General features: G+C 42.5%; 4 protein-coding genes, 1 long non-coding RNA gene and 1 pseudogene across 6 annotated transcripts; 2 read left to right on the top strand and 4 right to left on the bottom strand.

Annotated features, from left to right (window-relative positions):
* Window positions 1-24,788: 24,788 nt before the first annotated feature.
* On the bottom strand, window positions 24,789-27,139 carry LOC136955773 (zinc finger protein 271-like). Its single transcript, XM_067249498.1, has 2 exons — window positions 27,019-27,139; window positions 24,789-26,341 (listed from the first exon to the last, which is right to left on the bottom strand). Exon 2 carries the CDS (start codon window positions 26,100-26,102, stop codon window positions 25,164-25,166), a length of 939 nt encoding a protein of 312 aa, XP_067105599.1. The 5' UTR covers window positions 26,103-26,341; window positions 27,019-27,139; the 3' UTR covers window positions 24,789-25,163.
* Window positions 27,140-27,474: 335 nt separating this feature from the next.
* Window positions 27,475-30,756, bottom strand: LOC136955778 (tripartite motif-containing protein 16-like). The gene is given in 7 exon segments (XM_067249502.1): window positions 27,475-28,321; window positions 28,387-28,446; window positions 28,619-28,778; window positions 29,082-29,162; window positions 29,348-29,531; window positions 29,648-29,689; window positions 30,164-30,756. Coding segments are annotated over 7 exon segments (1,647 nt in total). The 3' UTR covers window positions 27,475-27,794.
* Window positions 30,757-38,675: 7,919 nt separating this feature from the next.
* On the top strand, window positions 38,676-66,786 carry leo1 (LEO1 homolog, Paf1/RNA polymerase II complex component). Its single transcript, XM_067249491.1, has 14 exons — window positions 38,676-38,777; window positions 39,027-39,160; window positions 39,383-39,645; window positions 39,749-39,960; window positions 40,187-40,291; window positions 40,382-40,476; window positions 51,525-51,673; window positions 51,770-51,854; window positions 51,931-52,025; window positions 52,197-52,331; window positions 60,733-60,868; window positions 64,133-64,325; window positions 65,219-65,316; window positions 66,493-66,786. The coding sequence occupies exons 1-14, from the start codon at window positions 38,717-38,719 to the stop codon at window positions 66,598-66,600; spliced, it is 1,869 nt and encodes a 622-aa protein (XP_067105592.1). The 5' UTR covers window positions 38,676-38,716; the 3' UTR covers window positions 66,601-66,786.
* Window positions 66,787-67,965: 1,179 nt separating this feature from the next.
* On the top strand, window positions 67,966-69,441 carry LOC136955813 (uncharacterized). Of its 2 annotated transcripts, none has more exons than XR_010878178.1 (4): window positions 67,966-68,015; window positions 68,604-68,691; window positions 68,816-68,985; window positions 69,218-69,441. It is a non-coding gene; the product is annotated as an uncharacterized lncRNA (long non-coding RNA). The 2 variants fall into 2 exon arrangements; XR_010878179.1 differs by lacking the exon at window positions 67,966-68,015 and adding an exon at window positions 68,401-68,504.
* Window positions 69,442-71,544: 2,103 nt separating this feature from the next.
* Window positions 71,545-77,016, bottom strand: LOC136955648 (uncharacterized; annotated as a pseudogene).
* A 3,397-nt stretch (window positions 77,017-80,413) lies between these two features.
* On the bottom strand, window positions 80,414-122,520 carry mapk6 (mitogen-activated protein kinase 6). Its single transcript, XM_067249490.1, has 8 exons — window positions 122,422-122,520; window positions 103,330-104,171; window positions 102,864-103,181; window positions 88,865-89,009; window positions 88,287-88,451; window positions 87,570-87,765; window positions 87,362-87,479; window positions 80,414-82,817 (listed from the first exon to the last, which is right to left on the bottom strand). The coding sequence occupies exons 2-8, from the start codon at window positions 103,564-103,566 to the stop codon at window positions 81,720-81,722; spliced, it is 2,277 nt and encodes a 758-aa protein (XP_067105591.1). The 5' UTR covers window positions 103,567-104,171; window positions 122,422-122,520; the 3' UTR covers window positions 80,414-81,719.
* Window positions 122,521-124,962: the final 2,442 nt, after the last annotated feature.

Here is a 124,962-nt window from a genome sequence, read left to right as displayed (position 1 = left end):
TTTTATTGATAACTACAGACATGGAAATAGATTTGACTTCGGCAGTGTATGTGTCTAGGGGACCCAGTCCCTGCCTCTAGCATTAGCGAGCAATATACATACATAGAATATGAGGCAGGGAGCAAATAGAGATATAATCCCCCTGATACATAGAACATAATTTTTTTTATAATTTAAAGGAATTATGTTTGTCTTTGCTCTCACTTCCATCCCAGATGAGAAAGAAGACCAGTGCTGTCACCAAGGGTACACAGAGTACTGCTGCCAAAGACAGAAGAAGACCAACTCAGTTACTCCCCTCAACTGTGGAAGTGAGATCATGATATATTGTCAGATCATATTTGTTCATTTAGGCTTTCCCACTTTAATTGGCTCTCCCACCATTTCAAACACACACACACACACACACATACTATTTTCAAGTAAATGGACAGTGTTGGTTGTGTGTGATGTCATCTTCTGTTGTGTGATGGTGTTTCCTGTCCAGGCCCAGATCCTGCTGAGTCCTCCAGTGTCCTAGGAAAAGAGATACAGAAGAAGAAGTCCGTTAAAGGCTTCTTCCGCAGGATATCTGCAGCTCTCTCCAAGGCGTTCTGTTGTAGCTGCATGACTCACCAGTAGAGGCAGCCGCCTGCTTCCTGACCTGACTTCCGTGACAGAGAGGACCTGTCCCTTCAACAACCACCGTAGCCATGCCTCTGAAATGCATAACAAAGCTATTCATAACTTTTGTATTAATAAATACAATTAAAAACATTGTCAATTATGTCATGAAAAATGACGTTGTGTCTTTGGGCAAGGCACTTCACCATGCTTGCCTCGGGGGAATGTCCCTGTACGCTCTGGATAAGAGTGTCTGCTAAATGACTAAATGTAAATGTATTTCAGGATAACTGAATGTTTCCCCATTAACATTGGGCACCATTCTTATTGATTCCAAGTTGTCTCATCTGCTCACACAGTTGCCGAGGGAGATGTCTGAACCCAAATACTGATATAAGTTAGGTTTTCTTCCTCATTGTTTTATGTGTTTTACTTTTACTTTGTAATGCTATCAAAGAAAATGTGTATTTTATAGGGGTATGAATCTTTTGGTACCTCTCGATTCGAATTGATGCTAGGGGTCATGATTCGATTAAAAATCGATTCACATTTTTTTTGCAATTTTTATTACATAAAAATAGATAAAAATAAAAATGATTTTTTACATTTGTGAATTGATGTGACACAGGGAATTGCGATGACCGGACTGACCTTATAGTTTCCCCCCACAATCCTACACTCATCAGGACACTGTCTGTTTACCTTCAAAATGGAACTATGCCAGAGCCTTAGCGATTTTCATGAAACTACTACTAGCCGTTGCATAACCTCAATTACAACACATGGTGTCAGTACAGATCTCTCACCCGAAGACATTCTGGAATTATTTGATCACAAAATCTGTGCAATCAGGGTAAAACTTGTGGAAGAAATTGGGATTTCCTGTGTGCTTACATTAATCACTAATCAATAGAACTAGTCATTGGATACTAGTTAGTACGTTTATCATGTAAGCTTGCTGTTAATAACAGTATATTGTGTCTATGTGTCAGGTTAATAGATGTTCGGGGTCAGGAGAAAGTACTGGCTAAACGGTCCTTGTCATGACTACAAGGAGAGCTCCAACTATGAACTCTCTAGTGTGAGAGTTGTTATGTGTTGGGAGCAGTGAATCTTTTTCTCTGAGACTGTTGTAACGTCATTCCTGCCTGACTGTCACAATCTATGTTTACATTCTTGTGCCCTATAAAAGATGGTCCAACGGGTTTCGGAGCGGAGAGAGACCTGGTTGAGACCTAAGCTTGGTGTTGTGTTGTCATTTATGGTCAGAAGACTGGTTTTCTCTCCCAATCTGCAGATTGATAAATACGTATTAAAATCCAGAACTCAACTGAACTTAGTCACTCCGTTTATGAAGAGACGGACAAACACTTTCTTCATCAATTGGCGTTGTCGAGCAGCAGGATTACAGAACCAGATCCAGGAGAGACCCACGGCAGCACCAGTATAAAGCAGAACTCATGGTGCACAAAACTAAATGGTAAGGGGATCCTTTTCCAAAACCCCATTCACGGACTGCTTTATGCTTGGTGCGCCTGCTGTCCCTCTGCGATGCTGGTAACGTAAACAATTTAAGAACCTTTTATTGTGACGTTCAGTTGGGAGCCTGGTCTTAGCAGACCAGAGTCTGCTAGGCCTCAACAGGAGGAAGATAATATTAGAGTTTTGGTTTAGTAAATTTGGGTCATTAATTTACTTGCTATTTTTACTTTGTCTTGGTCAGAGTTGGCAAACTCTGATAGCGTACAAGAACTCTGGTCGTGTGAAGTATTGAAAAAGTATGTAAAACAATCTGTGTTCTTGATCTGAGGCAAAGGATCTGTTAAGAGAATACGTCCCATACTCTTGATCTGAGGAAAAGGATCTGATAACAGAGAGTATGGTTTTACAGATGCAGACCAGGGGTGAACCAAACAAGGAAAGGTATGTGTTTCTTTTAAAATGCACGTTTACAGCTGAAAACTTTAGTTGAACAGAGATCTTATGTTGGTTTGAATTGTATTAAGTTGAATTGTAACTGTATTAAGTTTTGTGTTGGGCTTTTTTCTTTTGAACAGAGATCTTAGTGGGACTTTAATTTTGGTTTGAATTGTAACTGTATTAAGTTTTGTGTTGGGCTTTTCTCTTTTGAACAGAGATCTTATTGGGACTTTTATTTTGGTTTGAATTGTAACTGTATTAAGTTTTGTTTTGGGCTTTTCTTAAGACCAAGCACAGTAGGTGGGCGGTCATAATGTATCAGGGTCACAGGCTTTATGCGAGAGACCAACTTTTAAGGGTAAAGTTGTTTTAAACAAGTTAGGGATACTTTGACAATGTAAAGGGGCAGTTAGGCTTTTAACTGACAAGCTTGGCATTTAATGATCAGCGACGGACACAATCAAATACTAAGGGAAAGATATAGACTGGCAGTTTATGGATTAACTCGTCTCTCTTAAGCACGAATTGTGATTATTTTGTTACTTATGAGGTAACGGAGTTGAGGAAATTATTGTATGCGCGTTCCCAAAAGGGTTGGGTCTTTGTAGGCGCGTCCCATGATCGAGCGCCGGAGGGCGAGGATAGTTTGGCTTGAAAAAGGCCATATTTGTAGTTCACTACCACATGATATTGTAGTTCTTTTTATTCTTCAATATTGTGACTGTTTTACAGTGCTATGAGATTGTGCGACTGTTTAATAGTGCTATGTGATTTTGTGACTATATTCTAAAGTGCTGTGTGATTCTTGCTGCAGTAAATCATAAGAGTTGGCTACATAGCCTACCGTTATGAGATTTGTTACAGATACTTTGTATTCAGATACATTGTAATTCAGTATGGGTAATTTAGCTTCCACTACGAGAACGATAGAGACGTTGTTACCTGCGAACAGTCCAGCCAGATATATGTTTGAGCTACATGGAATTCAAGCAGTATCAAGCATTGAGAAATGGCATGCGTGGACTAATCATGAGGGAACGTTTGACGTAAAAAAATATCAGAGAGTCTAAAAAAGCGGTTTTGAAAGACAAGGAAACAAGTGGGAAGTGTAAACAATTTGTCAGCTGGCCAATGTTTATGATATGGTTAACTGAAGCTACGAGACGACGTGGCATTGTCTATCTTGAGAAAATACGGTCAGATCAAGCTAAAACTGATTCTGATAGAGAAGCTAGGAATGAGCCAAAGCGTCTTGAGAGACAGAGCGTCCAGGAGTCATTGTTAAAACGTGATCAGATTGTTGCTATAGCTGTGGCTATGCAGAGGAGAGCCAGAGATAGGGAAAATGCAGTGTTTGTGGAAGCAGCGGGTCAGGTGCAACCAGCACAGAACCTACAAGAGAAGGTTGAGGTTCATACCACAGAAAATATGATTGGTGAGGTTAGTCAGGAAGGCCTAAGAACAGAAGAAGCACTACTGAGCTGAGGGAGCTAGGAAAGGGATTTCCTGACATGAGAGGACTCAGCAACATTTCTAAGAGATTTGCAAATAGTTATCAATGCCATACATACTTTTATTGATTTGAATCAAGGGTTAGAGGTTGCACTCCAGCCCGGTGTGTTGAGAAATAGATTCCTGATGGTGTTTAATGGCAGTAATACCGAAGGGGTGTTGCTTGACTGGAGCAAAGTGTATGATTGCAAACAGAGAAAAGATGAGGATCCTACAGATTATCTGGAAAGACTTACTAGGATTTTTGAAAAACATTCTGGTTTTACAGCAGCTGCATCCCCATGCCACTTTGTTATGTGTTCATATGTGGATTGCTTCCTGAATTCCAGGTAGAAGTTAAGAAACAGGTTCTACATTGGGAGAACAAAACTGTTGATATGATTATGGATTATGTCAAACAATTGTACATTGATGCTGGAGAATGCAGAAAAGAAAGTTGAGAAATTAATGACATTGCAAATGAATGTCTTACAGAAAGAAAATAATATGTTTAAAGGAAAAAGGAGAGCCAGGGGCAGGCAGCAAGGGGAGTAAGAGATAGACAGGGATATGTGCATACTCTGTAAACAGATACGCCACAGGGCAGGTTATTGTCACAGTATGCAGAAATAGTCAGTACCCTTCAGTCATATACTCCATACTACTGCACTCAACCCCTCCCGTTTACTTCAGAACGAAGAGCTTGCTGTGGCCTGCTCAAGGACACTCAGACAGTAAACAGCCACCATCAAAATAATAATAATCAAGAATAGGGGAGGCAGAGAGCTCCTCTTTTTCAAGTAAGACACAGAGCTACTAGGTTAGCTAGGTCAACAGTACACAGTACCCAAATCAATGAGATGATAGTGATAGTTTCTAGGATTCCTGTGGACACAACTGTCAGTTAGCTCTTATGGGTGGATAGATGGATCTTTGAAAGATGAACATGTATTTCTTTCAACTATGTAAAAGTAAGTAACAAGTAAATCTGTTGGAAAGGAATTTGTTGTGCAAACTGAACCGAAATGAAATGCACTACTGACTTTTCTTATCTATTCCTTAGGATAAAGAACACTTGGCCTAGCAATCCCATACACATCCCCCAGCAGTGGAATGCAGAGATTTTAGCGACCGCAGATGTGGCCTTGCTAGAAGCAGGGCCTGAGCTACTGTGGTCCACACACACTAATCATATTGGGCGCATTAAGAATGCTACCCAAGTTGTTATTATCATTGATTGTAGTACAACTCTTGAGAACCGTACCTCAGTATGCTAGTAATAGAGAAGTAGGGAAAGGTATTGTCCCAGTTATTGATGCTTTGTTGAAACAAGGAGTCATAGGTAGATTTAAGGTCAATTTGATCCTTTAAGGCTAATAAAATACTTGGAAGTTTATTATGGGTTTATAAGCAGGTAATGCCTGTGTTATACATCCTGTTGTGCCTAACCCTGTTACGATACTTAGCAAGTAACCTTGTTACTTTCTTGCTCTGTGAATGACTATTGTTTGCTTTCTTCTCTGTTCCCATTGCAGAAGAGAGCCAGTATCTGCTTGCATTCACGTTTCGCCAGGTCCACTATACATTTCAGTTCTATCACAGGGGTACACCGAATCACCTACGTTGTTTAGTCAAGCATTACGAGAGGACCTCCAGGATGTCACTTTAGCACCCGGCTCTACTCTGGTGCAGTATATTAATGACCTTTTTGATATGTTCTAAGAATCTTGCCTCCTGCCAACAGGACACTATTGCTGTATTACATGCACTGGCTGAGAAGGGCCACAAGGCCGCCAAGGCAAAACTGCAGTTATGGTCTGAGGAGGTCAAGTATCTGGGCCATACACGCAAAGGTACAGAGCGACTATTTGACTCCTGATAGAGTGGAGGCCATCCGATTGATACCGAAGCCTAGAACACCAAAACAACTCAAATCTTTTCTAGGTTCAGCCGGGTATTGTCGTCAGTGGATCCTTGATTATGCTGTGTTGGCTAGACCTCTCCTCGATTTAATGAAGGGCCAGACTGATACTCATTTGTTGTGGAACATTGAAGCTGATAAATCATTTGTATCTCTCAAGCAGGCTTTGGCCCAGGCGCCAGCTCTCGGTCTGCCAGACTACAGCAAGCCATCCACACTGTACTGCCACGAGGCCAAAGGGTTTGCCCAGGGTGTACTGACCCAGGAGCATGGTAATCTTAGGAGGCCTATCGCTTATGTGAGTTCTTCTTTAGATACTGTGGCAGCAGGTTTCCCCCCGTGCTTACGAGCAGTCTGTGCTGCGGCAACATGTGTGGAAGCAACTATAGATATAGTGCTGGGGTCGCCCTTGGCAGTGATGGTTCCTCACGCAGTAAGTGCTCTTCTGTTACGCACCAAAACTCAACACCTGTCAGCCACCAGAGCCACAAAGTATGAATTGATTTTGTTGACTCAAAGTAACATTACGATCCATAGATGCTCCCCATTGAAATCCAGCTTCATTGTTGCCCACCCCTGATGATGGTGAACCACATGACTGTGAGATGGTTGTCGATAAAGTGCTAACACCCAGACCTGATTTGTTTGACAAACCTATGGATAATGCTGAACTTGTGTTGTACGTAGATTGATCTTCGTCCCGAGCATGGGATGGCTCCCTAAACTCCGGATATGCGGTCTGCACGGACAGTGAGACATTCAAATCTGGTAAACTATCTCCACAATGCACTGCACAGCAGGCAGAGTTGTTTGCGTTGACAAGGGCATGTTGTTTGTCAGAAGGCAAGGTTGTAAATATTTACACTGACTCGAGGTATGGATTTGGAATTACTCAAGATTTTGGTGCCATATGGCGAGAAAGAGGTTTCATTAACTCCTCAGGTGGAGCAATCAAGAATGGAAAGATGATTGATAATTTGTTATCTGCAATACTACTACCAACAAAGCTAGATATTGTTAAGTGTGAGGCTCATACTAACAATACAGATGATGTTTCAAGAGGAAATGCTAGAGCTGATTTAGCAGCAAAGGCTGCGGCCAAATCCTCTGATGTGTCCCAGGTCTCTATTTTTTTCTGTGTCTCAGCAACCGAAAACACACACTCCCTCTCTTCATGATGTGGCGGACCTTCAAGCCGCTGCTGATAACACTGAGAGGGATGGTTGGTTATCCGTTGGCTGTGTGAAAGATCCAACTTCGGCAGTGTGGAGCCACCCCGACGGCCGCGTGGTGGCGCCACGTGCATTGGTCCCTTGGGTAGCTCGCATGGCGCACGGCAGTGCCCATACGAGCAATGGGGGGTATGGTCTCAATAGTAAATACTGATTGGTTTGCACCTGGTTTTTCCACAAAGGCTGAGCAACATTGTGCTCAGTGCCATACCTGCCAGCAGCATAATCCCGGAAAGGGACCAAAGAGAAGAGACGCAGCCCACCCGCCACCTAGTGGTCCTTTTATTCATTTACAAATTGATTTTATGCAGATGAACAAGTGTTGTAATTTTTAATATGTACTTGTAATTGTTGACATGTTCTCGAAATGGGTAGAAGCCTACCCATGTCGGAAAGTTGATGCTACCACGATAGCCAAGATTCTCATTAGAGATGTGATCCGTAGATATGGGACCCCCACAAGACTGTCCAGTGATAGAGGTTCACATTTCACAGATCAAATTGTTCAGGAACTTTGTAAAGCGCTCCAGATCAACCAGCATTTCCACTGTCCCTACCACCCACAGTCTGCAGGGGCAGTGGAGAGGCAAAATGGAACTTTGAAAAACAAACTAGCCAAGATATGTGAAGAGACTGGCCTAAAATGGCCGGATGCACTCCCACTAGCTCTTATGGCCATGAGGTCCACTCCCCAGAGGAGGAATGGACTTTCCCCACATGAGATCGTTTTAGGGAGACCAATGAGATTGCCTGTCTCTCCCCCACTATCATTGAAACAGATGGATATCCACCAGATGGATGATACAATGTTAAACTTTTGTTTTGCCCTAACTAGAGCAGCCAGGGTTGTGCATTCACAGGTGAAAGCTGCCCGCTGGGGAGCCATGTCATCCCTATCAACCGGGAGACTACGTGTACGTGAAAGTGCACAAACGGAGGACTGCCCTCTCACCGAGATGGACCGGTCCATACCTGGTTTCTCTTGGTGACTCACACAGCTGTGAAAGTGGAGGGTCGTCCGACATGGATCCATGCGACACACTGCAAAACGGCCCCTCCACCGAACAACACGGTGGAGGGTCCCAATGGAGAGCCAGGGGCCGGTGGAGGAGCAGGTGCACCTCCACATGGTGCCTGCTCCAACTTGTCATTTGTCTCATCCCCACTGGGTTACTCCTCCGGGAGTACACCAAGGGGGGTGGAGACCCGTTCGCAGCGGCTGATCCGGGAGCAGGTTCCAGTCCAGCGGACCGATTTGAGCCAGAACCAGGACCCCGCCATCCAGCACTCCAATCCAGGGGCGCCGAGAAGGAGGTCCCAAAGAGCACCCACCCGGAGGTGTTGAAGACGTCGAAAGGTGAGTCACATGTGGAGAAAGCCAGAGAGGGGCTGCTGTTGCTACCATGCCTCTCTCCCCCATGTGTGATTCATGAAGCAGATGCCAGCACCCAGACGGGAAACCAGAGAGAGGAGCCTGGAGAGGGGAAGTCACTTTCAGTCTTCCTCCGGCCTCTACATGAAGCAAATGACAGCACCCAGAATGGGGACGAGAGGATACTGTGGTGGAGGCCCTCGGTTGTTTCAAGGAAACCGAGGCCGCTGCCGGAGCTACGATGAGAGATGAGATCCAGACATACTGACTCACACACCTGACAGACATTTATTGATACTGGACGCACGAGTCCACAGACATCGTATACATGAGCCACACCGAGAGTCACTATTGCACGCTCCCAATTATACTGATGTGAACATTGAGATTCATCATAAAGCACACATGAAGAACAATCTGTACAACAAGACCTTACCGTGGACGGAAAAATGACTGGACGCAGCATTAGAGGGGACAGACCTTGCAGGGTTTGTGGTTAGAGTCCAAGCATTCTGGAGGTTATCCAGGGATATCTGTCCCTCTGTCAATGGCTGATATGTGTAAGGTCAAGAAGTGGCCTTGTGTAGGGTTGGATGTAACAAATGTGACTGTTCTGTCGAACGAGTCAGTCATCTCTTGAATATGCCCCACCTGCATTGTTTTGTGTATGGCATAGTGGTACAGTGAGAGTGAAAAAATACATGCAAGGATACGGTTTCTATGTATGCTCACACTCTACTGGATGATTTGTAAGTTCAATTGTATCTGAGTTCAATGTTACTTGTCCTGTATACCATTTGGGCGGGTGACATAAATTCCTGTTGTTGCTGACTATGCTATTCCTACACTTTTAGCATAATACAGAAGATGTAGTATATGGTTTATTAAATGTTTAAATAATTATGGGAAGGTATTTGGGAAAATACATGTAACCACACTGTGGTATGTATGCTAACAGCCTGTTGCATGATTTGCCTGTTGCAGATGGACCTGTAAGTAAAAGGGCATCACCATTTTGGGTTCCTCGTGCAGCTAACAATGGCACCATGTGGGTATGTGGTAAGAGTGCTTATTATTTCCTGCCGGCCGACTGGTCAGGAAAGCGTTACCTTGGGTTTATTGTAGGAGCCCTCAGACCTGTAGATGGGTTGCCCCTGCACCCCTTTTCCAAACAATGGTGGCACCGCCACAAGAGAAGTATTATTAATGCAGATGCTAAGAAGCTGGGATCACATCACGTACATTCAATAGTACACAGTCACTTTACACGTTTTCAGCTGCCATTCTCCCTGTGTATGGTGTTATCACTGCCTTTAGAGATATTAGGAGCTTAGCAGTAGGGTTGGAGTCCATTGGTAATGAGACAGCCGACGCCTTAACTGCGGTTGCTTCTGAGATGAAGGCCATGAGGCAGGTAGTGCTACAGAACCGAATGGCACTGGATTATCTGTTGTCAGCTCAGGGAGGTACCTGTGCTGTGATAGGTCATGACTTTTGTACTTTTGTCCACGATGAATCTGCAAATATCACAAGTATGTCTGCTCACATTAAAACATAATTTCAGCTTTGGGGGAACCTGAAGCTTGGAATTGTGCTGACTGGCTGACTTCCTCTGTGGGGGGGGGTTTCTTTTTCGACTATCATTCAAATGGGAATCACTGGATTGGGCATGTTAATCGTTGTTGTGCTGATTGTGGTTTGTGCTTTGAAGATGTGTACTGCCTGCTGTGTACAGTGCTGTGCAGTAGGCTCTCAGTAAGATTATGTTAGCCCAAATCAAGCCACAGACAAAAGCAAGCAAAAATGAGGATTACTGCATTGCCCTGAGAATGATTGATATGTCGGATATGTAATCTCAAGTACCAAGTGACTATTTTGCCAATGTAATAAAGATGGCCATTGGCCTCCTTCTATTTTCCAACTGATATACAATGCTGTGTGCAATCTGAATAGATCTGTCCTTAACCACAGATCGGTGAACAATAATTAAAGATGGTTACTTTATTACTTTTGTTTGAAATAATCTGAATTTATGAACAGTGTTTGATCTATACCATGCTGTGTTGAGCTCATGAGAGCATGACCCTTGGTTATGTCCAGGAGAGAAATATGCCTCTGTTTCTGGTATCATTGATAAGCTAAACATTATGCTATTCACTTCATGGACTTTGTACTTTTCACCTGATGGGGTACTACCTAATACTTCTTCAAATCCTATAATCATGTATGCTGTGCTGAGTAGTAGCAGATAAAGTATTGTTTGATTGTTAAGGTTTTGAAATGTTATGAAACTTGTTTGTTGTGTTGACGTTAAACGTCAAAAGGGGGGACTGTGGAAGAAATTGGGATTTCCTGTGTGCTTACATTAATCACTAATCAATAGAACTAGTCATTGGATACTAGTTAGTACGTTTATCATGTAAGCTTGCTGTTAATAACAGTATATTGTGTCTATGTGTCAGGTTAATAGATGTTCGGGGTCAGGAGAAAGTACTGGCTAAACAGTCCTTGTCATGACTACAAGGAGAGCACCAACTATGAACTCTCTAGTGTGAGAGTTGTTATGTGTTGGGAGCAGTGAATCTTTTTCTCTGAGACTGTTGTAACGTCATTCCTGCCTGACTGTCACAATCTATGTTTACATTCTTGTGCCCTATAAAAGATGGTCCTCCGGCTTTTGGAGCGGAGAGAGACCTGGTTGAGACCTAAGCTTGGTGTTGTGTTGTCATTTATGGTCAGAACACTGGTTTTCTCTCCCAATCTGCAGATTGATAAATACGTATTAAAATCCAGAACTCAACTGAACTTAGTCACTCCGTTTATGAAGAGACGGACAAACACTTTCTTCATCAAACTACAGACTAGTCCTAGACAAATGCATATGAACACCGAATCATCCTCCATACCAACCATGCTGCATGCTGAGGCTTTCACTCACCTCAACCCTATCTCTATGGAAGCATTCCTCAAGCTAATAGAATCATCCAAACACATCAGCTGCCTCCTCGACCCCCTTCCTAGGTTAACGCCACAGTATATGGTTAGCACATGCATTCAATATGTTATCAACTGGTGGTTAGCAACATAGACATAATAAAGTTAGCAATGTTACACACAGTCTGCAGGTAGGCCCTACCTCCGCGACTACTTCACTCAGAGCAGCTGTCAATCATAGCTGTCAATCATAACTTCTCACCCCCTTTTTATATCGTCAAGTAATAGCTTAATTGAAAACAAACTGTTGTTTGACTTTTATCAGACTATGTAAAGGACAGGTATGGAACATCAGTAAAAAGGAAATGTGAACACTATAACTACTTTGTACAAGAGAACGTGTAGGCCTACTATTTTACATGTAAAACATGTTGAGAGGGTACCCTGGCTCCGTCTGTGGACTTCCTGCACGGCTAGAGCCCCCTACTGAAGAACGTTATATTGTAGGCCTACCAACCCAGTTGAGAGGGTCCTTGCCGTGGACCACGGAATGGGGCGGGGTCAGATATATGGGAAGGTTCAGACGTCCAACCCTGCCCTGTAATACTTCTGATTGGACTGCCATTCCCTTCACTAAAAAACATTGTTGCTGCCTTTTTTGTAGTGGTCCGTTTCAACAAAGAAGAATATTTTGATACAGGGTTTGCATTTTTGTGTTTGTTGCGTAGGCTTGCCTATATATTATAATAGTGTAGCCTACAGTAGACTAGTAGCCTAGTAGATTATGGACATCATCTCGATTAGGTGTTTTGAGATTCTGTGTTCTGAGATTGAGCAGGTGTGTTCTACCTCTCAGGTCTGACTCCACAGGTGATCCACCTCAGCAGGGACTCGCCAGCTATATATCTTATATTGATCATATTAAGGATTAAGAAGGTTGATGTGTGGTTAAAAGTTACATTTGTTCTGTGCTTACTTACCTCAGTATGTCAATGTGTATGCAGCCAGTATTCATATTGAAACAGGTAACCTATTTCATGCTAATAGATAGATGCATCGTCTCAGCCAGGTATTCTGTTATAAAAATCATTTCTGTTGAGATATCCTGATAAAGTGGTGCCATCACCACTGTAAAAGTAGTATTGCCAAATGTTATCGTCAGACACAATGGTGGATGCATAAAATAATCATAAAGATACCTATTTTTCTACTGTGTTTATTGTATGTTGCGCGTAATTATGGATATTCATGCAATGTAACAGGGACGTTGTTACTTGTCTACTGGGGCACAGGCCCCTCATTGCTCATATTAAAAAAAAATATATATATATATATATATTTCAAGATGGCTGCGTAGGCCTACATGAAGTGTGAAAAATGAAAAAACTTTCCCTTGCTTAACCCACTATAATTACAGTTCGGGGACGTACGTTTGATATCAGTTTAGGCATATCCTCAATAGTTAGTCCGAGCGTAATAGACCAGACGAGACCATTTTTTTCGCAATAATTTAAATGCTACTGTTTTTTGAGCTTCATGTAATATCACATTTTGGACTCATGTTGTTATTATGCTGAAGTCTAGATAAGATGATTGGTAGGCCTATTACTTATAAACTTTCTTTAGTTTCATTATGGTTTCTTTGCCTACCTCAATTCTTACATGTTTGCCGACCCCTCAACTTCTATATGCATGCTGCTGATATTATAGCAAGCCAGAAGAGCGCGCGGACATGGAAATGTGCGTGCAGAATTTCAGTTAAGATGCGTTGATTTCACAAGCGTTGATTTGGATACTGTTTCTTTTGATTATCAATCTAAATGAATGCACTGACAAAGTAAATTGTTAAAACTCAAACTTGAGAATTTGCTGGGGCACAGCAGATTTATACTGGGGCGGCTGCCATGTCCTGATATGTCCTCGCAATTATAATGTGATAACCAATGAGATGCGATGATGAGATTGACATGCAACCCATGAATGTAACCGTGCGTGTGTCAATAAAGCCAGTCTTTATATTTTAACAGCAAAGTAGATTCCTCACCGTGTGTTTTTTTTTACGTGAAAGTAGTATTAGGATAACACTGGGTACAGAACGTAGTAACGCTGTACAATTCACACTGTCAACGATTTTCCTACCTATTTAGTTTAAAAACTTTAAAAACACTGGAATTGCACTTTTCTGTCAACAACGCATTGTTTTGGGAGAGACGCCGCATGGTCAAGTCAAATTATGATGTAATACAAGGATTGTGACACACTTTACCAAATGATAATAACAAATCCAAAAAAATCACACGTCTGTCAGTAGTAATGAAGGAAATGTTCATTAGGCAAGGAGTCGAAAAACTTTTCATTTTGTTGAAGTGATTTCCTTTTTTGTCATCCTTACTGAGTGTAAAAACATGGATGACATCTCAAAACATAAAAGACTACGAGTATGGAGGCCTAAACAGAAGGTAAGTCTAGTTATCTTTAAGTAGGCCTAGCTAAATTGATTAAAACACAAAAATATTGGGTTCTTTAGATTATTGAGAATTATTTCTTTCTTTCTTTATTGTGAGTTTAACAGTTGTGTTTAACACTGACCTAACTTGATAAGTACCGTAGACCCAGTCATAATTCATATTTCCAAGTTATATTTCTTAATCAAAAGATAAAAACAATTCTGTTCAAGGCACCTCTCTCTCTCTTGTCGTGTTTCACTGCTAATTGTAACCTCAATCCCACCTACTCCACCTTGTTTTTGTGTGTGTGTGTGTGTGTGTGTTTACATGGTGCGTGTGTGTGTGTGTGTCCAGCCTGCGTGTCTCTGTGACACAACTGTATCCCAGTTGCCCCTGCCACCCTGTAGGCCAGAGCCTGGACTGAAGTTTCCTACCCTGCAGCCATCTGACAGGAAGTCCCCAGAACAGCAGAACCTCCTCCAGGTAAGAACAGCTGCCTGGAGAAACTCAACACATTTGATATTATATTCCTTTAGCAGATCCAAAACGACATGCAAATAGTATTTGCATAAAGTAAGTGCATCAGATATGCAAGAATCAGAAGTGTAGTGTAGTTGAACAGTATTTCATTGGTTACAGCCAGGGAATGGCATCTGTATTTCACCAAATAGTGTAACATTAACATAATCTCAAATACAATATTATATAATTCTGATAATAGTGTTAGTGCTTTGGAAACACATGTCTCACATGTGGCACAGCAGAACCAATTTAAGAGTTTTTTAATCTAAGAAGTTTTAAATTGTAAGAAGTTTCACTCTATGGACCTGTAGGTTGAGAGAGGAAGTTGAAGCATACAATATAAGTATGTCGTTATGATGATGTAACACATCCGCCTTTGCCATTAATATTGTTGTTGTTGTATCAGGACCTGGTGCCAAAGCCTCCTCAATGCACTAAGGCCGGCCGCAACACCAAGGCTGGCAGGAAGGCTGCAGGATCGGACAAAGCTGGAGGGGCTGACAAGGGACCCCAGGCAGAGTCCTGGAGGGTTGATGTGGGTACTGGAGGCCGTACGCCAGCTGCTGACCAAGGTTCACACCTGGCCCAGAAACTGTCAGGACCAGGCAGGATGGTGAGTAAACGGCCCTCATCCCCTCACTGAGTACTACAGACACCACCTACTCCCCTCAACTTAATCTACCTCCACGTCTCCAACAACTCTGATAACTTTGATGTTACTATGCCTTGCTAAGCGTTTTTGTCTTGCCTGCAGGTGATTGGTGGTGCATGTGTGAAGATGCCTCTCATGTCCCAGACCAGCTACTGTGAGTATCGATTTAATAATGTATCAAAAGTACAACATTCATGATTTAATGATCACTTTCTATCAAGAGAGGGATCCACCAATCACACTATGACTTTCCTCTACATGTAGGTGTTCTTCCACCAATAAGACCATCAGCCTCTGAGCCATTCAGCCCAGAGGAACCTAAGACCCTAAGCTGCAGGTCCACACCAGATGATGGGGAGAGAACAAACTCTTCTCTACCTCCACCTTCATCTCCAACCACATCACCTCCGTCTCCACCTCTAACTCCACGCCGACCTCAGGCTCAGTCTCCACCGTCTTCACCTCCCACCCGGGATGACCCAGTGACCCGGGAGACCACGCCCCAGCCTCTGTTAGAAGCTATGACGTCCCATTCGTAAGTGTCCCTGTTAACGTCCTCTTTAGGCTACTGCCCTGATGAACACAATGTTACGATGTCTCGTTAGTTGTCATTGTACTGTAGAGTGCAACACATCCGTTCTTGTTCTTGTTACAGTCAGTGGAGACTCATCAAAAAGGTCCTGTTGAGAAAGGTAGATAAACTGCTTATTTCATAACTCACAATATTTTTTTACTCAGCTTGACAATAACTGTGTATCTGTACTGCGATTTAATTTTCTCCCCCTTTTTTTACTCTGCCTTTCTCTCCTCTCTCTCCACGTCCTTTTCTCTGTCTCTTTTCCTCTCACACTTTTCTCTCTCTCTCTGTCTCTCTCTCTTTCTCTCTCTCTCTCTCTCTCTCTCTCTCTCTCTCTCTCAGAACAAGAACATAGCTGAGCTGGAGAAGCATTCAGAGGAGATGATGGAGTGGGTTCTCCATGTGGTCGATGAGGGGGTGCTGCCCGCTATGGCCCTTTACCAGGTCCATCACCTCAGCCAAGACCCGCTGTCTGCCGCTTCCTCCCACAGCAACTGTGTCTCCATGAGCAGCAGATCTTCAGGTCTGCTGTCTCCAGTCCGGTCTGGGGTGTTGAGTGAGAAGATATGTTTCAGCCCTGTGGCTTCTCCAGACCTCAGGAGGGAGAGTTCATGCTCTCGTCAGTCCCAGGTCCGGGCCTCTTCTCAGGGCTCAGACCAACCTGAGGGTGTTCTAAGAAGCAGGAGGAGCAGCAGCAGCAGCCAGGGAGAGCTGCTGGGAAACATGGTCCAGGGAAGGGAGGAGAAGGAGGCTTGCACACCCTCGTGTCAGGAAAGCCTCTACACCCAGCAGGAGGAGTGCAGCTCTGCCAGCAAGGAGGAGCAGGAGGAAGAGAACCTGCAGAAGGAGGAGACCACTCCTCTCTTCTCCAAGTCAGCCACCAGGAGCCCTAGTCCCAGGAGTGAGGCCAACAGTGTTGCCAGTTGCCACAACCTCAACCTCACTGCTCAAAAAATGCTGGACACCGTTGTGCAGATGGTACACTCAGCCTCCAGATCCGTCTCTGATGACGAAGACTGCGAAAGTGACGAAGGCTCCTCTGTCTCATCCTTCGACCAGGCCGAGTACGACCTGGACCGCCTGCTGGTGTCCCAAAGCACTGGTACGAGGGTGTTGCAGGCGAGGATCGACTGCTTCTCCGAGGAGCTGATTATTCAAATATATCATCTGCTCCTGGAGACACAGATGGGACGATTCCCCTCGGCAAGCCGCTGCCACTCCCAGTCCAACGTCCAGAACCTGGAAGCCAAGCAGTGCCTGGACTGGGAGCTCTTCAGTCCTTTGATGTACAACTTCCTCCACTTGGCATTCAAACAACTGATGGAGAACTTCCTTGGCCTGGTCATCTTTCTTCCGGACGAACGTGTCCCGATGAACGATCACCTCAAATGGATGTGGAAGGAGGACAGGGCCGACTCCGTCACCAATGCATCCTTAGACGACAGTGACAGCAGCGACTCGTCTCTGGACTGGTCCTTCAAGTTTCCGCCGGGCCCCAGCCAAGGGATTGTTGGTAGAAACAGCTCACAGAGCAGGCTGCGGCCATCTTCCTCTGCCAGCCAGGACCAGAGGGGGGCACTAGAGGCCATATCTGAGGTGTTAACCATGAAGGTGGGAGGTGTCCTTCACTGTACCTGCAATGACCCAGAAAAAGCCATGGCCATGGTCAACAAAGGTAGAGACATTTTTTACTCAATCACTATATTGACCCCGAAGGGAATTCAGGTGTTCAGGCAACTAGTAACACTGTGTAACTAGAGTTGTAAGTGTTACAGTACTGCTGAATAACAGTGTAGGTATAGTTAATAACTATAATATTAATGTTAGCGATCAAAGTCAATCACTGTTTAAAGAAAAGTATAGGTAATAGCTATAATAATAATAATAATAGGATACTTAAAAGTGCGAGTGTGTTTTGTTGTGCTAGGCCATGATGTTGAGGCCATGGCCAGGCTGGCGGATCTCCTTAGCAGCTCCTCTTCTGAAGCCACTGACCAGGAAGGGACAACAGGAAGTCCCAAGCCAGAGTTGATTTTAGGTTTCACCAACCAGGAAGTTTGCCAGTCGGAGAAGGCTGATATCATTGTCCCCAACAACGATACGGTTGGTTACGTTTATGATTTCCACAAAGAGGAAGAAATGTCAGATTGCCTGACCAAAGCCATCAACGTTGCCACGGAAATGAATATCGAGGAAGATGGGAAGGATGATGGAGCTTCAGGTTTCCCTAAGCAGGTCCAGGTGCTTTCCTGGTTGCCCCCAAGGCCCTCTGAGACCCCCTCCCTCCAGCCCGGGGAGGTTCTGATCCAGGAGAAGGTTTGGACAACCTCCGGGCCCAGTGCCCTCCACCACCAGACCCTGCGGGACCTCCTGCACGGGCTGATGGTACGCTTAGCCCTCCAGGAGTCCCCCTCGACCTCCAGCGCCCCCACCCCCTCGAAGCTAGAGGCTACTCTCCTTCAGGAAGTGGGATGGATTCTTTGGACCCAAGACGGGATCAGCCTCATCCTGGATCACCAGCCCCAGAGCCCGTTCTTCAGTGGCACAGACGCCCTTGAGGCCATGTTGGAGGCGGCCTACGCTAAGCTGTCACTCAGCTCTAAAAGTAGCAGGGCCCAGCTCCGCTCTGCTCGCCACGGAGAAGCGGGAGCCATTTGCTGCCTGGCCGAGACCATCGCCACGGTGATCTGCCGCCACGCCGAGGACTGGTGCGCTCCTGCTGTGTCAGATGTTACCGTCCATTTTGAAACAGGTTGTGAGGAGAAGGAGAATGCTCAGGACTCTGCTGGCTTGGAAAAGGTCAATGGAAGAGCCAGCTTCAGAAGAAATGTGAGGATAGATGATGGATCTGAGCTATCTGACGATAGCTCCTCATCCTCCTCCACCTTCCGGTTCTGCCACTCCTCCTCTTCCTCCACCTCTGATTTATCCTCCTCCACCTCCCAGTTCTGCCACTCCTCCTCCTCCTCCACCTCTGATGTATCTTCCTCTTGGCCCTCCGAAACCTCCAACAGCTCCTCCATCTCCAGGAGCTCCATGGCTCTGGACCCCTGCCCAGATGGGGACAATCTGGGCCATCTTGGAAAGACCAAACCCTCCAGCCTCCAAAGATGGTTCACCTTGGTAAGCTGAAAACAACTCCACACACACTGGCACTGGGTAGACCTGACCTGAACTGAGTCTAGGACAAGAAAGGGTTCAAAGTATGCATGTGTAGAATACATTATGTATGAGTAGTAAACAGTAGATGTCGTTATTTAGCAGATTTCTTTATTCAAAGCCACACACACACGGATGATTTGAACCTCTGACATCTTGATCCACAGCCAAATGCTCTACCACATAGCTACACCCATCCCACCACATTAGATAGATAGTTACAGTTAATGTAGTTCAGTCAAGCCACTCACGTATTAGATTTGAGCATTTATTGATAACCATAGACATGGAAATAGGTTTGATTTTGGCAGTGTATGTATCTAGGAGACCCAGTCCATTAGCGAGCAACATACATACATAGAATATGAGGCAGGGAGCAAATAGAGATATAATCCCCCTGATGGATAGAACATACAGACAACAAGGGGGAGAAGGGGAGGGTGGAGGTTGGCAGCAGCACAGATCATACAGCAACCGGGGGTGAGTGTGTGTGTGTATCTGCACAGCCTTTGAATGCCGCTTAATCGGACGTAGCTCAATGGGCTTGAGCAGGCTAACACAGGTGTCGTTAATGAGCGGATGACGCGCGCTGCCAGAGTGCCATGCCTGAACTAGACTTTGCTCATTTATTTCCTGTCAACATAATGTAAAACAGTTAATAGTTTTAAGGAATTATGTTTGTCTTTGGTCTCACTTCCATCCCAGATGAGAAAGAAGACCAATGCTGTCACCAAGGTCACACAGAGTACTGCTACCAAAGGACAGAAGAAGACTAACTCAGTTACTCCCCTCAACTGTGGAAGTGAGATCATGATATATTGTCATGATATATTGTCAGATCATATTTGTTCATTTAGGCTTTCCCACTTTAGTTGGCTCTCCCACCATTTCACACACACACACACACACACACATACACACACACACACACACACACACACACACACACACACACTCATACTCTTTTCAAGTAAATGGACAGTGCTGGTTATTGGTTATGTGTGACATCATCTTCTGTTGTGTGATGGTGTTCCCTGTCCAGGCCCAGATCCTGCTGAGTCCTCCAGCGTAGAGAAACAGAAGAAGAAGAAGTCCATTAAAGGCTTCTTCCGCAGGATATCTGCAGCTCTCTCCAAGGTGTTCTGTTGTAGCTGCATGACTCACCAGTAGAGGCAGCCGCCTGCTTCCTGACCTGACTTCGGAGACAGAGAGGACCTGTCCCTTCAACAACCACCGTAGCCATGCCTCTGAAATGCATAACAAAGCTATTAATAATTTTTGTATTAATAAATACAATTAAAAACATTGGCATTTAGTTTATACCTCCCGTGTAATTACTAAGCTGTTTGTGTTTAGGGTTGTGACATCTCCATATCATGACTGCAGCCACACAAAGGCCAATTATTGTGTGTCACATTAATAGTACACAGCCACTTTACTTCAGTACTTCAGTATAAAAATGAGATAAAACACTAGCTTTTCTAAAGTTTTTAGATACTGTGACGTCACGAGAGGCTGGGTCCTGGAGGGGTGCTACATTCCCCGGAGGTGGCTGCAGCCCTGAGCAGCTGTGGCTCCCTCTGCTGGGGGAGTTGGGAGCTCCATCCCTCCCTCAAAGCGGGGCGTTCCCGCGCACCTGGGACTGATCAGACCCTGATGACCAAAGGGGTTTTGTTTAAGAGGGAGAGCCACAGTTAGGTGGTGTGTGGGGTTTGGAGAGGAGGAGGATTCCTGCGCCAAGAAGAGGCGCCGTGTACGTTTTTTGAAATACTATGTGAGCTTGGAAGTTTTTTTATTTATTCTGAAGATCTTTAATTAGCTCCTTGTTTTGTTCGACCCCGGTGTCCTCGCACTACTTTGAGCTGTCCTGTCCCGCTGAGGGCTGTGTAGCCTCTCTTGGCGTCACAATACATATAGTTTGGTCAAGTTTGTGTTGAGAATGTTGACTGTTTCCCAATTTCCCAATGACTGTTTCGCAATTAACATTGTGCACCATTCTTATTGATCCCAAGTGGTCTCATCTGTTCACACATCTTTGCCCACACACAGGTGTGTTTGTATGCAAGGGGGGTGTTTGTCTTATTCTTTTATCAAAGTAAAAGAATATCGAAGCAGAAGAGTGCAGGGGAGAAAGGGCAGAACGAGGGATGAGTCTCTCTGCCCTCAGGCAGAGAGAGTGGAAGGAGAGAGGAGGGGAGAAATGGGGGATTGTTGGAGGGGGGTGTTATCAAATACTGGTTCTCACGCACCATAAATCAACGCAGACTACACCGGTTACACTTGGTGCCGTGACCTTTTTTGGATCATCGGATCAGCACTTTGCCAATCGCTGTGCTTGTAGGACTACCCGCCTGCTTGTCTTTTGGTTTGCCGCAGCTTCACACATGTTGGACTCTCAGATCGGGCATGTTAACTGTTCATGCATTCCCCTGAAAGACTGGCGACGAGCGCTAACTGCTCCATCAGTTGGTACTGTATTTCTAAGCGCAGTTGCCGAGGGAGAGTTTGTTAGATTTTGTTTCATCCGTCTGAACCCGAATACTGATATAAGTCTGTTTTTTTTTCTCATTGTTTTGTGTTTTCAATTTTGAAACATGTTTGAGGATGCTGTTACACATGCCGCTTTTAGGCCTGTTAACCCTCCTCCTCGTTGTCTGTATAGGCAGCCCATATCATCCAGGTGGCACGGTCTGACTTCAGCAAACCACGATTGTCCTCTGTACACCCACGGTGTTGCTGAGGTCAACGAAGCATGGGAACAGGTTGTTCTTACTACTACTAGTCAGTAATATCGAATGCATAGTAGTAGTTCACATTACATGACAGTGCTTGGAGTTCATCCTAAAACAGGTCACACTGACTAATAAACTGTACTTCATCCTATCCACACACTACTGACAAGATTTAGGCAGAATCCCAATACTCTGTCTTACCCCTAGCCCTATAGCTTTGCGCGTTCCCGTGAGAGTAAGTGGTGTCCCAATACTCTTTGATTATTATTATATATTTTTTTCTTCACATATCTTATATAGCGCTTTCTCTAAGTACTCAAAGTTACTTTACAGAGTCCAGTATTCATTCAGACAGTCATACCGGTGGTGGTAAGCTGCAACTGCAGCCACAGCTGCCCTGGGACAGACTGACAGAAGCGTGGCTACCAATCAGCGCCCTCCGACCACAACCAACATTTATTCACCAACATTCATACGATGCAATGTCTTTATTATGGTGGGAGAAACCGGAGTACCCGGAGGAAAGCAACGCAGGCGTGGGGAGAACATGTAAACTCCACACAGAAAAGACCTGGAACGACTGAGGTCCAGAGGGAAAATATGGCATTTTGAAAGTAGCCTACATTTACGGTAGCTATCTAGACTACAGAGAAAGTGTGATATTTTCAGTTTTGGAGTGACAGAGGGAAAATATTTTAGTCGACACATTAAATGGAACCGAATGAGGAACCGAAATTTGCATTCTAATCCGGTCCGATTCCTACCGGTTGCGTAGGAACCGGTTCCATAGTGGAACTGGGTTTCGGTACCAAACCCTAATGACAGGCATGCATTCCTATTTTCATTCATTTTCGTATTAAATCATACACTTGCCCTGTTTATATCATATTGAAAAGGGGCTTTCTAATTACATAAATGTAAATCATCCTTTTACAATAATCTTCTCCGTTCGTACTTCTTTTTCAACAACTTTTATTACAAGATAAAGGAACACTTAGAGCATATGAAATATAAATAATTGTGGGCAATAAAAAAACATTCTTTTGTTTAAAAGTTATGACCATTCTGGTGATAAGTGGAAAAACCGGAACCCCCCCCCCCCCAAAGAACTAGCGCTATCTAGCTATATTCCTCTCCATAACTAGAAGGGTTTTACTTTTTTCCACCATCACATTGGCCAAACAAGTAATAGATATTTAGCTTAGAGGGTACATAGTGTAGCTAGCTAATGTTTATTTAGCAAGTTTCACAGAAATATGCAAAAAACGAGGCTATACAATACAGGGCTCAACATTAACATGTTTTGGCACTGGCCCCACTGGGCCAGTTTGAAACTTACTGGCCCCAAGACAATTTTTACTGGCCCCCCCTCCAAAAGTTGTAATTTATCATTGTTACAACAGAACCGAAGACTTTTAAGTTGTGTTATTCTGTTAACATGTTTAACTATTTATTAAACACATCCTGGATATAAAAAAAACAAAAATGAAATCACATTTCTAGTGATAAAAAATAAAAAGGTAATAGTCAGCAAAACAATTGACTTTTAACCTCAAACATGGCGTGCTCTCTTCCCTGCTGACAGCCATCTCTGCACAACTCTGTATGGCAGAAACTGAAACCTCTGGTCCCTCAATGCTAATATATAAAAGCTTCCATAGCATTTCATCAGTATGATACTAAGTACCCAAGTTGACACAATTTTTCTGCTGCAGTTCAATAGCCTGGGGGAACGAGGCGAACGGCTGGCCCGTCTTAATTATGTGATATGCCGTTGTTATAAGTCGTGCAATAACACGATGGGCATATACATTTAAATTCCTGACCAGCATGGTCAACGGCCTGGAAGATGGATTGTCAACCATCCGCTTAGCTGTCACGCAAACAAGGTGCTGCCTGCTAGCATGGCTGGTCAGGTATTGTTAAGGATTGTGTAACTGGGTAGTGGAGAATAATACTAGGTTAAATATCGGACCAAGTTATTTGTAGTTTAATGTAAGTAATGATGAAATCACAAGATACACAATGAAAACAACACAAGATGTTCGTAGTCTAGTACAATGAATCAGTTGATGATGCAACAGCAGTCTCACAGAAACAGAGTCTCAGAATAGAACAAACGAAGGCCTTCGTTGAGAAAGTGGTCGTGACAGAGATCAGAGAGAGTTCTGCCCACACCAAGTTCTGTCTCCTGGTCCTCGGGAGACAGGTCTTGTACCCCCCCCCCCAGAGAGGGAGGTCTGTGACAGGCGATTGGTCAGAAGACCGTGGGGTGGGAATGTGGTTGTCCAATTAAATGTCCAGGGTGTTCATGGTGGCACAAGGTGGGCAGTCCAAGGATCTGGTGATGTTCGGAGAGGTAGGGGGTGGAGAAGACCCACAGGTCTACTCAGGGAGGGGGGCAGACAAGACCCACAGGTCTGAGGTAATTCAAGGGAGGGGGGCTCCAGGGAAGGGAGTAGATCGCCCCAAGGTCCTGATGGCGTGCAGGCAGATGAGAGCTGTGCCTCCAAGGAAGGGGGGGGGTCGTGTCTCCAGGAGAAGGGGTGAGGCAGACCAGGCCAGGGTCGATGATGTATGGGGGAAGGTGGGGCAGGGTCTCCAAGGGGAAGGGGTAGATCATCCAGTGTGAAAGGGGGGGGGGGGGGCAGGGTCTCCAAGGGAATGTGACCTCAGAACAGAGTATATCCAAAGGTGGTCAGACCAGCTGATCTGACCCGTCCCTAAGCAGAGAAGAGTTACTGTCCCAACATTACCTTATCTCCCAAGTTGACACTTTTACTCCCAAGCGCTGAGAGGCCCTATTGTGGTCACTGCGGTCCCTGAGCATCACAAACTCGCCTCCCAAAACAGTTTGCCTGACATCGGCATTCTTGCCCACACACCGAAGTTACAATTTAGCATGATCTTACTTTACACAGATACATTTCAGCACTACCTTACTTGCAGAGAAAGCATCCTGTTGCATGATCTCATATGTTCTTTATTAAATCAATTGATCACAATCGGATACATGTTTTAGTAGAGAGCATTACATAATATATGTGTATATATGTATATAAGGTAGTGATTGGTATAGCAGCATTGATTAACAGTATGTTATCATTCCTTCACAGTATTGTTTCGAAAATTGTCGGTGCCTGTGTAAAAAGATCTAGGCTACTTTTGTCCGATTTGGACGGGATCATACGACAGACGACACAGTGCATCTTCATTCCATAAAAAAGTTGCTTCCGTTTGAGCTCGTAGCTCTACTTTGCTGCCATCTTCACTTTATTGTCTCGCGCCAGTTGTTAAAAAGTTTATCGAGATTAGAGAATTACAATTTGACAACCACTTGTCACTCACTACTCAACTCTTGATTTGCCAACTGTGCGCACCACGAGCTGCAAAGTTATTTATGCATTTAGCAGATAGCAAAACATATGGAGGATGTTAAATTTTACAATGCAATTTTTTTTTTCAATCAATAATTTGCAGTGGCCCGATCGGGCCAGTGAGTTGCTAGTTTAACTGTCCCGACGTTACTTTTTACTGGCCCCGGGCCATCGTTATTGTCGAGCCCTGCAATACTACTACTGGGACAGTTTGGCCCTAGACATCACTGCTTTGGGGTTTTTCTATTGTGGACACGCAGGTGACTCTTCAGATGGCCACTTGTTTTACATGAATAGTCACAGAGGTCACAGCTGTAGGGCTTCTCTCCAGTGTGGATCCTGCTGTGAATTGTGAAACCGCTACAACTGCTAAAGGTTTTACCACAGAGGGCACAGTAGCGCTTCTCTCCAGTGTGGATTCTGCGGTGAACTGTTAAACCGTTACTACTGCTAAAGGCTTTATCACAGAGGTCACAGCTGTAGGGCTTCTCTCCAGTGTGGGTTCTGCGGTGTATTGTGAAACTGTTGGCATGGCTAAAGGTTTTATCACAGAGGTCACAGCTGTAGGGCTTCTCTCCAGTGTGGACTCTGCGGTGAACTGTTAAACTGTTACCACTGCTAAAGGTTTTATGACAGAAGTCACAGCTGTAGGGCTTCTCTCCAGTGTGGATTCTGTGGTGAATTGTGAAATCGTTAGCCTGGCTAAAGGTTTTACCACAGAGGTCACAGCTGTAGCGCCTCTCTCCAGTGTGGATTCTGCGGTGAATTGTGAAACTGTTAGCATGGCTAAAGGTTTTATCACAGAGGTCACAGCTGTAGGGCTTCTCGCCAGTGTGGATTCTGCGGTGAACTTTTAAACTGTTACCACTGCTTAAGGTTTTATGACAGAGGTCACAGCTGTAGGGATTCTCTTCAGTGTGGATCTTGCAGTGAACTTTGAAATTGCCAGAGTGGCTAAAGGTTTTACCACAGAGGTCACAGCTGTAGGGCCTCTCTCCAGTGTGGATCCTACGGTGAACTTTGGCATTTGCAGCTTGGCTAAAGGTTTTATCACAAAGGTCACAGCTGTAGGGCTTCTCTCCAGCGTGGATCTTCATGTGCTTTTTAAGGTTATTGGATATGGAAAAGCTCTTCCCACATATATCACAGTGAGGTGTCTTCATAATTCAGCTCTCTCTGGATCCTGTATCTAGTCTCTGGAAGATTTTTTCTCTCTAGTTGATCCTCTGTCTGGTTACTGCTGTTTCTGGTTGAGTTTCCCTCTGGTTGAGTCTCTCTGTGGTATCTCTGCTCAAGTTTCTGTAGTCTCTCTGGTTGAGTCTCTGTAGTCTCTCTGGAGCCTTAAGGTGTCTTCTCTGTCTAGTCTCCGCCCATGATCAAGTATGATTGGCCAGTAGGGGATCTGGAAGAAACAGTTCCAATGAGAACTCTCACATGAAGGAACTCTTGTCTGTCATATTGTCCACTTTGCATATGTAATGTTGATCATTTGGTGAGAGGTGTATGTTTCTATGATTTCTCTTTTACTGGAGAAACACAACACTGTGATAAATACGTAATCTCTGGCATACAACTCCTCATAGTAATTTGGTTTTCTTCAAAATAATAATAGCCTATAATAAGCATTACATGTAAATTAACAATAAAATGACTAGATTGGAATGACAACGTTTTAAATCCAATAATATTAATATACTATATTGCATGCGTCTCATTTTCAATTTAAAAACAGATAGTTACAACATAGAAAAGAAATGACGGAATGTTTATGAGCGCTCAATTTCTATTGGCTCCACTGCAGCAATACAGAACACAGCTATCTTTAAGCTGCCCACGAGGGCGGTCATATTAAAGTTCGCAAAACTGGAGTAAGTAGCTTGAGACTCACAAGACATGTGCATCTACACAACATTAAATCATATTACATACGCTTTCCACAACGTACTAAAATATCCCCATTAATAAAGACAAACACTGAATCTAGCTAACAACACAATCGAGCTAGCTAGTACCGAAATTAGTTTAAACCCAAGCACAAAGTCGTAAATCGTGGATACAACGTCAAAAGCTAGCACTTACCTTCATAAGTGTTAGGACTGCAACATAGCTTTGATCTTTAAATACATTAGGTCTCAAAACTTCACTTTACGTATGACAAACTATATTGATTTAGAGCTCAAGTAACCGTGAATACAAAACGTTCGTGATGAAACGACCGGCGAGAGCAGCCGCTTGCAGTCGGGGAGGAGTTAAAAACAGCTCTGTGAAGTTGGTGAAGTATTTAATGATTGGCCAGACTCACACACGACAACTTTGACGCGTGTTTTGTAATTATTCCGACACCTTCAGTTTCGCCAATGCTCAAATCCGGACCAAACAGTTGAATTGAATAGAAAATGTGTCGAAGAAAAGGTTTTAGACTAAAGACTATAGATGTGTTAGAAGCACACATCCTTCTACAGTCTAAATAATGAGAGATGTCTTTCAGCTTCACATGTCTTTATTCAGCTGTTCAGGTCATTATAACCACCAGCAGGAGTTCAAAGTAGCAGATACAACTATGAACTGATCACTTAAACAACAGCAGTTATAAACACTTCCATCTCAATAGTGAGTAGCACATGTACCCAAACATTACAACACATCGTTAGTTAAAACTCTATTTACCGAGTAGCAGGACAGGAAGTAGACAGTGATTTCTATTGTCCAGTAGAGCCAAGACTAAATGATAATATACAATCATCAAGTTGAAATAGCAGAAATTATACAACAAAAAAACAATGATTATAAACTAACTAAAACAATGACAGGGTTCTGTATGATTGTATGAAGGCATCACTCCTCTACAAGACCCTCTACCACAGCTTCATAATCTCTGCACTGTTACCATCGTTACCAAGCCCAAACCCAGGGTAGAGTGTTTGGGTGAAGGTGGTCTGGACTCTGTGGAGGAGGGTAACTGAGTCAGAGACGACATTGTAGAAGGACAGAGTACCTGCCTTGTGATCCAGGTACACTCCTACTCTGGAGGACTGAGGGCCTGATACTGCAGTAACAACTATGTTATGTCTGAGCGTGTAACCATCACTAGAGCACAGTAACCTCCAGGACTTGTTATTGTGACCAAAGCCATAGTTAAGGTATGTTCTGCTGATGTCTTTATGTGAGACTGCTATGGCAACACGGCCACCTCTCCACTCCACTTCCCAGTAACAGCGTCCAGACAGAGCCTCTCTACACAGCACCTGACAAAGCCTGGTGAACCTCTCTGGATGGTCAGGATATGGCTGCTGCTGCATTAGACGTGTGACCTTCCTGTTCCCCTTAGACAGAGAGAGGAGTGCATATGCTGTGTTTGGGTCCAGTGTGAGCTTACAGGAATTTGGGAGCAGATTCATCATTCAACACGTGTTAGTGGAGAGAGACCTGGACACTTCAGAGACTCACATCGTAACAGGTCTGCTCTGGTCTTGGGCTCTGGAGGCAGGAACACATCCACTGTGGAGACTGGAGACACACACACACAGATATATAGACACACACAAACACACACATACACTACCTTATCAAGTTGATACAAGCATGTGCTTATATGACAGGTGTCTGTCCTATCACATGATGTTTGTCCATGAGGCTTAATGTGCTGTTCCTCCAGACCTGCTGTGTTTAACCAGTTCACCTGTGGTGGAGATGTTGCAGCACACACTCTGGATCAGCTCCTCTAGTTTGTCTCTCAGCTTAGAGACCACCTCAGTCACATGTTTGAAGTACTGAAGAGGAGGAACAGAGATGCTGGGGACATCTGAAGATACACTGGTACTGGAGAGAGACTGGTAGTTCTGGAGAGAGGGAGGGGGGGAGGGGGGGAGATAGAGAGGTGGGGGGAGAAAGAGAGAGAGTGTGTGGGAGAGAGAGCGTGTGGGAGAGAGAGGGGGGAGAGAGATGGGGGAAATAAAGAAAGAGGAGAAAGAGAAAAGGGAGGGGAAAAGATACATATGTTGAGACAGACAGGAAATTACACACAAACATAGACAAACACGACCATGCACAAAATGACATTCACAGGCTGAGCAGAGATCCTGCATAGATGACCAGACAGTGAGAGTAGCTTCACATCTGAGCTGCCAGGGTAGTCTAGTTACCCGGAGGAAGTGGATGTTGTCCTTTGTGTGTGAGAGCTTCTCCAGCTCAGCGTCTCTCCTCCTCAGCTCAGCTATCTCCTGCTCCAGGGAGTCAGGTGGCTGAGTGGTGAGGGAATCGGGCTAGTAATCCGAAGGTTGCCAGTTCGATTCCCGGTCATGCCAACTGACGTTGTGTCCTTGGGCAAGGCACTTCACCCTACTTGCCTCGGGGGAATGTCCCTGTACTTACTGTAAGTCGCTCTGGATAAGAGCGTCTGCTAAATGACTAAATGTAAATGCTCCAGTCTCTCCAGCAGTACTTCAGCCTGACTCACTGCTGCCCCCTGTTGGGCTCTGATCAGATCCTTCACCTCAGAGCACCTTCTCACAATGGAGAGGATCAGCTCAGTGAAGATCCTCTCACTGTCCTCCACTGCTGCCTGGCCAGAGCCGGCAACCCGAGGGAAGTAACTGAAACCCATTGCTTAAAGGATGCAGCTCATCACTTAAAATAGTACTTGCCTTCCTGTACAACTGAGTTGTATAAATGTATTCTAGAGTCCGTTAATTTACTCCTATTATCTTACTCGACCACTTGACAATTTAGTTTAAGGAGTTCTTGTTCTTCACTGACAGACTACCATACCACACCGCAAAGGAAAATCACATAATAGATTAAATAAAAGCAAAATAAAACAATGAAAGAATGTGTCTGTCAATGTGAAATTTGGCAAGCTTCCTAAGGCAACTCAGACGCTGATGACCTTTCTTACAGACCATTTCACAAAAATAAAAAATAAAAAAATGTATTTCAAAAAATAAAATCAATAATCATATTGGATATTGTGTTGTAGAATGTACACACTGTGGTGTGTTGTCTACCGGACACTGTTCAGCTGATAAACTCTTTGTGGTTTGGGTAACGAAAGCTAATTACAGACGGTTTGGCTGACATCGCCCAGTCAGTCCGATAGCTTCACCCGTCTCCACTTTCCCACTCACATGTAATTCAGTGATATTTCCACAGTTGTGGGCTTGACCAATCTTATAATATTGTAGTGGCCCGAAGTTTCCGAGTTCTAAGACCGAGACTGATCAAAGGCCGACTAAATATGTGGTCAATTCTGAGATGAGACTGAGATTACTACAACAGTTCTGGTCTTACCTGATTCTCCTTCCTCTCAGCTTTGGCTGACACCGTGTCATGGCCTTTATGTTCATCCATGGTACACAGTATGCAGATACACTGCTGGTCTGTCCGACAGAAGACCTCCAGCAGCTTGTCATGACTGGAGCAGATCATCTCCTGCAGTCCAGACGTGGCTTCCACCAGCTTGTGATTCTTCATCTTAGGAACCTGGTAGTGGGGCTGGAGGTGAGTCTGGCAGTAGGACAACAAACACACCAGACAGGACTTGAGGGCTCTTTCATTCCCTGGCCCAGTGCAGAGGTCACAGGTCACCTCTCCTGGCCCAGCTGGACTGGTCAGCTCAGAGGGGGCGGCCTGGGCTCCTCCTGTCTCCTTCAGCTTCTCCACCACCTCAGCCAGCATGTTGTTCCTTTTCAGAGCAGGCCTCAGAGTGAAGCTCTGTCTGCACTGGGGGCAGCTGTAGCTACTGGGGGCAGCTGTTAAGAGGTCCAGACAGATGGAACAGGAGAACTGGTCCTGGTCCAGCACAATTCGCTGCTGGGCCATGCTGGAGTGGTAGTGACGGCCACTCTCTCTCACACACAAACACAAGTGGAGAGAGGGAGAGGGAGCGAGAGAAAGAGTGATACGTTTAGTTTCTTCAGAATAACAACTGTTGTGGGAGAAGGATTGATTTCCTGGTTTTGTCTATCGGGGGGCTTAGTTTAGCTGGTGGTGGAGAGAAGAGAGAGATAAGCAGAGAGAGAGAGTGAGAGATGGATAAACAGTGTGTCTGTGTGAGAGGGGGGTGGAGCTGTGGGTGGAGAGACATAGAGACAAACAGAGAGAGTAAGACACTTCCTGTTTCCAACCAGCCTGTCTCCTCTGCTCCCAATCAGCTCACACTGAACCCAAACACACTCAGTCCTCTCTGTCTGAGGAGAATAAATGTCTCTTTTTCTCTGCTATCTGTCTCTCTCTCTCCCTTAGTCTCTGTCTCACACAAGTTGTTTTTCTCTTTCTCCACTCTCCCTCACATACTCACTCTCTCTCTCCCTTCTCTCCCTTTCTCCCTTCTCTCCACCCCCCAAAACTCCACCCCCTGACCGAACCAGGAAATCCCTCCCTCTTCCCACAACTAAAGTCTAAAAGCCCCAAACAGGAACACCATTGTACTGCGCATGTCTCAGGGACTGAAACAGCCCTATCTTCAAGAGCAAGTTGTGGAAAAGGTGGCTCCTGCCACACCCACGCCCCTGGTGAGGACAGGTCCCTTGTTATTGTCAATCCTTTGCCACGCCAGTATCATAGACCGGTAAAAAGGAGTTAGCTCCGCCAAGTCCACCTTCCCAGGGTGGGTGAGGAACTGTCTCTCATAGTTGAGCCCCCCCCGCCCTCCTTTAAAGGGTCCACGCAACACCCCTCCACCTCCACCTTCTGGATGCGTCAGTAACCTCTGTGCAGCTTGTAACCGGAAAGCGTCGACTCGACTTCTCAAATCCACCAAGCCCTGACCCCCCTCCTGCACTGGCAGGTAGAGCACTGGGGCCCGGATCCAATGCTGACCGGAAAAAACCCCCACCAAAGTCTTCTGCAGCTCCTGAAGCAAGCCGTCCGGAGGTTCCAGTGCACTCAAACAATGCCAGAGGGTGGAGGCGGCCAGATTGTTCCCAACCAACACTCTCCCCCTGAAGGACATTAGTGGCAACAACCATCTCCAGCTAGACAACTTGGCAACCCCCCTTCCCAGTTCAACCCCTGATAAGCATTGGACCCAAAGCACACCCCTAAAATCTTCAAGCCTGCTCTGCCCCACTGCAGCCCCCGCGGCAGCCTGGGCTTCTCTGATGCCCCCCATCTCCCCATGAGATAAGCCTCGCTCTTCCCCCAGTTGACCTTTGCTGAGGAGGCCCTCTCATACTGCTCTAACTCCTTCTTCACAATGTCAGCATCCCCCTGGATCTTAAGGAGCACACACACATCATCAGCATATGCAGACAGTAATATCACTCCCCCTTCTCCTACTCCTGGGTAGGCCACACCCTGCCTAATCCCTCCCCCCCCACACACACCTTTACCATCACAAAGACATCACAATACAACAAACGCACCGATGACATGAACATATTCCCAAACCCAAAAGACTCCATCACTTCAAAGAGATACGAATGACAAACATGGTCAAATGCTTTTTCCTGATCAATTGACAGAATTCCCAAATCATACCCCCCAAGCTTTGCCCAATCAATGACATCCCGCATCGGAAAATGTTTGTCCATTATTGTCCTTCCTGGAACACAGTAGGACTGGTCTCTCTGCACGATGCTGTCTAGCACCAACTTCCGCCTGTTGGCCAAGCATCTGGATAAGATTGTGTAGTCCTAACATAGAAGAGACACAGGTCTCCAGTTCTTGAGCAGCCCTAGATCCCCCTTTTTAGGCACCAGCGACAATACTGCCCGCCTACAGCTGCTTGGTAGCATGTGTACCCCAAAAGCCTCCAGGTAAACCTCCAGTGGGTCAGGACCCAAAACGCCTCAAAAGTGTCTGTAGAACTCGGCTGGTAGGCCATCCAGCCCTGGTGACTTCCCCACCGACATCTGCTGGACTGCAGCAGTGAGTTCTTGGAGAGTGAGTCCCACCTCCAAAGCCTCCCTCTGGTCTGCCCTGAGCTTTGGCAGGTCCTGCAAGCCTCCCTCTGGTCTGCCCTGAGCTTTGGCAGGTCCTGCAAACTGGCTAAGGCGAACGCTAGCGATTGGTAAAGGCAGATCCAGAGTGGCTCTGGGCAGATTTTAAGGTTTAAGATTTCAGGTTTTAAACTTCGACAGAGTACCCGCCTTCAAGGAAGTTAACGCTTGTCAATGGAGCGATCCCAGACTCTCTGTACAAATGAAATGTATGAGGGTCTGGTTATATTAGGACCAGGCTACTGCACGTGAGGAGTGCGCGCCGTTTCTCTATTTTGCTTTTCAGCTGTTACTTCCGTCTTACGACATCTAGTGGCAGCGTGTTGTACAAAGTCATTTCAAAATAAAGGCAAATAACATATTACTGGGTAAAACAGGAAACAAATCAAATAAAACTGATTATTTGCAAAACTAGAAAATGCTTGCAAGGTCATTCGCAGTGTTTCTTTTGATTATTAATATAAATGAATGCACTGACAAAGTAAATTGTTAAAACTCAAACTTCAGAATTTACTGGGGCACAGCAGATTTATACCCGGGGGGCGGTCCCCTGTCCTGATATGCGCTCTCAATTATAATGTGATAACCAATGAAATGCGCTGATGATATTGACACGCGACCCGTGCATGTAAGCGTGCGTGTGTCAACAAAGCTTCAGTCTTTATATTTTAACCCTCACGCTCTCCTTAGCTGAACGAGTGCTTTCAAAGTGCGGGGGAAGAAATATGTATCTCCAGTTAGCAGCAACGTACAATCATGAGGGTAGGCTCATTTGAAAGGCCTGATGTAGGCCTTTCAAACTTACAACTGTTGTAATCACATTGTCAATAGGCCTTGGAATGAGTAAGCAGTCTCAATCACGTCAATGTAATAAAGATTGAACAGACCAAATACAATTTTGTCTGTTTAATGTTATTGCATTATGTAACTGAAAATAGGATACATGTAGGACGAACAATATTCAGCCCTCCCAACGGATGAGCAGATCACATACATAACAAATTCTAAGATGAGTATCACGCCTTTGAAATCCATACATTTAAACAGAACATAACACGTGTTCATGTAAAATGAAATTAATTTATGACTACATTTAGCCCTCCCCAAACTGATCCGCAGAACCTATTCTAACCTATTCCAAGCTACACCTTTTAAAGTTGTCATAAGTCTGGCCAACAGGTAAGTATAGCACCAGCGCGCACGTGTTTGCCTTTGGGAACCTGGCCAGTCCATCTTCTGGGTAGAGAAAGGCGAGCTCTGGCTGTACCGGAAATATGTAATATATACATGTTATAATCATAATAATAATAATTTAGCCTCTATAGTGCGTCGGCTAATTAATTCCTAGTCAAGTCAATATATTTTACTGTAGCCTTGTTTTGTGGTGTGTTCGGCCTCCGACAGTAAAAAAAATAAGCAGAGAACTGATGTTTAACCCTTGTGTTATCTTCGGGTCATTCTGACCCATCAGTCATTGTGACCCACCGTCGTATTGCGACAACTTTACCGCATACAAAAACAAAGTTAAGCATTTTCTTTTAACCGTTGGGCTGTCTCAGACCCCCCACATTGTGAATGTTATTATTTTTATTTATTTTTGTATTGGGTAAAATTGGGTAAACACAACGATGGTTCGTTATGAACCTTTGGGTCATGTGACCCGAAGGCAGCACAAGGGTTAAATATACAGTGCATTATGTACACTGCATAATATACTAACCCCCTTGGGTTAGAATATTAAGGTAGGCCTACATAATCTAAATTGTCCAACTTTAGACATTTCATAAACAACGTGTTGAACTTTATGCATAAATAAATGTGACTGTAGCCTACACATAAGCCTACAATTTGTTTTTCTAGTCAACAAGACAAGCATTTCATGGCAAACTATTCAGTGTCATTCATTTTACGAAAATGATGCACCTAGACTGGGGAACAGGGATGAATGCAACCATAGCCTATAATGACTCCAAGCGCAGAGCATGCAAGGAGATGAGCTGCTCAGGCAATGTAACATAGCGGCATGGAGATTAAATCTGATCACATTTGTTACATACTGTATTTGTTCTTACAGCCAATATGGCCCAGTTTCCCAGACATGGATTAAGCCTAGTCATTTTTCTCTTACTTTTGGACTAGGACTACAGGTTTAATCCATGTCTGGGAAACTGGGCCATAATAATGTGCGCTCCTTGCTCAGGTTTAATTAATGGCACTCTGTTCCTTGCTCCAATAATTTACAACTCCGTTCAAACATGCTCTGACTAATGCTGGGTACACACCACAAGATAATCGGGCTGATTTTGGGCCGATTTCCCCCTTCTGACAATCCTAGGTAATGTCCCGACAATCCTATGTTATGTCCCGATTATCTACAGATTATTTTATCAGATTTTCCCTTGATGTGAGGTGTGTTAAGAGTGACCGAATTTGCTTGGAAGAACATCAGAGCCGCTCCGAAATCATGATGTGTGTGGGGAACCCCGAGGACAAACACCACACACTATAGATCAAAAATTTTAAATATAGGATTTTCTTGTCCTCATGTTTGTGGTCTCTCACATTTAAAAAATCTTAAAAGATTAAAAAATTATTTTTGTGTGTACCCAGCATAACACAGGTCTCTATCCTCTACAGACCAGGGGGGTATTCGTCGTAGCTTGCTAAGCGGTTTAGCGAGCTAATTTTCAGGCTAAGATAAAAAACGCCCCTCTTTTTGGTTCGTGGAAGCAACTTTCGTTAAATCACCATAGTAACATATCAATTAGCACTAACCTGCTCCAGAGCAGGCTAACGTAAGTGTAGCTGGATAAGCTTGCCACACCCCCGGAAAATAACATGGCAGCTCCCTTTTTGAGAGACCCAGTTGACCAAGGAGCTATATTTTAGTTCGATTAGCTTTCCATACCAATAGAGTTCTTCGCGATTGCCAAGATCCTTTATTTCACACGGATGAGTTCTTGTTTGAGCGATATCGATTCAGCGGACAAGGACTCATTTATTTGCAAGACCTTCTCGGGCCGTACATTGCAAATATCACACGCCGCAGCAAGCTTTATTATGAGCTTATGCTGCTGTATGTGAATATGTAACGCTATGTTTTAGGAAATGTCTTGTCTTATCTGTTGTGCCTGTGCTTTTTATATGTTTCCCTGTGGGAGAGTGGGAAACGTCATATCGATTCCTTTTTATGTCTTGACATGTGAAGAAATTGACAATAAACTTTAACTGTGCTTCAGACTCTGCATAGCCTTGAGGTTTTTTGCGTCAGGTATAGGCTAAATTTTTATACAGTATAGGCGATGCAGAAAACATTGGCAAAGCCGCAGTATGCGTTGCTGTAAGAAAAGTGTACTTGGCGCTTAACCAGCTGATGAATCAACTCATCATATTCCCTGGCCATGTCCCAGTCAATGAAATCAAAGAGGGATTTGCACATAGGCCTACATGCATATACACATATATAGTACATGATATAAGCTCAGTAGCCTACATATATCCTCATAAGTGTCTATGAATTCGTATCAGTTAGATACTCTTTGGCCTTGTTTTTATCTAGCCTACTTATTCTGAAAATGTCCATTAAGCCTACTGCCAGCAGGCACATTTAAAGAAATGTGATCTGATTGGGGTAATGAGGCACTTAAGATGAGCCTATACATTTCCCCAAAACTTTCGCATTTATAGCTTATCGGAAATGTTGCCAAGCTGCTTGTCTTGCTCTGGCAGCGGCGGTGTTTGACTTAGCCATGATAATATGTTTATTGTCTTCGCAGACAGACTCATTATAATAGTTTGCTCGGATGGCGAGAATAGCCTATCACCGCTCTCTCTTTCGTCTTTTCCGCCATCATACCGTTAGAAAATCACGGTTTTGGTGATAGACCTTTCCTGCCTTTTGAAGTAGGACGTGCACGTGCAATTTCCCTGATATGTTTAGCCTGATTGAAATTAACCACATGATTTGGATGCGGATCAGCCGTTGACGAACCGATATTTGCTGTTCTCACTCATCTCGCTAATGTTAACAGGCTAAATGGACAATTGATTAACTTAGCTTCAACCCTTACGACGAACGGGGCCCTGTCCTGCATGTTTGAGATGTTTCACTGCTCCAACCCACCTGATTCAAATGAATGGGTCGTTAACCAGCTCTGCAGAAGCCTGCTTATAACAATTCATTTGAATCAGGTGTGTCGGAGCAGGGAAACATCTCAAACACGCAGGACCAGGGCCCCGTTCGTCGTACGGGTTGAAGCTAAGTTAATCAATTGTCCCTTTAGCCCGTTAACATTAGCGAGATGAGTGAGAATAGTAAATATCGGTTCGTCAACGGCTGATCCGCATCCAAATCATGTGGTTAATTTCAATCAGGCTAAACTTATCAGGGAAATTGCACGTGCACGTCCTACTTCAAAAGGCAGGAAAGGTCGATCACCAAAACCGTGATTTTCTAACGGTATGACGGCGGAAAATACGAAAGAGAGAGCGGTGATAGGCTATTCTCGCCATCCGAGCAAACTATTATAATGAGTCTCTATAAGACAATAAGCGTATATTATCATGGCTAAGTCAAACACCGCCACCGCTGCCAGAGCAAGACAAGCAGCTTGGCAAAAAATTGCCAATAAGCTAAATGCGAAAGTTTTGGGGAAATGTATAGGCTCATTTTAAGTGCCTCATTACCCCAATCAATCAGATCACATTTCTTTAAATGTGCCTGCTGGTATAGGTTTAATGGAAATTAATAATCGAATGAGATCTTGCTAGCGAAAATCATGATCTCAACTCTTCTCAGAATAAGTAGGCTAGATAAAAACAAGGCCAAAGAAATTGATACGAATTCATAGACAATTATGAGGATATACTCCGCTTATATCATGTAGGCCTACTATATATGTGCATGTAGGCCTATGTGTAAATCCCTCTTTGATTTAATTGACTGGGACATGGCCAGGGAATATGATGAATTGATTCATCAGCTGGTTAAGGGCCAGGTACACTTTTCTTACAGCAAGGCATGCTGCGGCTTTGCCAATGTTTTCTGCATTGCCTATACTGTATAAAAATGTAGCCTATAGCCTACCTGACGCAAAAAAACTCAAGGCTATGCAGTCTGAAGAACAGTTAAAGTTTCAAGTAGCTTTATTGTCAATTTCTTCACATGTCAAGACATAAAAAGGAATCGATATGACGTTTCCCACTCTCCCACAGTGAAACATATAAAAAGCACATGCACAACAGATAAGACAAGACATTTCGTAAAACATAGCGTTACATATTCAGAATTAAGAATAGGACTGAAATAATCAATTTACATATGTATTCAGACAGAATATAAAGATAACCCGCCATCCTCCTACACATAGGCTAATAGGCCTACACGTTTTTGATGTTTTTGACAGACACCTTGGAGGGAGACAAATAAATCTAAATAAAAAATAGTTTTAGCACTGTAAATCAATTAAATCGGCTGGAGACAGCGGGACGGAGACATCATATATCAATAGCAACATAACAAATGTTAAACGACATGATGAAAATGAAGAAAACAGTACTGTCGGGAGTGGGGATAAAGGGTACGGGAATGTGGTAGAGCTAGACAAGGACAGAGATGCCTGTTTAAATTTCGGGAAAGAATTTGTGTAAGAGAATCTGGATTAGGCTGGATATAATTTACCCAGAAGATGGCAGTAATGCAACAAGAATGATGCCAATTGCCCCAGAGAAGAAGAATTGCCGGAAATGCGATTCCTTAGTGAGACTGGCTACTGTAGTTGCTAGCAGAGCCTGTCTACGGACATTCTCTGTTGCTAGTCTGCTGCTTGTATCTCATCAAAATGGCGGACATTGACGAACTGTTTGGGAGTGAAGGGGACAGTGACAATAATGAACAACGAGGTGTATTATCCCCCACATACCGAAATATTCTGCAATGTCTTCACGTTAGCAATTTTTCTGAAAGGATAGTCTATATTTGTAACAGACGTTCTACTGGCCTAGCAAGCCAGAAGCAGATCATCGAGGTTGTCGGAGTGACCCTGGTTAGAGGATAGTAGCCTACGTTGCATTCTGGTTACTGAATTAGTTGGTGTGACAGACTTAATGTGCTCGTTCAGCAACAGAAGGTGTGTTTTTGTTTCTCCGCAGTTGATTCCGGCTCTGGCTCGGGTTCTGATTCAGAAGATGAAAGACCCCATTCTGCTAGTAACGCGTCTGGCAGCCATAGCGAAAGAGATGAAGATGATGAGGAAGTTCAGGATGCAGGAAAGCCTAGCAACAAGGTGGGTTCAGTGGGAAGTTAATGCATGATATTAATAATATTTATGTACTACAGGAGCTGTTCTTCGAATTACTGGTTGGTTGTCAGAAAAGTTGAAGATAAAATAGTACTAATAGTTGATAGAATTGTAAACATCGAGGTACTATTGTGTCCTCATCAGTTTTTGACATTGGTTCATTTGTTAATATCAACTGTGCAATTCATTGATCATACCTTTCATCAGGAGCTGTTTGGAGATGACAGTGAGGATGAGCCTGGTAGCCAGCACAGCCGCAGTGACAATCAGTCTGAAAACTCAGGCAACCGGTCAGATGCCAGCATGCACTCAGAGCAGGAGGAGAATGACCAATCAGATGCTGAACAGCGCAGCGGGTCTGAGTGTGATCATCAGGAGGAAGATGGAGTTAATAGGTCAGAGGGGGCAAGTCCTATCTCTGGAGCAGGGAGTCATCAATCAAGGAGGGATAGTGCTCGGTCAGACAGAAGGTAAATAACAAAGATGGATCAGTGGGGACTTTCAGTCATGACTTTACTAAGAGTAACGTCCCTAAATGCTAGGTTTGACGGTTCTTCATTGATATTTTCGCAGTGTGCATAGTGACCCTGGAACTCCCCAATCAGGACCTGGTACTCCTCATTCAGAGGGTGAGGGCTCAGGCAGGGAGAACCAATCAGAGGATGAGAAGTGGGGGGTGGGTGCCAAAAGTGACCAGTCGGAGGATGAGGAAGAGAAGCGACAGCAGCATTCTGATGAGGAGAGAGAGATCTCTGATGAGGGTCACCGGATGTCACCCAAGTCAGGTACTTGAGGATTTGTGATTAACTTTATTAATATTGGTGAGCTCTAAGGTTGATGATGAATGCACTGTATTGATCCTCAAAGGAAGGTCATTGTGAGTAAGACAAGCAATACACCTTGTATTGGATAAGAACAAACTGATTATGATATATTATAATATAATCAATAGTGTTTTGTCTGATGATATTGAAGTGGTAAGTGTGTGTGCACGTCTGTGTATTTCCAAAGGGTCTGCAAAGGGTAGTGATAGCGAAGAGGATTTTATCAGACAGAAAACCAAGAAGAAGGCTGCATCCAATTCAGATTCTGACAGTGATGTTGGATCAAAGAAAGGTAAAAAAAAAAATCTTAAGGCCTAAAAGTGTTGGATAAATTATTCATGGTGTAATATGAGAGTATAACATTTTCCATCCTCCCCTCCAGGAAAGAAGCCAGCAGCAGATGACCTGTTTGGAGAGGCAGACGACATCTCATCAGACAGTGATGCAGAAAAGCCCCCTACTCCTGGACAACCCCTGGTCAGTCTTCACAGCATCAGTTACCTAGACAGACACACACCCAGCAGCAGCCGGGATGTCCAGTGGCACTTGCATTATTTCAGTTAAATTGATCGGGGTTTTGAACTACAGGATGCAATGCTACAGTGGGCCCACGCTTTGGTATCACAGTTTTTAGGTAATGGTATGGTTTCGTTATCTTAATTATTTAGGGAAAAATCATAATTTAAAGTCTGTGTAAAGCAGACTCTGAGATTTGTTTCTAAATACATTATAAATGTTAGAAATGTATTGCTTAAACACGTTACAAAGACTGAACTATGTAGTACTGAATTGAATAGTAAGACCGGATTTTTGGGCCGGGGTTGAAATCATGCCTTGATGATACAATGGAGGCACTGAGCATGGCCTCTCCCCTAACACTACTAGGGCTGTCAAAATTGCTAAAAAATGACATTCGAATATTCCCTTTAAAAAAACATGTATATTCGAATTTCTGATTGCGCATTATGCACGTCATAACAGGACAAATTAATACAACGAGACATAACTACTTGTAAAGTTTAAACACAAAAATAAGTAAATGAACAAGTGGCCAAGACCGCAGACCTTGGCCTCTCGCTCGCACACACGCGCTCCTTCTTTCTCTCTCACTCTACCGCACCGTCGCGCTCTCTGCGCATAGCAGTTTAAATGAACGAAAACAATCAAAAAATGCTGAGTGCTTATCAAGAGTTTTGTGCAAGCAATTTAAGGTCGTGATTCTTGTCCCAAATATGGCAGGCTTCATGCAGTGATTGAAACAAATATTATTAACATTAATTGAAGTTTTACAGTATAGAACCAACATTAAACGCTCCGAGTGAGATGTGCTGTGGTAAACATGGAACTTTTCCTTGGCATGAAACGGCAAATAATCAAACCAGTGCATGAATCTGTTGTAGCCTATCTAGTCTATTTTCATGCAATATACAGTCAGTACAGTAGCGACACTAGTAATGCCCACCCGCAAAGCAGACAGTCGCGACACTGCTGGCGCTGTTGTGTTATTTCTTTTTTACATTTCGAATATTAATTTTCACATTCGAAATTCAGTTGAAATTTATTTATAGAGCACTTTAAAATCCAAAGTGCTGTACAGTAAAACAATAGATGAATACATAAAAGCCCTAAATACAAAAACTCACACGTCTCATACAATACAAATCAGTGTTTCCCCTAGGTTTACAGCTTTGGGAGGGGGGTAGGGCGGCGGCGGGCGGGGGGGGGGGCGACCATGAGACAGAAATGACTTGCCGTCCTGTAAATAAGATAAGTAACATAAGGTCATTTAGTTTGTTTAATAAAAGAGCAAGCTATAGACCTGTTTTATAGGAAAGGTAACCTTAAATTACTTATTTTGTGATCTAGCGTAATTAACTTGACCTTCAAGGGGGGGGCGGGGGGTTCCGTAGGGGGGGTGGGGCGCCCCCCTAATATAATGGTAGGGGAAATACAAAAACAATAACACCATACAAAGACCCAATACCATCTATATAACCAGATATTAATTTTCAATTTCAGTTTTCAAAGGCCAAAGCATAGAGGTGGGTTTTAAGAAGACACTTAAAAACAGGCAGTGAAGCACGATCCCCTTTTAGCTTGCACTTTGTTTTAGGCACACTTAAGAGCAGTTTATTGGCTGACCTGAGAGAACGGGTGGGTCTATAGGGATGTAACAGCTCAGAGATGTGGAGGGGGGCAAGGCCATTTAGGCCTTTAAAAGCAAATAAAAGAATCTTAAAATGGATTGATATATAGCGAGAGAGCCAATGGGGTGAATATAAAACAGGGGAAATGTGCGTGTATTTACGTGTTCCAGTTAGAAGACGTGAAGCAGCGTTTTGCAGCGTAGTGCTCACACATTAAAATGTTGTGATACATCTGTAGGCCGTTAGAATTGTGTCATTTTCTCACAGTAAAAGTTAAAGAATATCGTCCGAGGTGCCCTGCACTGGAGCGCGAACTCGGGTATGCAGACTCGCGTTAACAAAACGTTGTCAAACATCACTTTAACCAGCTACACCACCGAAAAAGTTGTTACTTGCTGATGCGGGTGGAAGGTCTTTATACGTTTATACATTTGTGATATGTAGGCCTATTGTGAACTGGGGGGACTTTATTATTACTAATTATTATTACTGTGACAATGTTGACGAATCATCAACATTTGTTTTCTGGGCACTGTATAGAGTACTTAGTCTTATCATGTTACGTTTCATTTCAATAAAATAACACAACACTCTAAATATGATGATGTCATTTTCATAAGTGAACGGATTTATAATTATTACAATACGGATTTGGCTAAATAATAATGACTGATGGAAGAAACTCAAGCGATGCCTGGAGTCATGTTGGTTTGAGGTGCTGCTTCTCGGGCAATGTGTGATTTGTCTTTAACAAGAAGCGGTGCCTTCGTTCCCTCTATGGCTCTGGTTCAGAAGAGCGGCAAAACTTCTAACCAGTTTGTGACGTTTGAAGCATTGAACGTCATCAATCACGTGATTATCATAATTTGATACAAGCTCCAAAACACTTTTTCGAAACTGTGTGTTGGTTTTGCGACACAAGCATCGATGCGTCAGTGCCATACGTCCCAACCCTACTCTACTGTATTCATTCAGTAATAAAGAACCCCCTCTGAAACAAGATGATTCAAACAACGTGTCAGTATGGAAATCGCTATTCAAACACTACCATCTGCAAACTGAAAATATGCCCCCAAAAACGTAAATACACTTGAAATCTTAGAATACAACTTTACTGGAAGTGATTATTGTCAGTAACGTCTTGTCTGAAGACTCTGGGCTCATGTGACCAGCTATCCACGTTGTAAGTAGGGAAAAGCGCATTCAACTTTGTCAGCTTCTCTACTCCCTCTACGTCAGCCTCTCTCAATCCTGGTCATTGATCTTGGTCCTTGGGCCTACGGTAGCCCTGCATGATTTTAGATGTTTACATTCACCAAATGACTGGGTTGTCAAAACCAGTCAAGTTGCTTCCAAGTTGGAAGCAAGATACCACTAATAAGAGTGTCTTGCACCTCCCCTCACCTGTCACTGAAGGTCAGCCACTGTTGCTGTTGCTAGCCAACCTTCACTGAGAGGATTGTTTGAATGCACCGGAATTGAAAAATATTCATTTATGTATATTTGAGACCACACATTCGTAGATATAGGCCACGTTTCCAGGGTTTTTCCTGCATAGAGAAAATTTTGGCGCGCGCCAAAGCCGTTTTCCCGAGCGCCAATGACAAATCCCGAGTGCCAAAAAAAAGTCTGCGATAAAAATAAAATTTAAAAAGCTGTGTTCATCACACGTGCAATGCATGTCAGCGAATATGTTCTCAATAGTATGTTTCAAGTAGGCTACAGCCGAACCCTCGTTCTGTTTTGATCAATAGTAATCGAGTTGATAAGCATGTCTTGTCTGATCAATACGCAACTTTGAGGTGCGCGAATGGACAGAGCGGCCTAAACTGTCGTTCCGCTGCGAGGGCCAGTCCGACGTGCACGAATACACCTGTACAAATGCAAATGAAATTTCCACTCAAAATGCTGAAAAAAGTTTGATTTACGATTTCCAACGCAGCCTCCATTGGTATTCTTAATCTGGAATGATAATATATAGTGCAGTGTTTCCTCTATGGCTACATTTCTGCCGCCACGGTATCAGAAATCAGGCTGTAAAACATTTTAGGCCGTCTATCAGCAGTGATTGTTAGAGTGCATGTCGGAGAATTGCACAGACACCCGCTTCACACCACAGTTGAGATTGGGTGTGTGCGTCCTTGAGAACTGTAAATCGTATAACTTATGTTGTCAGTTCAGTTAAGCCTGTTATTGTATAAGTCTATAGTTCTTGCTAATTTAAATCAAGTTAACTGGTGATTTTCGTTGTTTGTATTCTTCCCCTGCTAGCTAAATTGTCTTTTGATTCGATAGCGATTGCTGCCCTTGCTCAGGTTTGTATTTTAGGTGCATTATTATGCTGAAGTAGTTTTAATTAATAAAAAGTGGGTTTATTGTTATTATTTGCTACAGAATGCTTAGCCTATCAAGATCAAATGAAGCAGGCAGTGTACATGATTCAGAGTGGCCTACCTTAATCGATAGGCTAGGCTACTGACCATTTACAATAAGTTGTTGCTGCCAATTGGCAGCATTTATGCCATTTAGAACATACTTTATGAGTGTAAGGTGTCTTTAAGTAGCCTAACTTTATTGCTTTAGGGGAAATAGGACGAAAATATGTGAAATATTACATTAGCTATTAGACTATTACAGGGGGGGGAGGGGAGGGGGAGATGCAAAACACCTGGGAATAAATACATTAGAAAAAAGAAGAAAAAAAAGAATTTTTTTTCCGTACAAGTTAGCTATTTTCACAGCTCTGTAGAGGACACCTTCGTGAAGAGATTGCTTTGTTATTTTAACGATTGAAAACAGACCGCTGTTTCCGAAAGTAGATGTACTAATTATATCAGCGTATATTGTATTGTACATTAGATTTCACAATTGTGTTTTTTATCCCAATGTTAAATGAGCAAATGGTTATCACCTCATGGCCTTTGCCTGTGGCATTTTTGCAGCTGTCTTGCAGTTTAGGTTGCTAGCTATCTCCCAGAAGTTAACGAACACACGGGGTTTGTGACGTTAGTGACTGTGGCTAGCTAGTTTGCCACCGTTGGCTTCACTTTTCGCCACAGAAACTTAAATTATACCTAAACCGTGCAACGGAACGTAAAATCCAATACAAGCAATACACCGACGTTGTCTATGTAATGCAAAAATTGCGGGACGAGTTTTGGTGGGAAAATAAATAATAATAAATATTAAGGCTGTCAAGCGATTAAAATATTTAATCGCATTATTTCATATAGTTAATCGCAAATGTATTCAATTTATTTAATCTGTTCACATGTTACCCCAATAAAATATTTATTTGTGATATAATATTAAAATGGTGTACTTAACTTCAAATAACTGGAGGATAACGAGGAAATTGTGAGGGAGTTTTATTCACTCATACTTAGGCTGTACAATATTGAACATACATAGTATGTACACACATTTGGTTTCGTCAACCGGGCCATCTGGCAACTTCGAACTGAAAGTTGAAATGGAACTTCCCATCTGAAAGCCCTCTCTCCATCATTCAGCTACCGTCGGCAGTCGACGTCATGTAACGACAGGTGATTCCCAGGGTAAAAAAGAAACCTGCGTTAAGGGGCACAATTTTTTTGGTGCACACGTTAACGCGTTATTATCGCGTTAACTTCGAAAGCCATAATAACTATATATGAGAGAGCAATGTTTCCCACAGATTAGAAAGCAATTTGTGGTGGGGTGTGGGGTCGCCCCGTGTCTGACCGGGGGGGGGGGGGGGGGGGGGGGGGGGGGTTGTTCAATGTCAGACCGGGGGGGGGTCAACATAATTCCTTCGTTAAAGGGGTGATTGACTGGGTTTTTTAGATATTTCACACTGTTCCTTAAGGTCTCCGAATAGGGTATGTAACATTGGTTGGGCTGAAAATGGCCCGGGTGCTGTTCTATGCTCCCTTATACATCTATTTTCCCGGGAAAAATCGCTAGGTTTTCTCCTTTTATGGTATGCTCATGAATATGAGTTGGTTTACAATGAGGGAAGCTGCGGAGCAAAGACGCAACACGGCCAACAGCACTCACTGAAACAAGAAGGTGGACACTTGAAAAAAAAACGTACAAAGAAATCTATTGTGTCTACACAACACTGTTTTCAAAAGATTTACTAGATATAATTTGAAATGATTACGTTAGTTGTTTCCACTTCTGTTGTCGAAGCAAACAGGATTGCCTTAGGTGGGTAACGTTAGCACTACAGCTTAGCAAACAAACTATCGTGATTAAACTCAGCTTCAGTCAGCTCTAGCTATCTTGCTGAAAAATAGATCTGGACAAACATGCATCTTGAATTGTAGATTTACATGACAACACAGGTTATTTATTTGAATGAAACACAGTTAGGAACATGAAGTAACGTTAGCCCTATTGCCAATGAACTAGGCTAAATCATCACACATTCTACCTATGCTCTTGAGTTAGCAAGCTAAACTAGTTTACATGCCTACAGTCTAGGTGTTTTCGCTATCTAGCTGTTCTTGCATTCCTTGCAAATCAGCGTTAATAAAAAGCAGATGAGCTAGAGTCTAGATAACATTGACTAGACGGGCATGATGTTTGTCTATACCGTACCGATCCCTGTGCAGTTCGACCCTAGACAAGGGTCTAGGGTTGCGCGAACCATTTCACCAAGGACGGTTTTGAAAACCTGGGACAATGTAAAGCAGGATTTTCTATGAAGTTGTTGCTGAAAATAGGTGTGTTCCGACCTTATGTTCATCACAACCGCAAGCTGTAGTGTGATTTTGTCGGTAACAGTTATTAGCAATGCTAACGTATCCTGTATCTAGCACCTGCCTTTCTCCAGTTCTTTCAAATAGATAATCTAGACAGGCGTTAGCAATAGGCTAGACTGCTATTAGTTTTCTGGCAATTTTTTCGGAAGCTTCCCTTCTAATGCCGACTACAGCTAGTCTAGCTAGAGTCATTTGCTAAGTAAGGTATGTTGATGTGTTTAGAAACTTATTTAGCATTCTACCTATGCTAGATACAGGAGACGTTAGCATTGCTAATAGGCTAACTGTTAGCGACAAAATCATACTCACAGCTTGCGTTTGTGATGAGCATATGGTTGGAACAGCACCTCTTTTCAGCAACAGCGGCTTAGCAAATCCTTCTTTAAATTGTCCAAGGTTTTTATTCAAAACTGTCCTCGGTGAAATGATTAGAGCAAATGTGTAATTGAGGGTCAAACTGCACAGGGATCTTCTCATAGACAAACATCACAGCTCGTCGAGTGTTTAGTTCCTTAGGAAGACTCTGAAAAGTGTCAGCATTCCCTGTACAGCCTGGAACACTGCATTTACCACCGTAGTCTATTTTCAATATGCTCGAAAAACTTTCTTCTTTGTAATTCTGTGGAAGTAGACAGAGCAGCGAGCAGCAAATTTTGGGGCGTGACAAAGGTATAGACCAGAGCCAAAAAAGGTGGAGGTTTTTTCAAAACCTACTGATTTACAGCTAAAAAAAAATTATTGTGAGATTTACATAGGAAAGATCCTGAGGTCCCCAAACCGGACCCCCTCAACGCCCTGGCTGCGCCTAGAAATTCTGTCCATATAAGTTATGAACAGAATCGGTGACAAAGGGCAGCCCTGGCGGAGTCCAACCCTCACCGGGAACAAGTTCGACTTACTACCGGCAATGCGGACCAAACTCTGGCACCGGTCGTACAGGGACCGAACAGCCCCGATCAGGGAGTCCGGTACCCCGTACTCCCGGAGCACCCCCCACATGAGCCCCCGAGGGACACGGTCGAACGCCTTTTCCAAATCCACAAAACATGTGTAGACTGGTTGGGCGAACTCCCATGCACCCTCCAGAACCCTGCCGAGGGTATAGAGCTGGTCCACAGTTCCACGGCCAGGACGAAAACCACATTGCTCCTCCTGAATCCAAGGTCGACAATCCGACGGACCCTCCTCTCCAGCACCCCTGAATAGACTTTCCCAGGGAGGCTGAGGAGTGTGATCCCCCTAAAGTTGGAGCACACCCTCCGGTCCCCCTTTTTAAAGAGGGGAACCACCACCCCGGTCTGCCAGTCCAGAGGCACTGTCCCTGATGTCCACGCAATGTTGCAGAGTCGTGCCAACCAAGACAGCCCTACAACATCCAGAGCCTTAAGGAACTCCGGGCGGACCTCATCCACCCCAGGGGCCTTGCCACCGCGGAGCTTTTCAACCACCTCGGCGACCTCAGCCCCAGAGATAGAAGGGCCCCCCCCAATGTCCCCAGACTGCCTCCACGTTGGAACGCGTGTTGGTGGGATTAAGGAGGTCTTCAAAGTATTACTTCCACCGATCCAGGACGTCCCCCATCGAGGTCAGCAGCGCACCATCCCCACCATATACAGCGTTGACAGTGCACTGCTTCCCCCTCCTGAGTCGCCGGATGGTGGTCCAGAACCTTTTCGAAGCCGTTCGGAAGTCATTCTCCATGGCCTCGCCGAACTCCTCCCACGCCCGGGTTTTTGCCTCCGCGACCGCCAAAGCCGCATTCCGCTTGGCCTGCCGGTACACATCAGCTGCCTCTGGAGTCCTACCAGCCAATAAAGTCCGATAGGCCTCCTTCTTCAGCTTGACGGCTTCCCTCACCTCCGGCGTCCACCACCGAGTCCGAGGGTTACCGCCGCGACATGCACCGACCACCTTGCGTCCGCAGCTCCGGTCAGGCAGGTTTTCTTCATGGTAGTTTTTTGAGCCACGCTTTTTCTGATCCTTTGCCTGGAACCTGTTTGCCTTGGGTGACCCTACCAGGGGCATAAAGCCCCCGACAACATAGCTTCCAGGATCATTAGGACACGCAAACCCCTCCACCGCGGTAAGGTGGTGACTCAGGATTGGGTCGCTGCTTTTTGCGGATGATGTGGTCCTGTTGGCTTCATCGGGCCGTGACCTCCAGCTCTCACTGGAGCGGTTCGCAACCGAATGCGAAGCGGCTGGGATGGGAATCAGCACCTCCAAATCTGAGGCCATGGTTATCGACCGGAAAAAGGTGGAGTGCAATCTCCGGGTCGGGGAGGAGATCTTGTCCCAAGCGGAGGAGTTTAAGTATCTCGGGGTCTTGTTCACGAGTGAGGGAAGGATGGAGCGCGAGATCGACAGGCGGATCGGTGCGGCGTCCGCAGTGATGCGGGCTCTGCATCGGTCCGTTGTGGTGAAGAAGGAGCTGAGTCGAAAGGCGAAGCTCTCTATTTACCAGTCGATCTACGTTCCTACCCTCACCTATGGTCACGAACTGTGGGTAGTGACCGAAAGAACGAGATCGCGAATACAAGTGGCCGAAATTAGTTTTCTCCGCAGGGTGTCCGGGCTCTCCCTTAGAGATAGGGTGAGAAGCTCGGTCATCCGGGAGGGGCTCAGAATAGAACCGCTGCTCCTCTGCGTCGAGAGGGGCCAGTTGAGGTGGCTCGGGCATCTGATAAGGATGCCTCCTGGACGCCTCCCTGGTGAGGTGTTCTGGGCAAGTCCCACTGGGAAGAGGCCCCGGGGAAGACCCAGGACACGCTGGAGGGACTATGTCTCTCGGCTGGCCTGGGAACGCCTCGGGGTCCCCCAGGAAGAGCTGGTGGAAGTGGCCGGGGAGAGGAAAGTCTGGGCCTCCCTGCTTTAGGTTGCTGCCCCCGCAACCCGACCCCCGGACAAGCGGAAGATGATGGATGGATGGATGGATGGACATAGGAAAGAGGTGTCAATGGACTTTGAGGTTCACTGTATGTCCATTTTACCCACAGAACTGTCGTTATTCAACTGTGACAAGGAAGATTCGGTTCCGCATTCAATGACCCCTTTAATAATTTGTTACACAGAACTTTATTATATTAAATATGAATCAAATCTTCAATGCCTAACGAATCTATCTCTTTCTCTCCCTGACCCTGTCTTTCTGCTTGAGCTGCACTGGTTGAAGCCTGAAAATATTGTAAACAATTACTGCATATATGCAGGTAGCAACGCTAGTGCAAAATAACTATTTAGCTGGTCGGCTCCATGACGTAGGGCTTGTGAGACTGCTCACCAAAAGAACGAAGGGGAACCCACGTCTAGCAGATTAAAATTCAAAATGGCGGGGAAAAAAATAACGCCATAGAGTATTGTGATTTTGCCTTGATCCAGGGAATCTAATGGTACGGTATTTTTGAAAATCGGCCATTGGGTTCAGAAGTTACATGTGTCAACACACCTCCAACTTTGACCCGTTGGTGGCGTTAGAGTGCTCCAATGGGAGACATGAAACACACACAGATTCTTGGAATTATAGATAGTGTATGCCTGTGATTCAGCTGGTGATCCGAATGCTGGTTAGTTGAGTTGATGTTAGTCTAATTGGAGAATTGTCAGCACATTTGCAATGTTCTGACAATTTTTGCATCAGTAGCACATTAATTCAAGCAACAAAATTCACTGATACTGAAATAAAGTATCCACTTTCTGTTTGCTAGCCAACATTTCAGCCATAAAGAAAACCCTTTAAAATAAACTGATTCAGCAGTCAGCACTGCTCACCTGGCCTTATCGGCGTTGGCTTGTAAATGACTATACCCAAAAAACTGAATTTGTGAATTGCCAATTGAAAGGCTGGCCAGCAAGTGAGTCCTCGTTTGATGCCTAAAGCAATGGAAATCAGGCTAAACTGTAGTGAGTTGTTTGTGTAGTCTACATGGCCACAATTGTAGCTAATAACCTTCCAGCTATACTGAAAACAATTAACTTTGAATATAGTTTTTCTCTTAGTTAGCTAGCATTTCATTCAAAAAGAAAACCCCTGCTCAACTGGCATTATTATAGATCATAGTCTGCTTGTCTTTAATGAGTTGTCCTTGGGTTCTGAAATGGACAACTGCAAAATTACAACTTTGCACAGTGCCCAATTCCCAAGATAATGGTGGGACAATTAAACAGACAGCGATTCCTTGCAATATTAGATAGATTTTGTTTTTACGTTGGAGAATGTTTATTGTTTTTACATTGGAGAATGTTTGTTTTTAGTATTTGCATAAAGGGCACTGATGGACTCTTCTGTATATTTGAATGTACAGCTTGGATGTAGTCTGCATTGAAATAAGCATGTTTAGAAAATTATAGGAAAATTACAGGTATATCTTAATACTGTGGTTCATGTCTGCGTATTGAACGGCAGGGGGCGTACCAAATGGTTCGATAATATACCGTATACTTTTGCATCCCTATTGTTCCATGGAACTGTTCCTCAAACAGTGATTGTGCTCAAATCTCTTCTCTTATTTAACACGTTATGGAGGTTTGATTCATTAATTCATCCATACACTGCTGTTGACTCAGCTGTTATAATTGTGTGTGCATTTGTGTATATCGTTATTTTTGTTTGTCTCCCTTCGTACTTCTCTAGGACATCGAGGAAGGTATGGACGGAGAGCAGGCTGAGGAGGAGCCGGTCCCAGAGACTCGTATTGAAGTGGAAATCCCGAAAGTTAGCACAGATCTAGGATCAGACCTGTACTTTGTCAAACTGCCCAACTTCCTGTCTGTGGAGCCCAGGTGAGACGTTCAAGTTCCATAAACCCACTATAGTAATGGCGGTAAACAAGTGTAGGTTTTGGTTTGTCGTTTTAAACATGTCATCTTCCTACCTAGACCCTTTGACCCACAGTATTATGAGGATGAGTTTGAGGATGAAGAGATGTTGGATGAAGAGGGTCGGACTAGACTCAAGCTGAAGGTGTGTCTCTCTTAATGGTTTTGTGAAGGATTGCGAATGAGTGTATCTGTATCTACTAGTTTTATTCTCTGGGCAGGTGGAGAATACTATTCGATGGAGAGCGAAAAGGGATGAGGAGGGGAACGAGACACGTGAAAGCAACGCTCGGATCGTCAAGTGGTCTGATGGCAGGTCAGTACATACATAGGTGTACATAGAATAACATGCATAGAATATATCTGAGGTTGAATGTCATAACTGCCAAGCACATGTTAAAATATTAATGATATTACTTTAATTATATCAGTGTACCAGTGAGTATTACTGATCATTGTGTTACTATTTCATTGCTTTATTCCCCAGCATGTCACTCCACTTAGGGAATGAAGTGTTTGACGTGTACAAGGCCCCTCTACAGGGAGACCACAACCATCTATTTATCAGACAGGGCACTGGATTACAGGGGCAGGCTGTGTTCAAGACCAAACTCACCTTCAGGTAACATGCACACATGAAGATAAATGTGACATGCCCTGGTGAAAAGGGCATTCCGTATTTTCTGCTAGGATCATTTGTTTTCCTTTTCTTGCATATTACAAAAGTAAAAATGTTGAAGAAGTCACTTATTATAATATATCACTAAATACTAATAATTTGTTATTGTTAACCTTAAGCTTCCAGTTGAGTCGTAGGCGTGTCATGCGTGATGTGATTTGCATAACGATTTGCAGCCGGTTTTCCCTAGGCTACTTATAGTGCGGATCAATGCTCCCCTAATTATCACTAGATGGCGCTTCTTGCACGCTGCCAAGGCAAGGTGGGCAACTGAAGTGGCCTTCGTCAATCTGTCATAAATTTTCGTGTTGATAGTCGGTGACTATTTAATTAGAACGATTGTTGTCTAGGATTGGGTATTGTTTGGATTTTTACGATTCTGATGGCGAACCGGTACTTTTTAAACAATTCCGATTCCTGAACCTTGAAAAACTGAAGTTCTTGAAAAACTGAAAAATGACATCAAAGAAAGTCTCTTTTATAGTTTTTCTTTTTTACATTTACATTTAGTCATTTAGCAGACGCTCTTATCCAGAGCGACTTACAGTAAGTACAGGGACATTCCCCAGAGGCAAGTACTTCACCGTCACTTCACCCTACCCAAGGACACAACGTCAGTTGGCATGACCGGGAATCGAACTGGCAACCTTCGGATTACTAGCCCGATTCCCTCACCGCTCAGCCAACAGACTCCCCACCTTTTTGTGTGAAAATTATTTACGGTATTACGTAAATATATGTAACCATATATTAACGTTTTAAAATACTTAAATATATAATAAGTAAACCTAAGTCACCTAACACACAACTACAATAATTTAACAATAAATAACAGTTACACTATTAACAAGTAACAACAAAATAAATGTTGAGTTGGTATGCTAACTAAACCAGCTTCAAACTTTAACAGTTCTTTTGCGGAAAAATTACCATATTTGCCTTCTCTGGAAATATATGACACCTCTCCTGACTTATGGCATGTCCTGCACAGGAGAAAACGTTCTCAGATGAAACATTTGTTGCATTTTGCGATGTTGGAATCCTTGGCTGTGAAATACAGCCACACTTTCGACCGGTTCGCTTTAGGCTTTTTAAATGCACTAAAAGCTAGCTAGCTAACGATAGACTAGCAGAGCAAGTGTAATATGTTTTTCTAGCGATCACGTGCAGTGAATGGTTAATATGCTTTTACGTCCGTTTTGGTGAGCCCAGAGGGAAAATATGTCATTTTAAAGGTAGCCTACATTTACGGTAGTTAACTAACGGTAGACTACACAGAAAGTGTGATATTTTTACGTCCGTTTCGGAGCGACAGAGGGAAAATATTTCAGTCGACACATTAAGTGGATTTGCATTCTAATCCAGTCTGATTCCTTCCGGTTCCATAGTGGAACCGGGTTTCGGTACCCAACCTATTGTTGTCTAACCCTTCAATCATTCATCAAAATTGAATTTATTATAAAGGATGTCACACACGTTGTGGGTTAGACTGCAGCTGGTCTATAAATGCGTAGCCAGAATTTATCAATATATCATGTTCGGCTGACAATGATCACGTTGTTGTCCCGAGTCAAAAGTATAAACACACAGGAACATAAACATTCAATGGTCTGATGGATCCAGTTATCCTGGCAAAACATTTATTGTTCATAATTTATTGTGATGGCACGGTCCAAGTAGGCCTCTTGAAAATATGAGGCAAGTGAAACTTGTTAGGAAATTCTCTGATTTTCTTTATTACTGTAATATTTGGACTCCAGGTCCCAGTGTGGATCTCAGGTTACGCATGAGCGCATTAGCCTACATTGCTTCCGAAAAGTATTCACAGCCTTATACCAAAATGGATTCAATTCATTATTCATACATTTTACACACAATACCCCATAATGACAGAGTGAAAAAAGTTTGTTTCATATTTTATATAGATTTGCAAAAATTATGAACGAAAATATAACATAACATTTACTTAAGTATTCACAGTATTCGTTGTTGAATGGGGAGCGTCGGTGCAAAGCCTTTTTCAAATCAAATCAAAATGTATTTTTATAGCCGTTTTTACACGCAAGCATGTCACAGAGGGCTTCACATACGCCCATAGAACTGCCCCTCAACCAACCTAAACACTCAAGGAAGACAAGGAAAAGCTCCCAGAAAAACTCACTGCAGGAGAAAAAATGGAAGAAACCTTGGGAGGAGCAATTCAGTGAGGGATCCCCTCCTCCAGAGACGGTTGGTGAAAGAGAGGAGCAGAACACAGGCTTAACATAGTCATACAGCAGGAAAGTGTCAATGGGTTTTGAAACATCAAAAGCCATTGTTCAACTTGGTAGGAAGGGACTGGGAAACTCGCTGTTGCCCGTCATGGAGACTGGTTTCCAGTTGGCGACCAGGTCCAGCGTTGGCCAACCGACGACCAAGCAGGTGCTGACAGCTCAAACCCCCCACACCGCAGGGGATGTGTGGAGGGGGGACAGAGAAATGAGAGCAGGGATTAGAGAATGCCAGGAGCAGCTAACAGTTACAGTCATATTAGAATGAAATCCCCACCGGTCAAGTGTGGACTAGTGCAGCAATTTAGCAGAGCAAAAAAAAGGGTATTTGATAGCGCCAGCCCCCCTCGGTTGGAACATGAAATCTGTTCCAGGGGAAAGAACTTTAAAATAAGTTATATTTATAGAATAAGGGTGACAATGCCCCGTCCCCCGTTGTCACCAACTAGTAACGGAAACTATAACAATAACAATATACAGTAACAGGTTTACTTAAAATCTAGATGGGGCAACGTGAACATATAGAAGCTTTAATTGCAATTTTTTGCAAGTTAAAAAAATGTTCAGACCTCTCCAGAGATGTTTGGGCTCTGGCTGGGCCCCTCCCCCCTGGGAGATTCACAGAGTTCTCCCAAAGCCACTCCTTTGTTGTCTTGGCTGTGTGCTTAGGGTCAGTGTCCTGTTGGAAGATTGACCTTCTCCCCAGTCTGAGGTCCAGAGCACATTTTCATAAAGGATGTCTCTATACATTGCCGCATTCATCTTTCCCTCAATCCTGTCTTCTACTTCCTGCTGCTGAAAAACATCCCCACAGCATGATGTTGCCACCACCATGCTTCACTGTAGGGATGGTATTGGCCAGTTAATGAGCGGTGCGGTGAGTCCTTCAGGTGCCTTTTGTCAAACTCCAGGCAGGCTGTCATATGCCTTTTACTTGTATGGCATCCCTCTGGCCACTCTATCATACAGGCCTGATTGGTGGAGTGCTGCAGAGATGGTTGTCCTTTTGGAAGGTTCTCCTCTCTTCACAGAGCAACGCTGGAGCTCTGTCAGAGTGACCATCTGGTTCTTGGTCACCTCTCTGACTAAAGCCCTTCTCTCCCAATCCCTTAGTTTGGCCGGGCAGCCAACTCTAGGAAGAGTCAAGGTGGTTCCAAATTTCTTCCATTTACGGATGATGGAGACCACTGTGCTCATTGGGACCTTCAATGCGGCACACATTTTTCTGTACCCTTCCCCAGATCTGTGCCTAAATACTAGGGCTGTCCCCGACTAAGAGTTTCTTTGCTCAACTGAACACTTCTGTGAATCGATTAATCTAAATTTGAAAGAAAAGAAGAAAAATCTATAAATGTCACAATGTTTTTCATCTAACCATTTTTCAACCCAACGCGTGTTAACATGCATTAGCGAAGTAGGCCAACTTACGGTTTTCAAATGGTAGGCCTACATCAAATTCAACGTCGAATGTGGAATATAAACCGTTGTTGGCAGAGTGTGCATTCAATATGTTTTGAGTCACCAGGTACTTTGATTAAATACTTCCATACCACATTATTTGCCTAAAGGATTAATAACACCAACTGTAGACACATTATGGTAGAGATTGTAGTTAGGCAAACAGCTACAATTGTGCTTGTGCAAAAAAACAAAACAAATGCAGATTAACGAAACACATTTTTATTATTATATATTTTTTTAGTTGCTTTATTTGTCTTAAATAATATAATCTACAATTTCTGTAGAACATTTCTTTAATTTAGCAATGGTGACACAAGCGGGAATCAGATCTCACACTGCCATACGGCTGCTCGACTAAAACAAATCTTAGCTGACCAAGAGCATATCGACCAAACAATTGACTAGTCGACTGAGCGGGGACAGCCCTACTAAATACAATCCTGTCTCGGAGGTCGACAGACAATTCCTTGGTTTGTACGCTGTCAACTGTGGGCCCTTATATAGACAGGTGTGTGCCTTTCCAAATAATGTCCAATCAACTGAATTTACCACAGGTAGAAACATCTCAAGAACGATCAGTGGAAACAGGATGCACCTGAGCTCAATTTTGACTATCATGGCAAAGGCTGTCAAATATTAAGTACATATTTTTTTTCTTATTATTTTTAATATATTACAATTGTAATAACAATTTTTTTCACGTTATCATCATGGGATATTGTGTATAGAATTTTGCTGGAAAAAATATATTCAATCCATTTTGGATTACGGCTGTAACTGAACAACATGTGGAAAAAGTGAATTACTGTGAATACTTTCCGGATGCACTGTATGCAGGGCTCCAGACTGGGACCAAATGGTCGCATTTTGCGACCAGTTTTTGAGACAGTGCGAGCATTTTGTACAAGCACTCGCGCATGTGCGACCTACAAATTTGGAATTTATTGGGTGTGCACAACGTCAGCACACGTTAGCAGCGACGCATAGATACGACGTTCTAGTATGACAGCGATATCAGCGAGTCCTCCGCATTAGTATCGTAGCTAGTCTTAATCTGCCAGACAAGTGGTTTCCCCTTCATTCTTTTGGTGAGCAGTTTCACAAGCCCTTCTTACCCAGCGTCATGGAGCTGAGCAGCTAAATACTTTTTTGCACTAGCGTTGCTACTGTATCCCTGCCTGTGTTTGCGCTGTTGCACTGTTATACTCAGCAAGTATCGTGTCGTGGTGTCGGAGGACTGATCGAAAAGTGCATCATACATTTAAGTCATTTAGCTAAAACTTACAGTACGTAATGTCACATTAAATAATGTATTTAAACTCAAACTTATGTGGTGCGTCGCTGTATATCAGTTGTAAAAATGTCTGTAAAAAAACGGTGAGAATGTGACATGAATACAGTGCCTTGCAAAAGTGCTAAACCACTTTGCTAATATAAATCCCTAATTTCACTGGATAACAATTCATACATTTATGTATTATTATGCAAAATATTGAATGAATGAAAACCTTTCTTCATGAACTACCAGCATCAAATGATAATAAACAATATATATTTTTTTTTTACATTATTATTAGGGGTGCTGAGATGAAATTTAGGGGTGCTTAGCGACCCCTAAAAAGGGTCTAAAATTGCCACTGAATTGTACCCTCTCTAGTGACATTAATAATTGCATTGCAGGTTAATATAAAGTGTGCCCCTAAATTTTCTGCTTGTGATCCTAAAATTTTCAGTCAGGGGCTACTGTGCTCCTAGTAAAAAAAGTTAGTCTGGAGCCCTGACTGTATATGTGCCAACAAAATTTGCAGTTGCAAAAGTTGGCCGCCTATCTACACCAACTAGAAGGACAGATAATATACAGTGAACAATATGTCGTAACAGAAGCAAACTCCGTCCCTATTTCCCAACTCCATTCAGTAGGCTATCTTTCTAGCGCAGTTCCCATGGAAGTCGATCAGCCTATAATCTATCTAGTACTGCCAGGAATCTTTGTGTGTGTGTATACAAATTAGAATTGATTTAGTTTCCCACTATCAACTCAAGAACCGGGCACTCCAAAGTTCATATTTTGCAAGAGTCTTTTTTATAATCCAACGGAGTGCAGTTGTTGTTTGGATAAGCATTTCGATATAAAATAATGGAGAAAACAATTGCCGTCAGTTTGGCTTGCTCTGGACTCTTCATCTTGAGTTGACTGAGCTACACCAAGTTATCGTTTGGCTTGCGAGAGCTATCGATATAGTGAGCTGAAAACAGGCATAAGACATGAATAATATTATTTATGTCAGTGCGATACAGAAAATCCAAGACTATTTTACTGACGACATACCGGCTAGCTAACTAAGAAAATTACTATATTTAAAGTGGATGGTTCATTTCAGTAGGTGTAGCTGGAATTATTATCCACAATTGTTGCTGTGTGGATTAATGGCTCTTGAGTACAGTTCAGCCTAGAAAGACAATAGGGATTGAATTGTCATTGTTTTAGGCATCATCACTTGCTGGACAACCTTTCCATTGGCAATTCACAAATACGTTTTTGGGTGCCCTAGCCAACATAACATAAACAATTGATAACGTAGGAAACAGCAGACAAATAAAGGCGACATTATCCTTTGCATGAATGTACTAGAGCATTGGCAATTTGTTGAAAATAATGAGAAATTGCTTTTATGATGTGACTAGAATAGATGAAGTACTTGACAGAGAATGAAAGTACTTCAATGACAGAGAATTTCAATTGTGATCTGAGAAATATAGGTACCAAAGCCACAGAAGAACTGTCATCACCACCTGCATCACGGGCACTTCACTATCTATAATTCCCGATATATGTGTGTGTCACTGACATAATTGCGGGCATTGTGCCCCATCTATAAGCAAGGTTTAAAATCTTGCACAGGGGATTTCTCTGCTAGAGCATTCCAGGTTTACCAACATTCAGATACGTCTTCTTCAACTATTTTCAGATTTCAATGTATGACACAACATTTGAAATCTTACAATCTGCAGTTTCATAATCTGTAAAAAATATGCGAAATTACCTTGGCCAACTACGGCCCTTTTTCACCAGAGCATGTCACATATTGTCCCAGCTAGAGCTAGGCAATTGTATTTATTTTAATACTTGCGGTATTTCAGAATCTACCTCTTAAATGTTCCATACCGCGGTATGTGGGATAACAAAACATCCTCACTCAACACTAGTTTATTATGTTGTGCTGGAAACAATCACATTCAGCTTCACGCTACTGTGCCGTTTTTGGGGGGCTTTTGCCTCATTTCAAGAATCGGACACCAACCAAAGCCTTTGTAGGGGGATTAATATATGCCAAACAACCAAAACTATTCCCCTATGGTTTAAAGGAAGGATGGATGGAAATTGCAGTTATTTGACTCTATGGGTTAAATCAGAGCAAGAGTGCTCAACATAAGGTTAAAATGAAATATACATTTAATAACATTGCAAATTAATGAAATCAATTACAAGGCAAATATGTTACAAAATGAAGGTTAACTCTTACCTACTCTACCTTGATTATTGTAAACCAGAGAGAAAGCAAGAGATGAGGAAGGAGAAGGACAAGCCAGAGCTGACAAGCCCTCAGGAGATTAAGAATCCCCAGAACAATGCTTCACAATTCCCTTTATACCCAAGAACAACCAATCAGACCACATCTTGACCATTACTTATCAAAATATGACTACCAATGCTACAGTAAATTACACAATGAGACACAAATAGAGACTCCGTCCAGCAACTCCAGATTTTAGCATATGAGAGGGTGGGGGCAGGGTGACACCCAGCCTTAAACCTTACTCAAAAACAAATATGGTAACATGATTAAGGACCGACCCTCTTGTAGTAAGGAAATGAGCGACTTAAAAGTATATGACGACCTTGTAACAAAGAAGTCCAGGGGTTTTTCTAGCTGAAAGTTAGGCTTAAGTGGTAAGCCTCTTCTGTGGTAACTGCTGTGGAGCCAAAACACCTGCGTGGAATTTCTTATTTGTGTGCTTGCAAACCCTGTGCTTATTATAATTGTGCACCATAGCACCACTGTTACGTGCATATGGTAACACAGATTATCAACAAAACATGTATTTTTATTCCACGAATGGATAGTCAAGTAGCCAGCTAGCAAGCAAGCTGAATGTGGAAAAACAGAGGAAAAAAACGTGTCTTCAAGACATCTCTTGCTGTTCATCTGTTTTCTGAATGTATTTGTACTTCTTTACACAAAATGAGGGACATTTTGAAGCTGTTGTTATTTATAGGTCATTATGCAAGGGTTTTATTAGTCTGGCCCACTTGAGTTCAAACTAAGCTGTATGAGGTAAATTAAATGGAGTTTGACTCCCAGCCAGCAGCAGCGAGACCTGGACAAATACAGAAGCCATTACCAAAAAACAATTACAATAACAAATTCCAGTACAATCAGAAATGTACCAAAAGTAGTAATTCCCTGATAAACTGAAAGGGACCTGGTTGGCTGGCTGTGTAGATGTGTCTGTTTTCAAGGAGGGTCTAGCATCAGTTTCATGTTCAATGTTTTTCAAGTAAACTTTTTTTTTTATATCCAGGGACAATTTAATTTGTGTGTTTTTTCTAGGCCCCACTCCACAGACAGTGCCACCCACAGAAAAATGACTCTGTCTCTGGCTGACCGTTGCTCCAAAACTCAGAAAATCAGGATCCTGCCCATGGCCGGACGTGACCCGGAGTCCCAACGCAATGAGATGATCAAGGTCACATACACACACATACCACTTTTGTCAGTTCTACAGATCCTGACAATTGTACTTCCACTTGCAACCATGTCAAAATCTAAAGCACAGATTTACATTGGATACCCAGTCTACACAACCACCAGGTGGCACATGGGAGGATGTAACTGAACAGGACTGACCAAACATTCATTTAGTTCAACAAGATATATTTAATATACACATCTTATGAGAGCCATATTGTTAAGACGGTTGCGTTTATGTCAATCCCATTGAATCCTAATGGTGCATTCAGACATGCAGCGCTTGGATGCTGTGTGATTTAGGGCTGGGCGATATATCGAATATTAGCGATAATATCGCAATCATTTTGACTCCAATGTAACATTTGAAAATATTGTGAATATCGAATATACATTTTAAAAATAGATATACACAAGTCCTTGTGTTGCTTGTGTTATAAGATCACTGTCTGGCTCATCTGTGTTCACACACAGACACACCCAAACACAAACTGAAAATTGCACTCGCACAGGCACTCTATTTTGCTCTCTTTTTGTCCTGTCACATAAGGACCTCTGCATGAATTGTTACATGTGAGGTCCGTTTAGTCAAGTTGCAAGTACCATGTTATGGCAACTGCTTAAATTTGCACTACACATTTTGTACTTTGTAACAATAGCTGTTCTATCTAAATGGTTTTCTAATGGGGTAAAAGAAAATCTAGTTTTTTAAATGATTTAAATGCAAATGCAAACATATCGAGACATGTATCGAATATCGTAAACATTTTGACAATATCAAGATATCAATTTTTTTATATATCGCCCATCCCTAGTGTGAGTGTTAACAAAGTTTGAAGCTACATTCAGCTAGCTAACTAGTTCAGTAGCTTGCTTGCATTGTCTGTTTTATAATAAACATACGAAAAGGTGGTGATAAGACTGGCTAGCTATTGTTTTTTCATCTTGATAATCATACAAAAATGTATTTCTACTGCTCAGGGACGATAAGTGACGGCAAGAATATGGACACCTGTAGGGTTTTTAATATTGTCCAAACGACCAAAACTATTCCCCTAGGTTTAAAGGAAGGGTAAACTGAAGCTTTATAAATACTCCTCCAACCTTGTCCCAACATCTGGCAGCCATGGGCTCCTCTAAGCAGCTGCTCTGAAATTAAAATAATTGATGCCTAAAAAGCAGGAGTCTAAAACAATAGCAAAACTTTTTCAGGTAGCCGTTTCCTCAGTTTGTAATATGAATAAGAATTACAGTTAACATATGTATAACATTTATTTTATTTATAATTTTCGAAATACTACAAACACAAAGCACCCATTCTGGTTGGGTTGCAGCGTAGTCGATGCTAGGTGGTTAGTTGTGCTAGGGAAAACATTGATGTTCAATGTTAATAACAATCCAAATAGGCTATATTAGGTATTATACTGATATTCTCGATTGTAACTTGGAATGTACTGTATTTTTCGGAAAATAAGCCGCATTTTCTATAAACTGCACCCAACCAGAATGGGTGCTTTGTGTTTGTAAATCTCTGAGTATAACATTACAGTACAGTACAAGTACAACACATTGGAATATATGCCGCACTTGATACGGGAACAATGATAACAAGCAATGCGTGAGTAAAGGCGATCTTACAGCATGCCGTTGCAGGGCTCTCAAGTGTCACGCATTGAGCGTGACAGTCACTCATTTCGGTCTTTTGTCACGTCCTCCCGCCACACATTGTATTTCTCACGCAGAAAAAAATATAATATATTCAATATGCCGCAGCACCCAACCAGAATTTCTCTGGCTCTTATTCGAGCCTGCCACTTATCAGCCAATCAAAAAAAACTTTGAGCACAGAGTAGGCTCATTATCTCCTGTTTTAATGTTACAACAAATTCACAACTTGTTTGACACAAATAATGACAACTTAACTGCTGTTAGAAAATCTTTCCCAGATAATTAGCATCAGTTTTTCATGAGTGTCTGTAACTTAACCAACAGTTTTACAGCCTGTTCACTGACAACACCTGCTCAGAACAAGTAGTTCATAGATGTAGCCTAGCTGGTCTGTATCGGTGAAATTCACTCCTCAGGTATGTAACAGGCCACCCGCGTCGACGGATTACTAGCTTTTCTTTGGCGTACTTGGTAGTGGTGGCACTTGGGATGTCAGAGGTGGCAGGTTCGTACCCAGTGCGGGACGAACATAGGCCCGATACCTCTGACGGAGCTTGCAATACCACGTCTGTTACGTAAAATTGGCCTAGTCATATTTTCGTTATCACACGATGACTGACAATTTGTCACAATTTAAACATCTCTTTCCAAATAGGCGTAATAATTTTATTAGCACTAAATACATTTAAGTGTTGTGCATAGTCGATGTTATAGGTCACTTTTAAAATAATGTCATATTTTATAATTATATCCTGGCCATGGATGCATTAATCATTGCTGCCTTTCAAAGATGTCAGGTAAAAACCAATTAATTAATTAATTTTGATCCCCTGGGGGGGGAGGGGGGGGAAATGTCACTCTTGCCTGTCTTCAAAACTTGAGAGCCCTGCCGTTGTGTAACACATTTCGAAAACAAAAGTGCGTAATGTATGTTTTCTATTGCCTGGGAATAAACGAATATTTACCTTTAGACAAGTGAGTTCTAAATATTTCCGACGGTCCCCAAAGCATAAGTTATTTTTCCGAAACGGTAGCTAGCTAGCTTTAGTTAGCTTCCGGGATAAGTTAGCTAGCATAATAGCTAGCAAAAAAAGTGTTTCTACTGTGCTATAAGCCGCATCGAAATATAAGCCTGACAACCACAAGAAAATTTTTAAATAGGGGTATAAACTGAGGCTTTATTTCCGAAAAATACGGTAATGCAACGTCTGCCATTGTTTATGTTGTGCTTTGCAATCGCGTTGCTGTGAAAATGTTGACTTGTACAGTGATGTATTACTTTGCCACTTTAGTGGCTCTACATTCCGTGGAAAATCAAACCAGTTCTTCTTAAACCAACTCAGAACCGACTGGCATATTATTGTAGCTTTCATGTTTGCACGTGATCCTGTTTGACATCTGTCTGCCATGTTAAAATGTGTGAAGCAGTTTCAACATACACTGGTCCTTAATTTCCAGTTTGCAAAACAAGTTTACAATGTTAACATTTAGCACACCTGTCATCATTTACCCAACTTTTTCCTGTGAGCAATGATCATATTTTGATTTGACAGTTTTACTACAGATGTAATTTATCTCCTCTTGTTCCATGCAGAAGGAGGAAGAACGCCTACGTGCGTCTATTCGCAGGGAGTCCCAGCAGAGAAGGATGAGGGAGAAACAGCATCAGAGGGGGCTGAGTGCTGGATACTTAGAGCCTGATCGCTATGATGATGACGAGGAGGGAGAGGAGGCCATCAGCCTAGCAGCCATCAAGAGCAAATATAAGGGAGGGGGGGGGCTTAGGGGTGAGGATACACCCAGTCACAAACTGCTGTAAACCCCAGTAGAATGATGCACTGTGGTTATTGTTTGTTCAATGCAAATCTAATAAGTTAAAGCCTAAGTCTACATCTTGCAAAATCATCTTTTTCAATCTTACAACCTGAATTCAAAATTGAATACATTTAAATATCTCATATTCATCTGTATCCCTATTAACAAATCATTGCATATTGATGACACCACTTAGTACATGTAAAGTAGATTCTTGAAAAAATAGTTATTAGATGACTGTCAGATCTTTGGCCCAATAGCATCACCCAACTCTTGGTATCGTCACTCTTCCATGATTAGGCAAATAAATATTTCACTGTGTCTAAAAGTAATCAAGGGTCTGAAGTAAACCAGCACAAACTAGTTTACAGTTAAGATATTCCCCCCCCCCCCCCCCCAAAAAAAAATGAAAAATATTAACCAAAATTACCCTGCGTCTCAAATTGCAGTTTACATTTTACTTAAAGAAATACAATTATTGGTGAGCATAGCATTCCATGATGGGGTGCATTGCCTGTTGTTTTCTTGCTTTGCTACCTTGGAAGAAGATACTTAAGGCGCCATGAGTTTGGTGATGCTTATTGCTCAACGTAACTGCCTGAAATCAGTCTTCAGAATTTAAATCAGTCTTCACACTTGAATTGCCTGAATTCAGTCTTTCTAGAAATCAGTGCCTGCAAAAAATATTTTATATTTAATCAGGGGTGTGCATGCATATGAAAATAATAATTAATTTGGATTACATTTGATGTGCAGACAAAATCATGCACTCTATTTATCAAATTGGTTTGTAGGCAGGTATGAATCATGAACATTATAGGTATTGTATATATATTTTTTTTACATCTCAATACTCACCCTACAGAGGAGCGAGCAAGGATTTATTCGTCTGACAGTGATGAAGGCTCAGATGATGACAAGGCCCAAAGGCTTCTGAAGGCCAAGAAGCTGGACAGTGACGAGGTAAGATGAGCAGAGTGCAACACTACCACACTACAACAGCAGGGGGACACTGAGGCAGGGATAGCCGGGACTATTCAGAACAGGAGTTGTACTGTGTTGTATACAGGCTCACTGCTTGGCCAGGGAGAGTTACACTACATGTCCACTACAGCGTTTTTTTAACGCTCTGCACCGCTTGCCTTCCCACAGTACCCCACGCTCGGGGGCGTGTTAGACAAGTTACTACAGAGTTGTAGTTCTCTTAAGGTCACTGTTGTAGTCATGGCCATGCATGCAGACTTGGGTTCATGTACTCACAATATCGATCAAAATACCACTTTTACACATTTGTGTAAAAATACCGCATTTTTACTAGTGCAAGATTACAGTAGAATACATGTTATGCCCCGGTCACTCAACCAGTCGTTTGTAGGCTGGGCTAGCGAGCTAGCAGTGGCACACAACAGTCACGTAATGTGACGAGACTGAATTTAAAAGTATAAAAACACACTAGGGACACTGACAACATCGGCAACCCTGCATTATTAGTTTAATGTAATCTTTAAATTCAGGCTCGTCACATTAGTAACTTTGTTCTGAACAGAACTGGGTGTGCAGACACATACGAAAAGTTTCTCCATCTTGAAATTGTAAAACTTAGAAATGTTTATCATGACCAACGGTTGCTACGTTACAAGAAACAAGAAACCAATCCGATTGGCCAACGCTACCGTTTAACGGTCTTCATTTACATAAAGTTGAGAAAATCCAACTTTTAACGCTCTGCTCTGCTTGCCTTCCCACAATGCCCTACGCGAGCGTCAACGCCCGGTTTCATTGAAAATGAATTGGAAGCCGACGCCACGTGCCGCCCGCTCCGCTTTAGTGGGCAGGACACGTACCGTTATACTCATTGCTCTTCAAATGTGGTGGAACAGTGAATTCCAGACCCCAGGGGGCACATTTATAAAGCATTCAACAATAGTGTTGCCATGAAAACACAATCAAACTGTATAACTCGGAAATCACCCCACTATTCAAATTGTAATAGTGATGTGTCTGTGTGATCGGGACCTGATCTGCATAAAGTAGGAAACGCATATTAGAATTTCCCCATGACCTGGCAGGAAATGGTGACAGGCAAAGATGCAAGGGAGACTAAAGATAATCTCTGTCTTTCTCTCTCCCTCTCTGCAGGAAGGGGAGAGCTCAGGAAAGAGGAAGATTGAGGATGATGAGGAAACTGCCACCAAGAAGGCCAAGAAGTATGTAATCAGCGATGAAGAGGAGGAAGATGATGAATGAATGTTTATTTTTTATTATTTTTTTACATATTCCCACTGTGCTGTCTATTCGGGCTGTATACGCTGCAGTTTTGGAATATTTTCCATGGATGACCTGAGTGCCTGTGTTTGTGTAACTAGTGCACATAAGGATGACCTGTGTGTCTGTAGCTATGTGCAACTGAGGTAGGAAATAAAGAGTAACCAAAATGTAGAAGTCCTTTTTAATGACTCTAAAATCAATCCTTCTTTCAAACGTAAACTTTAAAACTAAGGTAGAGACAGATTAAGGTGGGGGGAATAAATAGTCTAAAGGCGCAAACAAGGAACCCAGACAGGGTTCCAGACTAATTTTTTTACTAGGAGCACAGTAGCCCCTGACTGAAAATATTAGGAGCACAAGCATAAAATTTAGGGGCACACCTTATATTAACCTGCAATGCAATTATTAATGTCACTAGAGAGGGTACAATTCAGTGGCAATTTTAGACCCGTTTTAGGGGTTGCCAAGCACCCCTAAAAATAATTAAAAAAAAAATATATATATATATTGTTTATTATCATTTGATCCTGGTAGTTCATGAAGAAAGGGACATCCTTAGTTTTTTCATTCATTCAATATTTTGCATAATAATACATAAATGTATGAATTGTTATCCAGTGAAATTAGGGATTTATATTAGCAAAGGGGTTCAGCACTTTTGCAAGGCACTGTATTCATGTCACATTCTCATTGGGGTCTGAGCACCCCTAAAGGTCTGATCCTACAATCGTCCCTGGTACAATTTCTGGGGAAATTGTGGGCTGTGCTTGCGTCGGTTGCAGATGGGTCCGTTTTTTAACAGACATTTTTACAACTGATATACAGCGACGCACCACCTAAGTTTGAGTTTAAATAAATTATTAATGTAACATTACGTACTGCAAGTCTTAGCTAAATGACTTGATGACTTGATGATGTATGATGCGCTTTTTAATCCGTCCTCCGACACCACGACACGATACTTGCTGAGTATAACAGCGCAACAGCGCAAACAGGCAGGGATACAGTAGCAACGCTAGTGCTAATAAGTATTTAGCTGCTCAGCTCCATGACGCCGGGTAAGAAGGGCTTGTGAAACTGCTCACCAAAAGAACGAAGGGGAACCCACTTGTCTGGCTCCGTCCCAATATTACCACTTCACCCTAGCACTTCACCCTTCGTTTACGCGTTCGCGTGAAGGGGTAGGGTAGGGTGTCCCAATTATTTTAGACCGAAGGGGAAGTGTTGTTCAACCCTTCAAATAACCCCTTCAAACGGAGTGCGATCAGAGGCAGACTACGGCTGATGGGAAAGATTACATTTCCCAGGATGCCTTGCAAACACCTTGGTAACCGACTGACTCCAAACATTTTGAAGAAAGATGGCTGCCAGTGCAGAAAAAGAAGTTTACAAATGTAAGTATATCTTCGCAAATAACTGAAAAAAAGCCAGTTTAATAAATAAAAAAATAGCTGATCATTATGCTAAATAATATTCCTTAAAGTTGAGTAGAATACGATTGTTAGAAAAAAATCGCTATTTCACAAATGAAAAAAACGCAATTTTATTATGACAGGTGGGTACAGTAAATATGTTTGCCAAAACCTGACGTGTGTTCAAATTCGCATAGGAACACTGTTTGCCTTGAGTTTTTGGCAAACGTAGCCTACAGTGGAGCTGGATATGAGCTAGACAAAATGTTACCATTACAATGGTGTGTAATTAAAATCATTTAAATGTAACGGTTGAAAGATACTAACGTTAGTAGTTTGGTTGCGAGCTAACAGACAGGTGTCTAATGTTACAATGTTAGGGACTCCCGACCAGACCAGGGCACTCATTAGGTTCAGGACAGAAAATGAGCAATTTACTAAAAAGAAATATGCATCCAAGCAGCTATATGAGTGAGTGACCCGGTTGTTGTTTTCCAATGAACCATGATTATCTCTGATAATTCCTGTAACCAGAGCCTAATCTACATCATTGTTTGTTGTCTGAGACAGGACACTGATCAAACAGCTTGGCCTGGAGGGAAAGGTCAATGTACAGCAGGTTGGAAAGAAATGGGAAAAATTAAAAAAGAAATATAAGGTAATTATTTGGTGAGATATATGCTGCATGTTATCGCCATCAGCCTTTTCAAATGAATGCGTAATCTATATATCAGCTTTTCACTTGTGTGTGTGTGCACGCACATATATGTTTGCTATTGCAGGATCTGAAAACTCCAAAAACTGGTCCAGGGACCGAAAGCGGGGAGAAAACAGCTGCCAACTGGCCTTTCTACGAGGATATGCATGAGTTCTCGGTGCCAGACCATGCATAGAGCCCCCTGTATTAGTGGCATCTTTTAATGAAGGCAGTGATGCCACAACATTACTGATGGTAAGTAAGGAAAATACACTAAAATTGATCACTTACATTTAACCGGTGCAAAACTTCAATGGCACCAACATATCTAAGGCCTGAAGTACATGTCATGTCTGTAGATCTCCAAAACATTCAGTCTGAATGGACCTTCAGGCCCTGGTTTACTGCTGTGGCATGCTTGCAGTGTGCACAGGATGTTACTGTGTATGGTACTGAACCAATCTGGTTATTCATTTTCTATGTACAGAACATCATTGAACCAAGAGAAGATTCTGCTTCCAGTCCTGGTCCTCCAACCACTCCCACAGCTCCTGATCCCACAACACTGTCTCCCAGGAAGAAACGCACGAAGACCAATCATATACTGGAATTTCTCAAACAGGAATCCGCAAATGAGCAGAAGAGGCACGAGGAGACTGAAGCCAAAACAGAACGTTTCCTCAGCCTATTTGAGAAGCTAGTTAATAAAATGCCAGAGCAGTAATTTCTTTGTTCTATTCTGTTTCTTACTTATTTGGTGGGCAAACCGCGAAGCGGCGCAGCCACCTCAAGTGTTTCTACCTTTTCTTATAATTATTATTATACATCTGCCATGGGAGTCTATGGCAGCCCCTAGAACCACATGGTCAGAAGTTGTGAAATTTGGCACACTCTTTGGGACTAGTCCCCTCATCAATTTCACCAAGTTTCATGTCTCCATTTCAAACCCTCTAGCGCCACCAATGGGTCAAAGTTGAAGGTGTGTTTACACACGTTACTTTTGAACCATATGCCGCATTTTCCAAAATGAGGTATCATTGGATTCCCTGGATCAAGACAAGTTCAACGCACTCTATGACGTCATACCCAGTATAGATTCTCCGCCATTTTGAATGTTAAGGAGAAACGTTTTTTCGCTACTCCTCCTACAATTCTTGTTGAATCTTCTTCAAAATTGCCACAAATGATCTTCAGACCAAGCCTCACAAAAGTTATCCCCTGGAGCTTTGATTTTCGCAACCGTTTGTTAGTTACAGCCAATCAAATTCAGCAACTGATCCGGAAAAAGGGAAGTGAGGTCATATCTTCCCTCAAGATTCCGTCAATCTTTGATGCATTAACTCCAAACTTGGTGTATGGATTCATGACCCTGTTATTAAGAGGTCCGAAAAAGGTAGGGTCATTTGAGCTCTAGGGGGCGCTACAATAAGCAAAACTGTGTTTTGACCAATAACTGTTGATTTGTTTGTCTTATTTAAGTGATTCCTATGTCTCGTGATATCTTAGGAGATCCCGTGTCTGACGCATGTTAACGCATGATACCAGACGAATTGATGAGGCCGCCATTTTGAATGAATGAATGAAACTTTTTTCCCTACACCTACACAATGTATCCAATATTCACCAGATTTGGCACAGATTATCTTCAGACCACAATCACCTTGACATGTCAAAATAGAACTGAATTACAGCTGTTGGGGCAACAATTTGGGCCAAATCTGACCACGCGTGCCACAGGAGAAATGGCTTACTTTTTGTATACAGTAACTGTATAAGTAACAGTAACTGTATATATAATGTTTCATTCTCAGGGGATCTATACTCAAGAAGAGTCAGATTTATTGTGCTTTGTAGATATGTGTCCTCTAACCTCTATGGGGTCGATCCCGTGTCTGACACATGTTAACTTGTGATACCAGCCGAATTGATGCCGCCATTTTGAATGAATTAATAAAACGTTTTTGTTCACTCCTCCTACAAAATGTATCAAATATTCACCAAATTTGGGACAGATTATCTTCAGACCACAATCACCTTGACATGTCAAAATAGGACTGAATTACAGCTTTTTAAACTTGGGCCAAATCGGACAACCGCTTGCCACAGGAAAAACTGCTTATATTTTTACCCAGTAACTGAACTGTGATTTGCAGCACTGAGAATCGCTCACTAGGATAAGTTGGTGTCCTGGCAACGTCAGAGGTTTGAATCCAGCCAAAGCCGACAAGCTTGTCATGTCTCTGATTCTCTGTTTAGCGAGACTGTAAGCCACTGCAAAGGAAGCCAGGTACACCGCAGTCGCTAGTTACCTGTAGTCAAGCTACAAGCTATAGTCAATGCAATCCTCACACAAACTATCAAAATGATTTTAGATTTTCGAAACCGTTTGTCCGGTACAGTCAATCGAAATCGGCAGCAGAGCCGCCAAACAGAAAGTTGTGTCTTATCTCAGCAAATCTTTGACGGATTCACGCCAAACTTGCTGCATGTACTCGGAACACTCTTCTGAGGATGACGAAAGTTTCTTCTGGGTCATCTGACCTGCTTGGCCACCCCATTGCTGCTTGCAGCTATATTTATATATGTTATTGCAGATGTGTAAAAACCTGTGTAATAGCAGACCCAAAATCCCATACAAGTTGTCCAAACATCATAGGAATAACATATTATTTACATACCTGTAAAACAAAGAACTCGCAACATGTTTTGCAAATGTTTTATCTAGAACAAATATAAAAACAATAAATACATTTTATTGAATTATTGAATGGGAACATGTGCATATTAACTATTTGAAAGTTTGTAGAAGCATTCCTACTGAGGCACTTCTATATTGCCAGTGATCAGGGCAGCAAGCCTGTCCCTCGTGGCATTCCCTGGCCTTTCATGTGGTGCAGGGGCTTCCTGCAGAGGTCCTGGAGCCATGATGTCCTGTGCCACATCATCATCAGGTTCAAGAACATCCCCATTGTCTATGCACACATTGTGGAGGAAGGCACACGATGCGATAACCCGAGGCGCAAATGCGGGCTTCACCTCCAAGGCCTTGAAAAGAGTAGACCTCCATTGGGTCTTCATTACACCAAACGCTTTCTCGACTATCGTACGGCCCTTTCGGTTCCTTGTATGGCGTGATTAGGCAGATTGGAGTCTCCAAACAAGGATACCCACCATCGCCAAGCAGAAACTATCCATCGGGAGGGTACCTTTTAGACAGGTAAAAGAGGCTATTTTTTAAAACCCGGGTGTCTTGTACAGATCCTGGGTATCCAACAAATACATCTAGAAATTTCCCAGATGCATCACAAATGGCCTGCATGTTTATAGAGAAAAAGCCCTTGTAATTCAGATAGTCCAACCGGTGTAGTGATGGGGGCTTAATTCGAATGTGACAGCCATCAATGGCACCCACAGCTTTATTGAACACTGGATTTCTAGATAGTTGGCCAAAAGTCCAATATTGTCCAGATCTGCAGGTGTTGGGAAAGAGATGGCTCGATGTAGGTTGCTCCAAATGTGTTGAGCGGTTTTGTGTATCACTCGGTGGACTGTTGATCGGGGTACATTGAATACCCGTGAGACTACACGATACGACAGTCCATGAGCAAGCCAGTAAACATATATGAGGACCTCCAGTTCATGGCCCCAGCCATGATGCTCGCTTTTCAGCAGTCTGCAGGCCATGTATGGCCCGTCTACACAGTCTGAAGTCCTCCATTAGCTCCAGCTCTACATTCAACCACAACTGCAGGATGGGAACGTTGATATTCAGATGACAGTAGGTCATCATACGGCCACTCTGAAGAACAAACAATCAACATTATTGGACAAAAGTCACCAGCTTCAACATGCACAACGCCATCATACCAGCTAAGTTCAGTACAACGTTAAGGGTGACCAGAAGCATGACCCTGAAAAGGAGGACACTTAGGTCCAAAAAGGAGGACAAAGGGGTCAAAAAGGAGGACAATCCCAAAAAGCGTTAGCGTTAGTATGAAATTAAGACAATAACTTTAGTCATTTTAGTAAGTCAACATTTGTAATTTAAATAGGCCTACAAATCCAATACTTTAATACAAGTGCACTGATTTTCTGTTGTCTTTGGTGAGACAAGTTTAGTCAAAAGATAAATAACAAAATAAGATAGTACCATTCCCCAAACTATTTCAATTGTAATAGAAATAAAAATATATAATTTCAGCCGCTGTTGTTGTGTTCAGAGCAAAAAATGATGTTAAGGAAGAGTGCCCGGCAGGACTAGCATTATCCCCTTGTGCCGTTGCGTAGTGCAGGCATGCCGCTCTAAAGCCCCTTTCCACCTACTACTCACGTCTGTATCAATGTGACAGAGCTTACAGAAGGCATGACATTGATCTTTGCTGCTCTTAGTGGCAAAGTGGAGTTCTGAACTCCAAATAGGTTTGAAGGGGGTCTTTCTTTTTTGCATCTGAAAGCCTACGCGAGTGGTAAATTGCGACGGTGGGCAGGAAGGGTCAAAAAGGAGGACAAAAGGGCGAAAAGGAGGACACGCAACAGCGGTCCGGAAAAAGGGCTGGAAAACCGGATTGTCCGGACGAAATCTGGACGTCTGGTCACCCTAACAACGTTATATTTCCAAAACAAATGTACATACCTGAAAGACATCCACCATCGCTAGTTGGTGTCGAAGCTAGTTGGTGTCAAAGCCGTTTTCTGTTGGTCTCATTCAGGGGCGGTTTTAGGCAAGGGCGGACCGGGCAGCCGCCCGGGGCGGCATTTTTTCATGTTACGTGGGGGGCACACAAGCATAAAATAAATAAATAAAAATCTCTGCGCCGCGAAGCGGTTTTCTCTTTTCTATCATTTCACTGTGTGGGGAATTGGCAAATTGGCGCCCCCTTCAGGCAGCTGCAGGCACCCCTGCTTGCTGAGAAGGTGCCGTGCACAGAAGCTGTGTGAAAAAAGGGGAGGGGGACAGACAGCTCACCTGACTATGGAACGCCAACAGGGTCAAATGTACTCGTAATTTAAACGCGTATTTTTGATTGGACACCCGTTTAGGAAGCGCCTGCAGCTGTTTCATAAGCGGCTGCAGCCGTAAATGTGCAGGCGAAAGTTACACATGAATGTACGCGTTAGTTAACGCTTGCAGGCGTTAAATAAACGCCTGTATATTTACAGGTGCAATTGCAGGCATTAAATAAACGCCACATGCAAATCACTGCCCACAATTTCCCTAGCTCCTCCTGCAGTTATCTGGGCTAGTGTGATTTGATTCTACCCTGTATTTTCAAGTACCAAGTAGCTTTTGTTTGTTTGTTTTTTAGCAATGGATTGCTACTGTGATACTTCTGCATTGCTAGCTAGCCAGTCACTGACTAGTCTAGACTGTTGGGTAAAGACTAGCTATTTGCGTTTCGTTTTTATCCGTGAAAGCTGCCATGTTAAGGCTGGACAGTCCATATCCAACTATCTGTCCCCTAGTTGTGTAGCTAGCTAAACGAGTTAGCCTCAACCCCCAACCATCTGCTATCCTCAGTAGTCAGTACAGTAGGCTCCAGTGCTGCACATTCTTGACATTCATTTTTTGTTGTTACCTAAAGTCGATTAGTCTAGCTAGCTGGTATTTTGAGGCAAAACCACTGCTGAAGGCAAGCAAGCTCAACCTTCAACCTAGGCGACTATTTGTTCACGTTCTTATGAGATATGGTCGATAAATTATTACTGGTTTAGATACAACAACAAAAAATACTAGCCTTGTCTACTTTAACACCATTGTCTTCTTTCAGGCTGGAAACAATGCAGCGAAGCCTAGAGTGGGCAAAGGGGTACGCTCTTAAATGTTGCTTCAGCAGACGGCCTGATAGCTGAAGTGTCCGAGCTTATGCAGGAGAGTCGCACCCATGGTCGGCATGCACAACCAGGTGGGAACCATTTCAGTGGGGGTGGGTGCTCACAGCTCAGATCGTCCTTTGAGTTGTTTCACACATCGTTCACTTGCTGCCCATTGCATTTTCCCTTGTGCAGTATTTTTTACTGCCCTTGTTCAGTATTTGTTGTTAAATTGCAGTGGTATTTAACAGTGCATGCCTAGAGCTTGTGCAAGTTACAGTCTCTTAAATGTTGTAAGCACAGCATTGTATTATTGTTGCAGGCAGATATTTCCTCTCAAGGACTGGTAAGTTAGCATTTTGGGGGTTTATATATTTTTCCTTAACATTATGTACAATGAGCTATTATGATTAACGTACAAAAATGTTGTACATGAATCTTGTGTCAAAATTATCTTGTACAATGCTGTCAATGGTTGGATCACAAGAGGCGGCTTCATCTCTAACAGATATGTCTTTGTAGTCGGAATTAATGTCTTTAAAGGGGTCATTGACCGCAAAATCGAGTTTACCTTAAGGTAACACAAGCGATCTGATGGACACTGACAACAGGAATGAAACAAGTAACAGTGTCCTGTAAAGAACATGAACAAGATGATCTGGAACTTAACTCAGAAAAAGTGAATAACCAGACAACTGGTGTTGTATTAGACACACTTGCAACCAGCTGACATTGGACAAGAGATATTAAGTTACGGTGACTGTGTATTTTGTGTTGCCCCTGCTGAAGTAAGAGCCGAAGCTCTTCTGTGTTGACAATCTTTTTGCCAGGGACACAAATTACATTTTCTTTTCACAGTTTGTGACAGAGATTCATATGGCTTCTTCTAGTATGACCATACAGCTCCGCAAAGGGAAAGTAAGAACCAGAGATGGACGCAGAATATGCAACAGATTTCTGCAAGACAAACGCGAGGTTCAGAGATTGATGCAAATCAAAGATACAACCAAATTCATGATGCCATTGAGAGGGACTCCAGCCTACTGGGATAAAACCCCAAAATATATTTTTGCTATGCTCAGGAAACTTGGAACAATAAAGCAATAAAAGCACAGCAAGGTGAGCAAGTTTACTTTTCAGAACTAGACTGGGCCACAAAATGCGACATACTGAGAAGCAACCCAGTGACAACCATGCGCATTTTTGAAAAATGTGTTGAGGCTTTAGTGAGAGACCTGCTCATGTGACCTGCACAGCCCCTGGGACACTTGGTTGACTATTTTTACTGTGTTGAGTACCAAGCAAGAGGGAGTCCACATAGTCATTTGTTGGTATGGATCCAAAATGCACCGGCATTTGAAGAGAACTCTGATCAGGAGGTGTGTGAATTTGTCGATAGGCACATAAACATGTAATCTGCCGAACCCCAACACTGATCCAAAACTTTACAAAATTGTAACGGAAGTACAGACTCACAGCAAAAATCTCTCAAAGTCTTGTAAAAAAAAAAACTCAATGTGGAGGCGTTACTGGAGGTCTTCGAACGGACGGTGGAAAGAGAAGGCTGGCCGGAGGCCCGGTGGACACACATCCTGGCTCCTTCCCTGACCGGGGATGCCCAGAGGGCCTACCAAGACCTCGGGGCACCTGCAACCGCTCATTTCAGACTGGGCCAATTAAACCGGGCCTCTACCCTCTCCCAAGTTTTGTCTATCCCCAGGTGGGCCCCCAGAAGGTGTGAGTGGGCCAGGTACAAGACCTTACTTGTATAGGGTCGAGGGACTACCAGCTGTTCGACTATCAGATCTCCCTTCTTAGACATTCTGTACAGTAACGTGTTCTTTGTAGCAAAGAACGGGTAAGACAGGGGACTCACCGGGTCGAGGACTTGACCGTCGTGGGCGAGCACCTGTGCCCATGCATGTCGTAGAGCGTCGTCCTCTCGTTGGGCAGCAGCGAACTGGCCCTCTCGGCTCCCGCGGGCTCAGCGGCCCGGAAGAACTCCGAGAACTCTTTGGGGTGAGAGTTGTCCCCGTCCACGGGTGGGTGGGAGCCCTCCGTGGCCGTGTTGGTGTCAGGGGTTTGGCAGCCCCTCCGGTCGGGGTCTCCTGACGCGGTTGCGGGGGAGGGGGGTTGGTGTCTTTCCCCACCCGGGGGGTCCTTGGCGGGAGACACGGATGGAGAAGGGGCTGCACACGCAGCTCTGGGTCTCCCGCATCGGGCTGGTCGGGGCTGGGAGGTCCCGTTTCGCACCCCCCTGGGTTGCAGTCCCCAGAACATCTCGAAGATGGGGCTATCCCGCCCGATGAGCAGTGGGACAGGGAGTTTGGGAACCAGCCCTGCCCGCACTGTGAAGGTCCCCCGCGGGGTGCAAGCCTCGATCCAGCGTGTGGGGTATTGCTTGACGTCCCCGTGGACGCATGCCACTTCAATGCTGGTCCCCTCTTCCCCTTCAGTAAACTCGGGGCTGATCATCGTAACCACACTGCCTGAGTCGATAAGAGCGGAGGTGTTCTGGTTTCCCACCCGGACGGGCACTTTCGAAGAGGCAGGGGTCTTATGAGCCCAAATCCTACCACCTGGCTCCTTATCAGACCCCCAGTCGTGGGCTCGCTGGGCACGGCCAGCAAGGTTGTGTCCGTACTAGGCAAGGATAGCCTCCTTCAACGTGAGGTAATCTGCGGCCTTGTGCGCCCCGAGGTCTTGGTAGGCCCTCTGTGCATCCCCGGTCAGGAAAGGAGCCAGGATGTGTTCCCACTGGGCCTCCGGCCAGCCTTCTCTTTCCGCCTTCCGTTCGAAGACCTCCAGAAACGCCTCCACGTCGTCTTCGGGGGTCTGTTTGGTGAGGAGGAGCAGCGTGAGGGACCGGAGGGTGTAGGTTCCCGGCCAGCCGGTCAATGGTCACCTGAAGTGCTGCCATGTTCTGGGCTTGCTGCGCCTGGGCTTGCAGCAGTCTGGCCATGGCCGCCTCCATTGCTTCGCCCATGTGGGATGTGGTCCTCATTCTAGGGGAGTGCTATGGTGGCGGTCTCAGTTGCCCGCATTCTCCACCATATGTGGCAACCAAGGTCTGCAGCCAGGACCGCACAGCACCACTCAAAAGCACCATTTGTGATATGCCAAAGCAGGCGTTTATTACCTTAAACGACCAAAAGAAATACAAAAAGAAATTAGCTTCTTCCTCGGTTGAGGGAACGGTCGGGACTGGTCTGGTTAGGCTGTCTGGACCCTCCACTCCTCATTGTAGCGATCTCCCCCTTTTCGGCAGGGGTGGCCCACCTTTTATAGTGGGGCCTTCCTTGTTCCCACTCATGAGCCGCACCTGTGTAGCTCGTTGTCTCTTCTGGGGGCGGACCCCGGACATACCTTCCCCCGATTACCTGACCCCGGGCTTGCCAGTGCTGCTGTCCAAGGTGCTGCGCCCTGGGTTGCCACAACCTTTTATACTTTTAGATGTCATACTACTGAAAACCAGATACAAAGCTGTTTACTGATTAGTATTGCCACTAATATGTAGAAGATATCAAGCCCAAAGTGCAAATCTGGATAATTAGGGGCTGGGTGCGAGAGAAGGCTGTGTTTATAGGCTTCTTCCATAAGAACACTACAAGGCCCAGCTATCATGAGGCAAATTTACGGCCCTATGCCTAGGAACCTAGTGCAGCTGGCCTTCAAGGTCAGAGCAGGGCAAAAAAATTGAAGAATTTTCTATGCATCTGTAATCTGAAGCCCCTAGGGTGAGAGACCAATAGTGTGGGAAATGCATAATGCATCTGTGACAAACAATATTGTACCAATAGCAAAATTACAGAAATGATAAGGTTTTGATATATAAGAGGAATGTCCAGAGAAATATTTTAGTCTGATCTCTAGATCTTGCTCACGTTTGTTGGAATCACTGTTGCCCTGGATTCTAATAAACACTTTGCATCAAACTCTGCTGAAGTTCCAGTGCTGTTTTTGAATTTTGATATCTGTTGAAAACATAGAATATTATTCTACGACAGGACCACCCCCTGTATTTTGGGTAGGGCGCCTTGTTTGTGTGCCAGGTTAGTTGTAGAGTGTGGTTAAGGCAGTTAGGACAGGTAAGGGATGTAAATTGTACTTTAATGAATTTGCTTTGGTTCCGTCCAGCCCCTTCCCTAACATTGACCGTGGGTAAATAAAACTCTTTGTTTTCCCGATACATATTGCCTCTGTGTCCTTGCTCGCACCCACAACTCCATGCCCTTTACACTGTCCACTGAGCGTCATTGAGCAGCGGGCTGTCGGTCCCCACCCTCCGGGGTGGTGTATGTAACAGTAAGTACGTTTAATGGTTGAGTCTGTGTGACAGTATTGTGACACCCCTAGCCGGGATGCTAATAGAAGAGTCGGGAATCAACTGGTGGGAGTACTGGGTGTTTATTAACTTAGAACAGACAAATCCTAATACCTCTGCTTACTCAACTAGAGGTTGCACTCGAGCATGAAGTAACACAGAAGGGCCGATGCCCGCCAAAACACCCCTATATATAGGCTACAGCCAAAAGACCCACCCCAGCTATCCCACAACCCACCAGAGCCTCCAATAAGAACCTGAACATTTACAAACACCCTTAATGAATGTCCAATAACACAGGGTCACCACAGTATTTACTGTATACTTTTTTCATCATTGCTCATTTTTCAAACTAGAAAGCTAGATACACTGTTCCAACGTTTCTCAATCTTATTGCTTTAAAGTGCTTTTTTCAGCTCCTGAATAGTGTTTTCAATGCATTTGCATTGTTTTCTATTAATCGTCTGAGTGAATGGTTTCCCATCAACTATGACTATTCTATCATGTTAATCTTGGTGGTTTATACATGGGAAGAGGGCTTTGGCATTGAAATGGTGTGTTACTAGTCAGTAATATCATGTTTACTTCAGTGCCACTACTATTGTTGAAGTGTTTTAGTCTGCCTCTTCACTAATGGAAATACGTTTAGTTGAGTTCTGATTGTATTATCAATCTGCAGATTGGAGAGTTTAACACAGGCCAATACACAAACTGACCGATTCAATGCACTGTTTCGTGCAAGTTCTAATGCGAAAACAATAAAATTTGAGACCATGCAATTTCTCAGCAATAAAGTAAGCGAACATGCTTGATTGGTCGTGATTCATTTGAATTTTATATTTACATTTACATTTAGTCATTTTAGCAGACGCTCTTATCCAGAGCGACTTACAGTAAGTACAGGGACATTCCCCCGAGGCAAGTAGGGTGAAGTGCCTTGCCCAAGGACACAACGTCAGTTGGCATGACCGGGAATCGAACTGGCAACCTTCGGATTACTAGCCCGATTCCCTCACCGCTCAGCCACCTGACTCCCTACAGGGGCAGTGCACATTAATGAACATGACTGTAAATGTTCCAGATTTAGCCAATAGGCTATGGGTATTTCTGTAGAATTCTGACAGAATAAAAAAACAAACATCTAGTTATTGATCAACTCCAAGCACACAATCATTTAAATACATATAAGTAGTAGTGTAAGTCTTATCTCAACTTATATGACGGGAAACAGAAAACGTCCGACTTGACGGCTCCGTTTTCAACTCCTCCCGACTACAAGCAGCAACTCTCGCAGATCGGTGCATCCAGCCGCAGCCAATGTCAAACAAAGCTATTGCTGTTGAGTTCCTGTAGACCGTTCATTGTGTATTTGTATACATTTTTGTGATGACATATTCTAATATGTTTAGTATAGTTTTATCTAAAATGTGTAACTTTTTATGAAATTTCACAGAGGATTATCCTCTCCTGACGAGCCTCCACTGGTGTGGACAGAGTTCATGAATGTGGAACATGATTAAGAAAAAGGACAAAGTGCCATACATCTTTGCTGGTAACTTTATTTTTATATATTTTGTAGAACAAGGGAACTGATTACAAAAAATGCACAACCAGCATTTAAAGGCAAACAAATGTCCATAAGTGGTCTACATGCTACACTTTTAACTAATGCATCATGCTTGCTTGGAAAAAGGTATACACACATTTAATAAAAAACAACGTATAATATACTTCACCATTAACCATTTTATCATCTGTTGCGACCATGCACACAATTTAAACTATACATATAAACTAATAAAAGAAAAATAAGACTTGTAGGTGCTTGATCTGTAAAGCTGTTTTTTTCCCTCTAAAAAATTCAACAGAGCGTACCTATGAACATTTATGATATTCTAAAGGACATACAAGGAAACAAAAGTGTATGAATGTATTCTGTTAATTTATGAACAAACAAACCAATCAGTGCTGAAATGAGTCCATCCAATGCCTCGATCAAAAATAGTTACAATGAAATATGTCTCATGAAAATAAATATCACACATCTGGTAGAAATAAATAATGATGATTGAAACACTTCTCTGTGGTTTATGCAAAACAGATGAGTAGGTCATTTTGTCACTGCATGGTATGAGGATGGTCATGTATATAAAGCACTAGTGCGGCTTTGAGTGTCTCTCGCGGCTGTTACCTTGAGGTAGATAACACATTTACAAAGGTCTACATTGAATGGTTGCTGCTGGCATTATGTGTCAAAATTAATTGGTATTTAAGGAAGCCTTTTATTGGGTGGTGGGTATATAAATTAATTAATTACATGATAATAAAAATGAAATAGAAATAATTCTTAAATCTAAATAAATTCAAACCCCCTTGCCTGCATCCCTCCCGTAAAGGCCATCGGTCTAATAGCACCCTACAGTGATGACGTCAATGACCATGTTTCCCACTCTCCTGGAGAAAACAATCCCCCCTCTACCTGTCTCTCTGCTAGCCAAGTCTAGCCTAGAATCCCATATCCAAGCCCACCAATTCTTCCATTCATTCACCACCCTCTGTTTTCCTCTCTTCTTAAGTCTACAGTATTCATTGTGCAAAGGTTATGCCAGTTTAGCAATGAGGGTGTGGACAAACTCGTAGGCATAGTGATAAAAGGCTCAGAGTAATGATCAACACTCAAGTCAATTCATTAACTCAACCATTACAATTCAAACATTTTAAATAATAATAATAAAAAGATTCTTAAAAGTAGCCAAACATAAAAAGGTATGACATGTTTCAAGTCAGATAACAAATATTTAAACAAAATAAAAGCAAAAGGACTGTCTTAGATCTTGCACTGCGAGGGCTTTGTTTAATTCAGATGCTTGAAGATGCTGCTGTAGGTTTTGTGTGGGGCAATCTGTGGGGAGCACTTGACAGAAGAGGGGGCGAGGGATGCTTGCATCGATTTCAGAGGCAAGTCGCCCGGGCTGTCGAAGCATGGCAGGGCCAGAGAGTTAAGCTGCATATTGAACATGATCTCTCCATTCCTCGCCAGGAGTCCAGCATCTGCATCCCTCTCCCTGTCCTCTGGTTCTGGGGTCTCTGTGGTCTCTCCCACTCCTTCCTCCTTTCGGCTGAATAGATGGTCCAAGTAGCTGGTGTAAGTGCTCTCAATTTGGTGCTGCTCCTCTTTACGAACATCGCAGCACACCTCATCTATCAAACCACTCTCCTCTGCTTTCTCTCCCCCACAAAAGCTCTCCCAGGGATGAGCTGGACTCCCACTAGCTCCGCTGCCCCCACCTCCTCCCTCAAGTTGGGCAAGATTTACCAGGCACTTTTCCTCCTTTTCCTGGCTGATGGACTTGGACATTGAGCCTGGACGCAGAGCTTCCAGCTGGGAAACGGATGAGTTGAGCTCATTCAGGAGGCCAACCTCATTCAGGACACCCACATCAGTTAAACGCACCACCTCCTGGAAGGGCTCTGACTGCAAGCTCAGTTTGATGGTGCCGGCAATGAAGGAGTCAAAGTCAAAACCTTGGTTTTGCTGGCTTTGGGCCTGGGTCTGGTTCTTCTCTTGTTCCTTATCCTTCTCCACAGGGCTCTGTGTCTTCTCAGCCTGGAGGGCTATCTGAGCCTTAACCAATCCATTCTTCTCGCACTTGCTCTTGGCCTTCCTGTCGGCCTTCTCCTTGCTCTGCTGTTCCTTCCAGTTGGATAGGTCAATGATGAGCTTGGGTTCGTAGTAGTGGTTGACCTCACTGTCCCTCCAGATGAGGTTGTCCAAGTAGGAGGGAGACACAGCCTTGAAGTTGCAGGTATGGCTACACTCTAGGTCACAATACTTATTCTCATGGTGCTCCTCCTGCCACGAGTGCTCCGGGGGGAACATGGAGGAGTAGTCAAAGGATGGCTCATCCAGGAATTTCTCCCGATCTCCATCTGCATATTTACGAGGGTCAACCTGGAAAATAATATGAAGGAAATTAGAGTTCTTTGTATAAAGTTTGTGTAAAGGAAAATAGTATAATCAGGGATGCACATGTAAATGATGAAAAAAGAAAGAGCTACCCAAAGTCAAAAAAAAAACCTAGACTAGGGTTGTCACGATACTAGAATTTAAAACTAGATACCGATACCCAGTAAAAAAACTCAATACCATTTTCAATACCACGGGGGAACAATGACAAAATGTAAGAGGCATAATTCTCCTCTTTTATAGACATTACAATAATTTATTTTAAGCACAGAGAGCATCTAGCACATTATTTTTGGGAAACAATATAAACATTGTGAATGTGTGCTTGACGGATTTAATCTCAATTGTGGCATCCATCTTAAGCCATGACAACTTCCAATTGCACATGCAACCTGCATCCAACTGTTGCACAATTATAAAAGATTCAAGACTAACTTTATTGTCCCACAAAGTGCAAAAATTGCCTTGGGCAAAAAGGCAGCCGTAAAACACAAAAAAGTAAACGTTATATAAGATGTTGTTGTAATGCTACATGTACACTTCTTGCAAAACACTGGTATTGATGAGCAGTGTTGTGCTAACTTTGCCTTTAGACAAGTGTGAAATTTGATAGAACTGTTAAGTTTAGAACACAAAAGCCTAGAAGTCAGTAGAGGGTATGAAGTTTCTAAAACTAAAATCATATTTTCTCGCCACACAGTCGACTAATGGGATCCATTATGGGAGTCAGGTGGCTGAGCGGTGAGGGAGTCGGGCTAGTAATCCAAAGGTTGCCAGTTCGATTCCCGGTCATGCCAACTGACGTTGTGTCCTTGGGCAAGGCACTTCACCCTACTTGCCTCGGGGGAATGTCCCTGTACTTACTGTAAGTCGCTCTGGATAAGAGCGTCTGCTAAATGACTAAATGTAAATGTAAATGTTTTACTTGAATCTGAAATAAGAGATGGGGATGTTCATGAATAATCATTAATCGATACATTTCCATTTAACCAGTTAAAAATGTATTAACTAATAAGGTTTGCCGTCTCCATTGTTAGTATAGTAATGGCGCCCCAGTGTTTCTGCTATATTCATCATTACCGCTGCTGCTTCAGAACTTCAAAGTCATGACAACCAAAACAACAGCGAGAGTACAGCAAAGCACTTTCTGTTCGGCTCAGTCAGGTAGTGACAAACAGGGCAGAGGATAGTATAGGATATTAGCTAACTTTAGCTAGCTACAGTAGCACTACTACTTGTAGCTATCGAATTCCGGCTGCTCATTTAAACTGTTTGTGGTTTGTGAATCAATGTTTCTCATAATAAATGTGCCCCTATTATTGTGTAAATACAACTTAAACTGAGAGCGCTCAAAAGTGGGAGCCACAGCATAACGGTGTATAAGTGATTCGAAAAATATATAGACTGGCTAGATGCTAAATGGACTGCATTTATATAGCGCGTTTTTATACCTTAGCGGCACCCAAAGCTCTTTACAATTTTGCCTCTCGTTCACCCATCCATACTCAGACTCACCGACGGCGGCGAGCTGACATGCAAGGCGCCGCTCTGCCCATCGGGAGCAACTTGGGGTTCAGAGTCTTGCTCAAGGATACTTCGGCACATGGCCTGGGAGGAGTCAGGGATCGCACCGCCAACCTTGCGATTAACAGACGACCCTCTCTACCCCCTGAGCCACAGCCGCCCGCATGACTTAACTAAACAATAGTTCTGTCAAATGTTTTTTGCAGTATTTTACTAGTGAAAGATTACATGTGACACCACCAGTCACTCAAGGTAACCAGTCATGTGTCAGCTGGGCTAGCTAGCAGTACTGGCAACAAAGTTACGTAATGTGATGAGACAATACAAATAAACAAAAAAACTGTGGTGGAAAGAGTACTGAAAATGGGTACGCTTCTTAAGTAAGTTACATTGCTCAGATAACTCAATTACAAGTAAATGTACAGGTGTTAAAAAAGTACAAAATACTCTTCTCACACTACTCAGAGTACTAGTTACTTTTTAGTTGGTGATAAAGAATTTTCTAAAAACCTTTTAATATATTTGGAGATCCATAGAGAAAGTAACTTTCAACAAACATTTTTTTACCTTATTGATTAATGGTAGTGTTTTTTGAGATTAGAGGTTGAATTATTGTAAACCGAAATCACCGCAGACGGCGGTTTGCATTGCATTAGTATGCTGTCACCTTTGCTCCCTCTGTAGCCTACTTGAACAACTACTCCAGATGCAGATGGTATTTGTCATTTTCAATGAGTTCATGGTGGCTGTCAATCTCCATGTGGTTGGTTTGCTTCTCCAAACCTTGAGTTCTGTCCATAAATTAACTGTGCGATTATTACGATAAACTGTCTTATTTTTTTCTGGTCCAAATATCAGGGGCCGGTTGCACAAAACACTGGTGTTAAGTAATAGAAGCTTGAACACAAGGAAATTGAAAGTTTCTATTTCAGCCTAGATTTTGGTGGTAGGTAATAGCTGGAAGACAAAATTGGACCACAGCATGAAGCCTTACCCAATTTAAGTCAAAAGTTAAATATAATACAACAATATATTCATATTTGACACGTTTTTATAAGAGTACATCCAGGCGTTTTCTAAAAGGGCCTTTTGGAGACTCCAAAAGGACCCTTGGTAACCAAGGTCAAATATCTAGGATATAAGGTATTATTTTTCATAATTGTTATCTCTAATAAAAGGTGGTACTTAGAACTATCATATATTATAACTAAATCCCCCATTAGTATTGCTGAAACACAACTGAAGCATGAACACATTGGAGTGCTTTATCTGATTCAGCAGGATTGACTCACAAACAGCACCGCTTCTGTTATCCATTTTGCACCTGGACTTTTATTTTGAAGGCTCCACAGATACCCATCATGTTGGCTATTTGCAGAATTTCCTTAACGACAAGGCTAACAAGCTCATGTGAGAGCCAGTCGAAGCCAATTTGTGAAATTAGCTTAGAACAAGTGTGTGTGTGTGTGCGTGGGGGGGGGGGGGCAGGACGCACAGACCTAGTTGGCTTTAGAAGGCTATCACTAGGGCATGGAAGCTTCTATTGGGTCAAACAAGGTGTCAATCGAAAAGGTCAGAGTGTAGCGGCCATCATCACGTTTTCTGTTCGTAAATATTCAAAGTTAAACTCCTTCCATGAGCGATAGTGCGTGAGTGACTGGCGAAGGCAGAATGAAGCAACAAGATCGTGGCTATGTGTGGAGGTAATACATTGTTTTGGACAAACTACTTGACATGGTTAGATAGTTAGGACCTTTGGGAATGTAACCAGTCCATTTTTGTTGGGATGTTTTGCATAACTGGACATCTGTGAGCCGTATTAGGTAAGTAAATTGTTTTTTCTCACGCTTTTCAACAAAGGTAGTATGTCACAAAGACGTTGAGTGTACTTGCTGTTGCGACTCGAACTTGAAATGGTGTACATCAATGGAAGCACAAGAATCGTAGGTTTCCAATGATGTATGGTATGTGTAGCAGTCTAAAAAATATATATGTTAGAAGTTAGTGTGCAGTAACTGGGGGAGGAGGGGGCAGCATTTCTGTCCCGAGGGCGGGCCTGGACCGTAAACAGGTGAACAGAAATAATTTTAATGTAACTTCTAGAAGTATTATTATTTTCTTTTTTGTAAGAGTTGCCACATTTGCCCACACACCACATTGCAACACTACCTGGGCAAGCTCTGATCAATTCTGACTGGCTGCAGTTTGCAAGAGTAGTTATTTTGTAGTTGATACGTGCTTAACACAAACTCCCCCCTCAAAACACATTTAAAAGGGAGACTGAAGTTTAGAACTTGATAAAGGTAACGTCACCACAATCCAATACAATTTTAAGACCAGTCAAAATCATATTAAGACATTTTAAGGCCTACAATTCTGATTATTTGGTGATGCTCCTGATGTGAATACAGAACACAATTGGGTGGTGGTAGGCGTTGTCTGGTGGCTTTATGATTTAGATAGTCTTGCTGGACCTATGCTGACACAGCAGCAAATGTTAGGAAGTTTTGTTAATTTTGGAAGCTATTTTAAATTTGAAGGCAAAAAACAAACAAATAAAGCATAAAGAAAACTACTAAGAAACCAATTACTATTTTCGTCTAAAGACTAAATCTAATATCTAATAGTGGCAAAAATTAACAAAACTTCCTAACGTTTGCTGCTGTCTCAGCAATGGTCCAGCAAGACTAGCTAATTTCTAAAGTAAACAACCACATAACCAGTGATGTGAGGTCTTCACAGTAGAGTAGAGAGTAGATATTTTTGCCAATGCAGTTCACTCATATGAGCATGACAGAAAAACTCTGTAGGAATTGTCTGTCACTTGCGCCACCACAAATATATAACATTCAAACCAGGACAAATCACAGAAGTTACCAAATTGATATGAAAAAAGTAACATTTGATGAAAAGCAAGTTGTTTGAATCCTGGTATATTACATAGGTTCCAAATAAATTCAAACTTAATATTTGAATGAATGTGTGTGTTTGTACATTTCACACACCTGGACCTCCTCTTCATCTGTGACGTCTGAGAGTGCCCGTGGGTCAACCTGGACCTCTTCTGGATCATGAAAGCTGTGAAGGTGCCAATCAACATCAGACAGTTGGCTGTCATGATACCTGCAAAGGAGTGAGAGGGATGGTTCAACTGGCAGCAAAAGACAATATGAAAACAGTGAATATAGCTCAAATGTTTTGTCTCTCTCATACCTGTCCCAGGTGTGGCTGTGGCTCTGATCCATTAGCAAAATGTCGTCCACCTCATCCTCAATGTGGAAAGGATGAAGAGACACAGGCTCGTCCAGGGGGAAAGAGTAGTCAGCCATGTAGGGGTGGGCAAGGGCCTCCTCTGCTGTCAAACGGTCCATGGGGTTAAAAGTCAGGATCTTCTCCAGGAAGTCTAGGGCTTGGAAAAGAAAGAGGAGAGATAATTTCTGTGAGGATGGGACATGTGCCTGTAGTTGTTTGGGCAAGGTGTGCATTTTTCTGGATGGGCACAGGTGTAAGTGTTTCCAAATAAAAGTATTCAATTTAATAATTGTCTGATACCTGCTATGAAAAGCAGTCTGGTCTACATTTCAGATTTGTTTTGATTAAAGTATACCGTAGCCTAATTTACATATGAAAATGTTATAATCCAAATGTCTAAATTAAATAAGCAAGCTAACTGATGAGAATATAAAAATTGTATAATTTAAGTCACTGAGGACAACAAGCAGCAAATATAATTCAGTATTAGTCAAGCTAATAAAGTGAGCATATTAATGTTGTCTTATGCAATGCAACACTGGCAATTAGCTAGGCTAAAGTGCAAGAGTGCTGTCAACTGTAACATTTACATTTAGAATTCCCTTCCTCAAGGCAAGACTAGCATAATTAAAATTTTCAAACAGTGAAATGTTTTAATATCATAATCTGTGTACTCACCCTGGGAGCTGGCACCAGGTAGTATCTTGGCCAGTGGAGTGTGTGGCTGCGTCATGTCACTGCGGATAAAGACGGGGATGACGCTGTGCAGTTCCTGTCTGTCCTCCTCCCTCAGTACAGGGATAGATTCTAGGATCAGCTGCATCTGTTCCAACTCATGGGCGCCTGGAGGAAGTCAGAACATTCAGTCATTACATTAACCGTTTCCAACAAACATCCTAATAAAAGAACAGGAGCTGGAATAAAAATGAGACTCTGATGATACCCAACGGTGTTGGGGAAAGAGCATGTTTAAGAACACTAAACAGTAAGCTGATATTTGCATTGCCTGTTTTTCAAAACACCCTCCAGATAAAGTCTGCTGACTTATCACCACTCATTTTGCGGGTGTACACAACAATGACAGTGTGCCTGTGTCTTCTAGATGAACTGGGACATGGGCATGGGAAAAATACCAAAGTATTAACACTGCAAGAGGCCTTGTGCCACACACTTTATCAACTGTCATCCGCTTCATGTACTACCAGTTTGGTGTGGGTGGGTGTATATTGCCATGTGTAGAAATAAGTGACACTGACCTGCAAAGAGAGTTTTTCCAGTAAGCATCTCAGCAAAGATGCATCCAGCAGCCCACATGTCAATGGCTTTGGTATAGTTATTAGGAGACAGCAGCAGACGAGGAGACCTGTACCACTTTGTTACCAGACCCTCTGAGAGATGTCCCTATGGAGTGAGAGCGAAGAGAGGTGGTGGTCAATTGGTGCCCAGAGAATGAAACTAGAATTAAATGGTGCTTCACTAGATGAAACTTGGATGAATCATCCCAAACTGGGACTGATAAGATTGAATCATTTTTTTCCAATTGCTAAATACATATTTTGTAGTGCCTTCAGTGTGAAATTATTTTCTTGTAGATGGTGTCATCAGAAGATTGCCATACCACCAACTGTAAGACCACAGTAATCAGCCTAGTTACAGTTTGGTGTCTTCCTGTCTTTAACAACTTAACTGTTGACAAAAACGCTGACAACCGCCAAAGCCTGCATTTCATCCTTATAATGGCCTTGTTCTTGTCCTACACAGACTGACAAAACTCAGAAAGAGAAGAAAAAAAGCAGATGCAGAGAGCAGGACATCCATTCTTTTTTCTTGTTGCAATGCTACGACAGGCAACCACCACGCACAGCCGTCCGAAATCATTTTAAAGTGTGTTTTTTCCTGTAGATCCCGTTGATTGACTGCTGTGGGTAAGTAGGTATGAGTACAACTCTACTGCGGCAGTACTATCAATTAAGGATGCACCGAATCCATTGGTTAAGATTCTGCCGAATCCGAAACCGAATACCTAATCTTACTCCCATCCTCAGTCCATTAACACAAGTAAACACATTAATGAAGTAAACAACGTCCACAGCAGTGTTTTTTACTGTAAAAAAAACAAACAAGAATAGGCAACAGTATGCCAGGAAGACAAGTGGGAAAAACTATTTTGACAATTACCATATGCCTATGTTTACCCTATCTCAAGATCCAATCAATATCCAAAATATTAGCCTTTTAGATTTATTGAATTTCTTTCGGATGTTTCATACGCACATGTTTTAACAGCGGAGACGTTGTGTATTGTTTAGGGTCCTTGCCACCACAAGACAAATCGGCATTGCAAATTGAACATGTAGCTTGACTTGAATCGCCTTCTTTTGACTGAAAGTACCGCCAAACAACACTTTTTCTGCTCACGAGTTCCATTTTTGGTTTCTCTCAGCCTACTGCATTGAACGGTCCACCTACGTAAACACCTTCCCGTAATCAACGGCAGTGTCATTATGTCGACCAGCGTAGCGCGCATAGTGCAAGTACGACGTCGTATTAGGGCCAGTAGGAAAAAAAATTGGAGCCGGAGGAGGGGGGGTAATATTCCCAGATTAAAGTCGTAAATTTGCGAGAAAAAAGTCGGAGATTCTCAGAGTTTATAAACTCACAAATTTGCGAGAAAAAAGTCTGAATTAGCCTATAGCCTACTTTTCAATAGGATTCAGCAATCAGGAAATAGGCTACTCCTGATTTTTGCCCAGAATCACCAGATTTGAAAAGACATTGCCGTGATTTGGGCCTATTCAGAAGGAAACATCATAGGCTACTTATTTGGATGAGGTGAAGGTGCATCAGGAACTACAATGCAATGGACAGATGCAAGGATATCGCTGGTTACATCCCATTAACTCTGTTACATCCACGGGCAATTCAAATTCGATTTGTGGTTCAACATCAGGACACAATACGACAGATCCTCAAAATAGTCGATCCTCAAGGTGTATCAGTTTAGAAAAGAGCAGCGTCTTGGCTGTGTCCTGTTGAACCACAAACCAATTGAAAAGTATAATTTGATCAGGTCATCCATTACTGCAGGCTTTATACATGGCAAGCGACGGCGTCTGTGCTATGATGAGGTTGACCATGCAAAGTGAAGGAATGATGTTCCTTGAGAAAAAAACGAATCCATATTTTCGACTTAATCATGTTGGAGAATCTCCGAGTTTTTTTTTAATTTTTGCAAAATTACTAGTTTTATTCTTGTAAATTTGTGCCTTTATAAACTCGGAGAATCTCCGACTTTTTTTCTCGCAAATGTACTAGTTTTTGTTCTCGCAACTCTGTGACTTTATAAACTCTGAGAATCTACAACTTTTTCTCACAAATTTACAACTTTAATCTCGGAATATTACCCCCCGGCTCAGTTTTTTTTTTCTACACTGGCCCTAATACACCGTCGTATGCAAGCGTAGGGTTCAGGTTGGGTGGAAAAAAATTCTACAGTTCGGCTGAAACCGAATATGTAATATGAGTGTTACGTAGGCTATATCACTGTTGATTGTGATTTTATGAAGGTTATCGTCTCGCAATGATATGCTTAATTCCTGTCAGAACGTTAGCTCTAGCTCGTCTTTTATACATTTACACATTCAGCCGACAACCAACAATGGTGTTGAGAAGACAGGACCAGAGGAGAGGAGGATGTAGGGAAGAAGAGTAAAAGATAAGACAAGAATAAGAAACCTTGGCCACAATATCTGGACTTTATATAACAACGCTGGGACCCCCAGACCTCTCTGAACATTAGGTCCCCTCCAATGTTGACTCCTTGGCTACGGCCTGGTCATATTGCCACTCTGAACAAGCGCAAATTCACAATAGCTACAACCACTGGGAAATATCTATGGAACGACCAACCAACCGGCAGCTAATAATGGGTACATTAACCAACTAGCCAATGCATGGTTTACAGACATTATCCAGCATAGTCCAATTTAGGCCACACTTATGAAAATGCATGTGAGCTAATGATGGCCTTTGGTCACACTGTTCATCCTTATGGCATGTTAAACTTATGCTCGGCAAATGCCGTTGTCCCATACCAGCGTCATAAATACACGAGGGCAAAGGGCAAAACTGCCCCTAAGAAATATAATTTTGCCCCTGATTGATATCAGGAGGGACAAAAAATGCCCCCATAATTTCCTCTATAATAATAGTAATTTAATGAACTTGTCAAAAACATCGTAGCCTATATGATCCAGTCCAGTTGCCATAGAATGTTTTTGATTTTCGCCTTTACGATGTTGCGTGTGCGTAAAAAAACGAACGTTCTAAAAAAATAAATTAAAAAGAAACAAAATAATTCGCTTCTTAATCAGACCCGTGACTGCGAGTGTGAGGAGAAATGAGGATCAGCAAACAGTGTCCGTCACCATCTCGGGTTATAAAGATGAAATTAACTCAGTGACCATCGAAAAATGGAAGTTAGATTGGCTTTGGGTGGAGGAGAAAAATACCAGATTTTTTTGCAAAGCATGTCGAACTTGTGGACAACGAGTTGCCAAAGTCGTTGTCAATCCAGCACAGATAAATTATTCTGCTTTCATCATGGGGAGCGAAAACATTATAGGGGCGATTGATTGCAAAACCGATTTTACCTTGTCATAGTTGAAAAATGACAGTTTGGTGTGTAAAATAGACATACAGTGAAACCTCTTTCCTATCAAAATTTCACTTTTTGAAACTGCAACCTGCAAACGCTAGCTTTTGAAACAGTGCAAGTTGTGACGTCACAACTTGCAGCATCAACTTTGTCATGGCCCAAAATTTACAGGAACATAAACTGAGGTTGCGTAGATCTCCGACACTTTTAGCTAGCTGCGCACTGCTCTGTACTTCCACAGGAATTACAAATAAGAATAAGTCCAATCCCAAATGATGCCACCTCTTATCACAGCAGAGACTGGAAGAGAGATGGTGGCTAAAAAGATAGCAGAAGCACAATTTAAGGTCAAAACAAACCGAGAGGCAGTTAGAACCGAAACTGTACTGTACTGTAGCTAGTGGTACGTGCCAGTGGAGCGAGTAGTACGTGACAGTGGCTAGTGGTACGTGACAGTGCCTCTACTGGCACCTAGTGGTACGTGCCAGTGGAGCTAGTGGTACGTGACAGTAGCTAGTGGTACATGCCAGTGCCTTCGCTGGTACATGACAGTAGCTAGTGGTACGTGACAGCGCCTCTACTGGCACCTAGTGGTATGTGCCAACGGAGCTAGTGGTACGTGACAGTAGCTAGTGGTACATGCCAGTGCCTCCGCTGGTACATGACAGTAGCTAGTGGTACGTGACAGCCCCTCCACTGCTACATGACAGTTACTGTTCTGTTGATAGTGGTACGCAAGTGTCTTGTGGCATTGGGTGTCTTGCAGCTTTTGTTTACTGTCATGTAGCCTAACTGCCCCGCGGCCATTTTAGAATAGACTTTTTTAAGTATGTGTGGCGGCCTGCGGAAACCCGCTCATTGTTGGCTATAAGCCATAAAAGATCGAAAATCGTTCTGTCAAAATAGAGATTTTTGATGTTTTGTATAGTTAACACCCTAAACTTCATTGTAATGTACAAAAAGTATATGTTTACTTATGAAAAACTTAATTTCAACGGTTTTTGGACATGTCAGCTAGCAAGATTTTCAAGCCATGTCAAATCAAATGCTTAGTTTGTCTGCTCTTTTGAGTGCTGCAGCAGCCCATAACAACTTATCAATGAAATAACTTGCTGAGAAGTTATTAATGTAGCCTATACTTAAACTGACATTTACATTCACAACGTCATTACGAACAAAAGGATTTTCTCCCATATCACTTTTTGACACAGGTCGACTTTAAAATGATGTAACTTCAGTTGTTATAAAGATATCTGAGTGATTTAAACAGATTTGTAACCAGGAGAGTTTGTAGTTTCCAATATGTATAATACCCAGAAAGTACATTTGCAATCATAGGGTGTCATTTATTGACAAGGTTCTTCATATGAAAATAATGAACTATTATTAACAACTATATTTACTCAGAGTATCGAAATGCAAATGTAGGCTACCTATATTGACTTCAGTTATTACAATTAATGATATACGCCACTAGGAGGCGCTGATAACACAACAATGTGCATTAAAGACGAGAGTCTACAACGGCGGCTCATGTGCACGCTTAAATTCAGTTACTCTGAGTAAAATAATTTGTTTCTAATTCATTACGTGTGTACAAGTCTGCTTTACATTACAGTCACACCATTACACTATATGCAATATAATGTCTAAATCGACTACTTTGTATGGTGAGCTTGTAGTGAGACATCAAAAGTATGGTTTGGAGTCTGTTAGCACGAACAGTTTAACTTATTTTTTTAAATAAAAGTTTATAGCCTGTTCTCCTATTCTAAAATGGCCGCTGGGCAGTTACACGACAGTAAACAAAAGCTGCAAGACACCTAATGCAACTGCCACGAGACACTTGCGTACCACTATCAACAGAACAGTAACTGTCATGTACCAGTGGAGGCGCTGTCACGTACCACTAGCTACTGTCATGTACCAGCGGAGGCACTGGCATGTACCACTAGCTACTGTCACGTACCACTAGCTCCACTGGCACGTACCACTAGGTGCCAGTAGAGGCACTGGCATGTACCACTAGCTACTGTCACGTACCATTGGAGGCACTGGCACGTACCACTAGCCACTGTCACGTGCCAGTGGAGGCACTGGCATGTTCCACTAGCTACTGTCACGTACCACTCGCTCCACTGTCACGTACCACTCGCTACAGTACAGTACAGTTTTGGTTCTAACCGCTACTGAGCAAATCTCAGTGCCTTGCCCAAGGACACAACGTCAATTCTTCGAAGCTCATCCTGGACTTGCTGTCATAGCAACAGGTCCGTAAGCTTAAACAACAAGTGTGTTCGAAGAATCGAATTAGCCAGATCATGATAAGCAAGATGATGTCATCTTGGATGTGTCATTTGATCTCGGATGTAATAAGCGACGTACGGAGAACGGGCCCCTGGTAGGCAGGCAGGCTAATCCACAACTTGTGGATTCCATGCTTCGTGGATCCTGATTGGTGTTTCGCTGCCGCAGCCGCAAAGCATTGATTGGAGGGTCACAGACCATATACAGCGCAGATGAAATGATCATATGTTCAACCAGGGCTCGACATTAACTTTTCGAGGCACTTGTCCTTTGGACAAGTACATTAACGTTTCACTTGTCCATGCACAAAAGTCATTTGTCCGGGTAAAGATTTATAATTTTATTTAAAAAAAACATTATGTTACGTTTCTAGCTAGCTAGCTAGCGTTGGCAGCTGTGTACCTAGCAAGCATTAGCAGCATTTGTATCGGTTAAAAGTACATAGTTAAATATCAGCTCATATTCAACTGTAAAGTACGCTATACACCTTTTAATACAGGGCTGCCAAAGCTCACGCATTGGCCGTGAGACACGCAATTCAACCAGTTCACACTCTCTCACGCCAAACCTTGTACTTCTCACGCTAAGAAGGCAACGCCAACCAAGTAGTCCTGCTAACGTTGTAAACAGTAATGGATGAGGCACAGGCACAAGGAGTGAAGCAACATAGACGTGCGAACACCCGTGAAAGCTTGTCTCGGGGCTATTTATCTTATTTTAGATACAGTATAAATTTAGCTAACGTCACTGTGTCCAATCCCGAGGTTTTTAGCTAACATTCTGATAAAATGCCACTTCAAATATTGATAAAAATCGTATCACGTTTTCAGCTGATTTACTGATTTAACGTTAAGTTTTAACTTCTTATCTTTCGAGCTAAATATTGTAAAAAAAAAAAGAGTTAGCTTAGCCTTTACTAGAGCCGGTAAAAAGACGCTGACGCCGGTAAATTAGCCGTGCGCTACCCTTGTCCAAACCCGACCGCACTTCTATCCTCGTAGTAAACACTTGCCGCTGCCGTTTTTAAGGGGGATATTAACTTGATCCAGGGTCACCAAACTGACCATCAATGCTGTCAACATATCCGGGGACGTAGTTATGTCCTCCACAATAAGATATCACGCTTCAACATCTCCAAACTATGCAATAAAATCTCAATTTGACTGTATACATTTACATTTAGTCATTTAGCAGACGCTCTTATACAGAGCGACTTACAGTAAGTACAGGGACATTCCCCTGAGGCAAGTACGGCAAAGTGCCTTGCCCAAGGACACAACGTCAGTTGGCATGACCGGGAATCAAACTGGCAACCTTCGGATTACTAGCCCGATTCCCTCACCGCTCAGCCACCTGACTGGCTGTTACCACCACCTGCTGGATGTTTTGTTGAACTCTTCTCAAAGTTTGCTAGCCCCCATCCCTTCCTCCCCTCGACTACAGATCACGTCACACATGATCGTGTATTTTCATTGGCAAGACAAAGTAGTGTTAAGCTAGCGTTGAAATACACTCATATGCTAACCCATATAGTAGCAGTACGATGACAACACAGACACACTTGTCAGAGTAAAGATCGTTGCCCGAGTGTCGCCGAGTGGTCTTTCGGCCAAAGTAACTTTCCTATATTATTTAGACATGTAAACGTCCATACATGTTCATGAAATTTGACACGTAGATTGTTTGGTATGCCTAAAATAATACTACTTGCACTTTGCTGGCGATTGCAAAAGAAAATGCTGGCAACAAGACCGGAAACTGAGTGTCCAAACCCCGTTCGGGTTTGGACAATAGGAGTTTACGGCGGTCGGGATTGGACACAGTGACGTTAGCTTGCAAAAACTGTGGATAGCCTACCGAAGTAGAGTCACAGTATTTCAAAGCCCTGATAGTGTAACTGAGACGACACAGTAAATAATTCCTCTTTCAAGTAATAAGCCCCCGTTCAAGTGTTGAGCATGAAATGAGATGCATGGTCTGTAGAGATATTGGGACAAAGCCACTTCTTTTGTGTTTTGCTAATGCAGAATTCGGTCAAATAAAATCGGTAAAATAGACATAATGAGTGGAACATAACGTGAAGTAACATGGCATTTTATTTTGTTTGAGTTTTAACTTGTCCAGTGGGGCAAGTCAATTTCTCTTCCACTTGCCCTACAAAAAAATCCACTTGTCCCAGACAAGCAGACAAGCCTTAATGTCGATGTGCCCTGTGATTTTAGATGGCTAATTTACTAGATTTACTAGTTTAAAGTTTTGTGTCCGTTGCAAATAAAAAAAGAACACTGAGGTATGAGTGAATAAGTTAAATACCCCCAATATTATTTATCCTAACTTGACTTGTTTGTTTTCAGGTTTGTTGATGTTGTATTTGTGGGAGGGCTATGCTGCAGAAATTAAAGCGGTACATTTTTGTGCTTTCAAAGTGTTCTGTCAGACTCATCTACTGACGTGAGTGGCAGAGACCTGGAAGGGTTTTTTGTCAGGATCTTGAGAGGTGGACGTCCCAAAAACATCTTTATTGGTGTAGAAGAGCTCCAGCACGCCACAGCGCCTGGCCATTATGCTGCGATGAGGGCTGGCAAGCCTGGCTATTGAATCTGTTTGTGTTGCTGTGTTTTCACTTGTTAAGTAACGTTACAACAATAAACAAATGTTTCTACAGCATTGGATAAGGCTGGCATATCCCAGTGGAAGGAGAAGGTAGTGGGCTTAGGTACTGATGGAGCTGCTGTGATGGTGGGGAGGCTTGGGGGTGTTGCCACACTCCTTCTTGCCAAAGTTCACCACTTGATAAATATCCAGTGCCTGAGCCATGGCCTGGAGTTGGCTGCCATGGATGACATGTAAGACCAAGAAAGGATGAGAAAGGCAAGTAACAGGGTAGTAAGCCAACCTACAGCCAGTTCTTCATAGTAAACTAGCATGTTGGGAAAACAATGTTTAACATAAACCCAATTTGTCATGTGCTACTTGAGCTCATTTATATAATGATCCTAAGCCTATGTAATTCTAATTAGAATTCAAATTATATTCTGTTAATTCATCCTTAAGTGGTTGTTTACATCAAACAGATCCGCAAGTGCTGAAATGATTGGGCGAGCCAAGCAGTGCGTGCAAGTGTTGAAGGACTTTCACATCTCTTCATTGTGCTGGTCCAAGATGTCATCGAAGTCTTGAGTTGGTAAGTTTCTATAAAATGTATCTGTCTGATCAGTTAATTGGGTGTTCTCTCACATATATATTATAATTTTTCTTCTTTCTTTTCCCACCCCTAAGGATCCCTCAATATGTGGGCTACATAGACAATGTTGGTGTCAAAAGGTTCGTCTCGTTAGCGGTTGCGTTACTTGTATTTTTATTTACATTTCGTTGCATGGTTTAGGAGGTTACAACATTTTTGTGGCAAAAAGTGGCTTGTGTGCACAAAGGGAACTCAGTGCTAGCCTACATCCCAACGTCAGCACACATTAGCAACAACGCATAGATACGACGTGCATAGATGTGCTAGTAAGAGACTGTTGCACAGTAAGTATCGTATCGTGCCGTGGTGTACTAGAAGCATCATACATTTAAGCAATTCAAGACTTGCATGTACAGTAATTAATGTCACATTAAATAATGTATTTAAACTCAAGCTTGTGTGGTGCATCGCTGTCTTCAATGCCACAGCCAAAACTTTATGTCAAAAGAAACGTTTTTCATTTCCGGCACATTCAGTGAAGTTTGGCTAGCAACAGCAGCTAGGCTAGCTTGCTCGTAGCACAATTCAGCTTCTCCATGCAGGGCTCTAGACTGAGACCAAATGGTCGCTTTTGGCTTTGTTACGGACAACAACCGCTTCCAGCAAACTTCTTTTGAATTAGCCATTTCCCCCTAAATAAATATCAAGCTTATTTACGTGTTGGGGGCATATTTTCAGTTAGCAGATGGTACTGTTTGAATCGCGATTTCATCTGAAAAATACTCCTGGAAAATACTGCTGGTGACAACATTGTTAGAATAGCTTGTTTCAGAGGGGGTTTGGCTTGTTTTATAATAAACGGACCCATCTGCAACCGTCGCAAGCAATCACACCCTTCAATTTCCCCAGAAATTGTACCCTCTCTAGTTTTGAATGTAAGTTGCAGCGTAGTGTACCTGAGTTGAGTCATGTTTTGATTCTTGTAGTCTGAGTCTCAAGCTGCAAGAGGATGGGCTTACCCTGCCAGAGGCACTGTATGCCTTTGAAACAGCAGTGCTTAGGCTGACAGCCACAGAGACAGAGGCAGTGGAGTGTGTGGAGGGCTTCCTAGCAGAAACCCTGAATGGAACCTAAAATGTGGAGCTGTTGAGGTTCAGGGAGAGCAGAGCAGAGTTTTACAGGTATCTATTTAAACAGGAAGGATGAGATTTTTTTTAAGGGGGTAAATTCTCAGACATTATAATTGGGTGTGCTCACGCCTTCGGCGAGCACAACCATTGTTCTCTCACATATATATATTATTATTATTTTTCCACCCCTAAGGATCCGTCAATATTTGGACTACGTAGACAACGTCAGTGTCAAAAGTTTAGTCTTGGTAGCGATTGAGTTGCTTGTATTTTTATTTACGTTCCGTTGCACGGTTTAGGAGGTTACAACTTTTTTGTGGCAAAAAGTGCCTTGTGTCAACAAAGGGAAGTGCTAGCTTACGTCACAACGTCAGCACACGTTAGCAACGACGCATGGATACGTGCATAGATGTGCTGTTGCCCAGCGAGTATCGTGCCGTGGTGTACTAGCAGCACATGTACGTTTAAGCAAATCAAGACATGCATGTACAGTAAGTAATTTCACATTAAATAATATATTTTAACTCAAGCTTGTGTGGTGCGTCGCTGTCTTCAATTCCACAACCTAAACTTTGTCAAAAGAAACGTTCTCAGCTTGCTCGTAGCAAACTTCTTTTGAATTAGCCATTTCCCCCTAAAGCTTATTTAAGTTTTTTGGGGCATATTTTCAGTTAGCAGATGGTACTGTTTGAATCGCGATTCCATCTGAAATACTGCCGGTGACAAGTTGTTACAATAGCTTGTTTCAAATGGGGTTCAGCTTGTTTCAAAGGGGGTTCTTAATGAATGATGCAATACGAGTAGGCTAAATGCTTGAAAATATCACTAGAAGGGAAAAACTTAAGGGGACGGACCCACCTACAACCGACGCAAGCAAGCACACCCTACAATTTCCCCAGAAATTGTAGCCTCTCTAGTTAATTGTATTTTTCCTTCAGTGTCAAGAGGAAGCTCCTGTCCAGTGTGGTTGCCAGACTACAGTCCCGAGTCAAGCGGGTTGAGTTTCAGCAGGTCCTGAAAGCTGCAGAAAAACTGGTGGATCCTTGCAAGTGGCCTGCTGACCATCAAGAGCTAGCCAGCTATGGTAGGGACCAACTTGCCACAGTCTGGGATGTGACCGTGACAAAGCAAGGCATGTGTAGTGGCCTGGTGCTAAGGTGCTGATCAAGTCCTTAACACAGGGCCTACAAAGGAATGTGTGGCAGGACTTTTTCCTGGATAATGAGTGAAGGAGTAGCTTCCCCAACCTCCTCCTCATCGTGGAGCTCATCTTGGTCCTGACTCTGTCCACAGCAACGGTCGAGAGGGGCTTCAGTGCCATGAAGCGGACCAAGGCTGACTGGAGGAGCAACCTGAGTGTTCACACGCTGATTAGCCTCTTTAAGATCGCAAGTTTGGGAAAACTTCGGTTTCCCAATCAGTTACAGTAGTACAGATGAGAGAGTGGTGGATAACACAAGGACTGTGTCGGCGTTGTTCAGCAGTTGTGGGGTATGTGAGTGGAAATACATCTAACATGCAAACGCATATCCGACGCCATCACCCAGTGCGCCAATCACTGGAACGAGACCAAAAACAAAAATCCAACTTCTCCTCCCTACAGTGCTTAAACAGCCTTTAGATACACATACAGGGCCAAAAAAAAACACTGAAGCAATCGGAATTGACATGTCATCTTCAATGCGGCTGTATTCACTCATAGAGGAACCTGGTTTCTTATTGTTTACTGTTTACATCTTACTACTTTAGACACTTCAGGCTGTTGCAGCTAGCTCAGGGGAGAGACTGTATTACACTAGGTGGTACAGCCTGAGACATGCACAATAAAAATTGGCTTCTGCATTTTTGTTTAGCTTTTTCCTCCATTGTACCGAACTCATACCGAACCGTGATGCCTGAACCGAGGTATGAACCGAATCGTGACTTCTGTGTATCATTCCACCCCTACTAGACATTATCTGTGTTACAGACTCTGAACACGGTGAAAGCTAGATTTAACGTACATCAGACTAATGATTGAAAAATAAAACCTCTGAAAAAAATATTCTATACCTATTTGATTGCAACTAACTAGCAACACGAAATGTACCTAATTCTGATGGAAAGTAGGTACACAATAAGTGAACACACACAAAAATACAATACAATCACATACAGCTCAACCTAGCAACAGGAGAAAACATCATGGTTTTGCACACTCGTGGGGAATGGGGAACTGTAGAACTTAATTTTCCAAACACCGGCCACATGTAGCAGAGCGCCGGCGTGACATGCAGTTCCGCTTTTCTTGAAGACACAATGGCCTATAGCTTTTATCACTGAGGTTCAACTGCCCGTTTAGGCGCATAAAAGTAAAAATAATTCTTGATGCCAGTATAGAACCATTCCTAAAAAGCCAGTACCTCGGTACAGTAACAGTTAGGGTTGCGCGATATTGAGCATGAATATTGCGATATCATATCGCAATAGATAGATATTAATTTTGATATTCTTAAACATATATGTGGCGGTCTGCAAGAATCCGTCGGACGTCTCGGCTGCTCGTTGTTGGCTATAAGCCAAAAAAGATTGAAAATCTGTTTTCTGTCAAAATTGAGATGTTTGATGTTTTGTATAGTTAACACCCTAAACGTAATTGTAATGTACAAAAAGTATATGATTACTAAAACAGTTAATTTCAACGGTTTTTGGACATGTTAGCTAGCAAGATTTTCAAGTCATGTCAAATAAAATGCTCAGTTTGCCTGCTCTTTAGTGCTGCAGCAACCCCAAACAACTGATTATTTAAGTCAGGCTGTTAAACTTAGCCTATAGTTAAACTGACATTCTGACATTCACAACGTGATTATGAACAAAAGGATTTCCTTTCCATATTCGCCACATTAAAGTAGAATGGAACGGAGTGGAATCTTTGAATGCAGTTTTCAGTATAACAAATAGGCTATCGGGATGGGATTTGGTATATTTTATCCAGTTCATTCAGAAGCTTCTTGAAGCATTCTTTATCAACTGTATAAATGGGCATCATGTCTTTGGCCAAATAGTATGTTACAGCTTTGGTGATTTCATTATGTCTCTTGGAGCTCTTGTCGCAGTTACCACTACGACAGCGATGTTTGCTTTGCTAGCTCTGGTGTATTAACTGTGGAAGATTTTTATGGGATATTACTGTGCATTTTTGGCTACTAACGTTTCCTCTTCAATCTCCATAATATCGTCGTCTCCCTGAGCCACACTCATATTCGTACTTTTCTGTCTCTTCTTTCCTTTCGCTCCACACACTATTCGCAGTTCGCACTTTATCTTTCTGTACTTTCAATTCTTGCTCATTTAGCTGTCTCTATCTCCCTCTTCACTCACGCTATCGAAGTGTGCATGTGTCACAGGGCAACTGGCCAATGAGATATGCAGGCTCTAAATTGATCACAACACACAGCCCCGGCACATCTCTCAACAAAATATCGCATACTTTTCGGGAAATTTTAGATATTGATATTGCACAACGTGATATCACAAAAACTATATTGAGTCGCTATATCGTGCACCCCTAGTACCAGTATACTGTGCAAAACTAATATAATCTTGGTCTGAATGACAGAACCCTTGCAACATCTGCTGATTGACAAGCAAATCACAGCCTTGAAAGGCAACGAAAAATGGCAGAATTCGCAGACGGCAGCATTTAAACCAAAACATGAGCAAAGTATCCTTAAATTTGCTTTTCCCGGTGTGAATTTAACAAAAGAAATTCTAATGGGTTATAAAACACATCTAGAAATGACCCCTGCTTGTCACTTCTAGTGTTAAGATACTTGAATGAGTCTAAAATAAGTGTCATCCATCAACAACTTATATGCTAAACCCAGACATTTGTGGCATTGAACTAAAAGTCATTACACAAAGGTTAGAAAGTAAAGCCAAAGTATGTCACTTTTATAACCCTAAAAACAGCCTACTGATTTGTGTGTAGTGCTTACCTTGTGTGAGTAGTGTGGGTCCATGATCCGTGCCAGCCCAAAGTCCCCTATCTTAAGCACCAAGTCCTCAGTGTTGACAAACAGGTTGGAAGGCTTCAGGTCTCTGTGCAGCACGTTGGCAGAATGTATGTACTTGAGGCCCCTGAGGAGTTGGTACATGAAGAGCCTGGCATGGCCCTCAGAAAGGAGCCCCCTCTCCAGGAGCTGGCATAAGTCTGTCTCCATGTACTCCTGTACAATGTAGACAGAGTTTACCTCGGTCAAAGAGACTAAGTCCTCAGTTAGTCTGCGACCGCTGGGGCCCAGTGTCTCAAACACCTGGGTAGACGAGAAAAAAAAAAAAAAAGGAATCCAAAATGTTATTTAAATTACAGTAGGTTTGCCTGCTGCAGTCAACACAGTAGACAGACAGCAAACAGTGTATGCCTTTAAGTGGGATCATTTCAAACTAGGCTGTTGTTCTTACTTTGACAATGTTGTCATGGTCAAGGCGCCTGATGATCTTGATCTCTCTGAGAGCATGTTTCACACTCTGGGGGTCAGTGAGGACAATCTTTTTGACAGCTACACGTTTGTCACAGTCCATGTCCACCGCTGAGAACACTAGCCCATTCCCTCCATAGCCCAGAGGCTTCAGGTCCATGTAGCGGGGGCCCAGGTCAAAACCATGGATGTTCATCAGAGACTCAAACTTCTCTGCCATCTTGATTAATTTGTTGTTGTTGCAGTCGCCTGGCTGTTCTCTATGCTATTTAGGCTTTCGATAAAGCAACCAGTTTCCCAACTTCAGGATGTAAATTTTAGCTTACTTGAAAGATTACTGTATTCCCCCCATCTATCCCTCACTGTCTGATTCAATGCCTTAATCTGTAATCACATTTTAGTAAAAAAAAAAAAAAAAATACAAACATAGAAATGTAATATAATAGTTTTTTACATATGTGGATTGAACTGAAAATAAAGTTATTAAAAATCAAATGGAATGGAAATTGAGGTCAATGAATACGTTTTGAACTCATGAGAAACTACAAAAGTATCTAGTTGCATCTTCACAGTGCTAATACATTCAGTGTGTGACTGTTCCTGAGCAGCTGCATACAAATGTACATAAAACCAGAAAACATGTTATATTTATATGTGTGTATATACACATATACAAATACATACACGTGTTCTCAGTTTCTTTTCTTTTTTAACTGCCTGATCCAAATTCTGTCATTCACTGAATTGTATTCCCCTCAGTGATCAGGTGGCTCAAGCTCACCACAGTCGCAATCAAAACTATCCTCCATTTTACATGGCCGTAACCTGAAAGACAAAAACATAATATGATAAAAATGTAGCCTACAACACACAATCAAGATGTATAAGCATCACTTACTGGATAGTTCTAAACTTAATTTCTAGGGGTGTAACAATATATCGTGGAACAATATATTGCAATACAAAATGTTATCTACGAACTCTACGATACAATATGTATCGTAGAGTTATGGCAATATTTATACAATATGACGTCCGTTATATACCATATATACTCCCAAAATGATATCTGTGCAACCTCAAAATATAATTGGTAGCATTTGTGCTAGTGCAAATAATCGTTATGGTGCCACCATGAATGTATTTACAAAACACTTGCTAATTAGCCTACTGCACAGTACATGCTTACTGTGAGCTGATAGTTACCAGTCCACCATTCTATCTAACTTTACATAACAAATTAAACGTAATCTCTATGTTGTTAACTTTAATGCAGATTTCAGATTGGTATTAGTCGTCAATCACTCCTTGTCACTGCGCACCGTTGTCACGTGACAGGGAGCTAGCTAGTGCCTAAAATTGGAAGAGCCGAAAGGACAACAAACATTTTCTGTGGATGCTATTAAAGTTTTGCTGGTGCTTCTAACATTAAGTTGGGAGCACCAGTGCTACCAAGTAAAAAAGTTGATTTCGATCCCTGAGTATTATATAGTCCAACCCGTAAAGGAAGTTGGGTCTTTGGCTTCTGTAAAGCTCCTTGAGGCATTGCTTGTACAATCCAATTTAATTTAATGGAAGCAAACACTATTTAAGTTAATACTAGGGCTGGGTAGTATGGCCTAAAATTTGTATCACGGTATAATTTTGAATCACAGACGGTAAAGGTATCACAATATATGAGTTGAATTTTTCAAACTTTTGCAGTGCTTTGCCACGGAAAAACAGCAAATATGTAGCTTTCAACAGCACGTTTATGGGATCACAAGAAAAACTAGAGGGGGTACAATTTCTGGGGAAATTGTAGGGTGTGCTTGCTTGCGTCGGTTGCAGAGGGGTCCGACTGATATTTCTGTATATTTTATATAAAAATGCATACTTATTATTTATAAAGATTATAGTTTTAAAAGCATAATTTTTGTTCTGCTCATTTACAACTCAAAATACTAAGAGTGAAGTGTAGAATGAAATAGTCTTCTCATTTCCCCTGCAAGAGGGAATGGTGATTGGCTATATAGCAGCCTCATAGTTGAATTAAAACGAATACATTTGGCAGACCGGTGTAAAAATTGACCTTATCTCTGACTTAAACGTCCTTTTAAGTTTTTCCCTTCTCGTGATATTTTCAGGCATTTAGCCTACTCATATTGCATTCATTCATTAATAAAGAACCCCCTTTGAAGATTATTCTAACAACGACGTTACCGGCAGTAGCTATCGCAGATGGATTCGCGATTCAAACAGTACCATCTGCTAACTGAAAATATGCCCCCAAAAACGTAAATAAGCTTGCCATTTATTTCGTGGAAAATCGCTCATTCATAAAAAGCTCACTGGTGACGATTGTCAGTAACAATGCAAAATGCGATATAGCCCTGTGTGGAGAAGCTGCCCCGGTAAATTGTACTACTATAGTACAGTACTAGACTACTGCTGTGTTCGTCTTGGTAGCGATTGCGTTGGTTGAATTCGATTGAACGTTCCGTTGTACGGTTAAGGCTGAAATTATTTATTTTCATGAACAGATTGACAAAGTTTAGGCTGTGGCAATGAAGTTCAGGTTAGTAGTCAGATAGTTTCACCTATTGAAAGACTTTTGATTTAAGTAAGGGGGGTGCCGAACATTCGGCGACAGAACGTTCTGTCGCCGTTTGACTTCCTAAAAAGCTGTGGACATGTTTTTGTTAGCTACTTCAACCAACGCAATCGCTAGCTACCAACGCAATCGCTACCAAGACGAACACAGCAGTGTAGTACTGTGTCTCGCGTAGGCTACAGCGTTGCAGTGAGCTACACTGGTTTGAAACCACAGGAATTAATTTCACAAACAAATCGTTTACTTGTAATCTAATGTCATAATAAATCCTACAACAAAAATGTATTTGTGAGGAATGTTTATTTTAACGATTGAAAACAGATGCATCATAGACCGCTGACCGATGTGTTGCCCGGGCAACAGGGGCTAATGTCATGATGCTAATGCTTCAGTGAAATAGTAGACTACTATTTCCGAAAGTAGATGTACTTCCTTAATAATATCAGCTAATATTGTACATTACACTTCTCAATTGTGTTTCATATCACAAAGTAAAATGAGTGAATAGTTATCACCCTGGCCTCTTTGCTTGTGGCGTTTATGCTGCTGCCTTGCAGTAAAGCTATAGTCAGCCTAGCTATCTCCCAGAAGTTAAGGAGCTGCTAAACTAACGTTCTGCTAGAGGTAGTCACAAGTGTTTTCGTGACGTTAGTAACGTCAATAACTGTGGCTAGCAAGTTAGCCACTGTTAGCTTCACTTTTCGCCACAATTTAATTTCAACTTAAACCATGCAACAGAACATAAATAAAAATACAAGCAACTCAATCGCTACCAAGAAGAAACTTTTGACACACCGAGGTTGTCTATGTAGTCCAAATATTGAGGGATCCTTAGGGGTGTGAAGAGAAAAAAGTTGTGTTATTGTTATGTTATTCAGTATTCAGTCATGTTATTACATGGCTGAATACTCGATTCTGTTGGCCTCTAACCACCCTGGCATCTTTGCTTGCATGGCTACACTCTTCCATGCTAAATTTGAGGTTCCAAGTCTTTGTAGGCTAAACGTTGAACGTTGTGTCATCCAAAACCGAAGGGTAAAGCCCAATAACAATGCTTGTTTTGATATTGATGGCAATATTTGCGTTAAAGCTCCGTACAGTAATTTTATGCTGTGCCTGTGACTAATTTTATTTCTGGAAGGCTCTACCGCAGTTATCCTCCTAGGTCATGTGCCGAAGTATCCTTGAGCAAGACTCTAAACCCCAAGTTGCTCCTGATGGGCAGGCCGGCGCCTTACATGGTAGCTCGCTGCCGTCGGTATGTGTGAGTGAGAGTATGAAGGGGTGAATGAGAGGCAAACATTGAAAAGCGCTTTGAGTGCCGCTAAGGTAGAAAAGCGCTATATAAATAAATAAATGCAGTCCATTACCCAGTATAGTCAAAATCCATATCGTACCGCCCAACTCTAGTTAATACTAGGGAGTCAGGTGGCTGAGCGGTGAGGGAGTCGGGCTAGTAATCCGAAGGTTGCCAGTTCGATTCCCTCACAGGTGCAACACGTGAGTGGCTGGAGCTGAAGGTAATTGTCCACCGCCATTTCAGACACCTTCAGCCACAGGTGTTGTGGCAACACCTGCTGCAAGAGACTGTTGGGAAACCGGGCCAGTTTACTCACATGGGAGTAATGGTAGATATCATGCTGGTCTTTCCCATGAGCTCATCCTGCTTTGAGCAAGGGTTTTTGGTAGTGCTGTCAGTTTAACGCGTTATTAACGGCGTTAACGCAAACCCATTTTAACGGCGTAAAATTTTTTATTGTTCGATTAACGTTCTTTTTGGCCTAGCAAACGTATTTTTTTTACATGTTGTTGCAACAACTACTGACGTTAGAAAAACTACAACACCACACCAGATCTAGCTAGACCGGAAACAAAACAACAGGCACGCCGCACTCACTTGTTTGGGCTTGCGAGCCGGTTAAAGAGTAGTAGGCTAACGTTACGTTTTGAGTGGATGGCGAGCGCGAGACGCCGAAATGGATGCCAATAAGATTCTGAATGGAAAGTTTACTTTTAAAAAGTTGCCAAATGGTTCCATTGACAAGACCAAAGTGATCTGTGTTTCGTCGTTGTGAACTGAGCTATCATCGCAGCACGTCCAGTCTGAAATAGCCAAATCGTCAAAGCCAGGCGATTGATGTTGTTTTCAATTTAAAAAAAACATTTGCACCAAGCAATCCGATCCACTTTTCCATGTTGATAAGAGCATTAAAATGAGAAAAAATAATTGGACAAAAAGAAATCAAGGGACATTTAGAATAGATAAAAATGTGCGATTAATTGCGAGTTAACTATGCCATTAATCGCGAAATATTTTAATCGTTTGACAGCACTAGTTTTTGGCCATAAAGCACATCAAGTCAGACTGGTTGGGGTTGAACGGTACATGTATTCGTACCGAACCGTACGGTACGGGCGTCACGGTTCGGTGCATGAAATTACATGGAGAATACACGGTATAAAAGTAAATAAAACTTGTGCAAATTAATTAATTTAATGCGGAACTACTGTTACAGTTAGGTCCATAAGTATTTGGACATTGACACAATTTATCATTTTGGCTCTGTATACCACCACAATGGATTTGAAATGAAACAATCAAGATGTGCTTTAAGTGCAGACTTTCAGCTTTAATTTCAGGGTATTTACATCCAAATCAGGTGAACGGTGTAGGAATTACAACACATTTTATATGTGGCCCCCCCCTTTTTAAGGGACCAAAAATAATTGGACAAACTAACATAATCATAAATCTAATTGTCACTTTTAATACTTGGTTGCAAATCCTTTGCAGTCAATGACAGCCTGAAGTCTGGAACCCATAGACATCACCAGACGCTGGGTTTCGTCCCTGGTGATGCTCTGCCAGGCCTCTACTGCAACTGTCTTCAGTTCCTGCTTGTTCTTGGGGCATTTTCCCTTCAGTTTTGTCTTTAGCAAGTGAAATGCATGCTCAATTGGATCTAGGTCAGGTGATTGACTTGGCCATTGCAGAACATTCCACTTCTTTGCCTTAAAAAACTCTGGTTGCTTTCGCAGTATGCTTCGGGTCATTGTCCATCTGCACTGTGAAGCGCCGTCCTATGAGTTCTGAAGCATTTGGCTGAATCTGAGCAGATAATATTGCCCGAAACACTTCAGAATTCATCCTACTGCTTTTGTCAGCAGTCACATCATCGATAAATACAAGGGAACCAGTTCCATTGGCAGCCATACATGCCCACGCCATAACACTACCTCCACCATGCTTCACTGATGAGGTGGTATGCTTTGGATCATGAGCAGTTCCTTCCCTTCTCCATACTCTTCTCTTCCCATCATTCTGGTACAAGTTGATCTTGGTCTCATCTGTCCATAGGATGTTGTTCCAGAACTGTACAGGCTCTTTTAGATGTTTTTTGGAAAACTCTAATCTGGTCTTCCTGTTTTTGAGACTCACCAATGGTTTACATCTTGTGGTGAACCGTCTGTATTTACTCTGGTGAAGTCTTCTCTTAATTGTTGACTTTGACACAGATACACCTACCTCCTGGAGAGTGTTCTTGATCTGGCCATCTGTTGTGAAGGGGTTTTTCTTCACCAGGGAAAGAATTCTTCTGTCATCCACCACAGTTGTTTTCCGTGGTCTTCCGGGTCTTTTGGTGTTGCTGAGCTCACCAGTGCGTTCTTTCTTTTTAAGAATGTACCAAACAGTTGATTTGGCCACACCTAATGTTTTTGCTATCTCTCTGATAGGTTTGTTTTGATTTTACAGCCTAACGATGGCTTGCTTCACTGATGGTGACAGCTCTTTGGACTTCATATTGAGAGTTGACAGCAACAGATTCCAAACACAAATACCATACTTGAAATGAACTCTAGACCTTTTATCTGCTCCTTGTCAATGAAATAACGAACTCCCTTTATGAGGGAATAACATACACCTGGCCATGGAACAGCTGAGCAGCCAATTGTCCAATTACTTTTGGTCCCTTAAAAAAGGGGGGGCCACATATAAAATTTATTGTAATTCCTACACCGTTCACCTGATTTGGATGTAAATACCCTGATACAGTAGTACAGGTGAGAGAGTGGTGGATAAGACAAGCACTGTGTGTCGGCGTTGTTCAGCAGTTGTGGGCAGTGACTCGCAGTCTGGGTACGCAAGGTAGGCACTGCCTACCCTGCCAAAATTCAAACGTAAATTTTTTTATTAAATAATTTTATTTAATAAACTTGTATTTGTATTTTTACTGTTTATGCAATATGTGTGTTATTCCAATTGTTTAGACGTTACGATGACAAATGTAGCAGTTACGCATAATCAAATAGGCTACAAAAACAATTGTAGAATAAGCCTTTACTCACTGCGGACGACAAGCACTTCGATCCTGTATTCTTCAACATGTACGTTGAAAAGCACAACTCTGCTGTGTCTTTGCACGTAAATATGTTATGCCAGTAATCACCTACGTTATGTATCAAACATGAACCAATTAAAATCGAGATATTACTGGACATTTGCGCAGCTAACGTCATTACACCAGCTACATTGTAAGCGTAATCCCCGCAAAATTCAAGACAAAATGACAGCAGCGGTGTCTGCCAATATCACAGAGTTGAGGAATTTCTCCAAGCTTGATTTCATTCAAAAAATTAGGTAATTAGGTAATTAGGTAATCTGTCTTTCATAACTTGTGACTTTATTGCTAACGCATATAACGCATCTGGCGTGTGCTAAATGACAAAAAATATCCAACGCCATCACCCAGGTGTGCCAATCACTGGAACGAGACAAAAAAAAGAAAACTGTCCAACTTCTCCTCCCTACAGTGCTTAACCAGCCATTAGATACACATACAAATAGGGCCAAAAAAATTACTGACGCAATTGGAATTTACATGTCATCTTCAATTTCGGGACAGTTGAAGCTCAGTTCGGGACGGTAACAATAGTTTTTCGGGACGGTACCGGGACAGTGAGGACAAAAGTTAAGTTGGGAGCCCCGATTGCAATATTTAATTATATAATTATGTTTTTTTACTTTTGGGTTTTCTCCATTGGTTTTCTCTGAGTTTACTCTGATAATATTACATTTGCATATTACATCCACAAGGTGGTGCTTGTTGCGGTGCTTTGTTGACGTGCATTCAACAGCAAATTCAAATGAAAATGGCTTCACCATCTCAACCGGTTGTACACGGACGCTCCGTCTTCTTTCAAATCGAAAGTGTGGGTACATTTTGGTTTCCATCAAAAGGCGAATAGTAAAGACCTTGACATCTGCAAAGAATGCCACATGAAAATTAAGTACTGTGGGAATACGACAAACTTGAGAGCCCATCTCACAAAGTACCATTTGGAGTTAGCGGCCTGAAACTGAGTTTAGCCGAAGGAGTAGCTATAACGTGTGACGGTTGGTCATCAAGAGCTACGGAGTCGTACATGACCATAACTCCGCATCACGAATGAATGGCAGCTTTTAGCTCATGTTCTACAAACCAGGGCGATGCATGAGAGTCATACTGGGGCCAATGTTGCTGAGGTGCTGAAAACGGCAACCGAAGAGTGGGGCATCGCTAACAAACAGATTGTTTTGGTTATGGACAATGCGTCCAACATGGTTGTGGCTGCGCAGGTGGTGGGCTACTTTCACGTGAAATGTTTTGCCCATAACCTCAACCTCGCCACACAGTGCACACTAAAGCTGCCTGCTGTCGCTAGGTTACTAGGAAGAGTCTGACGCATAACCACTTTTTTCCACCACAGTACAATCGCCAACTTCATGTTGGAGCAAAAACAAAAGCTTCTGGACCTCCCCACTCACAAGCTCAAGACCGATGTTGTGACCCGTTGGAACAGTGGGTACGAAATGCTTGAACGTTTCTTGGAACAACAACCAGCAATCTGTGCTGCTCTGTTGTCCTCTGAGGTCAGGAGGTCAGGCAGTGATATCTGCACCCTCAATGAAAATGACATTACAGACACTGAGGACATAATGCAGGCACTTTGACCGATGTTTGTAGCCACAAAAATTGTTTCAGAAGAGAATAATCCCACTTTGTCTATCATTGCTCCAGTGCAGGCAAAGCTGCTAAATGACACACGAGGCAATGGGGGACAAAGCAATTGTGAGGGACATCAAACAGGCAATAAGTCAAGACCTGCAGAAGAGATATAGCACTGTTGAAGAAAAAAAACACCCTCCACACAGCATCGGCCCTGGATCTACGATTTAAGTCACTGCCTTTCCTGACCACAGATGACATCAGTGACACTTATTCCAGACTGGTTGTGGAGGCAGCCAGCCTTCAGGTAGGCTTTATTGAACTAGTTTATTACATTTTTTTAATCACTAGTTATTATTTTAAAATGTCAGAAAGTATTTTACAAATGCTATATTATTTATCAGATTTTTTTAAACCAAGCCTATGAAGGGGATTCGGGCCGGATGTCGATTCCCTGCGCAGCTGAGAGTCACCTTGGACACGGGAGTGAAAACTTTTCCAACGCTGGTCGAGGCTCTGCCGACTCTTGGGGAGTTGGGCATTGTTGTGCAAGTGAGTGAGAGAGACAAGATGGACCGCGAGCTTCGAGGGTGACATGGCAAAGGCAGAAGGACGGGAGGAGAGGAAGAGGAGCCGCATCTCTCAGGGACACTGATTTACGGTCTTTTCTGCGGGATTGAGAAAATGACATTTGTGCTCAGGTAACGCTAACGGACTTTTGAAAGTCGGTGCTAAGTTTAACGGTCGACAGGAATATGACATTATATCTATCCCCTCAATATGACACTTGAAACAGCTAGTCACATTGAATATAAATGATGAGTATATGTGAGTGATATTGCAGGTAAGAGGGAGTGAAAGGCTCCGATTTTCTTTGTTATGATAATACCCAAGATGGACGAAAACCTCACCAGGGAATTGGTTATTTTCTTTGGTCTGTGGTTTGGTTGGCACTTTGTGCATATCCCCCAGAGAGAGTTAGAGGTCACAACTCTCTGCCTATAATACAACAGGGGCTGGTGGACATATTTCTTCAGGCAGCTGGGTTTTTGGAAGTCAAAGGTGTTTATTTGGTTCATTTAAATGTGTTTGTTCTTAGTTCTTATATCCTTGACATGTCTGTTAAATTCACACAAGTACATTACATAGTTTTTTTAAGTAAAGCTTTTGATTTTAAACGCAGGGGATTTAGGAGAAAAAAAACGAGAAAGAAGATTATTTATGTCTGATTTAGGGGTTGTCAGTTACAATGTTAAAAGGTATCAATCATCCCATAAACAGAAAAAAGATTTAGCTCAGTTGTTCAATAGGGTTTAAATAATATATTGTGCTTAGTAAAGTAATGCATTGTGCTTATTAAAGTTCTGTCTTATGATTTGAGAAGTGTGCTCAGGCTTAAACATGGTGTCTCACACAAGGTGTGGGAAGCAGGCTGTTTGTGTCTCTATCTCTTCATTTTCAGAAACAACCTTGAAACCGGGTGGAGACGGCACCCGAGCAGGTGGGACGCGTAGGCAAGAACAACTCCCTGATGCACGAGAGAACAAGCTCAACCCTCTTTTCATCTTTCTGTTTTAATTGCACTGTATGCTGGGGAGGGACAGATCGCCAGTTGGACTTTGTGAACCAGCCCAAACTCTGTTGCGGGTAGGGAAACTTAGACAACCCCAGAGCTCTGTACTTGTTGATTTCCAACTGCTGCATTAAAGCTGATATTATCGGACCTCTGCGACTCCAGACCACTCTTTCTAGAACACAGATTTGTGTCATTACTATCACATACTATCATTACATATTGGAATAGACATACAATATTTCAGTCCTTCAAATGGTGACCCCAACGCTGAAAAGAGGGAGTCCAGAGGGTTCCGGCACAACCGAGAGATCGGGAGAAAGACCCATACACCGGTAAGAGGAGGCAGACGTAATCGTCAGAGGTGCCTCAACATTAAAAAAAGGTAAGCAGACACCTGTTAATTCAAAGTACTGCTATTCGGAACTGAGAACCAAATTTAGACGATTACTATGTTTCATCGTACCTAGTCAAACCAACAGTGGTGGGAAATCAACCGTTTTTGTGTTTTGTCTTTGTCAAGGGGAGGTTAGAGTCCTCTCCAAAAGGGTGGAAGTCCCTACACGTTTGTCTTTGTCAAGGGGAGGTTAGAGTCCTCTCCAACAGGGTGGAAGTCCCTACACGTGTTTTGTCCTTGTCAAGGAGAGGTTAGAGTCCTCTTCAAATGGGTGAGAGTCCCTATACGTGTTTTGTCTTTGTCAAGGAGAGGTTAGAGTCCTCTTCAAAAGGGTGAGAGTCCCTACAAGTTTGTCTTTGTCAAGGAGAGGTTAGAGTCCTCTTCAAAAAGGGTGAAAGACCCTGTAGGCCTACGTGTTTTGTGTTTATAAAAAAGGAGAGGGTTAAATCCACTTCAAGGGTTAGAGTCCCTGAACTTGTTTTGTGTAAAGGGTTAGAGTCCCTGAGGTTAAGTGTCCTCTAAAGTCCTAAAAGGGTTAGAGTCCCTGAACTTGTTTTGTGTTGAATAAAAATAGAGAGGAGTGTGGTGTGGTTTTTTTCTTTGACCAAGAAGTTACACAAATCCCAAGGAGAGTTGGAGAAAGGTGGGGGCTAAAAGAGTCCCGTTACTTGAGATCTTACAAAGGTGATCCCAGAGGTATTAGATGTAATTTGGTTAAAAATTAGCAAGAGAAAAAACTAAATGTATTTTTAGTTGGAGTTTAATTGTAATTTGGTTTTAAGTTATTTCAGAGTTTTATCAGAGCCTGGCATACTGTTTGGAATAAACAGTTAGGCTGTGATAATGTTGTATTAATAAATGGTATTAGTGCATGAAGAGGGTTATTATAACATTCAGTTCTGAAAATAATTTGGGAAGACTCATCAAGTCTGATAAATTGTGGTTATGATGGTTTCAGCTAATTGGCTCGTTTTGAACTGCAGCAAAACGAGTTATGAAGTTCTACCTATCTGACCTTTATAGAAAATATAGTTGGGAAAAATGTTTGGTTAATAGCTACATTAAGAACATTATTTGGTCTCTATTTCATTTAAGAAGCATACGGATTCTGGTTTGGCATAATGAAAATTGCTTTTATCATATCTTTGATAAAAAGAGGTGTGATTTGGTAAAATAGAGAATCTAAAACAATATTGGTCTTAAACTTAACTGTTTTAAAAGACAGAAATTTTTTTTTTGAGTGAAAGAAGTTAGACTAACAGTTGATTTTCTAAAGAAGGGAACAAAGAAACAGATTGTCATTTCTAGGCATGACTAATAGGAGTTGAATATCAAATGATGATGTATTGTCTTACCCAATTCAAGTCAAAAGTCAAACATAATAACACAATATATTCATATTTGACACGTTTTTATAAGAGTACATCCAGGCGTTTTCTAAAAGGGCCTTTTGGAGACTCCAAAATGACCCTTTGTAACCAAGGTCAAATACTTATGATAAAAATGTATTATTTTTCATAATTGTTATCTCTAATGAAAGGTGGTACTTAGAACTATCATATATAACAGCTAAATCCCCCATTAGTATTACTGAAACACAAAAACATGAACACATTGGAGTGCTTTATCTGATTCCCAGGATTGACCCACAAGAAACACAGCTTGTGTCTATCTATATTACACCCGGGACTTATTTTGAAGGCTCCACAGACACCTAGCATGTTGGGTATTAGCATTTTCAGCATCTCATTAGCTACAAGGCTAACAAGCTCATTTCAGAGCCAGTCAAAGCCAGTTTGAGAAATTTGTTTAGAACAAGTGTGTGTGGGGGGGGCAGGACGCACAGACCTAGTTGGCTGTCAACCGGGCATGGAAGCTCCCATTGGGTCAAACAAGGTGTCAATCGAAAGGGCAGAGTGTAGCGGCCATCTTCACACTCTCCGATTGTAAATATTTGAATCACAGCTCTTTGTATGAGCGATAGTGCGTGAGAGAGTGCGAAAATTGAAATGGCGAAGGAAGGATGAAGCAACAACTTTGTGGCGTTTAATGTGTATAATTCTTTGCATACCTGGACCAGGCGAAACCTTTTAGGGTGAGTAGAATATAGGGCTTAACGATTTCGGAAAATAACAATTGTGATTAATTTGCAATTGCGATTTAATATGCGATTATTATTTGATGTAGGCCTTTTATTAATATAGATATATACTAGCCTACTGATCTCCAGCAGAAACAGTATGGTACGGTCAGCCATAGTGATCCTACGGTATGTGTATCACCGAGGGGCATCATATATTTCGTGATGAACGCTGTTACTGCTTGAGTAATTTAGTAGTACATTAATATGGAGTTAGGCTTTGAAACATTTCAATCAGTGATCCTGTCGAGTGTTATTTGGCTTATTTGACACACTGGTGTTCAGCATTTTAGCTATGCCTCGTACATGGCTTTGTGGTGTTTTGTTTAGGGACGAATTAGGTTGGTAGTGTTGCCCCGTGAGGTAGCAACGTTAGCCAGGCAGGTTTAGCACTATAAAAAAGATGCTGCGCAGTGTCAAGTAAAGGCAAAATTAGCAAAGTGTAACGTGCAAAGTTGATCCTTCTAGGGCTGCAACTAACGATTATTTTAATAATCGATTAATCTGTCAATTCTTTTTTCGATTAATCGATGAATCGGATAAAACAACTAAAACAAAAAAGCATTAATTTCCAACCCTTTATTCAAAAACAGAACTGACAGTGCAAATTCAGTGCAAAAAATCTTCAGAATTTGCACAAACAGGCACACAATTTTGAAAAAGTTATTAATATTAGCATGGATTTAATGCTATTTTCCAAGATGAGCAATTTATTTGAGTTTTGTTTAAAACTTTATTGAAAATTGAAAGGTTGTGGAAGTAGGCCAGACTTTATTAGAATAATCTGGTGTATATTTAAGATTTTTTGACACAATTTTGAAAAAAGTTACGATTTGCGAGGATTAAGCTATTTTCAAAGATTAGTGATTTTCTATAATTTTATTTGAAACTTCATTGAAAAAGTAAAGGCTGTGGAAGTATACCAGACATTGTTAAGATACTCTGGTGTCTGTTTGAGGTTTTATATTCAAAAAAATATTATAAAAGTCTACATTTTTCAAAAGGGTGTGGGTTGTTTTCACCCGGTCCCTAACGCGATGCTGCAAAGTAGCGTCTTCCGAATGTGAGACGAATGTCGAATATGAAAATAACTTCACTTGGGTCAATTAACACACTGTTTCGATGTATTTAGTGTGAAATGCTTACCACACCTTGGATGACTTGGGTCGTACTGATTTCTCTGCCTCCGCCATGTGTTTCAGAACAACGTTACTCAACAACGTCTCTCCAATGGCCTTTCCTCTACCTCCGCTCCGCGCTCAACTAAACTTTTTTTTTTTATACTCAAACATCTCTGCGACATATTGAGTGGCGTAATAATCGCGCGACACAACAAATCGATAATGAAATTCGTTGCCAACGCTTTTAATAATTGATTTTAATCGATTTAATCGTTTCGTTGTTGCAGCCCTAGATCCTTCGTCTGCAAACTGCGTTACTCTCGAGTGTCACATGACCAAAGTAAAATCGGAGCCTTTGCGATTACAAAATCTTGTTTTGTCACATTACGATATTATCGCAAATGCAATTAATCGTTCAGCCCTAGTAGAATAGTTTCGGTTTGCTTTGTTGACATATTTGTGACTGGACAAAGACGTTGGTAATACTTGCTGTTGCGACCGTAGTCAGGTTAATGTGTAGAAGATAATGTTGTTCACAGAATTAAATGTGACATTAGATGTGAGTTGAGCAGTCTTATTTTCCAAATTTTTTGTAATGTCTTTGAATAATATGGGGGACATGAATCGCAATATATCGCAGAATCGAATCGCAATACTTGCGTTATCGCAATATGTTAAGTATCGCAATAATATTGAACCATGGCCCAAATATCGCAATACTATTGAATCGTCCATTTTTTGTCGTAAATTTGTATCGATATTGATACCATTTTCGAGACTGCTTAACGATCCGAGTCTTTATCGATACCACCATCGATACTTTTCTGGGGTGAGCTTGAGCTAACCACCATCTAAATGAATGAATTTGGCAAATGTTAAACATATAGCAGCACCCACACAACCCACGCCACACTTTATGTAAACAAGATTACTGAACAACATTTATAACAATAACTTAAGTAAAACAGATGTCAAATAGAACAAGGGGAATGTGTTGCTCTCAGGTGGAGGCTGGATAAAAGGAGCACGTATTTGCACAATGGATCCTGGCTCTGGCTAAATCTACAATTGTCCACAACAGATGTAATATCCACAACCTGGATGACTAAATAGTATAAATGACTGTGATTGGTTGGTTGACAAAAAGTGACATTGACAAGCCGTCATTCTTATTTTTATATATATTTAAATTTTTGTATTCTTAGATTGTTTAGTTCTTAGAAATAGTTAAACTTTTGTACTTTTACTTAATTTAAGATGTGTATATGTTTAGTGTTTTGCACCTCCCTGCCACAGTAAATTCTGTGTTTGTATAACATACATGGCGAATAAACCGAATTCTGATTCTGATTGTTCAAGACTTTATGAAAAGTTTAACACGTTTCAACAAAGGGCACCTGATCTAGCTAAATGACCAGCTAACCAAACCCAAACCTTCCTTATCTCATCCCTATTTTGTTCTGTCTCTGTTATTGTTTAACAAGATGCTTAAGCAGCCCACAGAGCTATGCTCCCAGTGACTATGGTTTGAATGATCAGCAGCGGGGCGGGGGAGGCTAGTCTTTACTCACACACTGACTGTGCTCGTAAACTCGCGCATGCATTAAATTTTAGGGGCATTGGCGAGTGAATTGCACTGTAGAGCCCTGGCTCTTATTATTGTCAACGATGGATACTTGCTACGTATTGGGGTGCGCTAACTGCGCTCACCATGCAAACTTGGGTTGAGGAGGAGGATTGTCCGGCAGCTGGAGTTGGCACCATTGCTTCTCGAAGACAGTTGAATGCATTTTACCTTTAGCTGATGCACAACGTTGAGGTGCTTATTCATTGCAGTAGTGTGTGTGTCCCCCTCCCCCCCCCCCCCCCCCTAGAATAAATTATCTTCGAACATATATTACACGTCGCCTCATCCTTATCTTTATTAAAATGTAGGCAAGCCTTTGACCGCTTACGTTCAGCCATCGTAGCTAGCAACAAAATGAGAAATAAAGCGAAGTATAGGGCATGAGCCAATTAAATTCTTGGCAGGCCATCCAATTGAATTTAGTAATTTTATTAGACAATCGATGTACGTTTGTGCACCAGTGATTTGATTTAAATTACATAACTTCTCTCTCGAGACATAAGTTACATTATATTAGGCTACCTAGTCTCGATAGCGGTATCGATAAGCTCGGACCTTATTGATCTTCGGGTTTTGAGAAATTTGAAACCGGGTCCTTACAGAACCGGGTATCGATCCCCATCCCTACTCAACATTAACGACTTTCAAGTTTGGGTTACTTACTGGTTGTAGTCGCACCCATTGCACAGGGTTCTTGCAGGTTTCAGTAAGTAAAATTTAAGACCTTTTTAAGACATTTTAAGACCATTAAGATTGAAATTTAAGACCTACACGATGCATTACCAAATCAAAAATTCTGAAAAAAAAATTCAATGCATTATTAGTAATCTAATTGAATATTTTTTGGGCAAAGTTTGCAGCAAGCCTCGTACCTGGAGCTGGGTACCGCTTGTAACCAACAGCGGAAATCGCTGTGATCTATCCATGTCTCGTTGAAAGTACACTTTCCCATTTTCCACACGTAGCCGAACAAACTCTGAGGAGACGCAGACGTATTTCACGGGCAGGTATTGCATTTATCACAGGATTTGTAGCTTTATCACCGCGTACGTACCAACACCAATATCCCCCAGAAAGAACTACAACACACCGAACCAACGTTCTGAGGGCAGCGTTCTGCTGGTCTTGTTTGTAGCGAAGACTTAGAGCTCTGCTTTGTAGGCTACGACTCAACTTTTTCGCTACTTTGTAATAACTGTCTGCGTCCAGCGTTTCAGGAAACGAACAAGGGTAAAACCTTTATTAGACCTGACTGGATGAAAATCGGGACGTTTTTAAGACGTGTTAAGGCCTTAAATTTAAAGTTCTGAATTTTAGACTTTTTAAGACTCCGCGGGAACCCTGATTGCAATACTTTGTCGTTGTGGTACTGTATTAAATGAGACAAAATTAGTTTAGCTGAAATTGAAATAGAAGATGCCCTGTCCGACATCTGGCAACAAACAGACAATGTTGAACACGTAGACTCGTGTTTTTTTGTGTACAATATTTACACGCAGTTGGTGTTGTCTGTTTTTTACCGTCCCCTTGTCGAGTGACTGGAAAACCAAAATGCTGCCAGGTGTCGGACTTATAAGTGGGCGGGGCATCTTCTATTTCAGTTTCAGCCAAACTCATTTTGCCCTGCTAGGCTACTTCCCAGTTCAAGCTGTGAATGCTCAATGCTGTGTGCACGCGTGACGCAGGTGCAAGAGGTTGTGTGTTGGTAGCTCAACCAATAGGATATCTATGACTCTACGATACATAGTAGGTGTGTTCGACTTCATGCAGCGCCGGCGTCGCCTGCGCCCGGCTGACTTGAAGCAGCCAATGGCATTCTCAGCTTCAAGTCAGCAGCAGCCGGCTGTTGGCACCGCATGAAGTCGAACACAGCTAGTTAGGCTACATTTTTGTAATGTATTGTACCACGATATATTGTTACACTCCTATGGCTCTGAAATTGCTATAACGTTACACAAACTTAGCCTAACGGACATTGAATCTTTTTGTAAGCAATCAAGTATAATTAGGGATTGGAGCATGCCCGCCCACAACATCCTAGAATAGACAGCACAGTAAAACCAAATGGATGGATTAACAATATAATACAATATGACCCAACTTCTACAAACAGGGTTTTGAAGCATTTTAGATAAAAGCCTACTTTCTCCCTTGTCTTAAAACATTCTGTGATGACGTGGGATGGGAACTACTGTAGCCCTTCAATTCCATGATCTTCTACTGTGCTTTAATTGTATATCGCTGTTTTTTGTTTTGTGTTTAAAACTCTGCCAATTGAATAAAGTGTAAATGTCAAATGTAACTTCCGTGCCTGCTTGCACATTTGTACACACTGTTGGTGAAGCCCTGAAGTCCAATATTTTATTGCCAGTTAACGTTATATTAATGTTCATGTGTACTGTCAAAACAAAGGACTCTAGTCGACTCGCTTTGGCCAACTAACAGTTAGTCTGTTAAGTCTGCTAAGCATTACCCTACGTCGAGTTAAGTTCTAGCTAACTCGCTGCTGTATAATGCTAGTTCACAGCGAACTTGCCATTTCCAAATTGCTAAACGGTTTAGTAATACAATTAGCTCTACAGTAGCACTACTTGGCCAATAATATTAACTTGTTAGAGCTAGATCTAGCCATTTTCGCTCCGGTAGTAGACTAGCTAGCTAGTAGTTGTCATAAAACGTTTCTGTATTCTGGGTTTGTAACATTTGACACGTTGCATAACAAAACAGTGTAAATTCATACAAATACAGCCAGCTACTGTACTGTACATTAGCTTGTAGTGTAGGACGACATGATTCTGTATGGTTAGACTAACTTGCCGAAAGCTGCCCTTCGTTACAACTGTACAACAATTGGACTAGTTAGCTAACGACTAGAGTCTAACTAGCATAGACGACAGATACCTCTAATATATTATTAATCGACTAGCTAAAAGGCTCACAAGCCATGTTTTAAGATGGGTATTGTAGCTCTATAGTAGCTAGATATTTAGCTAAATGGGTAGAGCTAGGCTAGTCCATTCACCTAGCTAGAGCTAGCTCTAACCGATTTAATGCTAGACTAGTAAATTGGAGCTAGGTTAGTTCTATCTAGCACGCGGGTCTGACGTGTAGGACTAGCCAGTTATCTAGCTAGATATCTTATTAATAGAGTGAATTAACCAAGGTAATGTAAATAACCAGCCAGCATCACTGGTATGTTGTCCGAAATCGACGTTTGCTATCTTGCTAATTGTCGGTACAACACATCGCGTCCGGCCTTGTTGCGTAGGTCGTACTACTTTAATTTAGCTGTAACATATTGCCGTGATCATCATGATTACAATATCAAATTTGCTAGCAAGCTAGTCAGATTACAACCCTGTTTGATCAATGCGCGCAACACAAAAGTATGTGATTCATACCAAGAACAAAGGATACCGTAGGTTTTAGATATCTACATGCACGCTTGCTAGCTAGCTGGCTGGCTTGCTATCTGCTGCTGCTGGGTTTGACGATGACGTTGACTAGCTAGTCTACGTAGTCCAAGCACTCTCCCCCACACAAAGCAATGCAGAAACGGCTTAAACCGAAATACAACGATTAACTACGACGTACATTATAAATCAGAGTTATGGCCGAATCAACTGTAACCACTTACTATTTCGTCCGCATCATCTGATATGATTTTCAAACCGAAATCGTGTCTGAGACGTGATCTGCTGACTCCCCTGTGAATCTGTTGCAATCCCAATTCAGTCAGACGACTGCAAACAGCCAGACTCAAAGCCTGCGTCAGTTATTCGAGAGGGGCGGAGAATGATAGGAAAACCATAGGATTCGGCGGTAAATTAAAAAATTGAACCCATCTAAGCCTTTGTTCTATATACTACACTTCAACATGTCATTCCTTTTTATTAAACCCTTCCTCTTTTGTGAACAGTTTCTGATACAAATGCAGCCACGTCAGTCCCAGTCAATCAGTGATGTAGTGATGTGTTGTTCGTGAACGATTCGTTCATTTTGAACGAATCATTAGTATGACTCGGGAGTAATGAGTAGTCTCAGAGAGCGATTCGTTCATTTTCTCGTGGCCGAGAAAAAAAAAAAGTTAAAATAACAAAACCTATAATTATCACTTGTGAACTAATATCATTCGCGTCTTACTAAACTTAGTCACGCGAAAGTGAATGAGGTAAACAAATCCTTTCTGTTTCCTCTTATGAGCCTAGGGCAGCTTTCAAGATATATGGGAATTCTGCATTTAGCCAGGCGGTACGACATCAGGTCATACAGAGATTTCACACACTGAGATACAAAAAAAAAAACGTGCCAAAGTTTTTTTGCAAAAGCATATAACAGGGAACTTCAATGTAGTTGAGAACAAGACTATGCATGCCTAGCTCAGCTGGACCCTGAATGCAGCTGGTTGGGAACATTGTCTGCCAGAAACATAAACCTGAACGTAAAACGTTCTGTTGTTTTTGAACGTCTTTGTCATCAGTGTTGCGTCTGAACATTTAAGCCCTATGCCTGGCAAGTGTGAGAGCGCCGAATTGCGTCAAGGCCAAGAGCGGTATTGCAGACAGAGATTTCAATTATAGCTCGCAACATATTGAAAGACATATTTGGAGCTGTGAACTTAGTAAACTTAGGAGAACTGAACTAGTTCATGTAGAAAGTGAACTTTCCCAACACTGTTTGTCATTACCTAGCATATTGATTACTTGGTAAACTGAAGCCATGTTCATTTTAATACCAAGTTTATTTGTAAACAGTAGACTAACTTTTTACAGCAGTGAGAGTAGGATGTTTGTATGTCCACACAAAAGTTGTATTATGAATGTTTGCATGCATGTCTGCTTATGACAAGGTAAATACAGTTAAATTACCCAAAAATTTCCAGTTTATTCCTGTTAATTCCCGTTATTTCCCATATATTCCCGTATATTCCGGTTAATTCCCGTGGAAAGTTTCCAACTTTGAATATTCCCGGAATTTTGCAACCCTGGTCGTGTGCTCCATCCACTGGCTACCCATCACGGCCCGCATCAGATTCAAGACCTTGGTACTGACCTTCCGAGCAGTGAACGGGACTGCACCCGACTACATCAAGTCTCTCCTGCAGCCTTACACCCCCACCCGCCACCTACGGTCTTCTTCAGACAACCGCCTGGTGGTCCCACCGCTCAAGAGCGCCCGGTCCCAACACAAGCTCTTCTCCTGTCTGGCCCCCCAGTGGTGGAACCAACTCCCCACATCAAATCAAATGTATTTGTATAGCCCTTTTTACACGCAAGCATTTCACAGAGGGCTTCACATACGCCCATAGAACTGCCCCTCAACCAACCGAAACCCTCAAGGAAGATAAGGAAAAACTCCCAGAAAAACTCCCAACAGGAGAAAAAATGGAAGAAACCTTGGGAGGAGCAATTCAGAGAGGGATCCCCTCCTCCAGAGACGGTTGGTGAGAGAGAGGAGCAGAACACAGGCTAAACAGTCATACAGTGTCAATGGGTTTTGAAACACCAAAATCCATTGTTCAACTTTATAGATGTAGGACAGGACCGGGAGACTCGCGACCAGGTCCAGCGTTGGCCGACCGACGACCAGGCAGGTGCAGACAGCTCAAACCCCCCACACCACAAGGGATGTGTGTGTGTGTGGGGGGGGGGGGACAGAGAGAGGAGAGCAGAGATTAGAGAATGCCAGGAGCAGCTAACAGTTACAGTCATAATAGAATAAGATCCCCACCGGTCAAGTGTGGACTGGTGCAGCAATTTAACAGAGCAAAAAAGGGTTATTTGATGCAGCCCCACACACCAAGACAGCAACAGCCACCCTCGGTTGGAACATGAAATCTGTTCCAGGGGAAAGAACTCTAAAATAAGTCATACTTATATAATAAGGAATAAGGATGAAAACAACCCATCCCCCGTTGCCTCCAACTAGTAACAGAAACAATAACAGTAACAATATACAGCAACGGAAACTATAACAGTAACAATATACAATAACATTTACTTTATTTGTAACATCTAGATGTAACATCCAGATGGGGCAATGTGAACATATAAGCTATAATTACAATTTAAAAGTTACATGTGATACACACATAGGCCAACACACACCCCAGATTTACATAGAAGTAAATACACACATACTTACCTTTAACAATTGTAGAATTGACTAAACAATAAAG

The sequence above is a fragment of the Osmerus mordax genome, chromosome 13 (genome assembly GCF_038355195.1).
Source record: "Osmerus mordax isolate fOsmMor3 chromosome 13, fOsmMor3.pri, whole genome shotgun sequence".
Lineage (NCBI taxonomy): Eukaryota > Metazoa > Chordata > Actinopteri > Osmeriformes > Osmeridae > Osmerus > Osmerus mordax.
Note: the sequence above shows the minus strand (reverse complement) of the source record. Positions and strands in the feature narration are given on the sequence as shown.

Excerpts from the sequence above, each read along its gene's own strand:
- leo1 (XM_067249491.1), top strand. The coding sequence starts at position 38,717 with ATGGCGGACATTGACGAACTGTTTGGGAGTGAAGGGGACAGTGACAAT. Across the intron at positions 39,161-39,382 it reads CAGGAAAGCCTAGCAACAAG|GAGCTGTTTGGAGATGACAG; the intron begins GTGGGTTCAGTG and ends ACCTTTCATCAG. Across the intron at positions 64,326-65,218 it reads GGGAGGGGGGGGGCTTAGGG|AGGAGCGAGCAAGGATTTAT; the intron begins GTGAGGATACAC and ends CTCACCCTACAG.
- mapk6 (XM_067249490.1), bottom strand. The coding sequence starts at position 103,566 with ATGGCAGAGAAGTTTGAGTCTCTGATGAACATCCATGGTTTTGACCTG. Across the intron at positions 89,010-102,863 it reads ACCCACACTACTCACACAAG|GGACATCTCTCAGAGGGTCT; the intron begins GTAAGCACTACA and ends CTCACTCCATAG. Across the intron at positions 82,818-87,361 it reads CAGATGAAGAGGAGGTCCAG|GTTGACCCTCGTAAATATGC; the intron begins GTGTGTGAAATG and ends ATTATTTTCCAG.
- LOC136955773 (XM_067249498.1), bottom strand. The coding sequence starts at position 26,102 with ATGAAGACACCTCACTGTGATATATGTGGGAAGAGCTTTTCCATATCC.